The sequence below is a fragment of the Salvelinus namaycush genome, chromosome 16, assembly GCF_016432855.1.
Source record: "Salvelinus namaycush isolate Seneca chromosome 16, SaNama_1.0, whole genome shotgun sequence".
NCBI classification, from domain to species: domain Eukaryota; kingdom Metazoa; phylum Chordata; class Actinopteri; order Salmoniformes; family Salmonidae; genus Salvelinus; species Salvelinus namaycush.
The window spans coordinates 34,919,593-35,055,740 of NC_052322.1; the positions used below are offsets into that span (position 1 = coordinate 34,919,593).

Below are 136,148 nucleotides of genomic sequence, written 5' to 3' on the forward strand. Positions count from 1 at the left end.
CACGTGTGTGTATATGTGAGCTAGGTGTGAGGGAAGGTGCCATCTCTCCTGACTGAGTCTATAGATCATCAGGTTTTCCAGGACCACAGGTTCAGTTGCTCTTGGCGACGCTGCATGTTCTCATTGGCCTAGATCAGTGGTTCCCAAACTTTATATAGTCCCGTACCACTTCAAACATTCAACCTCCAGCTGCGTACACCCTCTAGCACCAGGGTCAGCGCATTCTCAAATGTTGTTTTTTGCCATCATTGTAAGTCTGCCACACACACACTATACGACTGGCGCGTGGGAAGTGACAAGAGGACCAGGACACAAATAATATAATAATAATAAATAATTTTGCTCTTTATTTAGCCATCTTACATATAAAACTTTATTTGTTCATCGAAAATTGTGAATAACTCACCACAGGTTAATGAGAAGGGTGTGCTTGAAAGGATGCACATAACTCTGCAATGTTGGTTTGTATTGTAGAGAGTCTCAGTCTTAAATCATTTTCCACACACAGTCTGTGCCTGTATTTAGTTTTCATGCTAGTGAGGGCCGAGAATCCACTCTCACATAGGTACGTGGTTGCAAAGGGCATCAGTGTCTTAAAAGCACGATTTGCCACAGCAGGATACTCTGAGCGCAGCCCAATCCAGAAATATGGTAGTGGCTTCTGATTTAAATTACATTTTCACAGAACCGCTTGTTGCAATTTCGATGAGGCTCTCTTGTTCAGATATCGGTAAGTGGACTGGAGGCAGGGCCAGTTGTTTGTGTCATCCGTTTCTGGAAAGTACCTGCGTAATTGCGCATCCAACTCACCCAGGTGCTTCGCTATATCACATTTGACATTGTCTGTAAGCTTGAGTTAATTTGCACACAAACAATCATACAATGATGGAAAGACCTGTGTGTTGTCCTTGTTAATGCAAACAGAGAAGAGCTCCAACTTCTTAATCATAGCCTCAATTTTGTCCCGCACATTGAATATAGTTGCGAGAAAAAATATCACCCAGATAGGCCAGTCGCGTGAGAAACTCGTCATCATGCAAGCGGTCAGACAAGTGAAAATTATGGTCAGTAAAGAAAACTTTAAGCTCGTCTCTCAATTTTAAAAAAACGTGTCAATACTTTGCCCCTTGATAACCAGCGCACTTCTGTATGTTGTAAAAGCGTTACATGGTCGCTGCTAATATCATTGCATAGTGCAGAAAATACACAAGAGTTCAGAGGCCTTGCTTTAACAAAGTTAACCATTTTCACTGAAGTGTCCAAAATGTCTTTCAAGCTCTCAGGCATTCCTTTGGCAGCAAGAGCCTCTCGGTGGATGCTGCAGTGTACCCAAGTGGCGTCGGGAGCAACTGCTTGCACGCGCGTTACCACTCCACTATGTATCCCTGTCACGCCATCAGTACAGATACCAACACATCTTGACCACCAAAGTCCATTTGATGTCACAAAGCTGTCCAGTACTTTAAAAATATCCTCTCATGTTGTCCTGGTTTACAGTGGTTTGCAGAAGAGGATGTCTTCCTTAATTGACCCCCCCATAAACGTAACGGACATATACCAGGAGCTGTGCCACGCCCGCCATGTCTGTTGACTCATCTAGCTTTTACGCGTATAATTCACTGGCTTCTATGCAAAACAGTAATTGTTTCATCTCCTGCCATGTCACTGCTGCGTCGTGAAACAGTGTTGTTTGATGAAGGCATTGTCTGTGTAGTTTTTTTGGCCTTTTCCCCCAGCATTGTCCCAGCCATATTCACGGCAGCAGGAAGAATGAAGTCCTCCACAATAGTATGGGGCTTGCCAGTCCTAGCCACTCGGTAGCTCACCATATAAGACGCTTCTAGCCCCTTCTTATTAATGGTATCTGTTGCTTTTATACATGTCTTACTACTTGAAAGTAGTCTTAATTCACGCTCAAAAAACTCCCGTAGCTTATTTTTCAAATTGGCATGTTTTGTTTCTAAATGTCTGCGCAAGAGTGGAGGTTTCATCGAGTTGTGAGATAGTACTTTTTCACATATAACACACTGTGGCTGAGGAAAGGCACTACTCCCAATATATGTGAACCCCAAATCAATGTAGTTTGCCTCTTCGATGGTCCAATGTCCCTGTCTGTTCAGTGCTTTCCCGGGTAAGGGGGCAGTAGCTCTTCGCCTGCATCATATTCACAACTGGCAGTGTCCATGCTAGCTGGGCTAACAACAAATGTAAAATTACTGATATTAGCATTGGATGTGCTCGTGTAAGCAGAACAACTTGTGTCGTCGACATGTGCAGGTGTAGTACTGCTGGTAGTAGTAGTACAATCAGTAGAGCTGGTATGTGTTTCTATGGACGTGGGCCTTACTTTTTTTAACCATTTATCCATTTTCGAGCAAACAGAAGGAGCAGCAGCTACGTTTGGCTACATACGGATCGTGAGTGGAATTCCTGCGAGAGAGTAATGGTTAATGTGATTGGATGTTAATTGTTTGACTAGGCTACCTGTATTTGACATTGTGTTGTTATTTCGCTGAACACTAGATTGTTTAATTTTATTTTTGGCAGTGAAACGAGGCTACTCAGGCAATAAAAAAACCTCACCCAAATGTATAGCCCCGTTGGAAAATATAAATGGACTGTTTGCAAATGTGATGATATTTTTTGGTGTGTACCCCTGACGGCATCGCTTACCCCAGTTTGGGAATACCTGGCCTATATGATATGAGAACAGAAATGGAAACATGGGCAAATGTGATCATGTATGTCATACTGATACTCTACAGTCCTGCCATGATCATTACCTTGTTTATTAATTATTTATCAAATATCTCCACATCAATCTAAATACATGTATATCATTAAATACTCAAGACCACGTTTTATAATCCGTACAGATGGTACCTTAGTGGAGTGGTTCCCAAACTGTTGGGGATAGGTCAGCAGGAGGGGTGCGGGGGTCCCCCCCAAATATAAAGGTGACATTTTGAAATTGCTGGAAGAGGGCCTGAGTGAAAAAGTTTGGGAACCCAAATCAAATAAAACATAAATGGTTAGCAGATGTTATTGCAAGTGTAGTGAAATTCTTGTGCTTCTCGTTCCGACAGTGCAGCAATATGTAACATGTAATCTAACAATTCCACAACAACGACCTAATACACACAATTCCAAGTAAAGGAATGGAATAAGAATATACACTACCGGTCAAAAGTTTTAGAAACAACTACTCATTCAAGGGTTTTTCTTCATTTTTACTATTTTCTACATTGTTCTAAAACTTTTCACCGGTAGTGTATACATATAAATATATGGATGAGCAATGACAGAGCGGCATAGGCAAGATGCAATAGATGGTATAAAATACAGTATATACATATGAGATGAGTGATGGAAGATATGTAAACATTATTCAAGTGATTAGTGATCCATTTATTAGTGGCCAGCAGACTCTCTGTGTTAGTGATGGCTGTTTAACAGTCTGATGGCCTTAAGATAGAAGCTGTTTTTTAGTCTCTCGGTCCCAGCTTTGATGCACCTGTGCTGACCTCCCCTTCTGGATGATAGCAGGGTGAACAGGCAGTGACTCGGGTGGTTGTTGTCCTTGATGATCTTTTTGGCCTTCCAGTGACATCGGATACTGTAGGTGTCCTGGAGGGCAGGTAGTTTACCCCCGGTGATGCGTTGTGCAGACCTCACCACCCTCTGGAGAGCCTTGTGGTTGTGGGAGGTGCAGTTGCCGTACCAGGCGGTGATACAGCCCGACAGGATGCTCTCAATCTGTAAAAGTTTGTGAGAGTTTTAGGTGACAAGCCAAATTGATTCAGCATCCTGATGTTGAAGAGGCACTGTGTGGGTGGACCATTTCAGTTTGTCCGTGATGTGTATGCCGAGGAACTTAAAACTTTCCACCTTCTCCACTGCTGTCCCGTCGATGTGGATAGAGGGGTGCTGCCTCTGCTGTTTCCTGAAGTCCACGATCATCTTTTTTGTTTTGTTGACGTTGAGTGAGAGGTTGTTTTCCCGACACCACACTCCGAGTGCCATCACCTCCTCCCTGTAGGCTGTCTTGTCGTTGTTGGTAATCAATCCAACTACTGTTGTGTCATCTGCAAACTTGATGATTGAGTTGGAGGCATGCTTGGCCACGCAGTCATGGGTGAACAAGGAGTACAGTAGGGTGCTGAACAGGGAGTACAGTAGGGTGCTGAGCGTTGAGGATCAGCGAAGTGGAGGTGTTGTTTCCTACCTTCACCACCTGGGGGCGGCCCGTCAGGAAGTCCAGGACCCAATTGCACAGGGCAGGGTTGAGACCCAGGGCCTCAAGCTTAATGATGAGCTTGGAGGGTACTATGGTGTTAGTCAATGAACAGCATTCTTACATAGGTATTCCCCTGCCTTTGTGTAAAGGGTCATTATTGAGGAAAAACAGAAGAGACCATACCAGAACATAAATAAAAGCTTACTATAAGGAAATTTTCCACAGTCTCTCTCCTGGTTTTCTATGAACAAGGTGGGATTACGTTGTGACCAGCCACTCAACAGCACCTCTCAGAAAAACATAACCCTCTCACTTTGTGTTTGTTGTTGGCTGGAGAGAGAGAGACTGCCTGCAGGTTAGACTGTGTGTGTGTGTGTGTGTGTGTGTGTGTGTGTGTGTGTGTGTGTGTGTGTGTGTGTGTGTGTGTGTGTGTGTGTGTGTGTGTGTGTGTGTGTGTGTGTGTGTGTGTGTGTGTGTGTGTGTGTGTGTGTGTGTGAGAAAGAGAGAGAGAGAGGGTGAGTGTGGCAGACATACCTGTCAGTGCCACAGCTGGTTCTCTCTGTGGCTGCAGGGCTCCGGCTGGAGCAGTGTGACACCCAGAATCACAGCCCTGCACCACAGGGCCTGGGGTCCCGACACACACACAGATGTATGCAAAAATAGAGCGCATTGGCCTGAGGTCCAAAGACACCTTCTCCTGGCCCTATCCCTTTCCACCTATCACAGTGAGGCACCACTACGTCCCCTCCCTTCTCCACACTGACCCCCCACTCTCCAGACAAAATGAAGACATAACACACCCATGACAACATTGGTAGCTAAGGCCCTTCCCTTTCTCTTTACACACACACCTGGATTGTCCCCCTTCCCTAGGCATTGTCACATCCTGATCTGTTTCACCTGTCCTTGTGCTTGTCTCCACCTCCTCCAGGTGTCACCCATCTTCCCAATTAAATACAGGGTATTTAAACCTGTGTTTTCTGTCTGTCTGTGCCAGTTCGTCTTGTATGTTCCAAGTCAACCAGCATGGTTTTCCCGTGCTCCTTCCTTTTCTATTCTCTTTTGCTAGTCCTTCCGGTTTTGACCCTTGCCTGTTTTCTGGACTCTGTACGCGCCTGCCTGACCATTCTGCCTGCCCTGACCTCGAGCCTGCCTGCCACACTGTATCTCCTGGACTCTGAACTGGTTTTGACCTTTTGCCTGTCCACGTCCATTCTCTTGCCTACCCCTTTTTGGATTATTAATAAATATCAAAGACTCAAACCATCTGCCTCCAGTGTCTGCATCTGGGTCTCGCCTTGTCGGCTGAAACTCAGCCTCCATAACCCCCTGCCATCCTTGTGACTGTCACCTCTCCTCTATGGATGCTACATGTCCCCTGTCACCGCCCACTCTCTCTGCTGGCACGGACAGCTTACGCACACACACCAACACACACATACTGTACATAAAACCAATTGCACCTACTAGAGAGGTAGTAGAAATGGAGGTCTGGATTACCATGGTTCTTGTCAGAAAACCTAAAACATCCACCAAAATATGTGGGTAAACTCACATGTGAACAGGACAGAACAGATGGCATGGCAATGGAAGGACTATCATCTTGAAGAAGAGTGAGAAACACAAGAAGAGTGAGAAACACAAGAAGAGTGAGAAACACAAGAGTGAGCAAAGGAGAAATATGAAACATAAATAAAGTTAATATTATTATACAGTGCATTTAGAAAGTATTCAGACCTCTTGAATTTTTCCACATTTTGTTACGTTACATCCTTATTCTAAAATTGATCAAATTAAATGTTTTCTTCCTCAATCTACACACAATACCCCATAATGACGAAGCGAAAACAGGTTTTTAGACATATTTGCAAATAAAAAACAGAAACCTTATTTACATAAGTATTCAGACCCTTTGCTATGAGACACGATATTCAGCTTAGGTGCATCCTGTTTCCATTGATCATCCTTGAGATGTTTCTACAATTTGATTGGAGTCCACCTGTGTTAAATTCAATTGATTGGACATGATTTGGAAAGGCACACACCTATCTATATAAGTCCCCACAGTTGACAGTGCATGTCAGAGCAAAAACCAAGCCATGAGGTCGAATGAATTGTCCATAGAGCTCCAAGACAGGATTGTGTCGAGGCACAGATCCAAAACATTTCTGCATCATTGAAGGTCCCCAAGAACACAGTTGCCTCCATCATTCTTAAATGGAAGATGTTTGGAACAACCAAGACTCCTAGAGAGCTGTCCGCCTGGCCAAACTGAGCAATCGGGGGAGAAGGGCCTCGGTCAGGAAGGTGACCAAGAACCGACGGTCACTCTGACAGAGCTCCAGAGTTCCTCTGTGTTGATGGGAGAACCTTCCAGAAGAACAACCATCTCCACAGCACTCTACCAATCAGGCCTTAATGGTAGAGTGGACAGACGGAAGCCACTCCTCAGTAAAAGGCACATGACAGGCAAGACTCTCAGACCATGAGAAACAAGATTCTCTGGTCTGATGAAACCAAGTTTGAACTCTTTGGCCTGAATGCCAAGCGTCACGTATGGAGGAAACCTGGCACCATCACTACGGTGAAGCATGGTGGTGGCAGCATCATGCCGTGTGGGTGTTTTTCAGCGGCAGGGACTTGGAGACTAGTCAGGTTCGAGGGAAAGATGAACATAGCAAAGTACAGAAAGATCCTTGATGAAAACCTGTTCCAGAGCAACCTCAAACTGGGGTGAAGGTTTGCCTTCCAACAGGACAACGACCCTAAGCACACAGCTAAGACAACACAGGACAAGTCTCTGAATGTCAGAGCCCGGACAGAGCCAGAGCCCGGACTTGAACCCGATCACACATCTCTGGAGAAACCTGAAATAGCTGTGCAGTGACGCTCCTCCATCCAACCTGACAGAGCTTGAGAGGATATGCAGAGAAGAATGGGAGAAACTCCCCAAATACAGGTGTGCCAAGCTTGTAGCGTCATACCCAAGAAGACTCGAGGCTGTAATCACTGCCAATGGTGCTTAAACAAAGTACTGAGTAAAGGGTCTGAATACTTGTAAATGTGATGTTTCAGTTTTGCTGCACAAATTTGCAACAATTTCTAAAAACCTGTATATGCTTTGTCATTATGGGATATTGTGTGTAGTTTCGTGAGGAACAGTTTTTTTTAATCCGTTTTAGAAAAAAGCTATACCGTAACAAAATGTGAAAAGTCAAGGGGTCTGAATACTTTCCGAATGCACTGTGTATGGTGACTTTTATTGCATTCATTTTGGGTATTCAGAAGAAAAGAGCATTGAAACACACACACACCGACTATGGATGTGAGGACTGAGCGGTACTATTAAATGGATTCTGCCTGTCTCCATCAGTCGGTACCTTCATCTCGTCAAGGGAGATCCTCAGTGTGTGTGCCCAAGCAGGGTGAACTCTCTGTGGAGAGAATGCCTCAGGCAGTGCCGCTCCCCATCCCCATGCTCTTCTCTTCCTTTGAGATGGCAGAGCCAGGGAATAAAGGTGATATGGGCCTATTGGAGAAAGAGACATTCACTGCTGTAATGATGATCGCTACAGAGTGATTCATTTGTATCTCAGATGCGAAGCAGCATCCACTGACAGTTAGTTCAGTCATAGTTCTCCCAGTCCCATTTATTTAAGCTTGAAAGATTCACATTGTTCCTATTTTCATTCATTTCTGTCATATTAACATATATTTACAACGTTTTCTTTTAAGACTAATAAGACCGTATTGTGTCTATAATAAGAGTATTATTTAGACGTGTGTACTTATTATCTCCAAGTGCAAAAGGTCAGCTAATAGATAAATATTTCATTAATAATGTGCTATATTGATAGTCTAGTTTTTTATGAGCTAGATAACTAAGTGTTGGTGAAAATGGAACAATACTATCATGTATTATGCTGACATTTCCACAAACATTAGAAACTGTAGTCAATTTAAAAAATGAAGTAAACAGGTTGACAGGAGAAATAAAACTGTGTTTTGACTGTGGCTGTCAGGGGAGGTTGACTTCTCCATCTCTTTAACGTTTTAAGAGTAAGTAACTGGTTGCCCTGTTGGCCCTGCCTAGTATGTGTGTGCGTTTACTGGAGTGATCAACTTCTGCTAAATATGAATTACTAGTGCGGGTGCCCTTTCTATTGAGTCCCTTTAGTATAAACATTCATTATGGCTCGTTTCCTCCTTTGTAGCTTCATCATCATTATTCCACCACATCCCCTTGAGGAGAGGGGGAGCTGAGGCCGGGACTGGGGCTGGACCGGGATGGAAAACACACACACACACACACACTTGGAAGCGGAGCACCCAGACATGGGAATACACACAAGTGATATTTGTGCGCGGAGATCAAAAAGCATTTACCTTTAGATGTTTCCGGATATAAATATTCAATGTCCTTATTTAAATCTAATTTGGGTCTACTTGTCTCAGGGGTCTTTTCAACAGTACCTGTTGCCTGAGGCCACTGCTGGTTGACAGCCAAACGTTAGTAAAGAGAGAGGAGGGAAAAGAGAGGGGAGTCTGGGGCTGCTGGAGATGTGAGCAGAGTGGGTTGCTGTGTGAAGCCAGGGAGGGCTGAAAAAGACATGAGTGGAGGGCTGGAAGAGAGGGATGGAGGGGTGGAACAGGGATGGATTGGGCTATTTAACCTCCTCGTGTGCATATGCAAACAGAATCAGAGAGTTTATTAGTAACTCTGGAAACAATAAACAAATGGAAGCAAGGCTTAATAAACTATTCATTATAAGTGTACATACTATTGATAAATGATTGTTTCAGCATTTATAAACCTTCATGAGCTTTATAAGCAAACATGTCTAATCAGTAGTGGCAGTATGAACACATGAACAATCACTTGAGTATGACTGACAGTGGTCTAATACTTTCACTATTTAAACATTGTTCTGTGACTATTTCTGATTTTCTGTCATTGCAAAACTGAGCATATGACAACCCACTGCCCAAGGCAACACACCATTTTGTTTTATAAAATTAGATTTCATCAACATTTGTTATGATGAGTTTCACTCTGTTACAGAACAAAGACTTTGACCATTCACTTGGCAAAAATGAGAAAAGCTGCTCTCTATCACCCCCTTCTCTCTCTTTCTCTCTCTAGCTCTCTCTATCTCTCTACCTCACCATCTCCCCTCTCTCTCCCCCTCTCTCCCCCTCTCTCCCCCCCATCTCTCTCCCTCTCTTTCTGCAGGGAATGTGGTGATGATAGGGTGTGTTTCTTTCTTTGTTGTTCCATCTCAGACAAAGCCCATTGAATAGTGAGTGAACAATAACCTGAAGTCATGCAGCCTCTGGCTCTTGGGTGTGTTGGATGACCAAACAGACAAATACAGTGAAAGAGACATATATATATATATGGACAATATACATTGCATATACAGTATCATCAACAATATTAAAATCAATTAATCAATTTTCATTCACCTATATTTCAGCCCCATTTACATCCTGGCATTTGAACAGTTGAGTCGGGCCCAGAAACTCTAGCCACTAGCCAGGTGGGTAGATGATAATAGGGCCCCTGATGGTAGCAGGAAACCAACCCCTGGGTGGGAAGGCATTCACTGAAATGTAAAGAGTTAGAGCAGGGTAGATTATCTCACATACACACAGGCACGCACACACACACACACTGTCCTCATCTGGCCACAGAGCTGACAGTGGTGTATGTTATTAATGGGCAGGTGTGGGACCTGTCCCGAAGGGTTCCATTAAAATGGTGCCCCTCTCATTGCCAGTACCATTTGCTCTTTATATTTAACAGAGGCCATATGTCTAGCAGGATGCAAACAGCTGACAGGGTTTAATTGAAAGAAATATACATATCTGGCGGCGTGTGTGTAAGAGGGAAAGAGAAGGGATGAGGGAGAGAGAAGGGATGAGGGAGAGAGAAGGGATGAGGGAGAGAGAAGGGATGAGGGAGAGAGAGGGGCAAAGGGATTTTGTTTGGGCATCAGGGAATCACTCTGAGGGGTCAAGTATGAATTAGAGATAGAGGGAGAGAGAAAGACAAAGAGAGACAGAGTTGGACAAAGGGACAAGGACACTGTGTTCAGAGCAGTGGAGGCTCCTCAGAGGAGGAAGGGGAGGACCATCCTCAGTGAATTTCAGAAAAATTTAAATTGTGAAACAAAAAAAGGTATCCTTTTTAGATAAAACTATACTAAATATATTCACGTCCCCAAATAATTTATTAAAACACACTGTTTTGCAATGAAGGTCTACAGTAGCCTCAACAGCACTCTCTTGGGTAGCAAGCACCATGGTGTAGCCAGAGGTCAGCTAGTTTCCGTCCTCCTCTGGGTACATTGACTTCAATACAGAACCTAGGAGGCTCATGGTTGTCACCCACTTTCATAGACTTACACAGTAATTATGATGAATTTCAGAGGACGTCCTCCAACCTATCAGAGCTCTTGCAGCATGAACTGAGATGTTGTTCACCCAATCACAGGATCAGAGAATGAATCTAGTACTGAATGCATAAGCTACAGCTAGCTAGCACTGCAGTGCTTAACATGTGGTGAGTAGTTGACTCAAAGAGAGAGAAAGACAATAATTGAATAAAAAATTAAGGAGAAGTGAGAGAGAGAAAGCTATATTTTGTTGCATTTTTTTTCACTTTCACTTTTACTTAGCTAGCTAATGCAGCTAGCTAGTTTAGCCTACTCAAACAGCTGGCTCAAACAGAGAGGGATGCTATGTTAGCTAGCTGGCTAAGGCTATCCAACACTGGAACTCTTCCAAGTCAAGCTTTTGGTTTCATTACTTTATTGCCAGCCTGGCCCGCCGATGTAACAGCTAAGCTGCTTGCTGTATACTGTACTGCATGAATGTAGCGGGTTTACTAATGCGTTAGTTCTAGTAGATATGTTGACTATGACGTTAGCTAATATGGTGACAACGATGTAGGCTATGTGTAGCGGTTAGCGGTTATGATTGTAGCTGTTGTAGGGAAAAGGGAAAAGGTGAGAAGAGGAGTGCACGTAGATACGAGAGGGAATTATACAACGAGCAAAGTGATCATGCTGTTCGTATGTAGCTGCTTTGAAAGTGAACTGTGTGTGTGTGTGATCAGGGGTGTATTCATTTAGCCGATTCTGTTAAAAACATTTCTCAAACGGAACGAAATGGGGCTAAACATACATTAATTTGTCAAATAGAAACTTTTGTTTGCAACTGTTTAAACTAATGATTACACCCTAGATCAGGGAAAAGTGTGCAAGGCGGTATTGAATGTGTCACTGTCTGTCACCGTGATTACATCAATTTGTCTCTCGAACCTGTGTACATACGTTGTAGCAACCTTATGATGGGTATAGGGAAAAATTGAATATCATGTAGTAGCCTAAATCTATCAATGTTACATTGAGCTGGGTGAATGGCATATGAATGACAATCATCCAATATGCTGTTATAGAAATAAGGCAATGCTCATACAAATTAATTGTCCTCCCTAATCTTAAAAGACATCGACCACCACTGAGAGGGAGAGAGAGAGGGAGAGAGAGAGAGGGAGAGAAAGGGACAGGGACACCCCTGTGTTCAGAGAGAGAGAGAGAGAGACCACTGTGTTCAGAGAGAGAGAGCGAGAGAGAGAGAGGGACACCACTGTGTTGAGAGAGAGAGGGACACCACTGTGTTCAGAGCGAGAGAGCGAAAGAGAGAGACGGACACCACTGTGTTCAGAGAGAGAGCGAGAGAAAGAGAGAGAGAGCGAGAGAGAGAGGGACACCACTGTGTTCAGAGAGAGAGCGAGAGAGAGAGAGAGAGGGACACCACTGTGTTCAGATAGAGAGAGAGAGAGAGAGGGACACCACTGTGTTCAGAGTGTGAACTTCATGTTCCATCTCCCTTCACAGGGACAGTAGAGACGCTGTCATCCACATTGCCAAATTACAACAAATCACAAGCGGCAGTGGGCTGATTTAGACAGGAGGCGACTAAGATCAACTGAGAGAGAGCATGGGGTAGGCTAGGCACATAAATTAAAGGCCTTATTCAATCAAATAACCCAGTAACGAGATCAAGAGGAAACGTAAAACATCTTGCTGTGCATCTTTGTAGCCTATTCATGTACTCACCAACACAATGCATAGCCGACTGTGCCAACCAAGAAGACATTTGACTAGGTATCATTTCATAAACCCTTTCTCGCTGTGCTGAAATCACATTATTTCTGACATAGGCTATCCCGGTAATGTTTTCGTTCTATCAGGCTGCAATGTCTAAAATTAAGGAAATCCCTAACTCCAGGCTAACAGGCGCAACGCAATTAGTGTTTAAACCATGTCAATGGCCTTCCAATACAAAGAGTCTCAGAGGACTTCTGGACGTCGAAGACCTTCTGCTCTGTTACCAGTGAATGATTAATCCTCCACAACACAGTGCTCGGTCGTTAACTAGGTCTTTATGTCATTAGTTAGTGCTAATATACTCCCTATTCCTTTCAAAGATGCTAACTGGTGTTCTGCTAATTAGCATTCCAAACAGGGGATGAGGAGAGGGAGTGAGAGACTGAGAGAGATTGGTAGAGAGAAAGGGGGATACAGTAGAATAGGCCCTCCACCACGAAGGCAGGACATCCGATGAAACGGCGACACGGTGACATTGTCATTAACTTGATGTTAATTACGAATGAATGGGGCTATTTCATTTACAAGTATCTCTAGCTCTGTGATGAGGCCCTCCTATAATAGGTTACTCTAGCGAGACCCTCCTGTATTAGGTTACTCTAGCGAGACCCTCCTATAATAGGTTACTCTAGCGAGACCCTCCTATAATAGGTTACTCTAGCGAGACCCTCCTATATTAGGTTACTCTAGCGAGATCCTCCTGTATTAGGTTACTCTAGCGAGACCCTCCTATATTAGGTTACTCTAGCGAGACCCTCCTATATTAGGTTACTCTAGCGAGACCCTCCTGTATTAGGTTACTCTAGCGAGACCCTCCTATATTAGGTTACTCTAGCGAGACCCTCCTGTATTAGGTTACTCTAGCGAGGCCCTCATATAATAGGTTACTCTAGCGAGACCATCCTATAATAGGTTACTCTAGCGAGGCCCTCCTATAATAGGTTACTCTAGCAAAACCCTCCTATAATAGGTTACACTAGCGAGGCCCTCCTATAATAGGTTGCTCTAGCGAGGCCCTCCTATAATAGGTTACTCTAGCAAGACCTACCTATAATTTGTTACTCTAGTGAGACCCTCCTGTAATAGCTTACTCTAGCGAGACCCTCCTATAATAGGTTACTCAAGCGAGACCCTCCTGTAATAGGTTACTCTAGCGAGACCCTCCTGTAATAGGTTACTCTAGCGAGACCCTCCTATAATAGGTTACTCTGGCGAGACCCTCCTATAATAGGTTACTCTAGCGAGACCCTCCTATAGTAGGTTACTCTAGCGAGACCTACCTATAATTTGTTACTCTAGCGAGACCCTCCTGTAATAGCTTACTCTAGCGAGACCCTCCTATAATAGGTTACTCTAGCGAGACCCTCCTGTAATAGGTTAGTCTAGCGAGACCCTCCTGTAATAGGTTACTCTAGCGAGACCCTCCTATAATAGGTTACTCTAGCGAGACCCTCCTGTAATAGGTTACTCTAGCGAGACCCTCCTATAATGGGTTACTCTAGCGAGACCCTCTTGTAATAGGTTACTCTAGCGAGACCCTCCTATAATAGGTTACACTAGTGAGGCCCTCCTATAGTAGGTTACTCTAGCGAGGCCCTCCTGTAATAGGTTACGCTAGCGAGGCCCTCCTATAGTAGGTAACTCTAGCAAAGCTTTCCTATAATATGTTACTCTAGCAAGACCCTCCTATAATAGGTTACACTAGCGAGGCCCTCCTATAGTAGGTTACTCTAGCGAGGCCCTCCTATAATAGGTTACACTAGCGAGGCCCTCCTATAATAGGTTACTCTAGCGAGGCCCTCCTATTATTGGTTACTCTAGCGAGACCCTACTGTAATAGGTTACTCTAGCGAGACCCACCTATAATAGGTTCCTCTAGCGAGGCCCTCCTATAATAGGTTACTCTAGCGAGGCCCTCCTATAATAGGTTACTCTAGCGAAGCCCTCATATAATAGGTTACTCTAGCGAGGCCCTCCTTTAGTAGGTTACTCTAGCGAGACCCTCCTATAATAGGTTACTTGAGCGAGACCCTCCTACAGTAGGTTACTCTAGCAAGACCCTCCTATAATAGGTTACACTTGCGAGACTTTCCTATAATAGGTTACTCTAGCGAGACCTTCCTATAATATGTTACTCTAGCGAGACCCTCCTATAGCAGGTTACTCTTGCGAGACCCTTTTCTAATAGGTTACTCTAGCTAGGCCCTCCTATAATTGGTTACTCTAGCGAGTCCCTCTTATAGTAGGTTACTCTAGCGATACCTTCCTATAATAGGTTACTCTAGCGAGGCCCTCCTATAATAGGTTACTCTAGCAAGACCCTCCTATAATATGTTACTCTGGCGAGACCCTCCTATAATTGGTTACTCTAGCGAGTCCCTCCTATAGTAGGTTACTCTAACGAGACCTTCCTATAATAGGTTACACTAGCAAGACCCTCCTATAATAGGTTACTCTAGCAAGACCCTCCTATAATATGTTACTCTGGCGAGACCCTCCTATAATTGGTTACTCTAGCGAGACCCTCCTATAATAGGTTACTCTAGCGAGACCCTCCTATAATAGGTTACACTAGCGAGACCCTCCTATAATAGGTTACTCTACCGAGACCCTCCTATAGCAGGTTACTCTAGCGAGACCCTCCTATTATTGGTTACTCTAGCAAGACCCTCCTGTAATAGGTTACTCTAGCGAGGCCCTCCTATAATAGGTTACTCTAGCGAGACCATCCTAGAGTTGGTTACACTAGCGAGACCCTCTGATAGTAGGTTACTCTAGCGAGGCCCTCCTATAATAGGTTACTCTCGCGTGGCCCTCCTATAATAGGTTACTCTAGCGAGACCCTCCTATAATAGGTTACTCTAGCGAGGCCCTCCTATAATTGGTTACTCTAGCGAGACCCTCCTATAATAGGTTACACTAGCGAGGCCCTCCTATAGTAGGTTACTCTAGCGAAGCCCTCATATAATAGATTACTCTAGCTAGGCCATCCTTTAGTAGGTTACTCTAGCGAGACCCTCCTATAATAGGTTACTCTAGCGAGACCCTCCTATAATAGGTTACTCGAGCATGACCCTCCTATAGTAGGTTACTCTAGCGAGGCCCTCCTATAATAGGTTACTCTAGCAAAGCCCTCCTATAGTAGGTTACACTAGCGAGGCCCTATAATAGGTTACTCTAGCGAGGCCCTCCTATAATAGGTTACTCTAGCGAGGCCCTCCTATAATAGGTTACTCTAGCGAGGCCCTCCTATAATAGGTTACTCTAGCAAGACCCTCCTATAGTAGGTTACTCTAGTGAGACCCTCCTATAATAGGTTACTCTAGCGAGGCCCTCCTATAATACGTTATTCTAGCGAGACCCTCCTATAATAGGTTACCCTAGCGAGACCCTCCTATAATAGGTTACACTAGCGAGGCCCTCCTATAATAGGTTATTCTAGCGAGGCCCTCCTATAATAGGTTACTCTAGCGAGACCCTCCTATAATAGGATACTCTAGCAAGACCCTCCTGTAATAGGTTACTCTAGCGAGACCCTCCTGTAATAGGTTACTCTAGCGAGACCCTCCTATAGTAGGTTACTCTAGCGAGACCCTCCTGTAATAGGTTACTCTAGCGAGACCCTCCTGTAATAGGTTACTCTAGCGAGACCCTCCTGTAATAGGTTACTCTAGCGAGACTCTCCTGTAATAGGTTACTCTAGCGAGACCCTCCTGTATTAGGTTACTCTAGCGAGACCCTCCTATAATAGGTTACTCTAGCGAGACCCTCCTAGTTACCTACAGGTCCCATTGAAGGCCAGAAGATGTGGGGGAGGATCCTCTTGTGGGCCACCCGTCATGATTATATCTGAGTAAGCTGCTTGACCTCTGCCATTTCGTGACAATATGAGTCTACCCATCTTAAAATGACGACGGTGTTCCGACCTCCCCTGTCCCCACCCTTCATAACTACAGACTGTCAAGTCCAGTTAGATCAGAGGTCTCACAGGAAAGGAGACAAGAAAAGGTAACTGTCTTCAGACTATTTGAGGCATGGTGTAAAGTGCATTTCCTGTTTGCCTTCCATATGACATCTGTAGTCTTCAGATTGTGTTGCAGGTGTAAAAGAAAACCAAATCATCAACAGTGTAAAACTTTTATACATTTATAACAACTACATTGCCTAAAAACCCGCAACTCCCTGCTCCAGCAATCATAAAACTATGAATTCTATGTTGCCTATCGACTTCTAACTACAGAACTCAATGGCTTCAACCACAACCATCCAATCCTTGGTCTCTGACTCCCCCCCCCCCCCACACACACACCACCCCACCATCCATTGCCCCTGTCACGGTCACAAGCCACCGGTCTCCATAGTAACCTGAGCCTTTGGTCCCTTGAGAGTGGTGTTGTTGGGTTGGGTTGACTGGCGTCTGGCCGTTCACACGTGGGGCTGTGCCAGCTAACCAACATGGCATACAGCGTCCTGCCATATGGTGCCACCCCATACATACCACCAGCCTGGCTGAGGCTGGGCCTGAAGAGAGGGAAGGGGAGTGTGAATGGGAGAGACCTGCCTGCACCAGTAGCCACTCCACAGCTGAGGCACAGAGAGATCTGGTGATGGTTGTTTGAGAGCACATGGTGCTATAAGGTGCATGTTGCTTTTCTGTTGTTTTACTATTGCTCATCAGTTATAACAACATTTTGTGTATGTACAGTTTCTACAACAAGTATGGTAAGTAAGAAAGTACAAAAAACAGAATCATTCTGAAACATCTTTGGAGTGGCCATGATACAACAAAAAGGAAAGAAAAATCTGATTGCACAGACTTGTTCCTCACCAATCTTAAAGAAATACGTAAACACACACTGGTATTTCTTCTTTCTAAAGTAAAGCAAAATAATAACTGTGCTGCCTTTTTCCAATGAGCAACTTTGTGTCTGATTCTAAGCACAGTGCTGCCCCTGTGTGGTAGCAGGTGAAAGTACATGTCAAACAAACCACATCACTCAACCTAAGGAAAGAATGGTCAAACAACTCACTACAGATGACAAAATAGTTATTTATTTCAAGTTCAATAAAATAAGCTTACAAATACAACAGATCTTTGAAGCAATAGAATACAGCATTTATTTTGCATAAACATGTTGCAATCTTTTTTTTTTATATATATATATAATTAAAATACATATCTTACGTTATCTTATCAAAAATAATCGTTAGTACGCTTTAGCAGGAAGCCATACAGCTTGGTGACATGTTGGTGGGCGGAAGCATAAAGTCAGAAATCTATGGTTCTAAATCTAAGTCTCTGGGCAGAACTATACAGCTGCGTTGTGTTACTGTGTTTTAGAAAATGACACATTAGAAGCAAAACAAAGGACGGCATATGAGAGTGGGTTGGGATCAATTCACTATCTAAAATCCATTTCAAGAAAATTAAAAATCCTGATTGGGATGCCATTTTTCTATTAGAATTTCAATTCACTCACTGATTGTACTGAATTCCTACTGGATGGACATCAACTCTGATTTTACAAAAATCAGACAAGCAATGAAGGCATTTCAAAACAATCATCAGCTAAGGCAAGTTAAATGAAAAGAGCTTTAGAATAAAGTCATCTCAGCCAGCATCTGTACTCTAAAATGTTGGGGATTTAGTTTACAAAAAAGTAAACAAACAGACCACAAATTGGTCAGAGAAAGAATGGCAGAGCTTTTGTACAGTAACCTGTCACTAATATGTGCGTTGCCTTTTGTATGCTAAGTCTTAAGGTATAAAGCAGTTATATATGTGAGTTTACTTCATATATGCATCTACAGGTAAACACTGATTATGCTTTCAGTAACAAGAACATTTCTATCAAAAGTTCTAAAACAGAACTCTGATTCGCCATCCTGTTTGACCTTATCGTGACCGGACTGTAATCAAGGCCGTAGTTTCCCAGAATTCAGCTGCCCAGGAGCCTTTATTCTAGCATCAGTGGACTTCACTGATCGGTTCTCCAAGTATACCCCAGACTACAATACCACTGAGGTCAATGCCAACATCACCCAGGCATTGTACACATTACTTTTTAAAGACATTCTGCCTTCAGACAACTTTCAATGGGTTTAGCTTAAGAGCCTATGTGCCCACTCATAATCAACTAGAATAATAAGAAGACAGATGATTCAAATCATTATACTGGATAGGGTAAGAAAAGAGTAGATGAACTTAAGACTCTTTTTCTTATTCATTCAGCGAATGATCAGCAATTGGTAAAGCATTTGGTGACATGAAACAATATCAGTGAAATTAGTGCCTTCACTTACATTACAACAATTGATAAATAGTGACTTTGAAACAAATGCGAAGGTGCATAAAGATGGTCACCATGTACTAACCACAAATTCCACCATCTTGAATCATAAATGCATTTGAAGTCGGAAGTTTACATACACTTAGGTTGGAGTCATTAAAACTCGTTTTAAAACCACTCCACAAATTTCTTGTTAACAAACTATAGTTTTGGCAAGTCGGTTAGGACATTTACTTTGTGCATGACACAAGTCATTTTTCCAACAATTGTTTACAGACAGATTATTTCACTTATATCACAATTACAGTGGGTCAAAAGTTTACATACACTAAGTTGACTGTGCCTTTAAACAGCTTGAAAAATTCCAGAAAATTATGTCATGGCTTTAGAAGCTTCTGATAGGCTAATTTGACATCATTTGAGTCAATTGGAGGTGTACCTGTAGGTGTATTTCAAGGCCTACCTTCAAACTCAGTGCCTCTTTGCTTGACATCATGGGAAAATCAGAAGAAATCAGCCAAGACCTCCACAAGCCAAATAAATTGTAGACCTCCACAAGTCTGGTTCATCCTCGGAAGCAATTTTCAAACGCCTGAAGGTACCACATTCATCTGTACAAACAATAGTACACAAGAATAAACACCATGGGACCACGCAGGCGTCATACCGCTCAGGAAGGAGTTCTGTCTCCTAGAGATGAACGTACTTTGGTGCGAAAAGTGCAAATCAATCCCAGAACAACAGCGAGGACCTTGTGAAGATGCTGGAGGAAACAGGTACAAAAGTATCTATATCCACAGTAAAACAAGTCCTATATCAACATAACCTGAAAGGCCGCTCAGTAAGGAAGAAGCCACTGCTCCAAACTGCCATAAAAAAGCCAGACTACGGTTTGCAACTGCACATGGGGACAAAGATCGTACTTTTTGGAGAAATGTCCTCTGGTCTAATGAAACAAAAATAGAACTTTTTGGCCATAATTACCATCGTTATGTTTGGAGGAAAAATGGGGAGGCTTGTAAGCCGAGGAACACCATCCCAACCGTGAAGCACGGGGGTGGCAGCATCATGTTGTGGGGTTGCTTTGCTGCAGGAGGGACTGGTTTACTTAACAAAATAGATGGCATCAAGAGGAAAGGAAAATTATGTGGATATATTGAAGCAACATCAAGACATCAGTCAGGAAGTTAAAGCTTGGTCGCAAATGGGTCTTCCAAATGGACAATGACCCCAAGCATACATCCAAAGTTGTGGCAAAATGGCTTAAGGACAACGAAGTCAAGGTATTGGAGTGGCCATCACAAAGCTCTGACCTCAATCATATAGAAAATGTGTGTGCAGAACTGAAAAAGCGTGTGTGAGCAAGGAGGCCTACAAACCTGACTCCGTTACACCAGCTCTGTCAGGAGGAATGGGACAAAATTCACCCAACCTATTGTGGGAAGCTTGTGGAAGGCTACCCAAAATGTTTGACCCAAATGAAACAATTTGAAGGTTATGCCTAATACTAATTGAGTGTATGTAAAACTTCTGCCCCCCTGGGAATGCGATGAAATAAATAATAGCTGAAATAAATCATTCTTTCTAGTATTATTCTGACATTTCACATTCTTAAAATAAAGTGGTGATCCTAACTGACCTAAGACGGGGAATTTTTACTAGGCTTAAATGTCAGGAATTGTGAAAAACTGAGTTTAAATGTATTTGGCTAAGGAGTATGTAACCTTCCGACTTCAACTGTACATGTATTTTGATTCAGACTGAGTAGCTACTAGAAGCCTACTGTGTCAGTATCCCCCTGTGGCTGATAAAGCTATACACCGTAATACATTCACTTCTTGTCACAGTTGGATTTCCTCACCAATGATGTCACATCCTGCCCAGACTATGAAGTAACCATAACAAACAGGGAACCGTCTACTGCATGACAGTTGATTTCCTCACCAATGATGTCACATCCTGCCCAGACTATGAAGTAACCATAACAAACAGGGAACCGTCTACTGCATGACAGTTGATTGCCTCATCAGCTGTAGGCAACTGCAACGACCAAGTCTCCTTTAAGTGCCCAAACTCACAGAAAATATTACAAAATCTCAACTGAGTCTCTTTCTACATACATTCTTGATTGACAACATAATTGATATATACTGTAAGTCATAATATAAATTGAAGAAATTTAAAAAAAATCTATATGATTGAGGTATTCGTATTTGAACATGTCATGCAATTATGTTCATAAAAATAAGAATAATAACCTTAGGTCTTCTCAATTTAATACAAAACAAATCCTTCTAGCTAAGTGTATGTTGAGGCTAGAGTCTCTCTGCAAAAGCTTGAGATTAAACATAATGCAGTGAGGCACACTGACAAGATGACGAGCATGTAACCATGGATATGAAGACGATGGCAGGTCAATTGTACAGTACATCAGAGTGGGTTTATGGGTGATTAGTCCCCTTCTAATTAGATGTCACTCACTGTCATGTCTGAGGCTGGGGGAGGGACTGAGTCTCACCTACTAATACCCCCCCCCCCCCCCCCCCCCCCCCCCAAACAACCCTTTCTTGTTCATTCCCCATAGTCTCACCAGAGCAAAGCCTCTCTCCTCAACCACAAACACACATCCTGCTCCGTCTAAAACTGTCAAACTGCCTAAACCAACTCAAACATCTGTCATTCTCCTTGTGTTCCTCCAACATAGACACAGACCTGGGTGTGAAACCAGTTTCCATGACTACTACTCCACAATCCCAGCCCAACGACGGCTGAAGATCAAACATTCAAACACTTGACTAGAAAGGTTATTTAAACAATATAAATAATATGTAGTAGCACGATGACCTGACATGCTGCCTTTCAAACAGCTCTGGGGCTGACTCATTCACTTCTGTTATCGCTTCCTCAAATTCTGATGTGGATGTTTTGATACGTTTGACAGGCCAAGGTTCTCTCTCTTCTCATCCCATAGTTAAGACTCCGGTGTGCATTCTGTGGTAGACAGATGTGGTTTCTGGTCCTATTTTAGGGACTCAGATGTGGATAGTGTGGACCCTGGTCCCGTTTTGGCCCCTCAGTTTCATAGGTGGTTGTTGTGGTAGCAAGCTGTGGTTCCCATATCCCAACGTATGAACTTAGATGTGGATGTTGTGGTAGCGGCCCTTGGAAGAGTCGATGTCGACCCGGCGAGCCTCAGCGAAGGCCAGGAAGGTGACCAGGCCCACCAGGTTCACCACAGTGATGAGAGCAAAGACAGATGCCCACGACCCTGTAGCCTCGATCAGATACCCCGAGAAATAAACCATCAGCACACCTGGAGAAACCCACACACACAATCAGATACGCAGGGAAAATACAACAAACACAGTACACACAGACACACTGAGCAATTTCTGACAAAGGCATACCAACTTAGTACATTAAACCACAGTCAGGCACAAAGAGTTCAGCCTCCCATTCCCAGCTGTGTGAGGTATAAGTAAATCGATTGAAATGTCAAAAACCTAACTAAAGCCGTAACTGTCATGCTCTATTCCCTCAATGAGTTCTGACAAACTCTTTTCATTCCAGTATGAAATATGCATAGAGGCAATGCGACTGGTTAGAGACACAACCCAAAGTTTTGCCTTCAGAACAACCAGATTAATTATTTGTATCAGAAGTTAATGAAAGGGTAAACCAACTAGTTCTGTAACTGCTGGTGAAAGATTCACCACAGAGGCTTCAGCTTTAGTTTATAGTCCCTCGGTACAGATGCTTACCTGAAAAAGCACCACAGGTATTCATAACACCTGCAATGAAAAATAGATGACACATTTGTAATATCTGACAGGACTGTAATATTCATTAGAAGGAATACACAAATGTGAAATCTGTTGAGAGGTTGATGAAGTAGTTACTGGTGTATCATACCAAACAGAGCCCCAGCACAGGACGGAGCCAGGTCCTGAACGTTCACAGACACACCGCTGGAATCCAGACACAACAGTAGATAAGGGGATATATATGGTGCTATACAGACTCCCAATCTGTATGTTACATGAATTGCTTCAGGTATTGCTTCATATTGAGTCATTACTTATAAATGTGACAGACCAGAGTCATAAAAAGATAAGTGGAACTACATAATGGCTGTTAAACCACAGGGATGTTTATGTTCATATGATCTATTCCATGTTATTATCTACATCCTACATTTATCAGTCACATCCTTAAAACCGCATTGTGTCACTTTTTGGGCAACCTGACCCAATTCACATAGAAATGTGAGTTATAGATATGTCATTCGCATCGAAAGCAAGTATAAGAAGCGGTAGATATGTTCTATGTGCGCTATTTCTATGCTGCTCGTTCTGAAGTAACATTTTTGTGTCTTTTACTTTTGTACACCAGCTTCAAACAGCTGAAAATACCATATTTTTGGTTATGGAAAATATATTTCACAGCGGTTGAGATGGTACAAAACTGAAATTATGCAAACTATTAGAATTTTAACCAGAAAATTGCAGAGTGATGTCTGCATATTGCATCTTTAAGGGTTAATATATACAGAGCATTTAGAAAGTATTCAGACTTTTCCACATTTTGGTACGTTACAGACTTATTCTAAAATTGATTAAATTATTCCCCCCCCCCAAAATCTGGGGTTTTTAGGTTTTTAGAACATTTTGCAAATGTATTAAAAACACAATAACCCAGAAATACCTTATTTACGTTAGTATTCAGACCCTTTGCTATGAGACTCGAAAAGGAGCTCAGGTGCATCCTGTTTCCATTCATCCTCCTTGAGATGCATCTACAACTTGAATGGAGTCCACCTGTGGTAAATTCAATTGATTGGACATGATTTGGAAAGACACACACCTGTCTATATAAGGTTTCACAGTCGACAGTGCATGCCAGAGCAAAGACCAAGCCATGAGGTCGAATGAATTGTCCGTAGAGCTCTGAGACAGGATTGTGTCGAGGCACAGATCTGGGGAAGTCTAACAACACATTTCTGCAACATTGAAGATCCCCAAAAACACAGTTGCCTCCATCATTCTTAAATGGAAGATGTTCGGAACCACCAAGACTCTTCCTAGAGCTGGGCGCCCGGCCAAACTGAGCAATCAGGGGAGAAAGGTCTTTGTCAGGGAGGTGACCAAGAACCTGATAGTCACTCTGACAGAGCTCCAGAGTTCCTCTGTGGAGATGGGAGAACCTTCCAGAAGGACAATCATCTCTGCAGCACTCCACCAATCAGGGCTTTATGGTAGAGTGGCCAGACGGAAGCCACTACTTAGTAAAAGGCACATGATAGCCCACTAGAAGTTAGCCAAAAGGCACCTAAAGACTCTCAGACCATGAGAAACAAGATTGAACTCTTTGGCCTGAATGCCAAGCGTCACGTCTGGAGGAAACCTGGCACCATCCCTGTTTTTCAGCGGCAGGGAACGGGACACTAGTCAGGTTCGAGGGAAAGATGAACAGAGCAAAGTACAGAAAGATCCTTGATGAAAACCTGCTCCAGAGCACTCAGGACCTCAGACTGGGGCGAAGGTTCACCTTCCAACAGGACAACGACCCTAAGCACACAGCGAAGACAACACAGGAGTGGCTTTGGGGCAAGTCTTTGAAAGTCCTTGAGTGGACAAGCCAGAGCCCAGACTTGAAACAGATGACACATCTCTGGAGAGACCTGAAAATAGCTGTGCAGCAACGCTCCCCATCCAACCTGACAGAGCTTGAGAGGATCTGCAGAGAAGAATGGGAGAAACTCCCCAAATACAGGTGTGCCAAGCTTGTAGCGTCATACCCAAGAAGACTGGAGGCTGTAATCACTGACAAAGGTGCTTCAACAAAGTACTGAGTAAAGGGTCTGAATACATATGTAAATGTGATATTTCCCCCCAATTTTTTTTAAAACTTAATGTCTCTAAATCTGTTTTTTCTTTATCATTATGGGTTATTGTGTGTAGATTGATGAATATATTTTTTAGAATAAGGCTGTGGAAAAAGTCAAGGGGTCTTAACACTTTCCGAATTCACTGTAGTCAGGCCCTAGGCCTAGGGGATAGCAGTCTAGAGGCTAGGGGTGTATTTGGGGACGGCATCAGTACCTGTGGCTGAAGGTGGTGAGACCCATTGTGACAGAGACAAAGGCCACAGCCATGGGGAAGGTGGTGGTGCCACACAGTAGGAGGGTAAACACACTGGACACACCCATGGAGAAGAACTGAAGAGGACACAGAGGAACAGACACACACACACCAATTTCATTAAATGGGTCCTTCAGGCAAATCCGAAGTTAACTTGCAATGGTAATTTGTGCACTGAATCTGGAACAAACTACTTCAGTACCTGCATAAGCTTCCTCACAGCAGCAGTGTCATAACCTAGAGAGAGACAGAATCAATGACGTGGGACAAATATCTATATCAAACCCTTGACCATCATATAAGGGTACCAAAACAATGAAGCTTGTATTTAGTTTCCTGACGTCAGACCAGCATCTGTACCTTTGCTGATGAGGTGGTCAGAGAGACAGCCACTGAAGAGTGAAGAGGGGATGGCCACAAACCACGGGATAACGTTAAACACCCAACCCTGAGAACACCATCACATTTAACACCAAGAACATTGAGAACAGCTCAGAGAATGACATTAAAACAATTGGTTTAAGTGATTATAGGAATATCATTCATATTTAGAGACAAAAGGCCCAACTTGATTTATATATTTTTTCCCGACAACTTCTTTTGAAATGTTTTTTTTGTAATTACTTTATGCCGTTGATGACATGAGGGAATATCTCAGTTCCTTAGCTAGCAGGGTTTTACATCTGCACCATGTCTACAGCACCCTCTATTGGTATTACACAGGTCTGTCAGATGCAGGGTCTGACTAGCTTTGAGTCATTTTCTATGTACATTTAAGCGTGTTTGTTCTCTTTGTCATGCCAGCCTTGAACTGAAATATGGAATTTCAAGTTTTGTTTTGTCTTCTGAGGGGTTGGATTGGGAGAGGAGTGAGAGGGGTAGGATAGAGGGGGTTGTTAAGTTACCTTGGCGTCAGGGAAGGTGTCCTTGAAGTACGTTGGTAGCCATGATAACAATGTGAAGAAGGTGCTTGCCGTGCAAAGGTGCGTAATAATCACAGCACTGAAGGGAGAATAATCACAAAAGAGATAGCAAAAGAGAGAACAAAAATATAGAAATAAGTTAGTGTACCACTTCTATGACTCATAGGCTACACCATTTTAAAGCACCAATATACAAGGTGCTACATTGAGTGTACAAACTTTCCATCACATAAACTGACTAGGTGAATCCAGGTGAAAGATATGATCCCTTATTGATGTCTGTTGTTAAATCCACTTCAATCAGTGTAGATGAATTGGAGGAGACAGGTTAAAGAATGATTTTTAAGCCTTAAGACAATTGAGACATGGATTGTGTATGTGTGCCATTCAGAGGGTGAATGGGCAAGACAAAATATTGAAGTGCCTTTGAACGGGGTATGGTAGTAGGTGCCAGGTGCATCCGGTGTGTGTCAAGAACTGCAACGCTGCTGGATTTTTCACACTGAACAGTTTCCTGTGTGTATCAAGAATGGTCAACCGCCCAAAGGACATCCAGCCAACTTGATACAACTGCAGGAAGCATTGGAGTCAACATGGGCCAGCATCCCTGTGGAACGCTTGACACCTTGTAGAGTCCATACCCCGACGAATTGAGGCTGTTCTGAGGGCAAAAGGGGCTGCAACTCATTAGGAAGGTGTTCCTAATTTTTTGTACACTCAGTGTATACATGAGTCATTTCTGGCTATAATGACTCATGTATAGGCACCCACCACAGTTTAATTAATCTGCCTGTTCAACATAAAATCAAGCAATAGCAGACTGTTGATATCATATATTTTATCAGACTGTTGATATCATATATTTTATCAGACTGTTGATATCATATATTTTATCAGACTGTTGATATCATATATTTTATCAGACTGTTGATATCATATATTTTATCAGACTGTTGATATCATATATTTTATCAGACTGTTGATATCATATATTTTATCAGACTGTTGATATCATATTTTATCAGACTGTTGATATCATATTTTATCAGACTGTTGATATTAAATATTTTATCTGTTTAAATGGGATCCTGAGTGGCGCAGCGGTATAAGGCACTGCATCGTAGTGCTAGAGGCATCACTACAGACCCGGGTTCGATCCCGGGCTGTATCACAACCGGCCGTGATCGGAAGTTCCATAGGGTGGCGCACAATTGGCCAAGCGTCGTCCGGGTTAGAGGAGGGTTTGGCTGGGGTAGGCCGTCATTGTAAATAAGAATTTGTTCTTAACTGACTTGCCTAGCTAAATAAAGGTTAAATAAAATAAATAAATAAAACAATTAATTAAATGGCTCTCTCCACTGACCTTTACTCATTCATGAACTTAACAGTGTCGGTCCATGATATTAATCCACGCTCACCCACATAGTCGGCGACATTTGCTCTTTTGTTTAGTTGTTAGTTTAACTATGAGCCATTACAGGAAATGAAACCAATGAGCCTGACAATTCCTGTCATTGTACACAGGGCGGATCAGTTGCATGGCCTGCTATAGGTTCTATAAATAACAGCCAATAGAGAGGCACAGAGGATATGAATGAAGCCTTTGAGACGGGAACATCTGCAGGGAACTGAGCTGATCAGAAAGGAGAGAGACTACAGAACTGAATCAATGTACTAGACCTCTATTTCAGTCAGTTAAGTACAGGCTAGGATGTTATTATATCTCCACCTCATTCAAGACTGCAGCCAGTCAGCTGTTTAGACTGTCCATTCACACACACACACACACAGAAAGAAACACACACACACATTACACACCCTCACCCAGAACCACAGGGCCTGGAACACACACAGATGGCCCATTGAGTGTGGGCCTTATCTCACCAGACAGCAGGTTGTTTGAAGAGGCGCAGCCAGTGTCTCCTGGACAGTTTGGACTGGGGCCCTCCACTACCCAGTGACTCCAATGTGATGATAGGACCTGGAACAAACAAACAGACAGAGAGAGCGAGAGAGAAAGAGACACAAAGAGAGAGCGAGAAAGAGGAAATTCTGAGCTCAATGTGGTGCTTAGAGGTAGTTCATATCAGCGATAAGGTCAGATGGCTAACCCTGTATATAGCATCTTTATTCATTGTGTATTTATTCCATGTGTTATGATTTTTTTCTATATTTTTCTCTGCATTGTTGGGAAGGGCGTATGCATTTCAGTGTTGTTCTACATATGTTGTTTACAAAGCATGTGACAAATACAATTTGATTTGAGTGACATCAAATATCACCACTTGCAGAAAATAGTCTAGCTGTGAAATTGAACATTTGTTAACTTTCAGTTAGATATGCATATTCTCATCATCACACAGATACATAAACACACACCCAGAACACACACACCAAGATGGCGTAGCAGGGCAGACGTGTTTTGTCATTGTCCCGTGTAAATTTGTTTTTTCCCCCGTCTTTTTTGTATATATTTCAATATTTTCCAATCTCTTTTTCCATTTTTAAATTAAACATACCTTCCGGCAACCCGCCTCACCCAATTGTGATACGGATCTGCTATTTTTAGACCTCATAGCTAGAACCTCCATCAGAAGCTAGCCATCAGATGCTAACCAGCTAATTAGCTAATAGCTATTTAGTCATTGTTAGCCACTGCTAGCGGCCTTTACCTTTAGCTAAGACACCAGCCGCTTTTAGCCTGGATAATACCCGCCAGTCTGCACAGCGCGATATCAACCCTGAGCTTATCGGACTGCTTTTCTCCACTACTTCACCAGATTCCTGCCGTAAGCTTTGGACCATTACTCCAGAGTGGCCCAGCCCCGAAGCTAGCCTTGAGACAAACCCATCTCCCGGCCTGCTCAGTGGACCCTATGATCACTCGGCTACACAGCTGATGCCTCCCGGACTCTTCACTAACACGACTAGAAGCCACGACATCACCAGATTCCTGCCGTAAGCTCTGGACCTTTGCATCGGATCATCGTAGCTAGCCGGCTAACGCCCTTGTCCCGAAGCTAGCACCAGTTAGCCTCGAGCCAGGCGCATCTCCTGGCTAGCAAACAAAATTACTCCAGCTACAATACATATTTTGCCAATTGGCCTGGACCCTTTGTCGACACAGAGCCCCGCCGATCCATCAAGACTGGTCTGCCTTCGTAATTCTGTCCGATGTGCCCTCAACCGGCCTTTGTCGGACGTCGGTGAAGACGCTTCTGCAAGCACCGGCCTGCTAACTTTAGGAACACCATGTCCCCCGCTTGCTAGCGTAGTAACAACTACCTAACGGCTTCCCTGTTTCATCTATTGCTGTTCACTGGACCCTATGATCACCTGGCTACATAGTTGATGCCTGCTGGACTGTTCATTAATTAATTAATCACGGTACTCCATTTTTGTTTATTTTGTTTATCTGTCGGCCCCAGCCTCAAACTCAGGCCCTGTATGTAGTTAACTGACCCTCTCTGCCCATTCATCGCCATTTTACCCGTTGTTGTTGTTGTTGTTGTCGTCTTAGCTGTTGTTGTCTTACCCGTTGTTGTCTTAGCTAGCTCTCCCAATCAACACCTGTGATTGCTTTATGCCTCGCTTTATGTCTCTCTAATGTCAATATGCCTTGTATACTGTTGTTTAGGGTAGTTATCATTGTTTTATTTTACTGCGGAGCCCCTAGCCCCACTCAACATGCCTCAGATACCTCTTTTGTTCCACCTCCCACACATGCAGTGACCTCACCCAGCATAACTAGTGCCTCCAGAGATGCAACCTCTCTTATCGCACCCAATGCCTAGGTTTACCTCCACTGTACCCGCACCCTACCATACCCATCTGTACATTATGCCCTGAATCTATTCTACCACGCCCAGAAATCTGCTCCTTTTATTCTCTGCCCCCAATGCACTAGACGATCAGTTTTGATAGCCTTTAGCCGTACCGTCATCCTACCACTCCTCTGCTCCTCGGGTGATGTAGAGGTTAAGCCAGGCCCTGTGTGTCCCCAGGCGCTCTCATTTGTTGACTTCTGTAACTGTAAAAGCCTTGGTTTCATGAATGTTAACATCAGAAGCCTCCTCCCGAAGTTTGTTTTACTCACTGCTTCAGCTCACTCGGCCAAACCTGATGTCCTTGCTGTGTCTGAATCCTGGCTTTCATCCCCAACTACAACATTTTCCATCAAGATAGAACTGCCAAAGGGGGAGGAGTTGCAATCTACCGCAGAGATAGCCTGCAAAGTTCTGTCATATTTTCCAGGTCTATGCCCAAACAGTTCGAGCTTCTAATTTTAAAAATGAATCTCTCCAGAAATAAATCTCTCACTATTGCCGCCTGTTATAGACCCCCCTTAGCTCCCAGCTGTGCCCTGGACAGCATATGTGAATTGATTGCCCCCCATCTATCTTCAGAGTTCGTTCTGTTAGGTGACCTAAACTGGGATATGCTTAACACCCCGGCCGTCCTACAATCTAAACAAGATGCCCTCAATCTCACACAAATCATCAAGGAACCCACCAGGTACAACCCTAAGTCAGTAAACACGGGCACCCTCATAGATATTATCCTGACCAACTTGCCCTCCAAATACACCTCCGCTGTTTTCAATCAGGATCTCAGCGATCACTGCCTCATTGCCTGCATCCGTTATGGGTACACGGTCAAATGACCACCCCTCATCACTGTCAAACGCTCCCTAAAACACTTATGCGAGCAGGCCTTTCTAATCGACCTGGCCCGGGTATTCTGGAAGGATATTGACCTCATCCCGTCAGTAGAGAATGCCTGGTTATTCTTTAAAAGTAATTTCCTCACCATCTTAAATAAGCATGCCCCTTTCAGAAAATGCAGAACTAAGAACAGATACAGCTCTTGGTTCACTCCAGACCTGACTGCCCTCGACCAGCACAAAAAAACATCCTGTGGCGTACTGCACTAGCATCGAATTGTCCCCGCGATATGCAACTTTTCAGGGAAGTCAGGAACCAATACACACAGTCAGTTAGGAAAGCAAAGGCTAGCTTTATCAGACAGAAATGTGCATCCTGTAGCTCTAACTCCAAAAAGTTCTGGGACACTGTAAAGTCCATGGAGAATAAGAGCACTTCCTCCCAGCTGCCCACTGCACTGAGGCTAGGAAACACTGTCACCACCGATAAATCCACGATAATTTCAATAAGCATGTCTCTACGGCTGGCCATGCTTTCCTCCTGGCTACCCCAACCCCAGCAAACAGCTCCGCACCCCCCGCAGTGACTTGCCCAAGCCTACCCAGCTTCTCCTTCACCCAAATCCAGATAGCAGATGTTCAGAAAGAGCTGCAAAACCTGGACCCGTACAAACCAGCTGGGCTAGACAATCTGGACCCTCTCTTTCTAAAATTATCCGCTGAAATTGTTGCAACCCTATTACTAGTCTGTTCAACCTCTTTCGTATCGTCCGAGATTCCTAAAGATTGGAAAGCTGCAGCGGTCATCCCCCTCTTCAAAGGGGGAAACACTCTAGACCCAAACTATTACAGACCTATATCCATCCTGCCCTGCCTTTCTAAAGTCTTCAAAGGCCAAGTTAACAAACAGATCACAGACCATTTCGAATCCCACCGTATCTTCTCCGCTGTGCAATCCGGTTTCTGAGCTGGTCACAGGCGCACCTCAGCCACGCTCAAGGTACTAAACGATATCATAACCGCCATTGATATAAGACAGTACTGTGCAGCCTTCTTCATCGACCTGGCCAAGGCTTTCGACTCTGTCAATCACCACATTCTTATCAGCAGACTCAACAGCCTTGGTTTCTCAAATGACTGCCCAACCTGGTTCACCAACTACTTCTCAGACAGAGTTCAGTATGTCAAATGTTAGGGCCTGTTGTCCGGACCTCTGGCAGTCTATGGGGGTACCACAGGGTTCAATTCTCGGGCCGACTCTTTTCTCTGTATATATATCAATGATGTCGCTCTTGCTGCGGGTGATTTCTTGATCCACCTCTACACAGACGACACCATTCTGTATACATCTGGCCCTTCTTTGGACACTGGGTTCACAAACCTCCAAACGAGCTTCAATCCCATACAACACTCCTTCCATGGCCTCCAACTGCTCTTAAAAGCTAGTAAAACTAAATGCATGCACTTCAACCGATCGCTGCCCGCACGACTAGCCTCACTACTCTGGACGGTTCTGACTTAGAATATGTGGAAAACTACAAATACCTATGTGTCTGGCTAGACTGTAAACTTTCCTTCCAGACTCATATTAAGCATCTCCAATCCAAAATTAAATCTAGAACCAGCTTCCTATTTTGCAACAAAGCCTCCTTCACTCACTCTGCCAAACATAGCCTCGTAAAACTGACTATCCTACCGATCCTCGACTTCGGCGATGTCATTTACAAAATAGCCTCCAACACTCTACTCAGCAAACTGGATGCAGTCCATCACAGTGCCATCGGTTTTGTCACCAAAGCCCCATATACCACCCATCACTGCGACCTGTATGCTCTCGTCGGCTGGCCCGCGCTACAAATTCATCGGCAGACCCACTGGCTCCAGGTCATCTACAGTCGTGGCCAAAAGTTTTGAGAATGACAAATATTAATTTTCACAAAGTCTGCTGCCTCATTGTCTTTAGATATTTTTGTCAGATGTTACTATGGAATACTGAAGTAAATTACAAGCATTTCATAAGTGTCAAAGGCTTTTATTGACAATTACATGAAGTTGATGCAAAGAGTCAATATTTGCAGTGTTGACCCTTCTTTTTCAAGACCTCTGCAATCCACCCTGGCATGCTGTCAATTAACTTCTGGGCCACATCCTGACTGATGGCAGCCCATTCTTGCATAATCAATGCAGAATTTGTGGGATTTTGTTTGTCCACTCGCCTCTTGAGGATTGACCACAAGTTCTCAATGGGATTAAGGTCTGGGGAGTTTCCTGGCAATGGACCCAAAATATCTATGTTTTGTTCCCCGAGCCACTTAGTTATCACTTTTGCCTTATTGCAAGGTGCTCCATTATGCTGGAAAAGGCATTGTTCGTCACCAAACTGTTCCTGGATCGTTGGGAGAAGTTGCTCTCGGAGGATGTGTTGGTACCATTCTTTATTCATGGCTGTGTTCTTAGGCAAAATTGTGAGTGAGCCCACCCCCTTGGCTGAGAAGCAACCCCACACATGAATGGTCTCAGGATGCTTTACTGTTGGCATGACACAGGACTGATGGTAGTGCTTACCTTGTCTTCTCCGGACATGCTTTTTTTCCAGATGCCCCAAACAATCAGAAAGGGGATTCAAAGAAAATGACTTTACCAGGTAGGCCAGTTGAGAACAAGTTCTCATTTACAACTGCGACCTGGCCAAGATAAAGCAAAGTAGTGCGACAACCATACAGGAAAATGACTTTACCCCAGTCCTCAGCAGTCCAATCCCTGTACCTTTTGCAGAATATCAGTCTGTCCCTGATGTTTTTCCTGGAGAGAAGTGGCATCTTTGCTGCCCTTCTTGACACCAGGCCATCCTCCAAAAGTCTTCGCCTCACTGTGCGTGCAGATGCACTCACACCTGCCTGCTGCCATTCCTGAGCAAGCTCTGTACTGGTGGTGCCACGATCCCGCAGCCGAATCAACTTTAGGAGACGGTCCTTGCGCTTGCTGGACTTTCTTGGGCGCCCTGAAGCCTTCTTCACAACAATTGAACCGCTCTCCTTGAAGTCCTTGATGATCCAAAAAATTGTTGATTTATGTGCAATCTTACTGGCAGCAATATCCTTGCCTGTGAAGCCCTTTTTGTTCAAAGCAATGATGAATGTGTTCCTTGCAGGTAACCGTGGTTGACAGAGGATGAACAGAGGATGAACAATGATTCGATGCACCACCCTCCTTTTGATGCTTCCAGTCTGTTATTCAGAGTGATCTCCAGCCTTGTCCTCGTCAACACTCACACCTGTGTTAACGAGAGAATCACTGACATGATGTCAGCTGGTCCTTTTGTGGCAGGGCTGAAATGCAGTGGAAATGTTTTTTGGGGATTAAGTTCATTTGAATGGCAAAGAGGGACTTTGCAATTAATTGCAATTCCTCTGATCACTCTTCATAACATTCTGGATTATATGCAAATTGCCATCATACAAACTGAGGCAGCAGACTTTGTGAAAATGAATATGTGTCATTCTCAAAACTTTTGGCCACGACTGTATAAGTCTTTGCTCAGTAAAGCTCTGCCTTATCTCAGCTCACTGGTCACCATATCAACACCCACCCGTAGCACGCGCTCCAGCAGGTATATCTCACTGGTCATCCCTAAAGCCAACACCTTCTTTGGCCGCCTTTCCTTACAGTTCTCTGCTGCCAATGACTGGAACGAATTGCAAAAATCGCTGAAGTTGGATACTTATATCTCCCTCACTAACTTTAAGTATCAGCTATCTGAGCAGCTTACCGATCGCTGCAGCTGTACACAGCCCATCAGTAGATAGCCCATCCAACTACCTACCTGATAAGGCAATATATATGTTTAAGGTAATGACTAAAGAATTCCACCCTGAAACGTAATTATTAAGATTAGGTAACATATATAATGAATTGGAATGATAAACTTTAGTCTAATAAGGTTTGGTCGAGACAAGTAGAATTGTGTGTGTGTGTGTGACTAAGAAAATACAGAAAACAATTAAACTGTGTATGACCTGACCTGGTTAGAACTCTGAGAAACTTACAACAGGACAGGAAGTCCTGTCAAGGTCCCTCTAATCTCGGGAGGAGGGAACTGCCAGCTTGGAAGTGATAAACGAGTGGTGAGAACTATGAGGAAAGATACATCTCCCCTACTGTTTGTGTGTGTGTATGTATGTAGGGAGGGAGGGAGTGAGTTATAAAACGGCATGTCTTTGTATTATGGACTTTAGAACGTTCGCGTGAATAAACTTTACGGACCTTTTGTATAAGCTGAGTCTTTGCCTAATTATTATTAACCTTACAAACCTCGGGGATTAGTCAAAGCTTAAATAATTGTTAGTTATTATCATTGGGATTGGAAATTCTCATGACACTACCTCATCCCCATAGTTTGTATTTACTTTTTTTGCACACCAGTATTTCTACTTGCACATCAATCACTCCAGTGTTAATTTGCTAAATTGTAAATTACTTCACTACTATTGGCCTATTTATTGCCTTACCTCCTTACTCCATTTGCACACACTTCACATAGATTTTTTTTTTGTGTTATTGACTGTACGTTTGTTTATGTGTAACTCTGTGTTGTTGTTTTTTGTCGCACTACTTTGCTTTATCTTGGCCAGGTCGCAGTTGTAAATGAGAACTTGTTCTCAACTGGCCTACCTGGTTAAATAAAGGTGAAATAAAACACACACACACACACACACACACACACACCTTACCTTCCCCGTTGAGCAGGTATTTCCACATGCAGTACGCCCAGAGGACAGAGAGCATGCCTGACACATAGAACACGCTCTCCCAACCATACAGGTCCAGCATGAGGGAACCAGCCCCCCCAATCACCAGTGTTCTGCAGGAGACAACAGCATGGTCACACACACAGAAGGTAGTTCAATGAGCTTTAGCTGCACACCTCATTGTGTATTTATGGTTTACTACTACAATGGCAAAACAAGAACATCTGTAGAAAACTCCTGACTGGAGACGTCTGTGGCCCCCTGATGAGCTGTTTATGACATGTTGTCATCCCTCCCCAACTCCAATGATAAATGTCTGACCCTGGCTTCCATAGCACATGACCTTAACAACAGCAGTAGAATCTGCCCAAAGGCACAGATCTAGGACCAGTTTACCTTCCCCCAAACCTATCCTAAACCCTTAGTGGGGGAAACGCAAAACAGACCTTAGATCAGCGTCTAAACAGGAAGTGCTGCAGAGCTAGACTCACCCCAGGTAGGAGCCACTGCCCACAGTGCTCATGAGGAATCCTCTCTCACTCTCCACCACCTTCTGAGAACACAGGCTGGCCAGAGACGGGTAGTGGACACCTAGGAGGTACACATACACACATTCAATGACTCTGTTCACCAGTTACAATCCCAGTTTCTCTATGTGTCCCTAGTCATATTCCAAGTTTCCCTATGTGTCTCTAGTCATAATCCCAGTTTCCCTATGTGTCTCTAGTCATACTCACAGTTTCCCTATGTGTCTCTAGTCATAATTAGTGCGCTATTTAGGAATACATAAAGGAGTGATTTGAGATGCAGCCTAGCTTTTCATTAGCCCCCAGTGCCCAGTGACCCCTGACCTTGCAGCAACCCCATAAGGAAGCGGGCCAGCGTCATGGAGAAGATGGGCTGAGAGCAGAAGTGGGCCAGGACGGGAGTGAAGGCTGTCATCGCCCCCCAGGCCGCCGCAGAGAGGAGGAGCACCTTCTCACCTCCAACCCTGAGGGACACAGATGGAAATAATACTGTTACTATAACTACAGACACTCTCCAGTAATATAACACTATTGTTACTGTTATACAGTCTCACCTCTAGCCCTGAAAGAAAGTCATAACATGGTTATTACTACAGTATTACAATACACGTCCAACCCTGAGGGGAAGAGATGGAATAAAATAATACCATTATCATTACTACTGCACTAATAACCCCCTCCTTCAACCCTGAGGGGAAGAGATGGAGTTATATAACATTATCATTACTACTGCACTACTAACCCCCTCCAACCCTGAGGGGAAGAGATGGAGTTATATAACATTATCATTACTACTGCACTACTAACCCCCTCCTTCAACCCTGAGGGGAAGAGATGGAGTTATATAACATTATCATTACTACTGCACTAATAACCCCCTCCTTCAACCCTGAGGGGAAGAGATGGAGTTATATAACATTATCATTACTACTGCACTACTAACCCCCTCCAACCCTGAGGGGAAGAGAATGATGAAACAAAGATAATGTTGACAGTTACTCTCGATCTACAACCTGAGGGACAGACACAGTACTATAACCCCATGATAACAATTCAACCTTGAGGGAAGATATGTATAGGCCTATGCATCTCAACAGTGCAACATTTATTTCCTCATCTACCTTTCTTCATTTGAACTATTCTTAAAAACATGGATATTCACTAAACAAAAATATAAAAACACAACATGCAACAATTTCATTTATTTTACTGAGTTACAGTTCATATGAGGAAATCAGTCAATTGAAATAAATAAATTAGGCCCTATGGATTTCTGGATGACTGGGAATACAGATATGCATCTGTTGGTCACAGATACCTTAAAAACAATGGGCCTCAGGATCTCTTTACTACTTATTTTTGAGCATTCAAATTGCCATAGATCAAATTAAATTGTGTTCCTTGTCTGTAGCTTATGCCTGCCCATAACATAACCCCACCGCCACCATAGGGCACTCTTTTCAAAACGTTGACATCAACAAACCGCTCACCCATACGGCACCATACACGTGTTCTGCGGTTGTGAGGACAGTTGGACGTACTGCCAAATTCTCTAAAACGACGTTGGAGGTGGCTTATGGTAGAGAAATGTACTTCTCTTGCAACAGCTCTGGTGAACCTTCCTGCAGTCAGCATGCCAATTGCACACTCCCTCAAAACTTGAGACATCTGTGGCATCGTGCTGTATGACAAAACTGCACATTTTAGAGTAGCCTTTTATTGTCACCAGCACAAGGTGCACCTGTGTAATGATCATGCTGTTTAATCAGCTTCTTGATATGCCACACCTGTCAGATGGATGGATTATCTTGGCAACGGAGAAATGCTCACTAACAGGGATATAAACAAATTTGTGCACAAAATCTGAGAGAAATAAGCTTTTTGTGCGTATTGAACATTTCTGGAATCTTTTATTTCAGCTCATGAAACATGGAAACAACACTTTACATGTTGAATTTATATTTTGGTTCAGTGTATATGAAACCAGGTTATCCAGTTGTTTCCAACAAGAGGCTTTCACTTCTCCTGTGTTGTCAGAACAATGCAGTTGAAGAAAAGAAGACAAGAAAAAGGAGGCTACTTTTAAGCAACAAGGCAAAGGGGTGTGGTATATGACCAATATTTGACCAATATACCACAAACCCCTGAGGTGCCTTACTGCTGTTACAAACTGGCTACCAATGTAATTAGAGCAGTAAAAATAAATGTTTTGTCATACCCGGTCTGATATACCATGGCTTTCAGCCAATCAGAATTCAGGCCTCAAACCACCCAGTTCATAATTCCAATTAATAGCTCCATATTTCCTGGTTCCTTCCTCTAACATCTGAAAGGACTGAACAGATATCAGTAGTGATATGATAATAGCTTCAGGTTTCTGCCAAATGTGTTTAGACCAAATATGCACTGCTCTAGTAGAGTTTAGTCAAAATACTGTTTCACTTCATTGATTTTGGGGGGTGGAGTTGAAAGCAGAGGCTTCTGAACTTGGAACTCTCCGATGACTTATTTCTGTTGACATGTGACATGACTCTGAGCTTCTCCTGCCATGTGAAGAGATGGAGAAAATGATTTAACAAACACGTTTTACACTGATATTTCAGTCTGTAGTCCATTTACATGTCTTGGTACAAATATTTCTAACCAGGAAACAACTGTTAGGCAGGTGTCACGCCCTGGCCTTAGTTATCTTTGTTTTCTTTATTATTTTAGTTAGGTCAGGGTGTGACATGGGGGATGTATGTGTTTTGTATTGTCTAGGGGTTTTATATGTTTATGGGGCAGTGTCTAGTCTAGGTGTATGTATGTCTATGGTTGCCTAGATTGGTTCTCAATTAGAGACAGCTGTCTATCGTTGTCTCTGATTGGGAACCATATTTAGGCAGCCATATTCATTGGGTAGTTCGTGGGTTATTGTCTATGTCTATGTGTAGTGTTTGTGTCAGCACTTTTGATTATAGCGTCACGTTCGTTCGTTTGTTGTTTTGTAGTTTGTAAAGTGTTCTTCGTTTCGTGTCATTAAACGAGGAAAATGTATTCACTTCACGCTGCACCTTGGTCCTCCTCTCTTCCACCATATAACGATCGTGACAGCAGGGTAATTAAGAAAGTACTGACTGAATGATTTGATCCGCTTTGAATGGGAGCAGCATACAAAGAAAACACAACTAACCAGTTACGTCATTCCTGTAACCAAGAGAACCGCACCCTTTTCACCACCTAGACACCGGCACAAGTGCTGGGTTCTCCTCAAACAACAGAGACATTATCATACTAACAGTCACATACTGCCCTTCAAAATCCACTCGTGACTCTTAGCTTCTCAACCTCAAATCTCCCCAAACGACATTCCCTTCATACTCTACAGCAGGGGTATTCAACTCTTACCCTACGAGGTCCAGAGCCTGCTGGTTCTGTTCTACCTGATAATGAATTGCACACACCTGGTGTCTCAGGTCTAAATCAGTCCCTTATTAGGAGAGGAACAATGAAAATGAAAAGAGTTTGAGGGCCTTATAGCTTGTGCAGTAGAATCTCTGTACCATGACATTCTATCACCATCCCTCTGTTCTTTTGCTTTTAGGGCTAATGGGTAATAGCATTGTAATAGGCTGTTTTTTAAAGTGAATATGATTCATATAAATTGTTTTATAGGCTGTATTGTCCTGATGGAGCAGCTGTAAGATGTAAATTGTAATAGGAATATTTAAAGGCGCTACATATAAATATACATACATACATACATACATACATACATACATACATACATACATACATAGAGTGCATTTGGAAAGTATTCAGACTCTTTCCCTTTTTCCACTTTGTTACGTCACAGCCTTATTCTACAATGGATTAAGTAAACATTCTCAATCTACACACAATGAAATCAAAAAAGGTTTTAAATTTTTTGCAAATGTATTTTTAAAAACAAAAATACCTTATTTACATAAGTATTCAGACCCTGTGCTATGAGGTGCATCCTGTTATCATTGATCCTTGAGATGTTTTTACAACTTGGAGTCCACCTGTGGTAAATTCAAATGACTGGACATGATTTGGAAAGGCACACACCTTTCTATATAAAAGGTCCCACAGCTGAAAATGCATGTTAGAGAAAACACCAAGCCATGAGGTCGAAGGAATTGTCCGTAGAGCTCTGAGACAGGATTGTGTTGAGGCACAGATATGGGGAAGTGTACCAAAAATATGTCTGCAGCATTGAAGGTCCCCAAGAACACAGTGGCCTCCTTCCATTTAAGAATGATGTTTGCAACTACAACTACTCTTCCTAGAGCTGGCTGCCCAGCCAAACTGAGCAATCGGGGGAGAAGGGCCTAGGTCAGGGATGTGACCAAGAACCAGATGGTCACGGACAGAGCTCCAGAGCTCCTCTGTGGAGATGGGAGAACATTCCAGAAGGACAACCATCTCTGCAGCATTCCACCAATCAGGCCTTTATGTTAGAACAGCCAGACGGAAGCCATTCCTCAGTAAAAAGACACACGAGAGCCCAATTGGAGTTTGCCAAAAGGCACCGAAAGGTCTCTCAGACCATGAGAAACAAGATTTGTCTGATCTGATGAAACCAAGATTGAACTCTTTGGTCTGAATGCCAAGCATCCCGTATGGATAAAACCTGGCACCATCCCTACAGTGAAGCATGGTGGTGGCAGCATCATGCTGTGGGGATGTTTTTCAGCGGCAGGGACTGGGAGACTAGTCAGGTTCGAGGGAAAGATGAACTGAGCAAAGTACAGAGATCTTTGATGAAAACCTGCACCTAAGCACTCAGTACCTCAGACTGGGGTGAAAGTTCACCTTACAACAGGACAATGACCCTAAGCACACAGCCAAGAGCGGCTTCGGGACAAGTCTCTGAATATCCTTGAGCAGCCCAGCCAAAGCTCGGACTTGAACCCGATCAAACATCTCTGGGAGAGACCTGAAAATAGCTGTGCAGTGAAGCTCCCCATCCAACCTGCCAGAGCTTGAGAGGATCTGCAGAGAAGAGTGAGAGAAACTCTCCAAATACAGGTGTGCCAAGCTTGTAGTGTCATACCCAAGAAGACTCGAGGCTGTAATCGCTGCCAAATGTGCTTCAACAACGTACTGAGTAAAGGGTCTGAATACTTATGTAAATAGTTTTTATTTTTTTATTATAAATGTGCAGAAATGTCGAAAAACCTGTTTTTGATTTGTCATTATGGGTTATTGTGTGTAGATTGATGAGGGGGGAAAACTATTTAATTCATTTTAGAATAAGGCTGTAATGTAACAAAATGTGGAAAATATCAAGGGGTCTGAATACTTGCAAAATGCACTAAATATATACACTGCTCAAAAAAATAAAGGGAACACTTAAACAACACAATGTAACTCCAAGTCAATCACACTTCTGTGAAATCAAACTGTCCACTTTGGAAGCAACACTGATTGACAATAAATTTCACATGCTGTTGTGCAAATGGAATAGACAAAAGGTGGATATTATAGGCAATTAGCAAGACACCCCCAAAAAAGGAGTGATTCTGCAGGTGGTGACCACAGACCACTTCTCAGTTCCTATGCTTCCTGGCTGATGTTTTGGTCACTTTTGAATGCTGGCGGTGCTCTCACTCTAGTGGTAGCATGAGACGGAGTCTACAACCCACACAAGTGGCTCAGGTAGTGCAGTTCATCCAGGATGGCACATCAATGCGAGCTGTGGCAAAAAGGTTTGCTGTGTCTGTCAGCGTAGTGTCCAGAGCATGGAGGCGCTACCAGGAGACAGGCCAGTACATCAGGAGACGTGGAGGAGGCCGTAGGAGGGCAACAACCCAGCAGTAGGATCGCTACCTCCGCCTTTGTGCAAGGAGGTGCACTGCCAGAGCCCTGCAAAATGACCTCCAGCAGGCCACAAATGTGCACCCCAGGTGAGCTGGCACCATCCTCACCCAGAGTCCTCTGTTGCACATATGTTTATGTCTGTCACTTTTCCTGAGTTTCCCCGCATAAGGCGCTCGACGATTCAGGCGGGGCTGGGAATTTCATATCCCCATTTGAAATCCGCTCCTTTGGGCATGGTCAAATAAAATAAAATAAAATTTTATTTGTCACATACACATGGTTAGCAGATGTTAATGCGAGTGTAGCGAAATGCTTGTGCTTCTAGTTCTGACAATGCAGTAATAACCAACGAGTAATCTAACCTAACAATTCCACAACTACTACCTTATACACACAAGTGTAAAGGGATAAAGAATATGTACATAAAGATATGAATAAGTGATGGTACAGAACGGCATAGGCAAGATGCAATAGATGGTATCGAGTACAGTATATACATATGAGATGAGTAATGTAGGGTATGTAAACATAAAAGTGGCATAGTTTAAAGTGGCTAGTGATACATGTATTACATAAAGATGGCAAGATGCAGTAGATGATAGAGTACAGTATATACATATACATTATATTAAGTGGCATTGTTTAAAGTGGCTAGTGATACATTTTTGATCAATTCCCATCAATTTCCATTATTAAAGTGAGCTGGAGTTGAGTCAGTATGTTGGCAGCAGCCACTCAATGTTAGTGGTGGCTGCTTAACAGTCTGATGGCCTTGAGATAGAAGCTGTTTTTCAGTCTCTCGGTCCCTGCTTTGATGTACCTGTACTGACCTCACCTTCTGGATGATAGCGGGGTGAACAGGCAGTGGCTCGGGTGGTTGTTGTCCTTGATGATCTTTATGGCCTTCCTGTGACATCGGGTGGTGTAGGTGTCCTGGAGGGCAGGTAATTTGCCCCCAGTGATGCGTTGTGCAGACCTCACTACCCTCTGGAGAGCCTTCCGGTTGTGGGCGGTGAAGTTGCCGTACCAGGCGGTGATACAGCACGACAGGATGCTCTCGATTGTGCATCTGTAGAAGTTTGTGAGTGCTTTTGGTGACAAGCCGAATATCTTCAGCCTCCTGAAGAAGAAGGCGACTCAATTACTACCTCTTCGACGGGGCAATTGTGCGATAGATCTCCTGGTAGACGCTGCACTTACCAGGAGTTACATGTATCCCCTCTCACAGGCGGAGACGGAGGCTATGGAAACGTATGTCTCCGAATCCCTGCGTCAGGGGTACATTCGGTCCTCCACTTCACCCGTCTCCTCGAGTTTATTTTTTGTGAAGAAGGAGGGAGGTCTGCGTCCACTGACTACCGGGGTCTAAATCAGATCAAGGTGAGGTATAGTTACCCGCTACCGCTCCCACCCACAGCGAGAGTCAATGCACGGGGCGCGCTTCTTCACCAAACTAGATCTCAGGACCGCTTACAACCTGGTGCGTATCCGAGAGGGAGACGAGTGGAAGACGGCTTTCAGTACCACCTCTGGGCACTATGAGTACCTCGTCATGCCGTATGGGTTGATGAATGCGCCATCAGTCTTCCAAGCTTTTGTAGAGGAGATTTTCAGGGACCTGCACGGGCAGGGTGTAGTGGTGTATATTGATGACATTTTGATATACTCCGCTACACGCGCCGAGCATGTGTCCCTGTTGCGCAGAGTGCTTGGTCGCCTGTTGGAGCATGACCTGTACGTCAAGGCTGAGAAATGCCTGTTCTTCCAACAGTCCATCTCCTTCCTAGAGTATCTCATTTCCACGTCAGGGGTGGAGATAGAGAGTGATCGCATTGCAGCCGTGCGTAATTGGCCGACTCCCACCACGGTAAAGGAGGTGCAGCGATTCTTAGGGTTTGCCAACTACTACCGGAGGTTTATCTGGGGTTTTGGTCAGGTAGCGGCTCCCATTACTTCACTGCTGAAGGGGGGCCCGGTGCGCTTGCAGTGGACAGCTGAGGCGGACAGGGCTTTTAGTCACGAGGGCTTTGTTTACCTCGGCTCCCGTGCTGGTCCATCCGGATCCCTCTTTGGCGTTCATAGTGGAGGTGGACGCGTCCGAGGCTGGGATAGGAGATGAGCTCTATCAGTGCTCGGGTACGCCACCGAAGCTAAGCCCTTGTGCCTTCTTCTCGAAGAATCTCAGCCCGGCGGAGCGAAACTATGACGTGGGGGACCGGGAGTTGTTGGCTGTCGTCAAGGCCTTGAAGGCGTGGAGACATTGGCTTGAGGGGGCTAAACACCCTTTTCTCATCTGGACTGACCACCGCAATCTGGAGTACATCCGGGCGGCGAGGAGACTGAACCCTCACCAGGCAAGATGGGCCATGTTTTTCACCCGTTTTGTGTTTACCCTTTCTTACAGACCAGGCTCCCAGAACGTTAAGGCAGACGCATTGTCCCGGCTGTATGACACAGAGATGCGGCCCATGGATCCCACTCCCATACTCCCCGCCTCTTGCTTGGTGGTGCCGGTAGTGTGGGAGCTGGACGCGGACATTGAGCGGGCGTCACGTGCAGAGCCCGCTCCCCCCAGCTGGGCATCTGTACGTTCCGTCTGTTGTCCGCGACCGGCTGATCTATTGGGCCCACACGTCACCCTCCTCTGGTCATCCTGGGATCGGCCAGACGGTGCGCTGTGGGAAGTACTGGTGGCCCACTTTGGCTAAGGATGTGAGGGTTTATGTTTCCTCCTGCTTGGTGTGCACCCAGTGTAAGGCTCCTAGGCACCTGCCCAGAGGTAAGCTACAACCCTTACCCGTTCCACAACGGCTGTGGTCACACCTGTCGGTGGATTTCATAACCGATCTTCCACTTTCACAGGGTAACACCACGATCCTGGTCGTTGTGGATTGTTTTACTAAGTTCTGTCGTCTCCTCCCTTTGCCCGGTCTCCCTACGGCCCTACAGACTGCTGAGGCCCTCTTTACTCACGTCTTCCGGCACTACGGGGTGCCTAAGGACATATTGTCTGATCGGGGTCCCCAGTTCACGTCGAGGGTCTGGAGGGCATTAATGGAATGTCTGGGGGTCTCAGTCAGCCGTACCTCAGGTTTTCACCCCAAGAGTAACGGGCAGGTGGAGAGAGTTAACCAGGATGTGGGTAGGTTTCTGAGGTCTTATTGGACCAGCCGGGAGAGTGGGCAGCATTCGTGGCCTGGGCAGAGATGGCCCAGAACTCGCTCCGCCACTCCTCAACTATCCTCTCTCCCTTCCAGTGTGTTTTGGGGTATCAGCCGATTCTGGCTCCTTGGCATCAGAGTCAGACCGAGGCTCCTGTGATGGATGACTGGTTCCGGCGCGCGGAGGAGACATGGGACGCCGCCCATGTCCACCTTCAGCGCGCCGTCACCGCAGTAAGGCCCCCGTGTTCGCCCCCGGGGGACCGGGTCTGGCTCTCGACCCGAAACCTGCCCCTCCGCCTGCCCTGTCAGAAGCTGGGTCCGCGGTTTGTGGGGCCTTTTAAAGTCCTGAGGAGAGTGAACGAGGTATGTTATAGGTTACAGCTTCTCCCCTGATTACCGCATTAACCCCTTGTTCCATGTGTCTCTCCTCAGGCCGGTGGTGGCTGGCCTGCTCCAGGAGTCTGAGGTGCGGGAGGTTCTTCCGCCCCCTCTGGACATCGAGGGGGCCCCGGCGTACTCCGTTAATACCATACTGGATTTGAGACGTCGGGCGAGGGGCCTTCAGTACCTCATGGACTGGGAGGGGTATGGTCCGGAGGAGAGATGCTGGGTTCCGGTGGAGGACGTGTTGGATCCTTCTATGCTGCGAGAGTTCCACCGTCTCCATCCGGATCGCTCTGCGCCTCGCCCTCCGGATTGTCCCCGAGGTCGGTGTTGACCCGCTGCTCTACTGTCACGACTTCCGCCGAAGTTGGCCCCTCTCCTTGTTTGAGTGGTGTTCGGCGGTTGACGTCACCGATCTTCTAGCCATCACTGATCCATTTTTCATTTTCCATTGGTTTTGTCTTGTATCACACCTGGTTCCAATCCCATCAATTACATGTTGTGTATTTAACCCTCTGTTTCCCCTCATGTCCTTGTTGGTGATTGTATGTTTGTGCAAGTTATGTGTTGGTGCGCGACGGGTTTTGTACCCACTTTGATTATTTTATATATTTTGGTTTTTGGAGTTTTGTTAACTTTTATGAAACGACTCTGTTTATATCAAGTTCGTTCTCCTGCACCTGACTTCCCTGCCACCAACACGGACCCATTACATATTTTTTTTTTATTGTGAAACACTATCATTCCATTATTACTGCATATACAGTATATAAAGGGCATTTCTGAACTTGGAATGCAAAGATATTATATGATGCTCCTTTAAGATGAATAAAGTTCATTTTCAGTTATGATTAACACAATGCTTTGCATTTTTATGTTTTCTCTTTCTGGAATACAAATTCTTTCAGTTTTCTATTTGTGACACATTCGTTGACAGGTTGATGGTCACTCGACTTGATACTAAATGTTCTCGATTGTTCTCATGTTGTTTGATAGTGATTGACGCCAGAGCTACTGAAGGTACTAGGAGCCAGGACACACTGATTATCATTGTATTGATGACATTATGAACACTGTGACTCTGTAGTAGCTGGCAAAGTCACTGTACATTGCTTTGACTTCGTACCAGCCTCTCAGCTTGATGTTTAGAGAACATTTGGTACTGTCTGATTAGAATATAAAGGGCCTGTCTCCAAGAGGCCCGCTACATACTTTTTTTGTTGCTTCTGCTCTGGAGCGTTTCTCCCTGAATTATTGTAATAAAGCAGATAGATTTTTAATTGATATTACCAACAACTGCTCTTCTTTTTGTTCACTTAAATCCCAAACAGATGTGTAAAACAGACAAAGTATTAGGCTATTTAATTCTCAGATTGCAGGTCCATCTGTGTTTAAAAGTGAATAAATGTAATGCAATGAACACTTTTTATTCCAGATATTGTATGTAGTGAGAGCAGCTGCAGGTTGTGCAAACAGGCAATAAAGTATAATCATCTCCTCTCCTCTTGTTGCCCACCTGTCGCTGACGTAGCCTCCGAGGACCTGTGTGAAGCAGTAACCCCAGAAGAAGCTACCCAGCACCATGCCCTGATCCCTCTTGGTCCAGTTGAACTTCTCCGCCATGCTAACGGCACAGATGGGCATGGCCACGCGGGCACAGTACAGCAGACAGGTCCCCAGCAGTAGCACCACCGTCCATACCCGCGCCAGGGGTCTGCATAGCGGGGACAGAGGACATAAGTGTGACCAGCAGAGGACAGGGATGTGTGTGAGGGGTACATTAATGTGTTTGGTGTGTGTAAGTGACAATATGTGTGGGTGTGAGTAAGAGTAGGTGTGATATTCTCAGTAAAACCAATATCTGTGCATTTCTTCTGATTGTTTCTTGTAAATGGCAAATTGGAACTTAAACTAAACCAACTACGCGTTTTCACAGAACTTTAAACGTCTAAATTTGACTGCGCTAAACTGTGTTAACTAGATAGGTTAGGCCTAAATCTCATGATATAATTATTTGAGTGAATCTGACTGAATTCTTAGTTGGCAAGCCAAAGCAAAGATTAGGCTACCATGCCTTTATTAAAATTCTATGAATGCCTGACTATCAGACTTCCTAGACCTAGAAGCTTTTAAATTCCTCAAAGCTGTGTGTGTGCAGTTTAGTAACGTTAGCTTTAAAATAATCTTGAGACCACCAGTTGACAGGCATCTGATTAATAAGAAAGTCAAGTATTTATTTGGGAATGTCCCTCGTAGCAGTGTTACATTTGGACACAAAAGTAGCAACAAAGTATCAAAAACAAAGCTACATGTGTATGAGTGGTTGTTTTTATGTTTGCTGAAATCAAGGGAGAGAAACATTTTCTGAAAATGTAATTTGCCAATGCTAACACATTTCAGTAAACTACAGAGCAGCCGGAATCATTGCAAACTTGTATGGCATTTGCAAAATAAGGAACTAACAATCTCTCATATATTATTCTATTATGTGTGGTTAAAAACATAAAGAAAGGGCCTGTCATTTCATTATGGTAGTTTTACGTTGAAATTAACACTTCTAGACTGTGGGAAAAACGTGAGATTGGCTACTGAAAAATCTTCGTAAATTTACCTTGGCCAGTACGTATTCGGTTCACTCCACTTCTTCTGATGACTTCCAGCGACCCCGGTTTTGTCTGGATTTTTTTCTTTGAGGCAGACCAAATCTGGACTAGAGTTCTTTCCATGTTTTTGCAGAATTGCCATTCAACGAAAGAGGTATACGATTTGATTTGCTGTCTCCTGCACTTCACAATTCAACGCAGTAGGCTATGGAATGAGTGAAGAAAGTCGAAAAGAATAAACGCTTGATCGATGTTCGCGATGATACCGGTGTATCATTTCCTTTCGATTACCGTGTAGGCCAATCCATAATGTTACTGCCGTGTGATAAAAAGTGCACGGGTGATTAGAGACGGATCGCCTTGAGTTTGACGATAAATCCACGTGTCAGTATTTTTTTCAGCCACGCAGTTCTTCCTGCCAACAGTAGGTTACATCGGAAGCAGCATTAAAGAAGCGACTCAGTCCTTTTCAAAAAACAGCATGAATTTGGTCAGAGTGAAAATACCCAGTCTTCTTTACCCGCGGCATGGCCATCCGGTTCTAGCGCTTCATCATGACTGTGCAATATTCTAGACATTATATTCTACCCTGAATGATACCCGATCGGATTGCACAGCAAAAAAAGGAGAAAAAACAACTAATGTCCCAGGCCTAGGATACCACAGAACGTTAGTCTATAATGGCCAAATCATCCTGAATTTCTCAACTCATGTTTGACGTTGCCCTGCTGCGATGTGATTGGCGTTGTCATCCTTGCTCAAAGGACAGCCAGTGATGCTGCATAACGTATTCACAGAGTTGGCTCATCTGCCCTAGGCTGGATGAGGTATCAACTACCAAGCATCGGTAGTCGGCACCGTTATATAATAACCTGCAATCAGATGAAAAAAGTGAGATTCCTGCACACGTTGGTGCCTAAACTACATTTTCCACCCTCTGAAAAAGTAAGCTATCGTTAAAGGTTAAATTGCATACTGACGAGACTGAATAACACAATATCATCACATATTTTGTGGTGCAAATATAACAAACAACCTAAGGATATCAAGTGTTCCAAAATAGTATTTTATTCCATAATGTAAATAATCCAGTTGCAAAACTGTCAACATTAACTAAATGTATGTCTCTGTATGTATTCACATTATTATCTTGTTGGTTCAAGATAACACAGGATGAATGCTAAGGTTGAAACGAAACCCTGACAACATTACAGGGTACTGGCAGCTTAGCATTCAGTCAGTACCCAGCTTTGGCCCCTACTCTAGAATTCATGAGAAACTGAAATGTGCATGTTTTTTTGTTGAGAAAAACAAAATGTACTGTAATTGACAGCGGACCACAGCAATGGGAACCAATCATTCTACCCCAACACCACACCCTCATTCATTTCTGTTTATAGGTTAACACATTATAGTCCCAAGAGCCTAATTTAGGCTTTAACACACCATCCATATGCAAAGATGGCTAACTTTCCCTGCCAGTAGACAGAAAAAAAATAGTGTAACTGAAATCTGCAAAAAGGAAATGCTCATATACAACTATCTATTGCAGACATGAAACAAAAGTCTTATAATTTTACTTCATTAAAATACAAGGGTTTATATTTCAGATATTGAAGTATCAGGCAGCAAGTCACTTTAAAATACAAACTATCCAGTTTGATAACATGGACTGTACAAAGTCTCACAAAAAGCAACCCACACAAAGAAAGAAGAAATATTGTTTCAGTCAGTCTCTGTCAGAATATAAATAGGTAGGAGGGGAGTCCAATTAGTTTCCACCAGCATACACAGCCTGGTGTCCTCTCACTTTGGGTCCTCGATCGTGCCCTTGCTGAGGTCTGTCATTTTGGGGTACTTGACTTTCTTTTGGTCAAGTTCGTTCTGAGCCCACAGGAGCAGTTTGAGGAGCTTGGCCAGTTTGGGCGTTGACTCTCTGTTTTCGTAGTCCAGCACAGACTGGTTCACTTCACTCCACACCTTCAGGAAGCACACAGTGGACAGGAGGTATATTAAATCAGCATCAGGTATAGGTAAAAAAAAAAAATGGCTAGAAGGGATACAGCTTTTGTCAAAGTAATGTCAAATGTAGAATTTTTGTGCATCTTAGCTAACCCTAATGCTTTTCCTAGCCTTAATTCTCCTAACCTGCAGCGTAAATTCTCCTAAGCGACTACGAAAAGTCAAATCTGACAAAACCACTATCCCATCTAGTCAAAACCAAAGTTCATGTACTGACAAAATACTGAAATAGTAGTAGAAACTTGCAATATGCACGTTATCTATTTCTGGATTATGATAAGTGAGAATAAACACACCTTCTGCCTCTGCATTGTGTTGAGAAGGTCTCCGAAGGGTGACTCCTCAGGGTTGTCGAAGGCCAGCAGGGCCAAGGTTCTCTCCATCTCTGTCAGACACTCTCTACTCTCCTCCCCCTGCTCTGCCAGCTGGGACTGAGCAAACTCTAGTGCTGCCTCAGTCTCCCTCAGACGGATCAGCTCAATCAGGTGCTGCTGCTGCAGAGGGTAAGAACAGTATGCAGGAACGGTCAGGGGAGGAAAAGGAATATGGACAAAAAACAGTGGAGGTAATAAGGAGACAAAAAGGAGAGAGAGAGGAACATATGGCAATGATTGAAGAAAACAGCAAACAAAATACGACTGACAGAAGAATTATAACGGGAGAGGCAATCTGCTTTTTACCTGTAGGTGAAAGTACAGGTAGCGGTTTGTGTCGAGCAGTTCTGGGTGCATGCTGTTGATGAGTGCGATGGCCTCCTGTATCTGTCCCTTCAGGATCATCTCCCGGATCTTTATCCTCTCGTCCAGAGAATCCAGGTCCACACTGGGCTCAATCCCAGACTCCATACGGAACTTCTCAGCTGCCTCCTTAAACCCCTCTGTTCAAACCAAAGATATACAATTCTCTGTTTAGATCAGGAAAACTAACATCTACCTGTTACCAGGTTTTTTATTGTATGTCTGTGTGTATGGTTACTATACCTGTCACCAAGTAGTTCATGATGAGCCTGTTCATGTCGGCCCTCTGTATGTGGACATTGTTGAGCTTCTCCATCCACTCTTCTCTCGTTATGTCCTCCGGCTTTTCACTATAACTCATCATGAATTGTTCTACAAAAAACATGTCCCCCCCATCATTGCCATGTTCATTGTAATTTGGCTAAAACTAAGGCTGAATGTTGAACACTGCAGTTAACTACTATGGATTGTCAGCTGTACAGTACACTTAATTATTATAGGTTCAACATGCCTTATCATATAGCACATGAAAGCATGGTTAGAAAATGTAGAATAACGACCATGCTGTAAAATTGTTGTATGAGATTTCCATGGACGTCATCTGAACGCCAATAAAGTATTCGTAAATAAAGTAGGGGATAACTAAGTGAGTGTCATTTGGTATAAGCCGGAAGCTCAATAATGTTACTGCGGCCTTCGATGAAAACCACAACATTGAAGCCTTAAACTCAGCCGCTATCAAGCAAAACAACGCCGTCTATTTTCCCTCACAGAATTTGTACAAGATAGAAATATGTACAGGGTCAGTTTAGTAAATTGAATATCTATTCGTACGAGTCAACTGTATTTTGGAAAAGCAAATATATTATTTTAAATACTGTACCTGATATTTTGCTGCTACTATTCAGCGGTAGCAATCAAGAGCGTCACACAGGAAAGCTCACGAGACTCACGGGATTTCATTGATTCGCCCAAAATGATTGGTTAGAGACTGGGATGACGCCTGGGTCATGTGGTAAGAATCGTGCGTGCGGCTTTTTTTCAGTACTCGGACACTGAAGCAATGGGTGAGTACCCAATATTCACATTGGAATAATAGGTTTATTTGATTGATCTAACACACAAAAACTGTCTTGACAGTAGACACAATATGATATTATGTCATCACACCATGTAGAGATGATTGTCGTTTATTATACCATACGAAAAGTTGGCAGCACCAGCCACATGTAGCTAGCTGCCACATGTGAGAAAGACATTTCTGATATGAAAATGGATATCTAGTGGGTTAGAGATGTCAACTAGCTAGCTACCTTAATAACAAAACTCCCCTTCAGTGTCCATGAAGGGTACATAATGTTGTAGGGTGTTCGTTGGCTTATCTGGCCTCTTCTTGGCAGCTGCTTTCCCTCCTCGCTTCTGCGATGCTGTGAGCACGCCAGATAATGATGCAGTCCTTACATTCATAGACCACTAGATATTCCTGTCCTTACTTAATGTGCATGACGGAGGAAATATGGTTCAATTGTATACTTGTGGTGTATTATATTGATACTAGCACCTGCTATCTTTAAACTCAATCTGATTGTTTTCTTCGAGCCACATAGCCATGAAATCCATAACCATTCTAGTCACTACCTACCACTGCTGTTCAACATAGCCAATTCCCACGTTGGCGCTGACATGACCTGTAGAAGAAGCATGCATTGATAATTGTATTAGTTGTCAGTCAGTCTAGGGCAGTCATTTGGCCTAATCCTTCATACTGTCCATTTTGCCGCTCCTCTTTCTCCAGGCAAGTGCCGGGGTCTGCGTACAGCCAGGAAACTGCGTAACCATCGCAGGGAGCAGAGATGGCATGACAAACAGTATAAGAAGGCTCACCTGGGCACTGCCCTGAAGGCCAACCCATTCGGAGGGGCATCTCATGCCAAAGGCATTGTGCTTGAGAAAGTGTAAGACAACACTGTAATTTAGCCTATTACGTCATACTGTATGTTTTGGCTTCCACAATTAGCTAGCTCAAAACCATCTCTCCTTCTCCCTAGGGGTGTTGAAGCTAAGCAGCCCAACTCTGCCATCAGGAAGTGTGTCAGGGTGCAACTCATCAAAAATGGCAAGAAGATCACAGCTTTCGTCCCCAATGATGGCTGTTTGAACTTCATTGAGGTAAGATGTCTACCTGCAAAGACTTTTCTATTTCTCACCACATCTCTCTATTTCACATGACTCATCAAAGGTACATTTTATTTTCTCAATATCATCCATATATACTTTTGATTTTGTTTTATTATAAATTGGTCATCTGATCTTTGGATTCTGTCATCTTTGGACTACCTGCACATAATTGTTAATTGTCAGGCATTTCATCATAACCACTGTTTTCAAATCCTCTTCCCCTCTCATCAGGAAAACGATGAGGTGTTGGTGGCAGGATTTGGTCGGAAGGGGCACGCCGTTGGTGATATTCCTGGTGTCCGCTTCAAGGTGGTCAAAGTAGCTAATGTCTCACTACTGGCCCTTTACAAAGGCAAGAAAGAAAGACCTCGATCATAGAATGTATACACTCAAACAATAAAAAGTGGAAAATGACTTTTGATGTGTCTGTCCATTTTTCTAGGTGTTTATGGGGATATGATTTTTTTTTTTAAATGATATGCCTTAGACTTTAATATTTTCTATAGGGTTTGTAGTTTTGCATTAAATTGAGTAGACACAAGTATAAAGGAAGCTGAACTGGATAGACACTAGTTGCTTGGTTAAATTTGTGACTTTTTTTATTGAACCTTTATTTCATCAGGGAGTCATAATGAGACCAAGGTCTTTTACAGATGAGCCCAGAAGTACAGAAATGCACACATCAAAAAGAAAAGTCATACAAAACAAACACATGGTGGGATAATGGTATTGTTGCAAAGTATTCTTTATGCACCTAAAATGTCCACATGCATAAATTGAAATGCATGATAGATAAAGCCACACATTGAGAAAATGTGCATTCTGCAATCAGCAGCAGTGTGCTGTGCTTCCAGCAGGGGTATCCATATGGTTGTTTACAGTTTCTATAGCAACGGACTTGTTTTTCCTCCACTTTCAAGCAACTGAATTCTGCATAGACAGGAGTTACATACAAATATTAACAAAAGAGAGCAGGGGTAAGTTATACACATTGCATGCAAACCTTGCAATTTTTTTACATTTCACTTGAAATAAACTCTCGACTATAGTTATGAATGTACATTTAATGAGTAACTCATCGATTCTTCAAACTAGCATGGCTAGCTAGCCACACCAACGATTTAAACTTCGAAGGTACACAGTTAACATTAGCATAAGCAAGCAAGGCAAGTGCTTATTGATTTAATAAATTACTTTTGACTTTTTTATATAAAACAATTATGGCAGAAGAAATGCATTGGCTGTGTTTGCAACTAAAATGCAATGTTAACTGATGGTTCAACAGGCTAAGGGTTTTGCAATGTTGTTAGTGTCTTCCTTCAGTAGTACCTGAGATGCCTACCTCCGCAGGGGTGTTCAAGCCACCCATGGGAGATGGCCTGAACCAGTACTCTGTCCTGCCACCCATCCCAAGCACACATTTGCAGGAGGGGGCTGCAGAGGACGAGATGACTGTGCAGAAGAAGCTGCTGAGGCACAGGAGAAGTAAACAGCAGCAACAGCAGTTGCATAAGATCCTGTATGTCCCTTGAACTTTTTGTTATTAAATGTCAAGCCATAAAGTCACTTAACTGGTATAGTACTGAGATATTTAGGATGACAATACACATGATGATTGTCATCCCCTGTTTCAATTACAATGAGTCAAATGCAAGTCGTTTTTGGTTGCTGTAGTATTCATATTGTGCTCTTTACTCTTGTAGGGTTGCTCGTGCAATGCAGGCATACAAGAACGCTAAGGAATTAAGACCAGTGGCTCCCACGTCCCCTGAGCCAGAGTTCCCCCCTTCTGTGAGATATAATGCTTTCTTATTGAGTTTATCAGGCGGATCTCTTACAGACACCTGTTATGCTAATGCATGTCAATTTACTGCATACATTCTGAGTTTCGCTGCAGGTAATTCTCGTGTCAAGATTTCTCAAAGTTGTCACCTCTTTATTTCACAGATGAGCAGTGAAGACCGAAGGCGTAGAGTAAGTTGGCTGCTTTTTGTTTTGTTAAGTCCCTTCTGGTCTCTGAAAATTGGGTCTTTTGTTTTTTGTGAGATGCCAACAAAATACTATGTTCCTAGTTATTTGTGTTAAAAATCAAAAGTATCAACCTATTTTCCTATTTCCGCACTGTCGCTCCATTGTGGCCACACCTATAGTTGAACTACATGTTCCTGAAGGAGTGTGTGGAGGGCAGTCCTGTGGTGCCCATCCAGCAGCAGTGGCTAGATGCCATGCTGACCCGCATTCCTCCCCAGCTGCGTGTGGGCCCCGGGAGAGACGAGCTGCTGCAGGAGCTATGTAGGGAGGTCAGCGAAAACTTCCTCAGCGGGATGGTCAAACACACAGGTGTGTGTATTCATGTCTATCTCTGTGTGTTTAGACTTGAGACATTTTTATTGAAGTGTCACTCCACAATTATATAATAATTCCAAATACAGAATTCTTTTAACCACATTGTGGGTCACTCTAATTGAGTTTTGAGACACTAAAAGACAATCATTGTCAAACATGGTACAGGCGTAATCTATATTAAATTACATCATCTATACATACACATGTATGCATAAACCAAAAAAACTAAGAATAAAGGGACAGTTAGGCACTTATAAAGAAACATCTCAGTTGAAGTATAAGGTTGCAGGCTTTGGCGCAGGCATTTACATTGTTACCTGATAAAAGTTGATACATTTTATTATTTTCATCTAGACTGTTAAAATTATAATTTTGGCTGGATAGCTGACATAACAGATCATCCCTAATGTCACTGTATAGCCCACAGTAAAGCAAGACATGAACTTCTGTTTCAATGGAACCATGGTTACAAAAACTACATACTGTACACATTTATCTAAGGGAGTGTTTGTGTCTCAATAGTGAGAGGGGCCACACTCCACATCTACATTTTGCAAAAGAGCTTCGATATTGGAATTGCAGGAAATTAGCTTTATAACTGCAAAAATGTATTTCCACCCAATGGCAAAATGTGTAGAATTGCAGGAAATTTGCTTTAAAATAGCAAAAAAATCTCTCTGCCCCATGGAAAAATGTGTAGAACTGTAGAAAACGTGCATTAAAACTGCAACATCTTATCTATGCCCCATAACAAAATGTGTAGAATTGCAGGACATTCACTTGAAAATGTACATTTTTCTCTCTGCCGTCACGAGGGGGGCCACTAAAATATTTTCCCGCTTGGTGAAGGAGCCCCCCAACCAAATCTCGCTTAAAGCCCCCAAAAGGCTAGAGCCGGCCCTGGGGTTATGTCCCTAAAGTTTTTAAAAAGCAGTAGGTGGGGCCTCCCGGGTGGCGCAGTGGTCTAGGGCACTGCATCGCAGTGCTAACTGCGCCACCAGAGTCTCTGGGTTCGCGCCCAGGCTCTGTCGCAGCCGGCCGCGACCGGGAGGTCCGTGGGGCGACACACAATTGGCATAGCGTCGTCCGGGTTAGGGAGGGTTTGGCCGGTAGGGATATCCTTGTCTCATCGCGCTCCAGTGACTCCTGTGGCGGGCCGGGCGCAGTGCGAGCTAACCAAGGGGGCCAGGTACACGGTGTTTCCTCCGACACATTGGTGCGGCTGGCTTCCGGGTTGGAGGCGCGCTGTGTTAAGAAGCAGTGCGGCTTGGTTGGGTTGTGCTTCGGAGGACGCATGGCTTTCGACCTTCGTCTCTCCCGAGCCCGTACGGGAGTTGTAGCGATGAGACAAGATAGTAATTACTAGCGATTGGATACCACGAAAATTGGGGAGAAAATGGGATAAAAAAAAATAAATAAAAAAAAAGCCAGTAGGTGTGCAGTTTGTTCCTTTCGGGTTTGTCTATCAGTTGGTACCATTTTAGTTCATTGCTCTCTAAAAGTGTTGATTTAAAAGTATTTCGGTCATTTCTAGAATACACATTCTATCAGTGAGCTGAGTCATATGGATGAAGATGAAAAAAGGCTTTGACATGAAAAATATTTCTTTGCAAGATCACTAGCACCCAAAAATATGTTTACATTCATTTGGTGTGGTCTCTGCCATTTTTTACCAACACATAGCCACTGGTGATGCGATAGAGTTTTGTAGACCATATCGCCTTGAATAGCAGCGTTATATTATTTTGTTTTTAGCCATATCATGTCGTAGATTGTGTCTCACATCAGTATTTACAATCTGTCCCCTTTAGTGAGTACTGTGCTCCAGAAACCACAGATGAAAGGGACAGTTCTGGCAAGACATAGAACTCCATCAGCAAAGTGAGTGTCTCAACAATACACACCCAGCATGTTCATAACTAATCAATACACCACAGAGACGGATTGGAATATTGTGGCAAATAATGTGCCATTTATTGATTGAATTTTTGATTAATCATATTTTGTCAATTATACTTAATATTTATTTGCAGGGCTCTCGATTTCTCCAGACCATGGCATGACAGCTTTGTGAGAAGTCACAAGGAGATAAAGGAGAGTTTACACATTCTTCATCCAGTGATGAGGATAATCCTGGACATCGGCTATGGTGCATTTTCACATCTGCTATTGGTTGATCTTACTGACTGCAGGTAAAATTGTTCTATCACAGCACCACAAGTATAAGAATAAACACCTGATTTTCTTCAATTTCTGTCTTCACATATGTTTTTATTATGTATTATTCTTTTGTGCTGTGGTAAGGTCCACGGGACCTGTAGCCTGCGAGAGCCTGAAGCACAAATTGGCAGTGGAGTGTGAGAGGATCGAGGAGCGCATCATGAACACCTGGTTTCCCAAGGTCATCCACCTGCTGACCAGCAAGGACATGCTGCAGGGGGTCAGAGCCGAGAAACTGGACTCTTTCTACAACTGTGTCTCCACACTTATCTCCAACCAGGTGAGAAGGTGAGGTTTTGATCAGTACTGGTGTTTTTAGGAGCAAGTCCAGCTTATCTTGATGTTCTGTTTTTGGTTGCGTTTTTCCACAGTTAAGATCCTTAGTGGAGAGAAGCGTGGAAGACTTTGTCAGCTTATTCAATCCGTGCAATGTCTACCAGTTGCCTCTCTTCCGCATGGATCTGACTTTTGATGATGAGAAGATGGAATTCTATCCCAGCTTCCAGGACCTTGAGGAATCTGTTTTAGAAATTCTGAACCTGATCACCAACACCATGCAGGTATGAATCTCACGAGTGTGTCAGGATATTCTTTGTCACACAAATTAATATGCTTCATAATCAGTGTGAATAAATATGTATTTGATCATAGTCCATATTTGGCTTTTCATCTTATTGGTGACAAATCACTCCTATCTCTGATGTGGCTTCACAGAAAGTCCAGACGATTCAATCTTGGCTGGCTGAGGCCAACAGCTCTGTAATTGATGCCAGACTGGCGGACCATGTCCTGCTATGGGCTCAGACCACCATAAGGTCTGCCGTACGTAAGAACCTGGAGGAGCCTTATAAACACTTCCAGAACTATGGTGAGAAACTAACATTCTAATGTATATCAATTCAAGAGAACTGAATAGCCCAGCTACTTGGTTGAATGAAAGTGAATATTGTGAAGGTTTATCTGTCCTAAACCCTCGTTGCTTCTTTACAGTTGACAACTATGATTGGCTGGTCAATGGGACAGCACAGGGTATAGTGGACAGGTTCGTTGAGGAGGAACACTCTTTTGATGAGTATACTGAGGTAAGGGAGAGCAACACAGAGGTCAGGTTTGATAGCTACACATTTTGTATCTGGAGTAGTATATGGTATGAATGTAATATGTGTGTCTGTGTCTTGTTCCACAGAAAGTGGAAGAGTTCTGTGTCCTGTCTAAGGAGATTGTCAGTCTGCCGGCGATAGCCCACTTTGCCATGGTGCGTCTGGACTGTGAGGAGCTGAAACAAGGGCTGGCCAAGACGGCTAAGACCTTTGCTCAGATACTCCTGGAGAAACTAATCACCAACCACAGAGAGCACAGTCTGCAGTAAGATCACAGATTGATCCACCATTTATAAATACAGTAAATAATTGTCATATTCAGTGCAAATCTTCCTCCTCTGTGCCTCTGCCAAGGATCTGCCAGGAGTTTGAGAACATCAAGGAGAAAGCCCTGAAGGTTCCTGAGACCACGGAGGACATGACTGACATGATAGCTTACATTGGTCATGCCAAGACAAAGGGCATTGAGGAGCTCAATGCCAAAATAATGGTAAGTAGCTGATGAACAAGGGTCTAATCCTGTCTTAATACTCATGTAGTGCATAATTGGGAAAGGGGGATACCTAGTCAGTTGTCCAGCTGAATGCATTCAACTGAAATGTGTCTTCTGCATTTAACCCAACCCCTCTGAATCAGAGAGGTGCGGGGGGCTGCCTTAATCGACATCCATGTCTTCAGCGCCTGGGAAACAGTGGGTTAACTGCCTTGCTCAGGGGCAGAACGACAGATTTTTACCTTGTCAGCTCTGGGATTCGATCCAGCAACCTTCCGGTTACTAGGCCCAACGCTCTAACCACTAGGCTAATTGACTTGCAGTAAATACTGTGTAACTACTGTGCAACTACTGTGTAACTGTGTGAAACTCATCATGAGCCTCTGTACCCTTTTATCTTCTGGCAGGAGACCCACCACAGACTGAACTACCTGTTGGACGTCCACATCTTTGACCCAGAAGACCTTGAGTTGAACTCTACAGTCCTCATCTGGCCACAAAAGATATACCCTGTGTTCGATCTCAATGATGAGGTAACATATTCCTTCATTCTGGATAAAGCAAAAACATTTTGCATGTCAGTGAAGGGGGTAATTAAGCCCTTCCACTACCATTATTGCTTTATGAAGAAAGAACAATCTTGTGCTGCGTCCTTCCCCAGGTGATGTTGAAGGCCAAGCAGAAAGGAGAGCAGGAGCTGCTGTGCCGTAGAGAGAGGCTGATGCTGGAGCTAGAGAAGCTAGGACGCAGAATGGAGGAGTTTGCAGAGTGCTCCGAGCTGGACATGATGCAGCAGGTAACAGCACAAGCGCTCTGGAAAGTGTCTGTTGATTAACATTTCAGCCCATTTAGACTGATCTTTACCTTTTGATCAGTATGTGACTGATGTAAGGACAGTCCAGAAAAGGCTTCAGGATGCCGAGGAGGCCATCGACTTCATCAACAAAGAAGAGACTCTGTACAAATGGGACCTGTCGTCTTATCCCGTGGTGGAAGTCATCAAGGAGAGTATCGAGCCCTACCAGAAGCTCTTTGGCCTGGTGCTGAAGTGGCAGCGCACTGAGAAGAGGTCTGTGGGCTGTTTAGGTTGTTGTCACTCTCTCTATGTCATGTAATATGCCGTAGGTCCGAAAACAATGTATGGTTGCTTCATGTCCCTGTCTGAAATGTTCAGGTGGATGGACGGCTCCTTCTTGGACCTGAATGGAGAGAGCATGGAGGTGGAGGTGGACGAATTCTTCAGGGAGATATACAAGATGCTCAAGTTCTTCCAGCAGAAGCAGAAGAAGGCAGAGCAGATGGCGGGAGGAGGGGTGAAGAGGAGGCCCGGGGAGGAGGACCCGGGGAAGCAGGAGCGCCCCACTGCACTCATCTGCTCCACAGTCATGGAGCAGGTCAAGGACTTCAAGGTAACTCCGTGGAAACAATTACCATGTGATAACTTTTGTTTAGTGTTGGTCGGTTGTTTGTGGGGTTATAATGGATGTTTATACTATAGACCAGTGGTATTCAAAGTCGGCATCACTGCGGTGGGGTCGCCAAAATTAAAACAACATTTTCTAGGAACAAAAATTAAGAGTATAGATTATTGTATAGGACATTGTACAAAAGTTTTTGAGAATGATAATTTGAAGAAGATAAAAAAATGTTGAGTAAATGTATTTATTGGTTTCTTTTCATTTTGATGAGATATAAGTGCAATGCATTGAAGGTTATTTATTGATGTAAAAATTGAAATTTACAGCTTTTTAAGGTTGTGTCATTAGATTTGGGGTGGTGTCGCAAGAAATTATTTGGCAAAAAATGAGGTCCCCAGAAATTCTGCCGTAAAAAATTGGGTCCCTGCTGAAAAAGTTTGAAAGTTTGATATACTGTAGATGTATGACCTAATGACTTGACTTCTACTGCGTTTTTATTCCCAGGAGCACATCCCCACGGTGTCCATTCTGTGTAACCCAGGTATCAGGGCTCGCCACTGGGTTCAGATATCTGACATTGTGGACTATGACCTCACGCCTGACTCTGGCACCACCCTGCGGAAAGTGCTCAAGCAGAACCTCACCCCGTACCTCGAGCAGTTTGAGACCATCAGTGCTGCTGCCAGCAAGGTGAGAAAATGGGGATCATTTAATGAGAGAGACTTGTGTGACATGGGATAGCCCACAGCTAAGGATGCTCTGAACTGAAAAGCTCTAGTGTGAAAAGCCTACTTAAAGGGCTGTTGAATATCTTCATTTCTCCTACAGGAATTCTCTCTGGAGAAGGCCATGCAGACCATGGTGGAGGTTTGGGATGGAGTCTCCTTCCACCACAACCCGTACAGGGAGTCTGGGGTGTCCATCCTCACCGCCGTGGACGAGATCCAGACCATGCTGGACGACCAGATTGTGAAGACCCAGACCATGAGGGGCTCACCCTTCATCAAGCCCTTCGAGAGTGAGATCAAGGTGGGCTTTATGTCAAAGCAACACTTCTTGTCCTCCCTCTCTCTTTCTCACCCTGGATAAATGCTTCCTGTAGGTGCTCTTCCTCAAATCCTAACCTTAACCATTATTGGAGAAAACGCTAAGCTGACCCTAGAACAGCATCCAGGGGCGATTTGTTCCTACTCTGATCCTCTTTGTGTGTCAGGTGTGGGAGGAGCGTCTGATCCGTATCCAGGAGACCATAGACGAGTGGCTGAAGGTGCAGGCCCAGTGGCTCTATCTGGAGCCCATCTTCTCCTCCGAGGACATCATGCAGCAGATGCCTGAGGAGGGGCGGCTCTTCCAGACCGTCGACAAGCACTGGAAGGAGGTCATGAGGCACTGCGTCAAGGACCCCAAGGTAGGACAGCTTTTAGGTGGCATCACAGGTGCCAGTATGGGGAGGATAAAGGGGTCTTTATAAGGGATGTCTTTGAGTGTACATAGCTATTTTGAATTTGTGCAGATATTGTCAGCGACCTCATTGCCTGGCCTGCTTGAACGACTCCAAGATTCCAACAACCTTCTGGATAAAATCATGAAGGGACTAAACGCCTACCTGGAGAAGAAACGACTCTTCTTCCCTCGGTAATGAAATGTACAGTATTTTGAAATGTTTGTCTCTAGTTGTGCAAGAATTCAGATTTAATTCCTTTCCCTCTCTCCCATTCCTTCACCTCCCTCCCATTCCTCCACCTCCCTCCCATTCGTCCACCTCTCTCCATTCCTCCGTCTCCCTCCCATTCCTCCACCTCCAGCTTTTTCTTCCTGTCCAATGATGAGATGCTGGAGATTCTGTCAGAGACCAAGGACCCGTTGCGCGTGCAGCCCCATCTGAAGAAGTGCTTTGAGGGCATCGCCAAGCTGGACTTCCTCCCTAACCTGGACATCCAGGCAAGTAGATCGATCAGTGGAAGCAGATCATGTTAACTTAATTTACTAGAAAAGCAGTGAAGTTTTTCTCCATCCATTAATCCATTTATCTATCCATCCACCCATCCCTCCAGGCCATGTACAGCAGTGAGGCGGAGCGTGTGCAGCTCATCCAACTGATCTCCACCTCAGAGGCACGGGGAGCCGTGGAGAAGTGGCTGGTGCAGGTGGAGGACATCATGCTGCGCTCCGTCAGGGACGTGGTTGCCCGCTCCAGAGTGGTGAGATTACTCCACCACTACCATATATATATAAAGTATGGTATGATGGGACACAGTACAAAAGCGTATAGTGTAATCGGATATTCTACTATTACCGTATATATGCTAGAAAAAAATATGATGCCAAACTAAGATGTTCTTACCAAGAGAGATTACATCCTCCCTCCTGTGTGTGTAGGCCTACGGTGAGACCCCTAGGAGTCAGTGGGTTAGGGAGTGGCCTGGCCAGGTGGTGCTCTGCACCTCTCAGATCTTCTGGACCCTGGAGGTCCATGAGGCCATCGGAGGAGGAGCTCAGGTAGGGGCACCAGGACACGCATCACTGTCATCTCTACCATGATGACCATTACCAAATATACAGTTGAAGTCAGAAGTTTACATATACTTAGGTTGGAGTCATTGAAACTCGTTTTTCAACCACTCCACAAATTTCTTGTTAACAAACTATAGTTTTGGCAAGTCGGTTAGGACATCTACTTTGTGCATGACACAAGTCATTTTTCCAACAATTGTTTACAGACAGATTATTTCACTTATAATTCACTGTATCACAATTCCAAGTTGACTGTGCCTTTAAACAGCTTGGAAAATTCCAGAAAATTATGTCATGGCTTTAGAAGCTTCTGATAGGCTAATTGACATAACTTGAGTCAATTGGAGGTGTACCTGTGGATGTATTTCAAGGCCTATTTTCAAACTCAGTGCCTCTTTGCTTTACATCTTGGAAAAATCAAAAGAAATCAGCCAAGACCCCAGAAAAAAAATTGTACACCTCCACAAGTCTGGTTCATCCTTGGGAGCAATTTTCAAATGCCTGAATGTACCACGTTCATCTGTATAAACAATAGTATGCAAGTATAAACACCATGGGACAACATACCATCATACCGCTCAGGAAGGAGACGCGTTCTGTCTCCTAGAGATGAACGTACTTTGGTACGAAAAGTACATATCAATCCCAGAACAACAGCAAAGGACCTTGTGAAGATGCTGGAGGAAACAGGTACAAAAGTATCTATATCAACAGTAAAACAAGCTCTATGTTGACATAACCTGAAAGGCCGCTCAGCAAGGACAAAGCCACTGCTCCAAAACCACCATACAAAAGCCAGACTACGGTTTGCAACTGCACATGGGGACAAAGATTGTACTTTTTGGAGAAATGTCCTCTGGTCTGATGAAACAAAAATAGAACTGTTTGGCCATAATGACCATCGTTATGTTTGGAGGATAAAGGGGGAGGCTTGCAAGCCGAAGAACACCACCCCAACCGTGAAGCATGGGGGGTGGCAGCATCATGTTGTGGGGGTGCTTTGCTGCAGGAGGGACTGGTGCACTTCACAAAATAGATGGCATCATGAGGAAAGGAAAATTATGTGGATATATTGAAGCAACATCTCAAGACATCAGTCAGGAAGTTAAAGCTTGATCACAAATGGGTCTTCCAAATGGACAATGACCCCAAGCATACTTCCAAAGTTGTGACAAATGGCTTAAGGACAACAAAGTCAAGGTATTGGAGTGGCCATCACAAAGCCCTGACCTCAACCCTATAGAACATTTGTGGGCAGAACTGAAAGCAAGGAGGCGAGCAAGGAGGCCTAGAAACCTGACTCAGTTACACCAGCTCTGTCAAGATCCTAACTGACTGAAGGCAGGGAATTTTTACTTGGATTAAATGTCAGGAATTGTGAAAAACTGAGTTTATATGTATTTGGCTAAGGTGTATGTAAACTTCCGACTTCAACTGTAGCTATGTCATACGCTCATGCAATTCAAACGGCCACTTCAGTGTTTCCTCTATATTCATTTAGCAGCGGTGACCTAATATATATATTTCTGCCGAGATGCACTTTTAAATGCATAGTCGTTGGCTCAATGACTGGAAGTCTATGGAAACAGCTAGCATGTCAATGCGCTAACGCTAGTAACAATGCAATCAATCCCCTACCCCCCCGCTACCCTTGCCTTCACTGCTGAAAAAAATCCTAGGGAAACACTGCCACTTAGTTGAGGAGATTTGTATGATAGTCAGCACACTAAGAAATGCATTTCTATTTAGGGTCTAAAGAAATACTACCAGCAGTTACAGAGCCAGCTGAAGGACATAGTGGAGCTGGTGAGAGGCAAGCTGCCCAAGCAGACTCGCACCACGCTAGGGGCTCTGGTCACCATCGATGTCCACGCCAGGGATGTGGTGATGGACCTGATAGACAAAGGTAATGTTCAGTAGGCTTTAGTAAATTGGTATATGGTACAATGCTGTTATAATATACACCATGAAAGGAAATGGAACTGATATCAGATATGTACAGTGCGGTGTCCCTCAGAGCAGTTGCCTTAGGCCGTTACTTTTATCATTGTTTTTATACGAAGCTAGAATGACTATGTATGCGGGTGATTCCACACTCTACATGTCAGCACGCAAAGCCAGAGAGCTCACTGAAATTCTAAATATGGAGTTACAGTCAGTGATTATTAATAAACTGGTCTTAAATACATCTAAAACTAAAAGCATTGTATTTGGTTCAAAACATTCTCTAAAACCTGAACCTCTACTGGTTGTTACATGAAAGGTGTGACCATTGAGCATGTTGAGGAAGCGAAACTCCTACGTATAACATTGGATGGTCAATTATCATGGTCAAATCATATTGACAAAGTTGTTGTGAAGATTTTGTTCTGTGTTTTTGTCACAAAAATCAACTGTACTAGTTGTTCAGGCTCTGGTCTTTTCCCATCTTGATTACTGTCCGGTAATAAGGTGCAGCAAATCCCCTATTCGGACGGGATTAGTTTTACTTTTACTTGGGGAGGTCGGGTAATGTAATTATGTGCAAGAGCACAAACCACCAATACATTTTAGTCCCATCTGAATCTGCCGTGTCAGTCATTTTTACATGGCAGGAGAGTAACAATTCCTGTTACGGCTCTCGATGGTGGTAGGAAGAGTGGACCAAAGCGCAGTGTGGAAAGTGTTCATGATTATTTTATTTCAAAATTACTCAAACAAAATAACAAACGTGAAAACGAAAGCGCACAGTTCTGTCAGGCAGAAAACACGAAACAGAAAACAAGATCCCACAAAACTCAAAAAGAATATGACAACTTATGTATGATCCCCAATCAGAGACAACGATAGACAGCTGCCTCTGATTGGGAAACACACACGGGCATTTACTTCTCGGTGAAGGCTCCCCCCACTTCGGTGGCGCCTCTGGTGCAGGGATCATTGCCGGGGCCTCCGGACCGTAGATCGTCGCCGCAGGCTCCGGCCTGTGGACCATCGCAGCAGGCTCCGGACTGGGGACCGTCGCCGCAGGCTCCGGACTGGGGACCGTCGCCGGAGGCTCCGTGCCATGGATCCTCTCTACAGGCTCCGGGCCATGGATCATCACTGGAGGCTTCGTGCCATGGATTATCACTACAGGCTCCGGGCCATGGATCATCACTGGAGGCTTCGTGCCATGGATCATCACTGGAGGCTTCGGGCCATGGATTATCACTGGAGGCTTCGTGCCATGGATCATTACTACAGGCTCCGGGCCATGGATCATCACTGGAGGCTTCGTACGTGGAGCCAGAACAGGTCTCACCGGACTGAGGAGACGTACTGGAAGCCTGGTACGTGGAGCTGCCACAACGCGTCCTGGCTGGATACCCACTTTAGCTTGGTGAGTGTGGAGAGCTGGCACAGGACACACTGGGCTAAGACGGCACACTGGAGGCATAGTGCGTATAGCTGGAGGTCTGGAGCAATGCGTCCTGGCTGAATACCCCCTGTAGCACGGCAAGTGCGGGGAGCTGGCACAAGCCGCACTGGGTTGTGCTGGCGAACTGGGGATACCGTGCGTAGAGCTGGCGCAGGATATCCTGGGCCGAAGAGAAGCACCGGAGACCAGGAGCGCTGAGCCGGCACAATCCGTCCTGGCTGAATGCCCACTCTAGCACGGCAACTGCGTGGAGCTTGCACAGAGCACACCGGGCTGTGGATGCGCACTGAAGGCACGGTGCGCAGAACCGGAAAACGTGGCACTTGAACCGTGACCAACTCCTCATTGTATTTACAGGGAGTTGGTTCTCGTTCACCCTTTATTTCCGTTCGTTCCGCATGCCAACCCGTGTGCCCCCCCCAAATTGTTTTTGAGGCTGCCTCTCTTGCTTCCATCCTTGCCGTGACTCCTGGTATCACCGCCGTTCCTCCCTCGCTGCTTTCGCCTGTTTCCACGGCAGGCTCTCATGCCCTGCCATTACCTCCTCCCATGTCCATGATGTCCTCCACTCCGGGGCACGCTGCTTGGTCCGTTGGTGGTGGGATCTTCTGTTACGGCTCTCGTCGGTGGTAGGAAGAGTGGACCAAAGCGCAGTGTGGAAAGTGTTCATGATTCTTTTATTTCAAAATCACTCAAACAAAATAACAAACGTGAAAACGAAAGCGCACAGTTCTGTCAGGCAGAAAACACGAAACAGAAAACAAGATCCCACAAAACCCAAAAAGAAAATGACAACTTATGTATGATCCCCAATCAGAGATAACGATAGACAGCTGCCTCTGATTGGGAAACACACACGGCCAAAAACAAAGAAATAGAAAACATAGACTTTCCCACCCGAGTCACACCCTGACCCAACCAAACATAGAAAATAATAAGGAACTCTAAGGTCAGGGCGTGACAATTCCAGCCAGAATAACCTACTGTTTTTTGCAAACTCCTCTGAAAGTACTAGTCCCGTGCTAATCGAAATCCCTGTGTTTTGAGAGAAATGTCTGAGTTTGACAGGTGTTGCTCGCGGTTTGAGCAAGAAAACAATAAGTGATTGGATAAATTGAACAATGTGCTGCGCATAGCCTATATATGAAGGGCCTACATGTATCAACTTTCACAGTGAATGCTTTTGTTTATACGTTTTATGTGAAATACTTGAACATCGCCAAATGCATAATTAAAAAATATTGCGACTATTTAATGTAACCCTTGCTGTTAATAGATAGCAAAGCAGCATACAACTGAGCTAAATGATTGGAAATGACAAATTCACTTTCTCATCCATAGCCTAAAAACGCATATCAAGTGCAAGTGAGCTGTTTAGTTCACATCTGAAGGCTGGGGGGCATTTAGGATTTCTTCTACTGCGGATCGCTAAAATATCCTAATTATTATGATCACACTTCTTCAATTCAAATATTATGACAACACTACAGTATACCAAAGATCGTTTGGTATGGTTTAGAAACTTGGGAACCAAGCTCAAGTTATCAGTGTAGTCTCTAATTGCCTGAACTTGTTGAAATACAGTATCTTCACGCCTAGAAAAAAACTCCAGGCTTCGGTCATAACTGGCAATTTATAGAAAATGAAAAAACGCCAAGCTCAAGTCCAAAAGGAATTCCCGGCAACACACAGTTTTATACAGAGTCATGATCGTATGGAATTCCCTTCCATCTCCAATTACTCAAGCAAACAGCTAAATTACCTTTACAAAATTGATTAAACAACAACTCATGAAACGTCGGGGACTGTGAAAGGGCACACACAGACACTCTAACACATATATATTTTTGTTGTATTGTTCGTTTCATTGTATTTTAAATGTGTGACTGTCTATCAGTGTATCAGTGTTTCGTTACTTGTAATGTTTTGTGTTTTTTGTGGACCCCAGGAAGAGTAGCTACTTCTTCTGCTAAAGCTAATGGGGATCCAAACAAACAAATACATAAACAAATATGCCATATTTTCCTTAGGGCTGTGAAGACAGATACCAATATCGCAATATTTTTTCCATGGCAAAAAAATAAATTGCGAAGCAGACCAAACTCTTTGGTCCTTCAAAAACCTGCTGTGTGTAACAATTTGTGTGATATAGCTTGGGAAATAAACAAATGTGACTGGATGACAATGTTTGTTTCCAACATTAGGGTTGTTTTCCTAATGAAATGAAATCCGCTAATGTGTTTTGTTTACTTGCCACGATACTAATGAGTGTTGCGATACTGGTGTCATCCCGGCCCTAATTTCCTGTTATTCTATGACAGGTGTATCCCATGAAACAGACTTCCAGTGGTTGGCTCAACTGCGCTACTACTGGGTCAACGAGAATGTGCGTGTACGCATCATCAACTGTGACGTCAAGTACGCCTACGAGTACCTGGGAAACTCCCCTCGACTGGTCATCACGCCACTGACAGACAGATGCTACCGCACACTGGTAAACCACCCCGAGAAACATGTCGTCTGAAAGATATCTCACTCAGGTCACTCCCAAACTTTAGACTAACATCTCATATTTTTACTTTATGTCTTAGATTGGGGCGTTCTACCTTAGTCTTGGGGGAGCACCCGAGGGTCCGGCAGGGACGGGGAAGACGGAGACCACCAAGGACTTGGCCAAAGCCCTGGCCGTGCAGTGTGTGGTCTTCAACTGCTCTGACGGCCTGGATTATCTGGCTATGGGGAAGGTAACTGAAACTGGGAATAACAGCGAATGTCAATCAATGTCCAATCCCTGTTTACTACACGTGTGGTCTTTATTATAGCTGGCGATAGTGCACCTTCATCTCTGTCTTCCTGTCTCTCAGTTCTTCAAAGGCCTTGCGTCGTCAGGTGCCTGGGCCTGTTTTGATGAATTTAACCGCATTGAGCTAGAGGTACTGTCTGTGGTGGCCCAGCAAGTCCTGTGCATCCAGAGGGCCATCGAGTTGAAGCTGGAGTACTTTGACTTTGAGGGCACCGTGCTCAAACTCAACCCCAACTGCTTCGTGGCCATCACCATGAACCCGGGCTATGCTGGACGCTCAGAGCTCCCAGACAACCTCAAGGTACAGAGGAGGATGCACTCTTTATCCTATGCAATAGATTGATTTTTTAAATATCCATGTTGATTCAACAGTACTTCACCCCTATTCTTCCACAACAGGTGTTGTTCAGAACTGTGGCCATGATGGTGCCTAACTACGCCCTGATAGCAGAGATCTCCCTGTACTCCTATGGCTTCCTGAACGCCAAGCCCCTGTCAGTAAAGATTGTGATGACCTACAGACTCTGCTCAGAGCAGCTTTCCTCCCAGTTCCACTACGACTACGGCATGAGGGCCGTCAAAGCTGTACTGGTGGCCGCAGGGAACCTCAAACTCAAGTTCCCAGACGAGAATGAGGACATACTGGTGTGTCTAGAAAAGTTGGCTTACATTGATATGTTATTATGTATAAATGGTATATATATATATATATATATATATATATATATATATATATATATATATATATTTATAAACTGGGTGGTTGGAGCCCTGAATGCTGATTGGCTGACAGCCGTGGTTTATCAGACTGTATACCACGGGTATGAGAAACATTTATTTTTACTGCTCTAATTACGTTGCTAACCAGTTTATAATAGCAATAAGGCACCTCGGGGGTTTGTGGTATATGGCCTATATACCACGGCTAAGGGCTGTGTCCAGGCACTCTGCAAAGCGTCGTGCATAAGAACAGCCCTTAGCCGTGGTATATTGGCCATATACCACACCCTCTCGTGCCTTATTGCTTAAATATATATAGATTTTTTTTAACGGAGTAGATCAGCTTTAATATTGCAGATAGATTGTAGATTCCATCAATGTAATTGTCTGCATCACTTCCAATCTCCCATATATTATTTTGGTAAATATATTTATATATATACATACATACACATACCCACATATATATAAATATACATATACAAATGCATACATAAACATACACATATATATATATATACATGGTATAGTTAAAAAAATAAGGGCTATGTAAGGGTAGTCGCTTACGTTGAATGTTCTATGTTTTCGGCACTACCAGCTCCTGAGGTCCATCAAGGATGTGAATGAGCCCAAGTTTCTCTCTCATGACATCCCCCTTTTCAATGGAATCACCAGTGACCTGTTCCCCGGTATCTCTCTCCCTGTGGCAGACTATCAGGTTGGAATTTTCCTTGCTTGTTTTTATGTACTCTGTGTTGATAGAAGATGTTGATACTGTATGTGCATTGCATATTTAAATGTCTGCCATCTGTCATGTGTTTCCCAGCTGTTTCTGGCTTGTGCTGAGGAGTGCTGTAAGAACCACAATGTTCAGCCAGCTGAGGTCTTCAAGGAGAAGATCATACAGACCTATGAGATGATGATAGTCCGTCATGGGTACACTTTTTCTTTCTGAACTGAAACTCAATCTAAGTTGCATCTCATAGGTATTTGTATTTATTATGGATCCCCATTAGCTGCTGCCAAGTCAGCGTGTGTTATCATGTGTGTGTATGCAGGTGTCTTTGCCTATGTTTGTGTTGTTTCACAGTCCTTGCTATTCCATAAGGTGTATTTTTATCTGTTTTTTAAATCAAATTTTACTGCTCGCATGAGTTACTTGATGTGGAATAGAGTTCCATGTAGTCATGGCTCTATGTAGCCTCCCATAGTCTGTTCTGGACTTGGAGACTGTGAAGAGACCTCTGGTGGCATGTCTTGTGGAGTATGTATGGGTGTCTGAGCTGTGTGCCAGTAGTTCAAACAGACAGCTCGGTGCATTTAACATGTCAATGCCTCTCACAAATACAAGTAGTGATGAAGTCATTATCTCCTCAACTTTGAACCAGGAGAGATTAACATGCATATTATTAATGTTAGCTCTCTGCGACAAAACTAGGGCCTGTAGGACCTGCCTTGTTGATAGTGCTGTTAAGAAGGCAGAGTAGCGCTTTATTATGCACAGACTTCTCCCCATCTTAGCTACTGTTGTATCAATATATTTTGACCATGACGGTTTACAATCCAGGGTTACTCCAAGCTGTTTAGTTACCTCAACTTGCTCAATTGCCACATTATTCATTACAAGATTTTGTTGAGGTTTAGGGTTTAGTGAATTATTTGTCCCAAATACAATGCATTTAGTTTTTGAAATATTTAGGACTACCTTATTCCTTGCCACCCATTCTGAAACTAACTGCAGCTCATTGTTAAGTGTTGCAGTCATTTCAGTCGCTATAGTAACTGACATGTATAGTGTTGAGTCATCCGCATACATAGACACACTGGCTTTACTCACGCCAGTGGCATGTCGTTAGTAAAGATTTTAAAAAGTAAGGGGCCTTGACAGCTGTCCTGGGGAATTCCTGATTCTACCTGGATTATGTTGGAGAGGCTTCCATTAAAGAACACCCTCTGTGTTCTGTTAGACAGGTAACTCTTTATCCACAATATAGCAGGGGGTGTAAAGTCATAACACATACATTTTTCCAGCAGCAGACTATGATCGATAATGTCAAAAGCTGCACTGAAGTCTAACAAAACAGCCCCCACGATCTTTTTATCATCAATTTCTCTCAGCCAATCATCAGTCATTTGTGTAAGTGCTGTGCTTGTTGAATGTCCTTCCCTATAAGCATGCTGAAAGTCTGTTGTCAATTTGTTTACTGTAAAATAGCATTGTTTCTGGTCAAACAAAATGTTTTTCAAAAGTTTACTAAGGGTTTGTAAGAGGGGGCTTTACTATTCTTAGGTAGTGGAATGACTTTAGCTTCCCTCCAGACCTGAGGGCACACACTTTCTAGTAGGCTTAAATTGAAGATATGGCAAAATCGTCTGCTATTATACTCAGTAAGTTGTCAGAGCCTGGTGGCTTGTCATTTTTCACCTCTTCCACCCTCACTTTATGTAATTCTACATCATAATGCTTGTCTTTCATAATTTGGTCAGATATACTTTTTATTTTTATTTAACCTTATTTAACTAGGCAAGTTAGTTAAGAACAAATTCTTATTTACAATGGCAGCCTAACCCGGCCAAACCCCTAACCTGGATGACACTGGGCCAATTGTGCGCCGCCCTATGGGACTCCCAATCACGGCTGGTTGTGATACAGCCTGGAATCGAACCAGGGCCTGTAGTGATGCCTCTAGCACTGAGATGCAGTGCCTTAGACCGCTGCGCCACTCGGGATGTGCAGTGTCAGCTTTTGTTGCTGGCATGCCTAAGTTTGATAATCTTGCCAATGAAAAAATCATTAAAGCAGTTGGTAATATCAGTGGGTTTTGTGATGAATGAGCCATCTGATTCAATGAATGATGGAGCTGAGTTTGCCTTTTTGCCCAAAATTTCATTTAAGGTGCTCTAAAGCTATAATTCTTTGTCATTTATCTTTGTTTCATGGTGTCGTTTCTTCTTTTTTTTCAGTATAGTCACATGCTTTCTCAATTTGCAGTATGTGTGCCAATCGGTTGTGTAGCCAGACTTTTTTGCCATAGCTTTTGTCTCATCCCTCTCAACCATACAATTTTTCAATTCCTCATCAATCCACAGGGATTTAACCATTTTTACAGTGATTTTCTTAATGGGTGCATACTTATTAGTAACTGGGAGAAGCAATTTCATAAATGTGTCAAGTGCAGTGTCTGGTTGCTCCTCATTACATCCCATGGACCAACAAATATTCTCAATATCAACAACATAGGATTCACTGCAAAACTTATTGTATGACCTCTTATACACTATATTAGGCCCAGCCTTTGGAACTTTTGTTTTCCTAGATATGGCTACTATATTGTGATCACTACATCCTATAGATTTGGATACTGCTTTAAAGCAAGTTTCTGCAGCATTAGTAAAGATGTGATCAATACATGTTGATGATTTCATTCCTGTGCTGTTTGTAACTACCCTGCTAGGTTGACTGATAACATGAACTAGGTTGCAGGCACTAGTTACAGTTTAAAGCTTTCTCTTGAGTGGGCAGCCTGATGAAACCCAGTCGATATTTAAATCACCCAGAAAATATACCTCTCTGTTGATATCACATACATTATCAAGCATTTCACACGTTATCCAGATACTGGCTGTTAGCACTTGGTGGTCTATAGCAGCTTCCCACAAGAATGGGCTTTAGGTGAGGCAGATGAACCTGTAGCCATATTACATCAACAGTTTTTAACATGAGATCCTCTCTAAGCTTTACAGGAATGCGGTTCTGAATATAAACAGCCACACATCCACCTTTGGCATTTCTGTATTTTATGTAGATCTTATAACCATGTATTGCTACCACTATCAAATGTATTATCTAAGTGAGTTTCAGAGATTGTCTGAATATAAATGTAATCTGTTACTAGCAAATTATTGATTTCATGAACCTTGTTTCTTAAGCTACATATGTTAATGTGGGCTATTTTTAGCACTTTTCTGAAATACTTGATTGTTTTTATTGCTTTACTGGGAAGCTTAGCAGAGGTAGATATGCTCATGTTATTTCTGTTAGTGCAGGGTGAGCTGCTCACAGTGGACTTCCTGCTAGGGCACACCACCTCAGTGCTAACAGTATCAATGGTTCATAGGCTACTGATTACTGCATACACTATCTGTGTGATCAGCAGAGGCATTCAGGGCAGTTAGAGGGACATAAATTAGGTTACTTACAGTATATCTACCAACTCCCCTTGTATAATGTACATTTGCTGAAGCATTATGACAACTCAGCGACACAATGGTAGGGATTAACTGAGCTGGGCTTGGGTCATTGAGAAGTCATTGTCTCAACGCAGAATTATAATGCTGTGAAAGGATCCAAATGATTTGGGTGGATCCCGTCGTCCTTATAAAACAAGCTTTGTTTCCAGAAGGTATCAAAATTGTCAATAATTGTTACACCCACAGAGCTACGATAGTCTCGTAGCCAGTTATGGAGGGCTAAAAGTCTGCTGAACTGTTCAATGCCACAATTTAGGAAGGGCAGGGGGCCAGATATTATGGGGTGTTTGTTGGTGTCAAGTAGTGACATCCTCCTGATTCACTGTCATTTTAAAGAACTGACATGGCTTCACCGGTACCTACATGTTCAAATCCCATTTTATTTGTCGCATGCTTCGTAAACAGCAGGTGTAGACTAACAGTGAAATGCTTACTTACGGGTCCTTTTCCAACAATGCAAAATTTAAGATATATATATAATAAATACATGTTAAATGATCGATGATGATAGAAGATAATGTTAAGTGGAATATTGTTTTGAATAATTTTTGCATTGCCCCTACTGGTGTGTATCTCAGATTTATGCTGGTTGGAGAGCCGTTTGCTGGTAAGACCAAAGTCCTCCACGTCCTGGCCGACACCCTGACCCTGATGAACGACAGGGGTTACAATGAGGAGGAGAGGGTCCTCTACCGTACGGTCAACCCCAAGGCCATCACCATGGGACAGCTTTTTGGAGAGTTTGACCCAGTCTCCCACGAGGTGGGGCTCAACCCTGGAATATTCATATTCCTCTCACATCATTACAATTATATATTCAGACTATCTTTCAATATCAATACTGTTATTTTTATTTCTTTACACCAATGGTTTTGCTGTTTTGGATTGTGTCTTACATTGTGTTTGAGTTTTTTCTTTTCTCTCTCCCTGTCTCTGTTGGTGTTGCTCAGTGGGCAGATGGGATTGTGGCCAACACGTTTCGTGAGTTTGCGTCGTCGGAGACCCCGGACCGTAAGTGGGTGGTGTTCGACGGGCCTATAGACACACTGTGGATTGAGAGCATGAACACTGTGCTCGACGACAACAAGAAGGCAAGAATATGAGTCCACAACAAATATCATCCAATATAATGACTTAATGACATACCAGGAGGATGCATAAAGCAACTGTAACTACTTGCTGTATGCTTCCTTCTCTCCCACAGCTGTGCTTGATGAGTGGAGAGATCATCCAGATGTCCAATCAGATGAGTCTAATCTTTGAAGCCATGGACCTGTCTCAGGCCTCTGTAAGTCAACAAGCCATCAACACACTTGCAGGTACAGGTAGACTTCTTATTTTGTCCAACAACAGTATGTTTCACGAATCGGTAATCTGTATATCTATCCCTCCCCTCCCCAGCCGGCGACAGTGAGCAGGTGTGGTATGATCTACATGGAGCCCTCTCAGCTGGGCTGGGAACCCCTGGTGACCTCCTGGATCAACACCCTGCCAGAGCCCCTGCAGGCTCCAGACAACACAGGCCTGCTCATGGAGCTCTTCCACTGGCTCCTGCCACCCTCCCTCAGGATGCTACGCAAACAATGCAGGGTGGGTGGACCTCAAGCTTTAAGTCCAGAAGCATCAATTGGAGTTTGATCCTGTATATCGGCTATTGCCCTGCACCACAGTATATATATATATTTATGGTTTACAAGCTCTATAACATGTCTGATTGCTTTCATATGTTCTAGGAGGTTGTCACCACCAGCAACAGCAACACAGTGGTGTCCCTGACTCGGCTCTTTGAAATGCTGCTCACCCAACCTTTGAAGGAGGACACGGGTAACAAAAACATACGGACGTGGGTCATGGTAAGAGATTAAACAAAGTACTGCTGTGCGTGGCTATACTGAATTGAAATGACAGAAATCAACATACTCAGCTCAACTCCATCTCTTTTTCTGTGGCAGGCAGCCTTTGCCTTCTCCCTGGTGTGGTCGGTGGGTGGCAGCTGTGATACGGACAGCAGGAAGAGGTTTGATGAGTACCTCAGAGACATCATCTTAGGGAAGGCAGACAACCACCCCATCCCCGCTTCCGTGTCCAAATGGGAATGTCCCCACGATGAGAAGGGTCTGGTCTACGACTATTACTACGAGGTCTGTAACATTCCACTGGTCAATAAGGCTTCTGCCGTGTAAAACAGTATTTTTCAGGTTCTATGAAAATACATATATATTTTTTTCACAGTTTAAAGGAAAAGGTCGCTGGGTGCACTGGACTGACTCGATCAAGAACATCAATCTGGGGGACAAGAACACCAAAGTGCAGGATATCATCGTCCCCACCATAGACACGGTCCGATACACCTACCTCATGGACCTCTGCATCGACTATGGAGTGTAAGCGTGCGTCAACACACCCAGACTAATGGGGATGTAATTTGTGTTTACGCACTTGCATTGTGGTTTCAAAGATCATAATATTCAGTTGATGCGTTATATTGTAAAACAGCCACTGATCATATGTCTGTCTCTGTGAAGGCCGTTGCTGTTTGTGGGGCCCACTGGGACGGGGAAGTCTGTGTACGTGAAGGAGAAACTCATGAACAACCTGGACAAGGACCGCTACCTGCCTTTCTTCATCAACTTCTCAGCACGCACCAGCGCTAACCAGAGCCAGGTGAACAATGAAGAGCTACAGATGCGCTATCTTAATTTGACCCTGTTTCTCGCAGCAGGAAAATAATCCTGCAGCAACAGGCAATGTGAATGATTATGTGGATTATAATTCATGTAGTTTTTTTTTTTTTTTGTAGGGTTTGATACATTTTTTGTTAGGGCAAATCAAGTCTGACATTTTTTAAAGTGGAAATTACAAACTTTAAAAGCCTTTTTAAACATTGAATACACTACAATTTGCCTTTCCTGCTATGCAGGAACATTGTCTGCGACAACAGAGTGATCAAATTAAGATAGCAGATCTGTATGAAACATGCTCTCTGTCATACAGTATGTTGATCACGTCTGATCACTGGATACTCAATTCATTTCACAGAAAAGCAAAAAAATGTGTCCATTAAAATAACATCAAATCGATCAGAAATACAGTGTAGACATTGTTAATGTTGTAAATAACTATTGTAGCTGGAAACGACAGATTTTTTCATGGAATATCTACATAGGCGTACAGAGGCCCATTATCAGCAACCATCACTCCTGTGTTCCAATGGCACGTTGTGTTAGCTAATCCAAGTTTATCAATTATCATAAAAGGTTAATTGATCATTAGAAAACCCTTTTGCAATTATGTTAGCACAGCTGAAAACTGTTGTGCTAATTAAAGACGCAATAAAACTAGCCTTCTTGAGACTAGTTGAGTATCTGGAGCATCAGCATTTGTGGGTTCGATTACAGGCTCAAAATGGCCAGAAACAAAGAACTTTCTTTTGAAACTCGTCAGTCTATTCTTGTTCTGAGAAATGAAGGCTATTCCATGCAAGAAATTGCCAAGAAACTGAAGATCTCGTACAACGCTGTGTACTACTCCCTTCACAGAACAGCGCAAACTGGCTCTAACCAGAATAGAAAGAGGAGTGGGAGGCCCCGGTGCACAACTGAGCAAGAGGACAAGTACATTAGAGTGTCTAGTTTGAGAAACAGACGCCTCACTAGTCCTCAACTGGTAGCTTCATTAAATAGTACCCGCAAAACACCAGTCTCAACGTCAACAGTGAAGAGGTGACTCTGGGATGCTGGCCTTCTTTAGACCGGTGGAAATGTGTCCTTTGGTCTGGAGTCCAAATTGGAGATTTTTGGTTCTAACCACCGTGTCTTTGTGAGACGCGGTGCGGGTGAACGGATAATCTCCGCATGTGTATTTCCCACCGTAAAGCATGGAGGAGGAGGTGTGATGGTGAACACTGCTTTGCTGGTGAACACTGTCTGTGATGTATTTAGAATTCAAGGCACACTTAACCAGCATGGCTACAACTGCATTCTGCATTCTAAAACTTTTTTTTTTTTTTTTTTTTTTTTTTTTTTTTTTTTTTTATCCCATTTTCTCCCCAATTTTCGTGGTATCCAATCGCTAGTAATTACTATCTTGTCTCATCGCTACAACTCCCGTACGGGCTCGGGAGAGACGAAGGTCGAAAGCCATGCGTCCTCCGAAGCACAACCCAACCAAGCCGCACTGCTTCTTAACACAGCGCGCCTCCAACCCGGAAGCCAGCCGCACCAATGTGTCGGAGGAAACACCGTGTACCTGGCCCCCTTGGTTAGTGCGCACTGCGCCCGGCCCGCCACATGAGTCGCTGGAGCGCGATGAGACAAGGATATCCCTACCAGCCAAACCCTCCCTAACCCGGACGACGCTATGCCAATTGTGCGTCGCCCCACGGACCTCCCGGTCGCGGCCGACTGCGACAGAGCCTGTGCGCGAACCCAGAGACTCTGGTGGCGCAGCTAGCACTGCGATGCAGTGCCCTAGACCACTGCGCCACCCGGGAGGCCTGCATTCTAAAACTTTTGACCGGTAGTGTGTGAATATACAGTGCCAGTCAAAGGTTTGGACACACCTACTCATTCAACTTTTTTTCTTTATTTTTTACTATTTTCTACATTGTAGAATAATAGTGAAGACATCACAACTATGAAATAACACTTATGGAATCATGTAGTAACAAAAAAAGTGTTAAACAAATGAAAATATATGTTATATTTGAGATTCTTCAAATAGCCACCCTTTACCTTGATGACAGTTTGGCACACTCTTGGCATTCTCTCAACCAGCTTTATGAAGAATGCTTTTCCAACAGTCTTGAAGGAGTTCCCACATATGCTGAGCACTTGTTGACTGCTTTTCCTTTACTCTGTGGTCCAATTCATCCCAAACCATCTCAATTGGGTTGAGGTTGGGTGATTGTGGAGGTCAGGTCATCTGATGTAGCACTCCATCACTCTCCTTCTTGGTCAAATAGCCCTTACACCGCCTGGAGGTGTGTTGGGTCATTGTCCTGTTGAAAAACAAATGATAGTCCCACTAAGCCCAACCAGATGGGATGGCGTGTCGCTGCAGAATACTGTGGTAGCCATTCTAAATAAATGACAGACAGTGTCACCAGCAAAGCACCCCCACACCACAACACATCCTCCTCCATGCTTTATGGTGGGATATACACATGCAGAGATCATCCGTTCACCCACACCGCGTCTCTCAAAGACATGGCGGTTGGAATCAAAAATCTCCAATTTGGACTCCAGACCAAAGGACAGATTTCCACCGGTCTAATGTCCATTGCTCTTGTTTCTTGGCCCAAGCAAGTCTCTTCTTATTGGTGTCCTTTAGTAGTGGTTTCTTTACAGCAATTCAACCATGAAGGCCTGATTCACAAAGTCTCCTCTGAACAATTGATGTCCTTTAGTAGTGGTTTCTTTACAGCAATTCAACCATGAAGGCCTGATTCACAAAGTCTCCTCTGAACAACATCAATTGTTCAGAGGAGACTTTGTGAATCAGGCCTTCATGGTTGAATTGCTGAGATGTGTCTGTTACTGAGATGTGTCTGTTACTTGAACTCTGTGAAGCATTTATTTGGGCTGCAATTTCTGACACTGGTAACTCTAATGAACTTCTGCAGCAAAGGTAACTCTGGGTCTTCCATTCCTGTGGCGGTCCTCGTGAGAGCCAGTTTCATCATAGTGCTTGATGGTTTTTGCGGCTGCACTTTTAATTAAAGTTCTGGAAATGTTCCGCATTGACTGACCTTAATGTCTTAAAGTAATGATGGACTGCCATTTCTTTTTGCTTATTTGAGCTGTTCTTGACATAATATGGACTTGGTCTTTTACCAAATAGGGCTATCTTCTGTATACCACCCCTACCTCTTCACAACACAACTGATTGGCTCAAACACATTAAGAAGGAAATAAATTCCACAAATTAACTTTTAAGAAGGCACACCTTTAATTGAAATACATTCCAGGTGACTACCTCATGAAGCTGGTTGACAGAATGCCAAGAGTGTGCAAAGCTGTCATCAAGGCAAAGGGTGGCTATTTGAAGAATGACAATTATAAAATATATTTTGATTTGTTTAACACTTTTTTGGTTACTAAATGATTCCATATGTGTTATTTCATAATTTTGATGTCCTCACTATTATTTTACAATGTAGAAAATAGTAAAAATAAAGAAATACCCTTCAATGATTAGGTGTTCTAAAACTTTTGACCGCTAGTGTGTGTGTGTGTGTGTGTGTGTGTGTGTGTGTGTGTGTGTGTGTGTGTATATATATATGTATATATATATATGTGTGTACACACAGTTAGCTTTGTTTTGGCTCTGTACACCAGCACTTTAGATTTGAAATTACACAGTGACTATGAGGTTAAAGTGCAGACTGTCAGCTTTAATTTTAGGGTATTTTCATCCATATCAGGTGAACCGTTTAGAAAGTACCACACTTTTTGTGTATAGGGACCCCAAATTATGTGTATTAAAGTAGTAAAAGTTAAGTATTTTGTCCTACATTAATGTGGATGCTATCATGATTACAGATAATCCTGAATGAATCGTGAATAATGATAAGTGAGAACTTTACAGACGTACATATCATACCCCCAGGACATGCTAACCTCTCACTATTACAATAATGGGAAGTTACCATTTTGGAGGGGGTATGATATTTGTGCGTCTAACCTTCTCACTCATTATTATTCACAATTTATTCAAGATTATCTGTAATCATGGTCGCATCCACATTAATGTAGAAGCATTTACAAACATATTCTACTCGTATTTACAGGAAAAGTGACTCCAAAATAACACAATACATTATTTACCATTAATTTCTACTGGACAAAAAAGTATCTGAACCACAACCAAAACAAACAGCAAATGCATCCAACAAATTTGTAGAGTCACAAGCTTAATCTAGTCACTGCGTGCTATGAATATGAGACCACATACGTAACTTTTTACTACTTTAATACGTATATCAGTGAATTTGGCCCAATGCTTCTGATTCACCCGATATGGATGAAAATACCCTCAAATTAAAGCTGACAGTCTGCAATTTAACCTCATAGTCATTTCAAATCCCCAAAATAATCATATGTGGCACTGTCCCGATACTTTTGGAGCTCACTGTTTATACAGTATATTCTTCCACTGTTTGTAGAACATCATCATGTCCAGGCTGGACAAGAGGAGGAAGGGGGTGTTTGGCCCCCCCATGGGGAAGAAGTGTGTCATATTTGTGGATGACATGAACATGCCTGCCCTGGAGCAGTTTGGGGCACAGCCTCCCGTGGAACTCCTACGCCAATACTTTGACCATGGCAACTGGTTAGAGACTACTACATTACAATGCCATCATATCTTGCTTTAGGCTATAATGATCAGTGACATACCTGGAACTTATCATGTCTTTAAAGTTTACTTTCACTGTCTTCCCAGGTATGACCTGAAGGACACCACTAAGATCACCCTGGTGGACCTGCAGCTGATCTCAGCTATGGGGCCTCCTGGTGGCGGGAGGAACGCGGTGACGCCACGCTTCCTGCGGCACTTCAACATCACCAGCATCAACGCCTTCAGTGACGACACCATGGTGCGCATCTTCTCCAACGTGGTGGCCTTCTACCTCCGCAACAACGAGTTCCCGCCAGACTACTTCACCGTGGGCAACCAGATAGTGGCCGCCACTATGGAGGTGAGAAGGTTCAGGAGATTACATTGGTAGTCATTTTATTTCCACAAGCATAAAACCCACTAGATTTAATCATATACGAGAGTAAAAAGGTGTGATTGTTGCTCTTCACACTTCGTTCTGACTCTTTTTAAACCATGTAAAATCAAGTTATTTCACTTTCCGTTTCTCTTCTTGCCTAATGCTTCGCCCACGTCTCTCAAAAGGTCTACAAGAAGGCCATGGACAACCTGCTCCCCACGCCAGCGAAGTCCCACTACACATTCAACCTGCGCGATTTTAGCCGCGTGGTGCAGGGTTGCCTTCTCCTCAAGAAGGAATCCCTGGTGAACAAACGCACCATGATCCGCCTCTTTGTCCATGAGGTGTTCCGCGTATACTACGACCGTCTGGTGGATGACCAGGACCGCGCCTGGCTCTACCTCCTAATGAACGACATCGTCAGGGACCACTTCAAGGAGAACTTTGAGCAGGTGTTTGACCACCTGAAGGCTACAAGCAACAAGGCAGTAAGTACAGTAGATGTTGTTTTTGATGGTAGTTTGTTTACTGTTGTTTAGTTGTGGTGATGAGGTTCCTGTGTTCCCTGTCACTAGCCGCGTGAGGAGGACATGCGTAACCTGCTGTTTGGGGACTACATGAACCCTGACCTGGAGGACAATGATCGTCTGTACTCTGAGGTGCCCTCCATGGAGAGCTTCGGCCAGGTGGTGGAGCTCTGTCTGGATGAGTACAACCAGACACACAAGAACCGCATGAACCTTGTCATCTTTCGGTAAAGGCCTTTAACGTCAAGTTCCAGGGTTTGGGTTTTTATAAGCAGCACAGAATGAGAGGTTAGCTACAATCACTGGAAAACTGAGTATGACTCTGTTTTTGTCCATTTGCGTTTAGCTACGTGCTGGAGCACCTGTCTCGTATCAGCCGTGTGCTGAAGCAGCCAGGGGGCAATGCCCTGCTGGTGGGGGTGGGGGGCAGCGGACGCCAATCCATCACCCGCCTTGCCACCTCCATGGCCAAGATGACCCTGTTCCAGCCAGAGATCTCCAAGAGCTACGGCCTGAACGAGTGGAGGGACGACCTCAAGGTGAGACTTTAGACCATTAACATAGAGATTATTCCAGGCCAGGTTGGACTGGAATGGCAACAGTCTACAGATAATTGAAGAGTTGTCACTAGAGGACTTGGGCTGGTATATTTGTTGTGTGTGTTCCATATCATTTTTCTGATTGTTTGCTTTTTCCTGTGCTGCAGCTCCTGCTGAAGAGTGCAGGGGTGAAGGGTCAGAAGACGGTATTTCTGCTAACTGACTCTCAGATCAAGGAGGAGGCCTTCCTGGAGGATGTGGACAGTGTCCTGAACACAGGAGAGGTGCCCAACCTGTTCGCCACGGACGAGAAGGCGGAAATCATGGAGGTAGGTTTTCATAGACCAGTCAGATGGATAATAGGCTTTGGCTTATTAGAGTTAGGCTATGGTTGAGGTTGGAGTTGCTGGGGTTACTGCCCTTTTTTTATATCATCACATTATCTAAGCAGAAGCATTCACAGTGAGTGTTGTGAGTGAGAGGAATAATCATAGCAACCTCGGCCTGCTCCCTCTCTCTCCCCAGGCGGTGCGGCCTATCGCCCAGGCTGGCAATAAGAGTGTGGAGTTCAGCCCCCTGGCCCTGTTTGCCTACTTTGTGTCACGCTGCAGGGAAAACTTGCACATCATAGTGGCCTTCAGTCCTATAGGAGAGGCCTTCCGCAACCGTTTACGCCAGTTCCCCTCCCTCATCAACTGCTGCACCATCGACTGGTTCCAGGTACAGAGGCAGTACAAAACCTATTGAATCTGATGGCTTACACTGTATACTAATGAAGTAATATCAACAATCTTTTGCTTATCAACTTCCCTCACCTCCTCTCTGAACTGCATCTCCCAGCCTTGGCCAGAGGAGGCGCTGGAGCGCGTGGCCAACAAGTTCCTGGAGTCGTTGGAGATGAGTGAGCATGAGAGACAGGAGGTCATGCCCATCTGCAAGACCTTCCACACCTCCGCCATCCAGCTCTCTCACAAGTACATTTAACTCTTCCTTTCAATCTAATTTAACACAGATATCAGATATTCTCTTCTCATGCTACAGAAGTTATTGATGACAAAAGAAACACAGCAATTCCATTTGAATGACTTTATCAAAACAGACTAAAATCAAGGACAGATGTATTACATATTTATCGCACGATAGCTGAGGATGTTGTTGTTCCCAGGTTCCTTTCGGAGCTGGGTCGCCATAACTACGTGACACCCACCTCCTACCTGGAGTTGATCGCTGCGTTCCGTCAGCTGCTCACCCAGAAGAGAGACATGGTCATGAAGGCCAAGAAGAGGTACACCAACGGCCTGGACAAACTGGCCTTCGCTGAGTCTCAGGTACATCAAACCGATTGTTTTTATCTTGCTACAACATGAATGTAGGGATCTATGTGGATTGTGTGTGTCATGGTTTGTTGCCTCATTATGTACTGTGACTTGAGACCTAAGGCAACTTGAATCAAGTGTTCTTGAACCTTTGATGTGTCTGCGTTCACCCCTTTGCATTACACTGTGCTCAGCCTTAGCTCTGTCCCTCATGAGTATGATCTGTTGTGTAGGTGAGTGAGATGAAGAAGGAGCTGGTGGACTTGCAGCCTAAACTGGAGCAGGCCAAGATAGACAACACCAAGATGATGAAGGTGTTAGAGGTAGAGTCAGTGCAGGTGGAGGCCAAGAGTAAGGTGGTGCGTGTGGACGAGGAGGCTGCCACTCTGAAGGCCAATGAGGCCCAGGCCCTGAAGAACGAGTGTGAGAGCGACCTGGCAGAGGCCATACCTGCCCTGGAGATGGCCCTCTCAGCCCTGGACACCCTGAAGGTAGGGAAGGGAAAAGGGGATACCTTGTCAGTTGCACAACTGATTGCATTGTGTCTTCTGCATTTAACCCAACCCCTCTGAATCAGAGAGGTGCGGGGGGGGCTGTCTTAATCGACATCAGCATCATCGGCGTCCGGGGAGCAGTTGTTGTTGGGGGTTAAGTGCCTTGCTCAAGGGCAGAACGGCAGATTTTTCCAAATTGCCTGCTCAGGATTTGAACCAGTGACCTTTCAGTTACTGGTCCAACGCTCTTGGGATTCTGATCAAACAGAGATCAGCCTGCCCTGCACAGGGGATTACCAAAGGGGATTGAAAGGAGACTTGCACAAAGCAAACAGACAAAGTATGATCTTATCTGATCTCTCTTCCCTCTCAGCCCTCTGACGTGACCATCGTGAAGTCGATGAAGAGCCCTCCGTCGGGGGTAAAGCTGGTGATGGCGGCCGTGTGTGTGATGAAGGAGCTGAAACCTGATAAAATTGTTGATCCTGCTGGGACTGGACAGAAGGTCAGGAACTGCTCTACCTCTTTTTTCATTTATTAAATAAAATGTGTTTGCTTATATGTTTAATTATGTTTTCTTACCACTTGAACAGATTCTTGACTACTGGGGTCCGAGCAAAAAGCTTCTTGGAGACATGAATTTCCTACGAGACCTGAAAGAGTACGACAAGGACAACATCCCTGTGAGTCCCTGTGAAAAAACAAATGTGTTGAATTGCATTTAAACTGAAGTGTCAATGTAAATCTATATACTTTTTAATTGACTCTCTTCTCTTTTCCCGGCTAGGTCCCTGTGATGCAAAAGATCCGCAGTGAGTACATGACTAATCCTGACTTTGATCCCACCAAAGTGGCCAAGGCCTCCTCTGCCGCCGAGGGCCTGTGCAAGTGGGTCACTGCCATGGAGATCTACGACAGAGTGGCCAAGGTAGTGGCCCCTAAGAAAGCCGGCCTGGCCGAGGCTCAGCTGTCTCTGGCCACCACCATGTCTCTGCTGAACCAGAAGAGAGCTGAGTTGAAGGAGGTGGAGGACCGTCTGGCCCTGCTGCAGAAGACCTTTGAGGAGAAGACTGAGGAGAAGGCCCAACTGGAGTTCCAGGTGGACTTGTGTGCCCGCAAACTGGAGAGAGCCGAGAAACTCATCGGAGGCCTAGGAGGAGAGAAGACCAGGTGCTCTGGATGATGGAGATTATTAAATAAATTGATTGTTTCAAATGGTTTGTGTAGGCCATTAGTACCTGAGGTCTTTGCTATGTCCTGAGGGACTGTGTGTGCTTTCCCTCTACAGGTGGTCCAAAGCAGCAGATGACCTTCAGAACACCTATGATAACCTGACCGGTGACGTGCTCATCTCAGCTGGCGTCATCGCCTACCTTGGAGCCTTCACTGCTGCCTTCAGACAGAACTGTGCCAAGATATGGACCAAGCTCTGCAAGGTACAGGCACATACAGCAGCACCTCAGCTCAACACCAATTCATTGTCACCAATCTTAATCTTGTTATTTATTCCTACCCTCCAGTCTAAGAACATTCCGTCATCAGATGATTTCTCCCTGAGTAAGACCCTGGGAGACCCCATAAAGATCCGGGCGTGGAACATCTCAGGCCTGCCCACCGACAGCTTCTCCATAGACAACGGGGTCATTGTCAGCAACTCCCGCCGGTGGCCCCTGATGATAGACCCCCAGGGCCAGGCCAACAAGTGGGTGAAGAACTCTGAGAAGGACAACAACCTGAGCGTGATCAAGCTGACGGACGGAGACTACATGAGAACCCTGGAGAACTGCATCCAGTTCGGGACCCCTCTGCTGCTGGAGAACGTAGGGGAGGAGCTGGACCCTTCGCTGGAGCCCCTGCTGCTCAAACAGACTTTTAAACAAGGTACCGAACAGGACGGCACGCTCTGATGAACATCATATCATGTGCAAGGATTTATCGTTACATACTGGTGTCATTTGATTACAGACTATTTGTTTGTGTCATCCAGGGGGCATGGACTGTATCCGGCTGGGGGAGAGTGTAATCGAGTACTCATGTGACTTCCGGTTCTACATCACAACTAAGCTGCGGAACCCCCACTACCTTCCGGAGCTGGCCACCAAGGTGTCTCTGCTCAACTTCATGATCACCCCTGAGGGCCTTGAGGACCAGCTGCTGGGCATTGTGGTCGCCAAGGAGAGGTGTGTGTTGCAACACACGCTACACTACTCGCTATGCTGTGCAGATCTATCGTTATTTATAGTGGATCATTTTCCAGTAATGAACTTATAACATAAACTCTTAACCTCTCTACCAGATACAGCACAGACTGCACAAAAAGCATTGATCTGTTTATGACCAATCGTACTGTGACTGTATATGATGAAGATATAAATCTAGACGACTAACCCCTGACCTCATCATGTCTCTCTCTGCAGGCCGGAGTTGGAGGAGGAGCGGAACGCCCTGATTCTGCAGTCTGCATCCAATAAGAAGGTCCTGAAGGAGATCGAGGACAAGATCCTGGAGACACTGTCGTCGTCCGAGGGGAACATCCTGGAGGATGAGAGCGCCATCCAGGTCCTCGACTCGGCCAAGATCATGTCCAACGAGATCTCCAAGAAACAGCAGGTCTGGAACACACTGGAAGAACAGTCAAAATGTGTTGAAAGCCAATTAGAATGAGATAGTCTAACTTCTACCCCATCTCCCAACCCACAGATTGCTGAGAAGACAGAGGTCAAGATAGCAGAGTCTAGGGAGGGCTACAGAGCCATCGCCAAGCACTCCTCCATCCTGTTTTTCAGCATCGCTGACCTGGCCAACATAGACCCCATGTACCAGTACTCCCTCAGCTGGTTTGTCAACCTCTACATCAACTCCATACAGGACAGGTGAGAAACATGCTCCTACACAGATAACAAGGGTTTAGACCGCATGAGTCACTGGTTAATGAATATGATGTACAGTTAGACCAAAGCTCCTTTGTGTCCTAGGTAACACATGGCATCTGTGTTTCAGTAACAAGTCCAAGATCCTGGAGAAAAGACTGAGGTACCTCATCGACCACTTCACCTTCAACCTGTACTGTAACGTGTGTCGCTCCCTGTTTGAGAAGGACAAACTGCTCTTCTCATTCCTCCTCTGCTCCAACCTCCTCCTGTAAGTCCATACCACACACTGAGGACCAGTACTAGGTCAAACATTTAAAATGGATTTTTGTGAAATGAGTGAAGTCATTTATTTATTAAAATAAAATTGTCTTTAAGCATGCTATTTAAGATAAGGTGGGATAAACGTGATTGTTTGTGTCTGACAAGTGTCTGTTTTTTGGGAGGGGGGTTTCTCAGAGCGAAGAAGGAAATAGAATATGGTGACTTTATGTTCCTGCTGACTGGAGGGGTGGGTCTGCAGAACAACGTCCCCAACCCAGACCCCCACTGGCTGCAGGACAAAAGCTGGGACGAGATCTGCCGGGCCAGCCACCTGCCCAACCTCAAGGGACTCAAGTATGACATAGACAAACTGCTGAGCTTGCCTCTTTTTGGTTTGGAGGATTACTGATTTATTCAGTGTTTTGTTTCTGCTAATACTCAAATATGGAATATGTCGTCCTTCTCTGTGATTCTCATAGGGAGAGCTTCATCAAGATCCCAGATAAATTCTTGGTCATCTATGATAGCAAAGAGCCCTATAACACCAATCTGCCTAAGCCCTGGTGTGACTGCCTCAATGACCTGCAGAAGATGATCATTTACCGCTGTCTCAGGCCAGACAAGGTTAGAGAGAGAAATAAGCCAATACCTATTTACTTTTGCTGTCCACTTAAAGTCAATGCAAAGAGGACACTCGAAAATCAATACAGAGGATGCTGAATGTAGATATAGGTGTGTGTGTGCGGACATATCATATGTTTGCATGTATGCTTACTGTTGTATGCTACTCCTTATGTTTCCAGATTGTGCCGGCCATCACAAACTATGTGACTGACAAACTTGGGAAGAAGTTTGTGGAGCCGCCTCCCTTTGACCTGAGTAAGAGCTACACAGACTCCAACTCCACCATCCCTCTGGTGTTTGTGCTATCTCCTGGAGCCGACCCCATGGCCAGTAAGTAGTACCCGACTGATCTCATACACATACCTCAAACCTGCTACTGCTTTTGTTTGATATGGAAAATGGCTCCGCCCCACCCCACCCCTCTCTTCCAGGCTTGCTGAAGTTTGCCAACGACAAGAGCATGGGTGGCACCAAGTTCCAGTCCATCTCCCTGGGCCAGGGCCAGGGCCCCATCGCTGCCAAGATGATCCGCTCGGCCATGAAGGAGGGCACCTGGGTGTGCCTGCAGAACTGCCACTTGGCCGTCTCCTGGATGTCCACCCTGGAGAAGATCTGTGAGGACTTTAGTCCAGAGACCTGCCACCCAGAATTCCGACTGTGGCTCACCAGCTACCCCTCGCCCAAGGTAGGGTACAACACTGCATCCAGCCTGGTCAACCAGTATACAATAGGATGACCGGCATCCATGATGTTGATTCATAACCCTCTCCCTGTGTCAGTTCCCAGTGACTATCCTGCAGAATGGGGTGAAGATGACCAACGAGCCGCCCACAGGTCTCAGGCTCAACCTGCTGCAGTCTTACCTGTCAGACCCCGTCTCAGACCAGGATTTCTTCAACGCCTGCACGGACAAAGAACTGGTGAGTGGTGACATGGTTCACACACACACACACACACACAGACACACACACACATAGTCCTCTGTAGCTCAGTTGGTAGAGTAATGCCAGGATAGTGTTCTTGCAATGCCAGGATAGTGTTTTTGATTCCCGGGGTCACCTATACATAGCAAATATTATTATTATTATTTATTTTATTACACACACACCCACACACACACACAAACGCTGCGCTGATTGTTCCTCTGGTTGTTTCTAGGTGTGGGAGAAGCTGCTGTATGGGGTTTGCTTCTTCCACGCTCTGGTACAGGAGAGGAAGAAGTTTGGTCCTCTGGGCTGGAACATCCCCTATGGGTTCAATGAGTCTGATCTGCGCATCAGTATCAGACAACTACAGGTAGTAATACACATCAACTCAGGGCTGGAGTATTTGAGAGAGATTGTCATTTTTAAAAGACTGTGGTCTTAATGTGGTTGTTGAATATAAATATATGTGATTGCAGATTGTGTGGTTCCCCTCTCTCACCCTGTTGTTTGTGTTCCTCCTCCTCCAGCTGTTTGTGAGGGAGTACGATCAGGTGCCGATGGAGGCCATCACCTACCTGACAGGGGAGTGTAACTATGGGGGCCGTGTGACTGACGATTGGGACAGGAGGCTCCTGATGACCATCCTGGCTGACTTCTACAACAAGGACATCATCGAGAACCCCCGCTACACCTTCTCCCCCAGCGGAAAGTATTACGCCCCGCCAAAGTCCAACTACGAGGACTACATCGAGTTCATACGGGTGAGCAGGAGTTAGACAGGGAAGGAATGAGACATTAATTCATCAGGTGTACAGCTGTGTGTTGTCAGCATAGCTATCAGAATGAATACCATTCTGTCTGATAACATTACCATGTTCAAAGTGAAGAGAATTGGACCCAGAATGGAACCTTGCAGGATGCCGCATGGCTCACATTCATGCGTTCCATCATGTTTTCCATCTTGTGTTGATGTCTTCAGAACCTTCCGTTCCTCCAGCACCCGGAAGTGTTTGGGATGCATGAGAACGTGGACATCTCCAAGGACCTGCAGCAGACCAAGCAGCTGTTTGACTCCCTGCTCCTCACCCAGGGAGGAGGGGCCAAAGGAGGAGCCAGCTCCGGGGGAGACAACACCCTCTTCGACATAGCCAATGACATCCTCACCAAGGTAAAGCCAAACCAGTCCTTGTACTGCTGAAATGTACTGCCTTTTCCCCCGATATATTTGTCATCCGAATAAATTATTTTAAGTTTGTTTCAAGTTTTATTAGTCGTATGAACGGGATACGCATGGTACACATCGTCCAACAAAATGCTTATTTTAGGTTCCTTCTTGACAATGCAACAACAATAAAAAATAATAAAATAAAAGAATACAAACATAAAGTAAATGGCTCAGTAGAATAGAATAAACATTTTAGCAAAAGTATAATACAGGAAGGCACAATTTATAGCCCAATATTTACATGTGTATTGGTGAAGGGGAGGGGGCAGTGTATAAATTGAGCAGTATAACAAGAGTCTTGTAGCAGCAGTTGTGATGTGTGTGTGTGTGTGTGTGTGTGTAGCATGAATGTACTGTATATGTGTGGGTGTGTGCATGAGTGAGTATGTGTGCTAAGGTACTGAGAATCAGAGCAGGTGGTCAGTTAAGTCACTTGTCTGTTTCTTGTAGCTTCCAGCTAACTTTGACATCGAGGCTGCTCTGTTGAAGTACCCTGTTCTGTATGAAGAGAGCATGAACACTGTACTGGTGCAGGAGATGGAGCGCTACAACACGTATGTCATCTCATCTCATTATGGAACCCCTACCTGTCCCAGACCTGCTGTTTTCAACTCTTAATGATCGGCTATGAAAAGCCAACTGACATTTATTCCTGATTATTATTTGACCATGCTTGTCACTTATGAACATTTTGAACATCTTGGCCATGTTCTGTTATAATCTCCACCCGGCACAGCCAGAAGAGGACTGGCCACCCCTCATAGCCTGGTTCCTCTCTAGGTTTCTTCCTAGGTTTTGGCCTTTCTAGGGAGTTTTTCCTAGCCACCGTGCTTCTACACCTGCATTGCTTGCTGTTTGGGGTTTTAGGCTGGGTTTCTGTACAGCACTTCGAGATATTAGCTGATGTACGAAGGGCTATATAAAATAAACTTGATTTGATTTGATCACACACCCAAAAAAACACACCTCAGAAAAACAACTCAATTCTGATGTAGATCTTAATGTAAATTACCAAAACCCACAATAGGATCATATCACTGTCTTGTCTTCCAGGTTGGCAGTTACGATCCGTGTGAGCCTGCAGAACCTGCTGAAGGCCATCAAGGGCCTGGTGGTGATGGATGCTGAGCTGGAGGCCCTGTCAGGCAGCCTGATGGTGGGCAAGCTGCCAGAGAAGTGGGCTAAACGCTCCTACCCCAGCCTCAAACCCCTGGGCAGCTACATCACAGACTTCCTTGCCAAGCTCAAGTTCCTGCAGGTCAGTCGATTAGCCTCAGTATTGTTTTTAAATCCATCATCGGCATGTATTTCGTTTTCTCATGAAGAGGAAACAGTTCGGTTTTGTTTACTAATGTGTTCTTTGCCCCCTGCAGGACTGGTATGAGAGCAACAAGCCCCATGTCTTCTGGCTGTCTGGGTTCTTCTTCACCCAGGCCTTCCTGACCGGGGCCATGCAGAACTACGCCAGGAAATACTCCATCCCCATCGACCTGCTCTGCTTCCACTTCCAGGTCACGCAAACAGCTAAATTAGAAGAGACTTTGGTTTTTTGAGGCATTGTTGTAAACAAGTTATTACTTAAAAAGGCCCCTCTTCCTCTTGTTTGTCTGTTTTGATTAGTCTTCCTTCCCTCTCATTGGGAACAGGTTCTTCCCATCGACACCTCAAACTCCTCTCCTGAGGACGGGGTCTACATCCACGGTCTGTTTCTGGACGGCGCTCGCTGGGACAAGAATAGGTAGAAGACTCTCTCAAACAAGGCTATTCTTTAAATGATACCAGAGAGTGCAGTGAACTGAGACTGATCTCTCCCACTCACAGTGGAGTCCTGGCTGAGCAGCATCCCAAGGTTCTTTTTGATACAGTCCCCATCATCTGGATCAAACCAAGTAAGTTTGTCTCTCATTCTCTATGCACTTCTCTTCCTCTTTGACTCCCCTCTGTTATTCTCTCTCTCTCTCTCTCTCTCTCTGACTTCCCTCTGTTATATTCTCTCTCTCTCCCTCACTCTCTCTCTCCAGCGGAGAAGAAAGGCAGTGACCTTCCCCAGACCCTGTATGTGTGTCCGCTGTATAAGACCAGCGAGAGGAAGGGCACCCTGTCCACCACAGGCCACTCTACCAACTTTGTCATCACCATGATGCTGCCCACCAGCAAGCGCCCTCAGCACTGGATCAAGAGAGGCGTGGCCATGCTCTGCCAGTTGGATGACTGAGGACACTGAGGAGTAGGGAAGGACGCGCTATTTAACTTTATGTCATTACACCGAGACTTCGCTCCCTGGTGGATTCTCTATTCACTTTAATCATATAAAAAATACTTTGATGTAACTTGTGTGGCTGTTGGTTTTGTTTAGGTCTGTTGAGTGGGAATACATACACACAACACCTGATTAGGACCATAGCAGACCTATAGTATGTGATACCTGCCTATGGCCACTGGGGTGTGTGTGTGTGCGTGTGCGTATGTGTGTGGGCGTGCGTGCGTTTGTGTCAATCAGTTGAGCTGTGGGTAGAGTTGCAGTGTGCTCAGTGGGTCAGAGCCAGGTGCAGGGTGGGAAGGTCCCGTGATCAGATATAAATAGCTGGGGAGATATACATAGACATGCTTTGGAAGCTTAGTGTGATTAACCCACTGAAGATTGTGAGGCCATCGGAGAAACAGCCTGTTGACTGAAGGTAAAGAGAAAACAAAAGACATAATCCTCTGGGAGGTTTAAGGATGGAATGGTGTGGTGCCTGAATGCCATTGTTCATCTGAAATGGTGTGATATGGTGCCATGTAATTGTTGAACTTGGAGTGGCCATTGCATGCTCAACTTACAGTAAGTGGCTTGATAACTGTTGAATAATAGCTTTTTTAATTCTAAAGGTTTTATCCACAGTTCCCTATAAAGGCTGATGTAGTTTTCAATGTGCAATACCCAACACTACAGCCACACATATAATGCAACCCAAGCCTTGTTTAGCCTTTATTATACTATACTGTCATCATCAAAGTCACGCCACTGCAGAGAACTGGGGCAGCTATTTCAAGCAGAACACAACCATTAAGCATGTAAATATACTGTAATGTATCAATGTATTATCTTGTTTTCTATGTATGTGAAATGATAGTCAGCACAAACTCACAAAAATGACAGTGTGCAACATGGCTGCAATGCTCTCCAGTTTTACTGTTGTCTATGAAATGTCTGCCGAGGTCCTGTTGGTATTTGAGGCTGCTGGCTGGTCATGTGTATGGTCCCTGCCCTGGTAGGTAACATGTTGCCCCTTTAAAATACCAGTAGTTGAACAGAGAATGAGAATGAAGGTTCTTAACATAATGTCTCCCCAGCTCAAGTTAGTAGTTTCCTGGTGAGTTGACCCTTCCTGGAGTGACAGATGAACTCAGAGACAGAGGCAGGATATGTTTTTGACCAACCAGAAGAGGACAAGGTCACACAGTACATGATTGAACAGAGCCTTCTGAAATACAACAAGCACAAAGGCTCACTCCCTAAGTAAGACCTCTTAAATGGCAAAATACCTGCTGCTTTATTCTGTGTATACCACATGGGTTAGCTGTGGAATATCCAAGTGATTCCGTGTTTATACATATATTTCACCCAGTGATCCTGCAGGCCCTGAAGGTGATCCTGATGAGATCTTTACAGTGATAAAGGAAGGTGAGCATGGCTTTTTCCTTATCTTAACTCCTTAATGACTTCTGCTATGTGTGATCATCTCTTTTCCGGTCTCATAGATTGTCTGGCCCCTATATGGTGTGTGTGGAGTTGAGTCAGAGGTGGAATAAGATGGAGGGATATGACAGCACTGCCATAGAGGTTACAGCTAGTCTATTGACTTTGGCACTGTTCCAGTGCAGGATACTGGAGGGCCCAGCGATGAATAACAGTTCTGGTCTTCGGATGCATCTCAATAGTCTAAATATAATTCCTTTACTTGTCTCATCTCATTTCAGAAAGTGAAAATGTCTTTCACCTGTCCAGTTCTCACACATCAGTTCAACCGAATGAAAAGGACAGGAGAGGTAGCCATGTCAGACTATTGAGATTTACCCCGTACCTGTCTTCTTGTTCTGTTAGGTAATGAGGAGGCCCTAATAAGGTTAGCTGAGCAACCAGGAGCCATGTCCAGAGTAGACGACAGAGGATGGATCCCGTTACATGAGGCCGCAGTGCAGGAGAAGAAAAGTATACTGGAGATTGTCTTCTCAGGTACTGGTTTAGAGACATATCTCAAGGGACTTTCCTCGTCAAATCAAGATAGTAATATACAGGTCCATGTGTCCAGCTTCCCCCCAGGGTGCAGAGCAGTGCCGGACTCTGAAAGGAGAGACACCTCTCTTCCTGGCTGTAGTGTGCGGCCTGAGGGAAAACGCTACGTTCCTGCTTCAGAATGGATGCTGTCCAGACCTCCAGAACGATGACGAGGAATCTCCACTTGTGGCAGGTATTCAAAATATATCTTAGATGTCCGTAGATTTAGATTTTTGTTTATGGAGCACAACTTTAACCTTCTTCCATTCTTCCTGCTCTGTCACCTATTTCCTACAGCTATAGTAAATGACCAATATGATTGTGCCTCGCTCCTGCTTCGCTGCAATGCCAAGGTGGACCAAACAGGAGATCTGGAGCGGACTGCCCTCCATGAGGCATCCCTCCTGGGTCTGGACAATTTTGTTAACCTGCTACTGCAGTCCGGAGCCGACCCAAACGCAAGGGATGTTGACAAGCTGACCCCACTGGCACTGGCTGCAGAGACAGGGCACCTTAACGTAGTGGAGGTCCTGCTACAGAAAGGTGTGTGTGTCTGTGTGTATGTCTGGACCATATGGAGTGATTAACTTTCTGTCTCTACTCTCTCTCTATCCTTTTCTCTCGCTCTCTCTATCACTCTGTCAGGAGCCAGCGTGCAGTCTCAGACAGAGGGCTCTGTGCTGTTTGAGGCGGTTGCATCAGGTAATCCTGACATCATCTCTCTGCTGCTGGACTATGGGGCAGACCCCGACATGCCCAACCACAGTGGGCACCTACCCATCCACCGTGCTGCATACCACGGGCATCTGTTGTGAGTGGAGAAAGATCTTTACTTTATATACCCCTTTTATATTTATTTATTTTTCTGCTGTTAGGAGGTACAGATATTGAAAGGTCTTCTCCTCTCTCTCCTCAGGGTGTTGGAACGGTTGATCTCAGCAACAAATATGGAGGCAGTGAAGAAGAGTGGTATGAGTCCCCTTCACTCTGCTGCTGCTGGGGGACACACCCAGTGCCTGGAGGTCCTTCTCAATGCAGGCTACGACCCCAACTTCATGCTGCACCCACGCGTGCGCAATAAATACGATGACGAACGCAGGTCGGCTCTTTACTTTGCTGTATCGAACAACGATGTCCAGTCCACCCGTCTGTTGCTGGAGGCTGAGGCCATGGTCAACCAGGACCCTGTCAACTGTCTACAAGTGGCTCTGCGGCTGGGCAACTATGAGCTTATAAACACTCTGCTGAGGTAGGAATCAAACTCAAGTCAAATCAAACTTTATAAAATTAAGTGCATTTCAAAATCTCAATATACTTTACAGTAAAATATGTTATGTGATTGAGAGGAATTAGCCTGTAGTATGTATTTTTGATTACTGTGTACTGCTAATGTAGGCCTAATGGATTTTGTTGGTCTTGTCAATCAATCAGGTACGGTGCTAACGCCAGCTACTATTCTCGTGTCAAAACAACACACTTCCCATCAGCACTGCAGTATGCGCTGAAAGATGAGGTCATGCTGAGGATGCTTCTCAACCATGGATACGATGTACAGCGCTGCTTTGACTGTCCCTATGGAGACAGTTCCCATGACTACGCACCCTGGACGACCTCGGTCACCAAAGACATGGTGGTTAGACAACTAGTGCTAAGGAGGAAAACAAACATTATGTGGTCATTGTAAATGTGGTTATTACAAACTCTATCTCTGTCTCTTTTTTTCTGTCTGTCTGTAGTTCTGTGAGGTGATAACAGTCAAGTGGCTGAAACACATCTCGGCACAGGTAGTGCGCATCATGCTGGACTACACAGACCACGTCACCCTCTGTGTCAAACTCAAGGAATGCCTGAAGACACAGAAACAGTGGCCTGAGATATGCCATATCCAAGGTACTATAACGGAACTGCACTGCACAGATTCCTTTTCACAATAATTATTATGTAATTACCATTTGACCAAATTTCTAAGTAAATTCCAGGTAAATAAAACATGACCCTAATGCCCCCTCAGAGAATGTGCGCAGCCTGAAGCACCTGTGTCGGCTGCGTATACGGGACTGCCTGAGCCGTCTGCGTCTGCGATCCCCAGCCTTCATCAGCTTCATTCCTCTCCCCACCAGGCTTAAGGACTACCTCCGATACAGAGAGTACGACATCTACAGCAGGGGCAGCCCTGATTGATCATAACATAATGGCACTCTCTAAGAAAGTTCCAGTTCCTTATCAGTTTGTCTGGACCTTGTTTACTTTTGTAAGTGTGTGTCTCTTTAGTTCCTACTCGAGGATCAACAACAAGCAATATTCTCTCCCTTTTTTCCTACTCTGAATGCATGTTATGTCATAGGCAGCACAATGTGTGTTGCTCCTAGGTTGAGCATTGTGGGTCACTGAACCAACTGGGATAAGCCTGTTAGGTTAAAATGATATTTTTGTATAATTATTGAATTTGTAAGGAATTACACATTTAGTGTAATGTCCTATTTTTATCTCTGATCTATAATAATTGTATTTTGTCATTAAACATTTGAACAGAAGTCTTAGAACTGGGTTCAGAAACCTTATTCTATTTTCATCTACTAACATTGAAATCCATGTCACCTGTTGTGCACACATCATATGCCATCATTGGAGAAGGCATAAAAATCTGAGGAAATAAGCTTTTTTTCTTATAGCAGACTTTCATTTGTCAGATGTCATTCTGGATGCATGGTCTCAATTAAATAGGCCAGCCAAAACGCAATAAGCATTTCCCAGTCATACCACCAGTCTGTATATCAAATGTCAGACTGAAAGTGGATAGGTCATGGTGTTATTGGGCCTATACTATTTATGGATATTACTCTGATTCAAACAAATGCCTTTTTATGTCAATAAGTTATCATGTGTCACAGACGGTATAAAAGCATAACTTTAGAGACAGAAACGGTTTAATTTGACACATTTTTGTTAAGATTTCTGTAGTAGGCCAGGGCTTAGTGGAAAACCCCCGAGGTAGACAGACAGACACTAGTTCAGCCAGCTGCTGTCTCAAACACTGAGGTATAATAACGGTCTCAAAGGAAGTTATTCGACTCAAGGGCCTGTAGGAGGCGCGGCTTTGCTTGAATGTAAACAGATTGACGCCAGCGCTTTGCTGTGGTGGAGAAGAAGGCATACGTCATATTCACAATGGCGGAGGCAGGGTGAGGAGTAGAGTGTCAGTTAAGTGGCGCAGTAACCAACTACATTGCCCGCGAAAGACGCTAACGGTGCCCGAAAAATGGCCCTGAACCCTGAAGTGGAGAGAAAAACTGACATAGAGTGTCTGAAGACCGGTGAGCTCGACTTGGAGAGCTGCGATAGCAAGACAAATTCGTTGTCAGCCGCCATCTCGGCCACATCCAACCAAAATGGCGATCAGACTGGATGTGAAGACGGTGTAATGCCCGAACAAGAAGCCTCTGAGCGGCGGAGGAGCGGGCAGACTGCCGCGAGAAGCTCCGATAATTCACCTTTACCCGGCCAGAGACAGGCTGAAGAGTTGCCAAGGAGAAATTTTCAGATCCCGAGGAAGATCAAGGAACGGAAAGGTTGTGCCCTTTCTCTAGTACTAGCTAGCTATTTCCAACAGAGGCTGCCCTGTGTTTTATAATTCAAGTGCTGCATGTTGCAAACCCGCGTTCCCTACGGTCAGAATTTAGATTAGCTATTGACATGGATTAATGTGATCCATCTTCAGAGGATAGTTAACGTTATTTTATTGCGTACAAATAAACTATTGCCTTGGTAAAGGTAAAATCGGTTCCCGTACTCATCTCGGTCAACATTGCAGGTAAGTTTCGGCCCAGGCGCGAGAAGAGAAGCACGTGAAGAGATGCTGTCCATCAAGCCTCCATATTACTTGGGTCTACATGGAGGCTTGTGGAGAGTGAAATTAGTTTTGATGATGGTATTCAGCTGAGGATTTTGAAAGCTTGTGGAAAATTAACATAGTGGTAAAGTCCCTTGAGTTGTACACACCACACCCATCTTCTAGGATCTAGGCCTAGACTGGTTACCATGGCCCTTCCATGAAGCTCCAGAGATAGTCATCATCCCATATCTTAATTGATTTGATACAGATTATAGTAAACAAGTCCAGACCCCAGTTGGAGTATTTTGGGGTAGAATACATGTAACTAGCTATACAGTGAGACCATTGGGCAGTCATCCAGGAATAGCCAGACTGGGAGAAGCTGCCAAGAACTGTTTTAGTATTAGTTAGGCTAGTTCATTCTTTAGAATGTTTGCTGTGCTGGTCTTGGCTCTTACATAAGATTTGCTTGGATTGTCATCAGAAAGAGCATCCATTCTATACCAATGGTGCCCACTATATTCACAGGTTGGTGTGTTTGGTTTTCATAATTGGGGAGATGCCGAATTATGATGCACAGCCTGCATGCAAAATACAATCCATCATACAAGTTTCTATCATGGGCATAGCTACATCAAGTTTAGTTTGATAATATTGTCTCTAGATTCTGACCTTTGGCTTGATGGATATGTGTCATGCATTCTGACTAAATAGTATATCTACCCATTTTCAGACTGCATGTGCTAGTTTTTTTTAGATGTTCCCGTTCCTTAGTGTGATGTCACTGCATTTGGAAAATAGACTGGTGGATGAGACTTGGTTGGACATATTGCATCATCATAATTTAGCCCAAAGTACACAGAGAACTTTGCCCCTTTTATCTTGAAATAAACTGACCAGATACCCATCATGTAGCCTATTGAGTTCTTTACATTAACAGTGCATACAAATAAACAATGTAATCCAGTCCCTGTTCTATGGCTTTGTTTACACAGGCAGACAATTCTGAGAATTTTTCCTCTAATTGTTCTTTTGATACCAGATCTTTTCACATCAGATATTTTTTTAGAGCTGATCTGACTGGTCAAAAGACCAATTAGTGAGCGGGGAATTGGGCTGCCTGTGTGAACGCAGTCCAATTTGTGCCAATCACATCCCTGAATGATACTAATCCTCTGTTTCTCTCCCTCTCTTGTCATCCCTGCTCCTCGGTAGGCCTGTACCAGTTTCTGGCCCCTGACTCCCGGGAATTTGAGGGCCTTGTGAAGATCCTCTCCTCCTTCTACCTGGATGCATCGTCCAGAGGGACATTCTCCTACTGCAAGGCCAGGCTCATTCACAATGAGCTGCTGGAGAAAGAGGTAGCATCACCAAGCTTAACCACATTATTATCATACTCTCAGCTTTTAAAGATTTTTCTTTTTTTAGAGACCATTCCCCCCCCCCCCCCCCCCCCCCATCATATTTAACACAAACCAACCACATGGTACACCAAACTATACAGAAGCCCATGCCACAACAAAGAAGATTTAAAAAACAATAAGACAGGCCATCAGCTGATCAGTCTGCCTCAGGCTGTTGTCAACAGCATGGCCCAGAGGTCTGTTATAAGAATTCTCATTTGCTATCACTTTAGTCAAATCTCCACTTCCTAATGTTCAAAGAAAATAAAACGCATACCCACTGCTGATATTCTCCCCAGACTGGCACAAAACACTAGTTGATAGTTTTGCATGACCAACAACAAATACACACTCCATACCTCACTGAAATTGACCCACCCTTTATATTGTTGTGCTTGCATTGTTTCTCATGATGCCATATTTTCTCCTGTTTGTGTGTGTGCCAGTTCATTGAGAAGAGGAGGGAGCTGAAGCAGGAGGGACGTACAGACCCAGAGCTGGTGGAGTCCTACTGCTTCCTGTTCCCAGACAAGTCCAAGGTGAGCCTAAGGGCCTGCCTGCCTCACCAGGGGGTGTGGTATAGTGCCGTGATCTAGTACTCTGATCTAATGTTTCTGCTACAGTCTGGATCTTTACAATTGGATTATGCATTCGGCCTACAATTTGAGTTTGGCTGCTGGGCTCCTGGTTGTCATTTGAAAACCAGTTTTCTTTTATTTGTTGTTGATATGATGACGTGATGTTCTTTTTCCAGCTCCCGTTGATATGTGAGAAGGGTCTGTCTGTGGGACACTCCAGGATCACTACACTAGGAAATCCTGCTATGGGTGAGTGTGTGTGTGTGTGTGTGTGTGTGTGTGTGTGTGTACTTACTATTGAATGTCATGTATGATATTGTTTTTAGGGAGAGTTTGCAAATGTCCAGAAGGAAGGCTTTTCTCCGTAATGCACTTGTCTAACTGTTCTAGATGTTGGGGGTATGTCAGTTAGACATGGGGATGTCACCATACCTTCTTTTTCCATGGCAAAAAGGAAAACACAAAGCAGATTAAACTCGTTGGTCCTTTAAAAACCTTCTATATGTAACATATTGTGTGCTAAACGTTATTCTGGATGTCAACATGCGGCTGTTTTTGCTACCAAAATTAGGACTGTTTTCCTCAGGAAATGTAGTCCACTTAATGTTTTGTTTCCTTTCCATGATACCTCTGAGTTTCGCTTTACTGGTATTGTGACAACCCAGTTAGAAATGGATCTGCTTTTGAACGTTAAGGTTTAATTGACTCTCTGTAATAGAGGATAATCTGTATGCCTCATTACTGTAAGAGTAGCTTTATCCACTGCCAGACAGCTTAGAATGTCTACCAGATACCATTACATAAGAAGATGCCTAATACATGGCCTAGCAACAGCTGAGTATGGTGGAAATGTTTATCACAATCCCTCAAACCTCAGTCATAAACTATAAACCCACACATAGCTATTTTGTTTTTTGTTAGTCAAAAGTTAAAGTTGTCTATGCATGGTTTTTGCCTCCTTAGTTTGTTCTTGACTTGCCTTGCCTTTTTTGTTTTGTCATTTCAGGTGTTTATCTGTCCAAATTCTCTGATTTGCTTCAAATGAACCCTTTTGAAGCAGGCACTTGTGGAGACATTGTCATATTTAAAGTCATGAGGGTAAATGCATCTATCACACTCAGTATGGACCAAATTTAAACAATATATATATATTACGAACACCTAGAATGTTGTTGCTTACTTTTCAACAGCCTAGCATTGAGTGCAACACCAGTTTCTATAATATTTGACCCAGTGAGTGTGTTTGTCCCTTCAGGGCCGGCTGAAGAGCATCTTTGAGAACATGCCTAAGAGTGTCCTGGACCCCACACCCAAGTTTGACTGTCACATCTCCAAGAACGCCACGCGGGTCACCTCATTGCTCTCGTACAGAGCCTTTGAACTCACGCAGCAGTACTTCTATGAGTTTGCTTTTGATGAGATCAAGCCTCGGCCCAGGCATGTGTGTCCCTACGCCGTGGTGTCTTTCCAGTACAAAGGCAAGGAGTCTGCTGCTGCACCTATGGCTGCACACAGGTTCAACAGCACTGTCTGTGAAGGAGGAAGCAAAGGTACACTCCTGTTTGTGCTTCTTCACCTTATCTTTCTGCTTTAGTCTATTTGTACGGACATTTGTATTAAAAATAGAGGCGAAAGTATTTGTAGAATTTAGTTTGATAGCTACCTTGGAAGTTTGGCATACTGTGCCCTCTTTTGACCTGTGACTGTTGACTGGGGCCATTGTTCCTATTGCAATTGTGAAGTGTTTTGAATGCACTTTAAATAATTATTGATTTGCCTGTCAGGGAGGAGTAGCTACACTGTGTGGAGTGGGCCGCTGGTGAACAAGGGACAGGAGTTGTGCCAGGTGTCTCTACGCTCCTCTACACGCCACTTCCTCCCTTTCAAACTGTTAGTACCTCTTTATTGTCTATACCTAAAACACATGTATTTGTTGTCCATACCTAAAACGCTTGTATTTGTTGTCCATACCTGAAACAAATGTATTTGTTATCAAATGTTATTGGTCACATATGTTATTGCGGATGTAGCAAAGTGCTTTGTGTTTCTAGCTCCAACAGTAGTAATATCTAACAATACACACATCTAAAAGTAAAATAATAGAATTAAGTATAATATAAATATTAGGGTGAGCCATGTCGGAGTGTCATAGACTAAAATACAGTAGAATAGAATACAGTATATAAATATGAGATGAGTAAAGCAAAAATATGTAAACATTATTAAAGTGAATAGTTTTCCATTATTAGTGGCCAGTGATTTCAAGTCTATGTATATAGGGTAGCAGCCTCTAAGGTGCAGGGTTACGTAACAGGGTGGAAGCCGCCTAGTGATGGCTATTTAACAGTTAGATGGCCTTGTGATAGAAACTGTTTTTCAGTCTTGGTCCCAGTTTGATGCACCTGTACTGACCCGGTCTTCTGGATGATAGCGGGGTGAGCAAGCTGTGGCTTGGGTGGTTATGGTCCTTGATTATCTATTTGGCTTTCCTGTGACATCGGGTGCTATAGGGGTCCTGGAGGGCAGGTAGTTTGTCCCCGGTGATGCATTGGGCAGACCGTACCACCCTCTGGAGAGTCCTGCAGTTGCGGGCTGTGCAGTTGCCGTACCAGGCGGTGATACAACCTGACAGGATGCTCTACATTGTGCGTCTGTAAAAGTTAGTGGGTTTTAGGTGCCAAGCCAAATTTCTTCAGTTCCCCGAGGTTGAAGAGGCGCTGTTGCGCTGCCTTCACCACAGTGTCTGTGTGGGTGGACCATTTCAGTTTGTCAGGGATATGTACGCCAAGGAATTAAAACCTACCTAAAACACGTATTTGTTGTCCATACCAAAAACATGGATATCAGTAGTAATTCATAGTTAATAAGTATGTTATGAGTACTGTAATAAGTTGATTGACTGGTGTGTGTGTGTGTGTGTGTGCCCTCTGTAGAACGGAGAAGTTGGAGATGAGTATGGGGATGCAGCTGGACCAGGTGAAGAGGAAGATCCCCTCTGTTCTGTTCTCCTGGGACACCTACAGCAGAACCCGAGAAGGTCCGAACCGCTCTACTCCTCTCCTCCTCTATTCTACTCTACTTCTGCTCTCCTCTATTCTCCTCCTTCTAATCCTCTCCTGTACTCCTCTCCTTCTAATCCTCTCCTCTATTCTCCTCTCCTTCTAATCCTCTCCTCTATTCTCCTCTCCTTCTAATCCTCTCCTCTATTCTCCTCTCCTTCTAATCCTCTCCTCTATTCTCCTTCTAATCCTCTCCTCTATTCTCCTTCTAATCCTCTCCTCTATTCTCCTCTCCTTCTAATCCTCTCCTCTATTCTCCTCTCCTTCTAATCCTCTACTCTCCTGTACTCCTCTCCTTCTAATCCTCTACTCTCCTGTACTCCTCTCCTTCTAATCCTCTACTCTCCTGTACTCCTCTCCTTCTAATCCTCTACTCTCCTGTATTCCTCTCCTTCTAATCCTCTACTCTCCTCTACTCCCCTCCTTCTAATCCTCTACTCTCCTGTACTCCTCTCCTGTACTCCTCTCCTTCTAATCCTCTACTCTCCTGTATTCCTCTCCTTCTAATCCTCTACTCCTCTCCTTCTAATCCTCTACTCCTCCTCTACTCTCCTGTACTCCTCTCCTTCTAATCCTCTACTCTCCTGTACTCCTCTCCTTCTAATCCTCTACTCTCCTGTACTCTCCTGTACTCCTCTCCTTCTAATCCTATACTCTCCTGTACTCCTCTCCTTCTAATCCTCTACTCCTCCTCTACTCTCCTGTACTCCTCTCCTTCTAATCCTCTACTACTCTCCTGTACTCCTCTCCTTCTAATCCTCTACTCCTCCTCTACTCTCCTGTACTCCTCTCCTTCTAATCCTCTACTCTCCTCCTCTCCTTCTAATCCTCTACTCTCCTTCTAATCCTCTACTCTCCTCCTTTACTCATTCTGTTTTCCTCTATTCTCCTCCTCTCCAGCCTTAGTTCTAGTCTGGTTAATCTATACTCAAGACAACAGTCCATAGATGCTATAGAATAACATGACAAAACTTAACAGTCCCTCCAAGATTTCACAGTGTTTATGTGTGACGCTTGCTTTTACTGTGTCAATTCTGACATTTTGAATGGCAATTTGCAATAATTTTGTCCAATTTGTCACATGCGCTGCTGAGGAAAAAAGCTTGTTGACCTGTTCTTTGATTGAGCCATTTTATGTGCTAAAAGTACAGTGATTGCTTAAAATTGCGAACCCTCTTTTTCTAGTGAGGCGAATGGACAGTTATATGCGGTAATGTTGCGACGATTTGAGTTTTATGCGGTGATTGGTCAGATTTGCAAGCCCTCGCATAATATTGCGATTGCTAAATCTTGGAGGGACTAACTTACTCTGACAAACAACAATGTAGAACCTATCACCCGGAATCACTGTGTGGTTGTTTTTTAAACTTTGGAGTGGAACTTGTTCTGACCGAGTTGTGTGTTTCAGTGCTGAAGTGTGGGATCTACTGCAGCCTGTTTGAGGTGGTGGATGGGAAGGGTAAAGCGACCAGCAGCACTCTCTCAGGACTCATACATAAACTGGAGAGAGAGCGGATGGTGAGTCACTCCCTGACAGTTCCTCTGCAGGATGTTTTAATGAACAGTGTTTAATGATTACACACCAACACTAGACGGGGTAGGGAGGGGATGTATCGTGGATCATTATATTACACACCCAGGCTTTCACATGGGTTGTCATTACTTTGGTCCCCCATAATGTTTGATATGTAGGTCAGCTAACTGGTCAGTTCCCTAGAAATGGGCATGTCTTGAAGACTGGTTGTCATTTGGTTTCCATATTTGTTTAAAGGTAGAGCTAATGCCAATCAGGGAATTCCCATGCCATATATGAAATTAATTGTCCCTGTTTTAAGTGTGAATTTCTGTTGTTGCACAGCTGCACTGTATGAAAAGTGTTTGTTTAGATGTATTAAATGTTAAGGTCTCCTCCTCCTGTGTAGGTGCTAGTGAAGCCTTTAGTTGATAAAGGCTTTCTCTTCCTCTTGTCATCTACTCAGATGTTCAATCCCAACGGTACGTCCTCTGTCTCTCCTTATCTCAGGTCTCTCTGACTCTTTCCATTGATCTGACATGTTGTTCTTTGTGTGGGTTAATACTGAGGGAGTTGTTTTGTGTATTCTAGAACGTCGGGGGAGGGTTGAGAAGAGCCTGCAAGCACTATTTGTCTTTCAGGAGTCCAGGGGAGTCACCAAGTTCAGTAAGTATTCTAAAATGTCCTTCCTCAAACCACAGTTACATATTGAATGTCAGGAACAGCCTTTATGAGCAGTATATATACGTATGTCTGCCTCCCCCATTGACCATGTCCCTGCCTCCCCCAGCGCCCAGACTGTCAGAGCAGGAGCCCCTGTCAGCTGAGCCCCTGCCCCCCCTCCTGGCCTCCATGGACCCCTTCATTCCAGCCCTGCACTACGCCTTGCTCAAGATGCGCTCCACCCCCGATAACAAGCACCTCAGCACTGTGGTGGAGCGCCAGGCCCTAGACTACCTGACCAGGAGGGACAGCGGCCGGGCCTTCCTCCTCCCAGAATACCAACAGAACCTGGACGAGAGGGGCAACGTGCACCCCGCGCCCCGCCCCAAATCCAACATGGAGGGCCTGCTGCGTTCCTACCTCCACGGCCTCTCCTCGGCCTACGTCCTTCCCATTGTCAAGGCCAGGGACATGATGGACAGGATCAACCAGCCCCCGCCTGCACCAGCTCCAACTGTCCCGGACTACAGCCCTGTGTCAGACTGGGGGGGGTCAGGAGGGTCAGACAGACCAGAGAGGGTGGAGAGGCAACCTCTAGAGAGACCAGAGAGCAGCAGGAGGAGAGGGGGGCCGTCCCAGACCCATTCTAACGGGGCCGCAGCAGGGACAGGGGCTCCGCCCCAGAGGTCCAGGTTGGCCCAGAGTGAGTACGATAAGGACAAGATGAAAGAGTTGCTGAAGCTGATCCAGCTGCATAAGGCCCTGGTGAAGGAGCCAGGAGGGAAGGAGAGGAACGAGGGGGGTGACGAGGGGGCCTGGGAGGGCCCCCACGGCCTGAAGAGGAAACTAGAGGAGGATGAATCAGGGGCCATGTCTAAATATCTACGAGGAGCCCACTTCAGCAATGGAGAGCCCAGTAGAGGTGAGACTGGTTTCTGTGTGGGAGAGGTGTGAGTCTGTGTGGGAAAGACTGGAAGAATAAGGGAAAGAGACAGTTTGGTAGGGAGTAGTATGGACTGAGCAAGTTAACTTTAATGTTTCAACATTTGTACGCCAACCACAGAGAATATTGCCATTTTAAAACTAGGCCTTTTTCATAAATAATATCCTTAGTGTGTGTTTAAAAAGAATCCTACCTTTTATAAGCCTGATAAGCAAGGCTACACTTAGCCCCACTGTCTCTGTCCTCCCAGTAGCCCAGGGGGAGGAGGTAGAGAACTACAACCTGGCAGCAGTAATGGAGAGCATGGGGATCTATGACACTGACCTGAGGGACAGGGGAAACACTTCCCAGGCCTCCTCAGCCAACGAGACACAGCGCCTGCTCAAGATCCTGCTCTCCACCCTCAACAAGGCCATGGTTCAAGGCGCTGCCGCGGCCCCCGCTGACCTGCCTGACCACGTGGAGCCCTCCACGGAGAACCCCCTGACTGGAGCTCCGGTTGAAGGGCGAGTGGAGCAGGCCCGACAGGACTTCTTTGAGGTGAGATGCGTGTGTGGGAGAAAAAAAATGAAGTATGGACTGGTGTTTGTGATGTGACTGACCATGTTGTTGTGTGTTTAGGAGCAGACTGTGTGCAGTCTGACCAGCCCCTTTAGCACTGACTCTCCAGGACAACAGCCACACACCTCAGACAACCCATCACTCACCTGGGAACTGGCCTCTCACACAGACAAACCTATCCCCTTCTTTGAATCTCAGAACGACGGCAACTTTAAGCAGAGGGGAGGTCTGGAGGGGGTAGAGAGAGGTCTGAGAGGGGCTTCTGTGGAGCAGGAGAGGGTAACCAAGGAAGCCTCAATAGAGAGGGGAGCCAAGGTGGCTTCCTTGGAGAGGGAGATAGCTCTGAGGGGAGCTTTTCTGGAAGGGGGAGCCAGGGACACCTCCCTAGAGGGGGAAAGCAAGGTGGAGAAGCCAGCCAGGGGTGTTTCCCTGGAGAGGGTAGCCAGGCCGTCCAGCACTCTGGACACTATCGTAAGCCAGGAGCTCCACTGCCTCTACAACTCCATCCAGGGCCTCATGGACAACCAGAAGCTATACTACAACTCCCAGCTGCCTCCACGGCTGTCCCCACGCCACACCTGGCAGCCCAACAGCTCATTCTCAGACTTTGTGGCTCCCTATGTTGTGTCTGTCCCTGTTCAGGGCCACGTCAACACCCTGTGTGAGAGAATGGGCCGACTAGTCCCCAAACCTCGCCACACAGACTCTGCTAAAACACCTGGGGCTCGTTCTACCTTCCATGCTCCCTCTGCCACTACCCATCCTATTCCCTCTTTCCCTCCCCCGCCCCATTCCCTCTCCTCCATGCATCACCTTCCACCCCCGCCTGCCCTCGTCCACTCTCCTGCCCCTGTCCTCATCACGTCCCCCACCGCCAAGCCTATCCCCAAAACCAAAGCACAGCCTCCTCAGGCTAAGAGCTCCTCTTCTTCCCAGAACCGGCCCAAACCGGTCCCGTTCAAACAGACACACAAGAACCCCTCTGCAGCACAGAAGTCCTCCACAGAGAGGAAGTCAGAACCATCTGCCTCAAAGAGAGAGGTCTACTCTCCCTCCCAGGCCTCAATGGACTCCTCAGACTCCACCCCAAAACGGCCTAAACAAGATGCCATCACAGCCCCCTCTCCCCTTACCCCGGCGTCAGCCGCTGGACTACTGATTGGCCAGCTGAAGCCTGAGGTGTTCAGCAGCCTGGTGGAGATCTTCAAGGACGTGCAGAGGAACACGGTCAGATTCTACATCCACTCTGGAGAGGAGGAGGAGAGTGACATCTGTGTGGAGATCAAGGTACTGTAGGCCTTAGTTATGATCAACACTCATGTCAATGTTTGCCCCACGTAAGAAGAGACTCATTCTCACTGATTGAGCTAACACTTCACCAAAAGCTCTATCCAAGTTTTCTCTGACGCAGGCACTGCATTATCAGCTGTAATTATCTGCACTGTGACGGGACAATCAGTGTTCCCTCGTGTTGTTGATCTGAAAACATGTTAAACTGACGTCCTCTGGAGGACGAGGAGAGTCACACTTCACACTTTTTTTACTGCAACAAGAACACTTTATGGCTGTCTGCATTCTCTGCCATAATAAATTGTAGTACATTACTGAGATAATATTGCACCACTATTCTTTCTTCCTCATCCCCTCATCTGTCTGCTCCTTGTTAATTTGGTTTTGTGGTGTGTTGCTGACTTCTGCTCCTGGTTTTAAACTCCCTCTTTCGGTCTCATCCCTGTGACAGGAGTACTTACTGAGCCTGGGCAACACAGAGTGTAACCCCCAGATGTTCCTGGAGAATAACAGCAGTCTGGATAAGTTGCTCATCGTCATTCAGAACGAGGACATCTCAGCCCACGTCAACAAGGTAACATTACCATCCTGGCTGGCTGCTAGGATGAGTCAATATCGCCACGGCACCAGACAGAATGTTGTCTGCACAGGGAGAATTCTCCTCAGCCCCCGAGAAATAGTGGAATTCTAATTGGACCTGTTGAATTGATTTTAAATCCACCAAAAACCTGGATGGTGCACAGATACTTTCGGTCATGTAGTGAATGTGGACAGCTGCTCATCAAACATCTCGTCCCAAAATCATGGGCATTAATATGGAGTTTGTCCCCCCTTTGCTGTTATAACAGCCTCTACTCTTCTGGTAAGGCTTTCAACTAGATGTTGGAACATTAATGCGGGGACTTGCTTCCATTCAGCCACAAGAGCATTAGTGAGTTCGGACACTGATATTGGGCGATTAGGCCTGGCTCGCAGTCGGCGTTGCAATTCATCCCAAAGGTTTTCGATGGGGTTGAGGTCAGGGCTCTGTGCAGGCCAGTCAAGTTCTTCCACATCGATCTCGGCAAACCATTTCAATATGGACCTCGCTTTGTGCACAGGGGTATTGTCATGCTGAAACAGGAAAGGGCCTTCCCAAACTGCTGCCACAAAGTTGGAAACACAGAATCGTCTAGAATGTCATTGTATACTATAGCATTAAGATTATCCTTCACTGGAACTAAGCGGCCTAGCCCGAACCATGAAAAACAGCCCCAGACCATTATTCTTCCTCCAAACTTTACAGTTGGCACTATGCATTCGGGCACATAGCATTTTCAGATTAGCCCGTCGGACTGCCAGATGGTGAAGCGTGATTCGTCACTCCAGAGAACGCGCTTCTACTGCTCCAGAGTCCAATGACGGCGAGCTTTACACCACTCCAGCCGACGCTTGACATTGAACTTGGTGATCTTAGGCTTGTATGCGGCTGCTCGGCCATGGAAACCCATTTCATGAAGCTCCCAACGAACAGTTATTGTTCTGACATTGCTTCCAGAGGCAGTTTGGAACTTGGTGGTGAGTGTTGCAACCGAGGGAAGTTCTTTTTTACGTGCTTCAGCAGTTGGTGGTCCCGTTCTGTGAGCTTCTGTGGCCTACCAATTCGTGGGTGAGCCGTTGTTGCTCCGAAACCTTTCCACTTCACAATAACAGCACTTACAGATGACCGGGGCAGCTCTAGCAGGGCAGAAATTTAATGAACTGACTTGTTGGAAAGGTGGCATCCTATGACGGTTCCACGTTGAAAGTCACTGACCTCTTCAGTAAGGTCATTCTACTGCCAAAGCTCGTCTATGGAGATAGCATGGCTGTGTGCTCAGTTTTATACACCTGTCAGCAACGTGTGTGGCTGAAATAGCCGATTCAACATGTGTCCACCTACTTTTGTGTATTTATAGTGTAAACAGTGTCGTTTTAATTGAATATATAGACAGAGCTGGATGACATGATCTTCATGGCAACTAGTCTAGACAGTCATCACCTCTGTCTCACACAAATGTTAATTTCGATGTTAAGGATGAATTTAAAGCTGTATGTGTCTTATTTAAAGGTTGATTCTGAACCATGTTCTCCCTGTCAGATCCCAGCTCTGGTGTCATTGAAGAAGCTGTCCACGGTGAGCTTTGCAGGAGTTGACAGTCTGGACGATGTGAAGAACCACACCTACAACGAGCTCTTCGTCTCTGGAGGATTCATAGTGTCTGACGAGTTTGTCCTCAACCCAGACTTCATAACACACGGTGAGTCTGCTGAAGCAGTCTCAACTGTCATCAACGTTCATTGTGATGTGTGGGATCCACATGTGAATATTACGAGTTATGCACTTTTTTTCGGTCACCCTTTCTTTCTATACAGTTGGATAAATTCCACAGAGACTGTTAATGAGATCCATCTATATTCTAATTGAAAACAGTATTTGGCCAGTTGTTTTTTCCCCCCTTACAATTCAATCATTGTTTTATGTACCATGTAGCTGTGTCATTACATTCTGGTTAGGGAAGTGGTTATATATTGACTACAGACGGAAAGGGAAAAGACAACTCATGACTGGTCATTGATTTGATGGGATCAGTGTGTGTTGTGTTCCCTGTGCAGACTTGTGTTGTGTTATTGTATTCCCTGTGCAGACCGGTTGCAGGCGTTCCTGCGGTTCCTAGAGGAGCAGAGCTCTCCAGAGAACCCCTGGCAGTGGAAGATCCACAATAAGTCCCAGAAGAAACTCAAAGAGCTGGGCAGGTCGGAAACTCTCTCTACTACTACCATTCAGCATGACCCGAGACATTGACCTCTCTCAATCCATTCAGTAACTACCTCCATCCTATTGGACTGCCAAGTCAACCAATGAGGAATGTCTCTGGGAAGTCCAAAGTAGTAGTAGTGACTGTTTTACGTTTGGTACTTTATTAGGATCTCCATTAGCTGTTGCAGAAGCTACTCTTCCTGGAGTCCACATGAAACATAATACAGAATGACATAATATAGAACATCATTAGACAAGAACAGCTCAAGGACAGAACTACATGAAAAAATTTAAAGGCACACGTAGCCTACATATTAATGCATACACACAAACTATCTAGGTCAAATAAGGGGAGAGGCGCTGTGCCGCGAGGTGTTGCTCTATCTGTTTTTTTGACACCAGGTTTGCTGTTTATTTCAGCAATATGAGATGGAAGTTCCATGCAATAAGGGCTCTATATATTCTTTCTTGAATTTGTTCCGGATTTGGGGACTGTGAAAAGACTGGGGACTGTCTAAAGTGAGGGTTATTTTCTTGGTCAGAAAAGTACTGATTGCTGCCACTTATCAATGACAGTAATTTGAGGAATATTGGTCTTATACTTTCAGTATTGTCTAAAATGTGTTACAAATCTTGAACATTGCTTGTATATTATATAGATAAGTGTGGGCCAGCTGCAGCTTAACTAGGTCTTTCCTTGCGGCACTGGACCACACGACTGGACAATAATCAAGATTAGACAAGACTAGATCCTGCAGAACTTTCTTTTTGGAGTGTGGTGTCAAGGCTGAAAAACAAAACACACATTATAATCACATTATCATGCTTTCATCCAATACTTTTTTTGTGTGCTTTTTGTCTTACCTATTCAGACTGTTTTAGTAACATACAGCCCCACCTCCTCTCTCCTCTTATAGGTTGAACAGTGATGCCATGGCTCTCCTCAACCTGCTGACAGCCTATCAGAAGAAGCACCTGGTGGAGTTCTTACCTTACCACGAGTGTGATGCCCAATCACGTCAGGCCCCTGATCTGGACTGCCTGGTCAAGCTCCAGGCTAACCACACTCAGCACCGCCACTTTATCTTCCTCACAGGTACCACAGCATCATTATCGTGACACATCGTCTCCTAACCCTCAGTGGTACATTATGTGCCAGTATGTGTATTAACTGAACAGCCCTGTCTTGTTTGTCCCTCCAGAGAGGCGCTTTGAGATGTTCATGCAGTACTCCAGGAACGGCATAGTGATCGCCAGCATTGATGACATCATGACCAGTTTCCACAGCCTGATTGGCTCCAGAGATCAGAAACAACTGCCCACACCGCTCTCCACTGGTGGGTGATGTCAACAACAACTTCACAATTACATTGCTCTTTGGCCCTGTTCAAGTACTATCAATTGCATCTCTTTCCTTGAAGTGAAGTCCAAATGTTTTATGGTCAAATTGTCAGTATTGAATACATCAATCTTTTCCCCTGTCCCTTTATCTACTCCCCTGTCCCCTTCTCCCCCCCTCTCTTCTCCTCTTCCTCGCTTCCCCTCTTCCTCGCTTACCCTCTACTCCCTCGCTTCCTCGTCTCTTCCTCTCTCAGTAGTGCATGATGAGTGTATAGAAGAGGAGGATATGTCCCTGGACTCTGATGACGACAGCCACAACCAGGTGATCGTACAGCATCCTGCCCAATCCCAGGAGGGGGTAGCAGCAGGGGGCATGGGGAACTCAACCCAGCAGCCTCCCTTGCCAGAGTCAGACGAGTTCCGGCCCCCTCTCCCCGACCAGCTCAACACCCCTGGCCGACACACCCCCTCCTCCCTCTCCTACTCCAGCAGAACCCCCAACCTGTCCAACTTCGCTGCTCTCAAATCTGCCATCTCCCAGTTCAAAGCCTCCAACCAGATTGGTAGGGCGGACATAGGCAGCACTTCGCCAGGAGGGTTTTCTGTCAACCCCCACCAGAGCTTCCTGTGTCCGTCTACCCAGTGGGTGTCCTACTCTGGCTCCTCCGGCTACTGGGTGGGGGTCTCCTCCGGGACCCCCACCCAGCAGGGGGACAGGAGACTCAGTGGGCCCGGGGAGAGCCCATGGGTGTTAGGAGGAGGAACCCCTAACAGCCAGGGAGGGGCCAGGCCTGGCTCTGTCTCCCATAGCGGTCTCACCCAAGGTGGGGAGAGGACAGGCACTCCTGGTGGCAGTACCCCTGGAAGTCAGGGGGGCAGGACTCCAGTGAACAGTGTAGAAAGCCTTGGAGCGGGTATGGCTGTTCCCTCTTTGGCCACCAGGGGGGGCTCAATAGCTAGGCCCATGCTGCCCATCCATGGAGGGACTGGAGGCAGTCGAGGTGGAGAGGCCAGTGTCCAGCCACACAGCGGTGGTGGCTACGGCTGTTTAGGTGCCATGCCTGGACAGATGGGTATGGGACGCGGCGGCATGGGACGCGGGGGTATTGGTCCCAGGTCATTAGGGGGGTACAGAGGGAGAGGAGCCCCACAGAGAGGCCCCTGGCCCAGGCCGGGAGTGGGACCCGAACGGCCGGATGGAGGTGGACCCTGCGGACCCTCCTGGGGTTACCCGAAGGGGAGGGGAGGGGGACAAGATTACTACTCAGATTACACATACTCACACAACTACTCCCCCTGAACAGACAATCATGATTACAGAGGGGGGAATGGACATGCCACACTCAGAGACTGGTAGAGCTGTCTGAATGTACATATTGACTTGTCATAAACACTTTGAATTGATAAAGGTCAGAAGGATCCTGTTTTTTTTACAAATAAACTTGATACAGGCAGTGCCGAGTGTCGATACTGTCGTAACCGTACGCTCTTTACATGTAAGCTGTTTCAAACCCCTGTTCCGACCACTATATTTATAATTGTCAAGAAATGTAATGGCCTTCCAAGCGTCTCGGTTTTGTTTTATTTTTTATCCTTTTTTTTTTTTGGTTTGTGAACAAGGGGAAAAAGGCAGACTATTTTTTTAAAGAAAGAAAAAAGATCAGTGAAAGGCACCACTTTCGCTGTTGGTTTTCTTTTTTACATCCTTGGTTGTTCCCCCAAAAAGATCTATTAAAATAAACATGTTTCAAATCATATGTTGTTTTTATTACTTTTAGCATGATCATGATGACTAGCAATCAAAAAGCATGCTCCACAGCTGTCACCACCTGTTATTGGGCTCTCTTTTAATACTTCTAGTATACCCCCATCAGGTCTGTCCCTCAGTTTAATGATGAATGAATAGTCCCGACAGCCTATTGGACAGATGAGGCTTAGCCTATCATGGAGGTGTCAAGCTTCTTAACTCTGTAATGGGATGGATTGTTGTAGAAAAAAAAGTGTACTAACATTTTGGTATGGAGCGCTAAGAACTTCCATGAATCTATAACTGACATCTGTCGTTGGTTTAATGAGTCTAGCAACCACAAGGTTCAGAAGTATGACGGTAGGGCTGCATTTACGCAGGCACCGAGCTTTTTTTTTGTAGTAATCTGATTGGCAAAATACCATTAATTGAAAGAACAGAATTGCGTTTCCTGTGTAAACAGTCTACTACTCCATCACAATAAATGGGACTTTGGTACAGAAGAAATGACAAATTCTGATATTTTTTTACACAAGTTGACCAATCACAGATCTTTTTAAGAGCTGATGTGATTGGTCAAAAGACCAATTAGTGCAAAAAAATATCAGAATTGGGCTGCCTGTCTAAGTGCAGGCTTTATTTTATCCTCTCCTATCAGCTGATTCATCAAGACCTTGATATTGTGTCAGTTGTGTTAATGCCTGGCTTGACCCAAAAGGCTGCATACAACATAGCTAAGGTCAGGACTAGGGGTTGTCTTGGAGAAAGTGAAATAGCCTATAAATAATTGATGTCTTCATTTTCCTCTCTGTATCAGAGGGTTTCACCACCAGAGGGCACTCCTATTGGATAATATGTAGCTGTGTCATACCAACCAACACACACCTTTTTTTAAATGTTACCTTAATTTAACTAAGCAAATCAGTTAAGAACAAATTCTTATTTACAATGACAGCCTACGCCGGCCAAACCCATAGGGCAAATTGTGCACCGCCCTATGGGACTCCCAATCACGGTCGGTTGTGATACAGCCTGGAATTGAACCAGGGTCTGTAGTGACACCTCTAGCACTGAGATGCAGTGCCTTAGCCCGCTGCGTCACTCGGGAGCACAGTCCTCCTATACCACCTCCAAGGCGTATGCCTTTTGCATTTGACTTTTTGTACATTATTTGGTCACAAATATGGATCATATGGAGCTCTGACATACCAACATCTGCAGAGGACACTGATTTTCAGCCAGGTAAGATTTTCATACAACATTAAAGTTGCTATTCAGTTACCTGTCTCTTGCCATTCAGATGAAATGGTACAATGTGATATGATTTGTTTTGGTTTATTGTGTTAGAATATGTATATTTAGGTCATAATTATAAAGTCCATGTTCCACTACCATACCCCATCCCTAGGTGGGAGCAGTGAGGCCTGATAAGAAAGTGATTGCTCTCAGATGCAAGTGATTAGTGATTGCAGAGGAGGCTGGTGGGAGGAGCTGTAGGAGGGCGGGCACAGTCCTATAACACCTCCAACCAGCCTCCTCTGGATTGTAGATTAATGTAGCCTCTCAGCGTTTGTTTGTGTATGCCTTTTGCATTTGACTTTTTGTACATTATTTGGTCACTGATATGGAGCTCTGACATGCCAACACTCACATCTGCAGGGTGCTGATTTTCAGCCAGGTAAGGTGTTGATAACCTACAGCATCCAAGGCTGCGTTTACACAGGCAGACTAATTCTGATCTTTTGCCCAATTATTGGCAAAGAATCGGATCTGATCTGTAAAAAGACAAATTATTTGCAAAAGATCAGAATGTGTAAACGTGTAAACACAGCCCAAGTTTATATTAAATAACCTGTTTCTTGCTATAGAGTACCACAGTATGAGTCATAATACCCATAAAACCTAGCTGTCAAAAAGGGAAATTGTTCCAATTGTTTTCCACCATTTATTTTCCCATAGTTTTTAGACACACTTAAAAGAATGACTGTGTTTTGTGTAGGCTTACCCTGGCATGATGTTTTGATAACCGTGTAAGTCCCTATAGACAAGGTGACTTATCAATATATTCGCCTGTATTTACCCCCCAAAATTAAATTCTAATTAGCTGCTAATGTGGCTATCATAAAGAAGTACAAATGCCATGATGATCTGGACGAGACTGCCGAATCGAGGCAAAGGAAATAATCTCTGGATTAATAACCTAAGGAATTGGCTACATTTCTTTAAATGTACAATTCTGTGAACTGTCTAGTGCAAGTTTAAAATTGATACAATACCTGTTAGCAAAGGTGTCAGTTAGAGATGATGTGCAGGAGCTTGACGGGATTTGTAGTCTTGCATGATGTCTATTTTGATGCTAATTAGCATTTTTGAATCTGAGAGTAAATGGAGCTGAATGTATTGATAAAAGTAACCTTTTCAGTGAGAGATTTACATGGTTATTAAAATGTCACACCAGGGTAAGCCTACACGAAACAAAGCCCTTATTTTAAGTGTTTCTAAAATTAATGGTTGAAAAACGATTGGAACCATTTCCCTGTTTGGCCGCTAGGTTTTATATATATTAAGACATCTCCATTGTGGGTCTCTATTCAGATGAATTGGTACAAGGTGATATAACATGATTTATTTTATCATGTAGACTTTTGGTTTACATCAGTTCAGAAGTAAGGTCACAATGGATCATCAGGCATTTTTGCGAGAGTAGGATGATGTTGCCCATGCGTCTCAGGTCAGATTGGTATCATCCGCTGTATAGTAAAGGGTAAGAATCGGAGAGGGTGAACTGAGGCTAGCTAATGCTAGGTTAGCTAATGCTAAAGCAACCTAATGCACTTGGTACCTACTCGCTCCAACCCTATGAGTCGCATTTTCATGGAACGCAATGGGTTGTTTTAGCATTAGCTAGTCTAGCATGCTGACGAAAATGGCAGTTTAATAAAAATATTTAAATCGAGAATATTTATAATTTATCTCATTATGGGATAATTAGGGGTACAGCGCCATCTCCCATCACAGGATTAAAGTACGTTTTTCGAGCCATATCTCACGCCGTCTCTGCGGTATCGACATTCTGTCACAGCATCGTTCCGACTAGAGAGCGAAGTAATGAACGTCTAGTCAGGTTTTTTTGGGGCATATCCCAATGAGCTAAAGCTTTGATAGTAACCCCAGGAGTTAACACATCTATCTTTAAGATTACTTGAAAGGAATTTATCAATGGCTGCCCCAGGATGTCTGACAAATGAGGTTGGAACACATTATGCCCACTAAGGTAACACTAAGATTGCAGCAATGTTTCCTACGCGCTCTATAGACCAGACTATGTTTGTTCAGTTTGCACAATACATACTGATGTGGGCCTTCCTGCACCATAAATCAGCATAATTTCACTTTGACATCGTTTGCTCCATATGACTCATCTAGAAGTCTTGACATGGCTTCTTTCCCAGAGAGAAATGTAATATTGTTTTGCTTCATGTTATGAGGCACAATCTCTGAGACAAAACTTTCAGAAAATCTTCATTTCAGATGCAGAGATGAGAATACAAGCATCAACATGCCTGACATGGAGTGTGACTCTTCTTGCTTTTCAATCACTGACTGCTATCAAACAGAAGTTAATGTGGATTGAGAGTTAGGGTGTGGTTAGAGTTGACATTAGGGCTGTGTTTACGTGACATCCTGTCATCACTCTGCCTGTGGGTGTCATGTCTGTCTGGGATGTGATAGAGCCTTCTGCAGCTGCATGCCTCCGTCCCTCTCTAGCCTGATGGCTGTTTTGACAGTTCAGTAATAGACTCATGAGACTGAGAGGGGATAACTCTTCACTCAGTACTGAATGTAATTTCAATTTTGCTGTTGAGAATTAACCCCCCACATCCACTGTAATTGGATTCCTGATTTGAATAATTTTGAGTCCTTTTGGACCCAATTCAAATCCCTGCAAAACAAATAGGCTGGAAATAGGACCGAGTGCACTAATTGAAGCGTAATGGAGTATTTTACTTTGGGGGAGGGCATTTTTTCACCTATTCAGTGGGCTTCCCTGTACATTCTGGTAATTTATTACATCTCCATTCAGTCTGGAATGCACAAACCATTAAGCCCAGTATCACTCAGTTCCAAACCCACCTACTCTCCCATTCTCTTTCTAAAACTCTGCATCTGGCAGCCTGCCTATGTGGGTTAGTGGAAACTAAGTTTGACTTGAGCCTGCATAATACGTTGATCTGTAAACTGTCAAATGGATGGTAAGCAAATGGAATTAATTGATAGTTATTTTTTCTGTGCTCATCATCACCGTCCTGTATTGCAGTGTGGTTGCATGATTTCTGAATGTGATTAGATTGGGTTGTATTTGGATGTGTATTATGTTCTTGTACATGCCCTCACCTACCTATTTATTTGGACAGTGAAGCTAAAACATTTAATTTGGCTCTATATGTCAACATTTTGGATTTGAGATGAAATGTTTCGTATGAGGTGACAGTACAGAACGTCACCTTTTTATTTAAGGTTATTTTCAAACGTATGTTTTACTGTTATAGAAATGAAAGCAATTTATGCATCTAATTTATGCATCCATTGAAGGTGTCATAAGCACAAATTCACTCCGTGTATTACTTTTTGTCAAAAGTTTATTATTTGGTCCCATATTCCGAGCAAGCAATGACTACATCAAGCTTGTGACTTTAGAAAAAATGTTGGATGATTTGCAGTTTTTTTGGTTGTTTCAGATGTTGTGCCCAAATGGAAATGAATGGCAAATAATGTATTGTGTCATTGGAGTCACCTTTAATTATAAATAAGAATATAATATGTCTCGGAACACTTCTACATTAATGTGGATGCTACCATGATTGATTATGAATTAATTGTGAATTATGATGAGTGAGAAAGTTAGAGGCATACATATCATACCCCCCAAAATGCTAACCTTCCCTGTTATTGTTAGTGATGAGAGGTTAGCATGTCTTGGGGGTATGATATTTGTACCTGTAGGAGACAGGTGACTTGAATACACTGAAGTAGTTTCATATTTTCCAGAGAGCAGTAATATACAAAGATGCATGTCAGATCCACTAGGTGACGTCTTCCCATGATTAATCATAAAACCACCACTCAACACCCCGCATGTACTCGTTCACATTGCAGCCATGCTGATGCTTTAACTGCCACTCTCAAACAGCAGAACAACAGGACTCTCAACCCAGCTGTGTCTTTCCTTTAAATGGACCGGGGGGGAAAAAAATAAGATTAGTGGGATTTAGCAAAGGAACAATTGACAAATCACCCTGTATCTATCCCTGTGGTAATCTCCGTAAACCAGACCCTAGCTCATGTCATCTCTCATGCAATAGCCCTGTCCTCCCTGACAAAACTGGTCATGAATAACAGAGACTAAACACAGCGTTATCTCTAGTGGGTTAGAGGAGTGACAGAGAGATTAGGTAATGCTTACAGGGAGAATGACCTGTATGTACGTACAGTACCAGTCTAAAGTTTGGACACCTACTAATTCAAGGGTTTTTCTTTATTTTGACTGTTTTCTACATTGTAGCATAATAGTGAAGACATCAAAACTATGAAATAACACATGGAATCATGTGGTAACCAAAAAAGTGTTAAACAAATGAAAATATATTTGAGATTCTCCAAAGTAGCCACCCTTTGCCTTGATGACTGCTTTGCACACGCTTGGCATTCTCTCAACCAGCTTCACCTGGAATGCTTTTCTAGCAGTCTTGAATGTGTTCCCACATATGCTGAGCACTTGTTGGCTGCTTTTCCTTGTCTCTGTGGTCCAACTCATCCGAAACCTTCTCAATTGGGTTGAGGTCGGGTGATTGTGGAGGCCAGGTCATCTGATGCAGCACTCATCACTCTCCTTCTTGGTCAAATAGCCCTTACACAGGCTGGAGGTGTGTTTTAGGTCATTGTCCTGTTGAAAAACAAATGATAGTCCCACTAAGCGCAAACCAGATCGCTGCAGAATGCTGTGGTAGCCATGCTGGAACTGTAAATAAATCACAAACAGTGTCACCAGCAAAGCAACCCCACATCCCACATCACACCTCACGGTGGGAACCACACATGCGGAGATCATCCGTTCACCTACTCTGCATCTCACAAAGACACGGCGGTTGGAACAAAAAATCTCAAATTTGGACTCATCAGACCAACGGGCAGATTTCCACTGGTCTAATTTCCATTGTTTGTGTTTCTTGGCCCAAGCAAGTATCTTTTAATTTGTGTCCTTTTTAGTAGTGGTTTCTTTGCAGTAATTCAACCATGAAGGCCTGATTTTTCGGTCTCCTCTGAACAGTTGATGTTGAGATGTCTGTTACTTGAACTCTGAAGCATTTATTTGGGCTGCAATCTGAGGTGCAGTTAACTCTAATGAACTTTGCAGCAGAGGTAACTCTGCAAAGTAGAGTTGCAATTCAACGGCTCAAACACGAGAATCATGTGGCAGGGTCTACAGTCAATCACGGATTAAAAAAAGAAAACCAGCCCCGTCGCGGACATCGACGTCTTGCTCCCAGACAAATTAAACAACTTCTTTGCTCGCTTTGAGGAATATACAGTGCCACTGAAACGGCCCGCTACCAAAGCCTGTGGGCTCTCCTTCTCCATGGCCAACGTGAGTAAAACATTTAAACGTGTTAACCCTCGCAAGGCTGCTGGCCCAGACGGCATCCCTAGCCGCTTCCTCGGAGCATGCGCAGACCAGCTGGCTGGTGTGTTTACGGACATATTCAATCAATCCCTTTCCCAGTCTGCTATGCCCACTTGCTACAAGATGGCCACCATTGTTCCTGTCCCCAAGAGAGCTAAGGTAACTGAACTAAATGACTATCGCCCCATAGCACTCACTTCAGTCATCATGAAGTGCTTTGAGAGACTAGTCAAGGATCATATTACCTCCACCCTACCTGACCCTAGACCCACTCCAATTTGCTTACCGCCCCAATAGGTCCACAGATGATGTAATCGCCATCACACTGCACACTGACCTCTTACCTACAGTTGAAGTCGGAAGTTTACATAAACTCAGTTTAAATGTATTTGACTTAGGTGTTTCACAATTCCTGACGTTTAAGCCTAGTAAAAATTCCCTGTTTTAGGTCAGTTAGGATCACCACTTTATTTTAAGAATGAAATAATAGTAGAGAGAAGGATTTATTTCAGCTTTTATTTCTTTCATCACATTCCCAGTGGGTCAGAAGTTTACATACACTCAATTAGTATTTGGTAGCATTGCCTTTAAATTGTTTAACTTGGGTCAAATGTTTCGGGTAGCCTTCAACAAGCTTCCCACAATAAGTTGGGTGAATTTTGGCCCATTCCTCCTGACAGAGCTGGTGTAACTGAGTCAGGTTTGTAGGCCTCCTTGCTCACACACGCTTTTTCAGTTCTGCCCACAAATTTTCTGTAGGATTGAGGTCAGGGCTTTGTGATGGCCTCTCCAATACCTTGACTTTGTTGTCCTTAAGCCATTTTGCCACAACTTTGGAAGTATGCTTGGGGTCATTGTCCATTTGGAAGACACATTTACGACCAAGCTTTAACTTCCTGACTGATGTCTTGAGATGTTGCTTCAATATATCCACATACTTTTCCTTTCCTCATGATGCCATCTATTTTGTGAACTGCACCAGTCCCTCCTGCAGCAATGCACCCCCACAACATGATGCTGCCACCCCTGTGCTTCACAGTTGGGTTAGTGTTATTCAGCTTGCAAGCCTCCCCCTTTTTCCTCCAAACATAACGATGGTCATTATGGCCAATCAGTTCTATTTTTGTTTCATCAGACCAGAGGACATTTCTCCAAAGGTACGATCTATGTCCCCATGTGCAGTTGCAAACCGTAGTCTGGCTTTTTTATGGTGGTTATGGAGCAGTGGCTTCTTCCTTGCTGAGCGGCCTTTCAGGTTATGTCGATATAGGACTCGTTTTACTGTGGATATAGATACTTTTGTACCTGTTTCCTCCAGCATCTTCACAAGGTCCTTTGCTGTTGTTCTGGGATTGATTTGCAATTTTCTCACATTCATCTCTAGGAGACAGAACGCGTCTTCTTCCTGCGTGGTATGTCGACTGCGTGGTCCCATGGTGTTTATACGTGCGCGCTATTGTTTGTACAGATGAACGTGGTACCTTCAGGTGTTTGGAAATTGCTCCCAGGGATGAACAAGACTTGTGGAGGTCTACAATTTTATTCTGAGGTCTTGGCTGATTTCTTTTGATTTTCCCATGATGTCAAGCAAAGAGGCACTGGTAGGCCTTGGAATACATCCACAGGTACACCTCCAATTGACTCAAAGGATGTCAATTAGCCTATCAGAAGCTTCTAAAGCCATGACATAATTTTTTGGAATGTCCAAGCTGTTTAAAGGCACAGTCAACTTAGTGTATGTAAACTTCTGACCCACTGGAATTGTGATACAGTGAAATAATAGATGATAATAATAGATGTCCTAACCGACTTGCCAAAACTGTAGTTTGTTAACAAGAAATTTGTGGAGTGGTTGATAAATTACTTTTAATGACTCCAACATAAGTGTATGTATTCTTCTGACTTCAACTGTATGTAAGAATGCTGTTCATTGGCTATAGCTCAGCATTTAACACCATAGTACCCTCCAAGCTCATCATGAAGCTCGAGACTCTGGGTCCAGGAACCCGCCCTGTGTAACTGGGTCCTGGACATTCTGACGGGCCGCCCCCAGGTGGTGAGGGTAGGAAACAACATCTCCACCCCGCTGATCCTCAACACTGGGGCCCCACAACAGTGCGTTCTCAGCCCTCTAATGTACTCCCTGTTCACCCATGACTGCGTGGCCATGCACGCCTCCAACTCAATCATCAAGTTTGCAGACGACACTACAGTGGTAGGCTTGATTACCAACAACGACGAGATGGCCTACAGGGTGGAGGTGAGGGCCCTCGGAGTGTGGTGTCAGGAAAATAACCTCTCACTCAACATCAACAAAACAGATGATCATGGACTTCTGGAAACAGCAGAGGGAGCATCCCCCCCCATCCACATACACGGGACAGTAGTGGAGAAGGTGGAAAGTTTTAAGTTCCTCGGCGTACACATCACGGACAAACTGAAATTGTCCACCCACATGGACAGCATGGTGAAGAAGGCGCAACAGCTCCTCTTCAACCTCAGGAGGCTGAAGAAATTTGGCTTGTCACCTAAAACACTCACACGTTTACAGATGCACAATCGAGAGAATCCTGTCGGGCTGTATCACCGCCTGGTACGGCAACTGCTCCGCCCACAACCGCAAGGCTCTCCAGAGGATAGTGCGGTCTGCACAACGCATCACCGGGGGCAAACTACCTGCCCTCCAGGACACCTACAGCACCCGATGTCACTGGAAGGCCAAAAAGATCATCAAGGAAAACAACCATCCAAGCCAATGCCTGTTCACCCCGCTATCATCCAGAAGGTGAGGTCAGTACAGGTGCATCAAAGCTGGGACCGAGAGACTGAAAAACAGTTTCTATCTCAAGGCCATCAGACTATTAAACAGCCATCACTAACATAGTGGCAGCTGCCAACATACAGACTCACATCTCTGGCCATTTTAATAAATGGATTTAATAAAGGTATCACTAGTCACTTTAAATAACGCCACTTTAATAATGTCTACATATCCTACATTACTCATCTAATATGTATATACTGTATTCTATACCATCTACTGCGTCTTGCCTATGCCGCACGGCCATCGCTCATCCATATATTTATATGTACATATTGTTATTCATCCCTTTACATTTGTGTGTATAAGGTAGTTGTTGTGTATTTGTTAGATTACTTGTTAGATATTACTGCACTGTCGGAACTAGAAGCACAAGCATTTCGCTACACACGCATTAACATCTGCTATGTGTATGTGATCAATAAACTTGGATTTGGATTTAAATGCATTCTAGGTGACTACCTCATGAAGCTAGTTGAGAGAATGCCAAGAGTGTTTAAAGCTGTCATCAATGCAATAGGTGGCTACTTTGAAGAATCTCAAATATAAAATATATTTTGATTTGTTTGACACTTTGGTTACTACGTGATTCCATATGTGTTATTTCATAGTTTTGATGTCTTCACTATTATTCTACAATGTACAAAATAGTAAAAAAACTTGAATGAGTAGGTGTGTCCAAAATTTTGACTGGTACTGTATGTGTATATGTATGTGTGTCACCAGTGCGGCCGGTCCCCAGTCCAGGGCCATCTTTGAAAAGGTGCTGACATCATGTATTGACCAACACACTCTGGCTGCGTTTACACAGGCAGCCCAATTCTGATCTTTTTTCCACTAATTGGTCTTTTGACTAATCAGATATTTTCAGAGCTGATCTGAAGACCAATTAGTGAAAAAAAGATCAGAGTTGGGGTGCCTGTCTAAACGCAGCCTGTGTAGTTTAGACATGAGATTGGAGTGGTGATGACTCTGATGCTTTGCATTCATTCTAAGTGGGCATGTCTGCATGATGCCATGAAATCAGGTGCTCTCTATTTCCATATTAAGCATTTATTGTGATGATGGGGTTCAAGAAGAAGAAGATTATGGTGATTAAAGATGATTATAATTAGCAGTGACTTGATTTTGATAAGACTGATCGTCACCCTCTCAGATTGACTGCACAATGATAATTTGATTAAAGATTTAAGATTAATCAAAGACATCTGACCGGCTTTCCTTTGATACAGTATGTCAGATTGCAATTTATGGCTACTGGTGACATCTCCTTGACATTATAGAAAGGATTACATCTAATCCTATGCAATCTCAATCCTATCCTGACCACCTTCCTTTCTAAAGTTTGCATCCAGATTTAACAACATCTGAAAACATTTAGAGGACTTCGATGTGGTGGCTTAGACAAAGAGATGTATTTTTCCTTGAAATCACTACTTGTGTCTGGCCAGATGATGAAAATCTCTATGCACCCATATGTCATATCTGATCTCTTTGCCATTGACCTAATGTTCTCACAGGCAGCAGATTTTGCTGTGCTGAATTATCCTATTGCAGCTCTACATGCATGTCTGATATATGTGTGTGTGTGTGTGTGTGTGTGTGTCCACCTCTGTTTTTAGTTTGATCCATTTCAGATACTGCAGCATGTAAGCCTGTCATTTGAAGCATGCTAGATTAAAACAGAACAAAGCAAAAAGAAACCAGCACATTTCGCCTCAGATTTGCTTGGAGAAAGTGGCAGCACGCCATCGTAGCGTTTATCATTGCAGCTCGCATTTGTGTGGCGTTAGTACCAATGTTGCAAGTGTTCAGTGCTGATGGATCAAAGAGATGCCGCCTTTGTGTGCTATTCCAATTGGTGATGTGTTTTTTTGGGGCTTGTTGACGCCTGTTGAGGTTTCCGTTCTGCCACATGCCAGATAAACAACCATTATAGACATAAGTCCTTATTGTTGGGGCTAGATTGCAGTGCAACAAGTTGATAGGAGATGTGTGGTATTAGGAGTTTCGACATCGGTTACATTTTGGGTTCTGTGAAATGCTATTGTTACTACCAGGTAGACTCCTGTCACAGGTAGATTGTGGTTTTCAGGGAAGGTTAGTGCACAGGCACTAGATTGTAAACTAGGACACTGTAGAAACATTCATTGAATCACAAATTTATTGGATTAAAACCCACGAGTCGATTGATGCACCGTCAAAATCTGTCAGTTTAAGCAAGTTTTTTGCATTGGATGCGTCTTAATCCATCACATCCGCCAACGTTGCACTTCCGCATCTGCGGTGAAAGGTGGCAAAGCTAGAGTTGTTTTGTCAGACCATGAGACATTTCTGAGAAGGCTGATTTTTGGGATGTTTGTAGTGTCCAAACGGTTTGTCCTATAAACTATTATGACCACTCTATGTAAAGGGGAGACCCATGAACACGATGGTTCTCTACGACCTCCACAAGTGTCAGGGGACCATCGATGAGACGACTTCTGTCTGTAGCATCGGAACCGGTTGTGCTACAAACTAATGTCAACCTTGTTTGACTGTCTTTTGTGTGTTTTTTTTGTTGTTGTTGCCATTCATGAATCTGTTATTCAATGCGTTTCTCTAGGTTATAGTAATAAAGTCCAAATTAAATATTTTTATCAAATGTTTTTAATATACAATACCAGTCAAAAGTTTGGACACAACCCCTTGACTGAGTAGTTTTCTTTTCTTTTTCCCCCATTATTATTTTTTTTCATTGTGAATAATAGTGTAGACATCTGAACTATGAAACAACACATATGGAATCATGTATTAACCAAAAAAGTGTTAAACAAATCAAAATATATTTGAGATTCTTCAAAGTAGCCACCCTTTGCCTTGATGACAGCTTTGCACACTCTTGGCATTCTCTCACCCAGCGTCATGAGGTAGTCACCTAGAATGCTTTTCAATTAACAGGTGTTCCTTGTTAATTTGTGGAATTTCTTTCCTTAATGCGTTTGAGCCAATCAGTTGTGTTGTGACAAGGTAGGGGTGGTACACAGAAGATGGCCCTATTCGGTAAAAGACCAAGTCCATATTATGGCAAGAACAGCTCAAATAAGCAAAGAGAAAAGACAGTCCATCATTACTTTAAGACATGAAGGTCCGTCAATGTGGAACAATTCAAGAACTAGTGCAGTCGCAAAAACCATAAAGCGCTACGGTGAAAGTGGCTCTCTGGAAGACCCAGAGTTACCTCTGCTGCAGAGGATAAGTTCAGTTAACAGCCTCAGAAATTGCAGCTCAAATAAATTCTTCAGAGTTCAAGTAAGAGACACATCTCAACATCAACTGTTCAGAGGAGACTGTGTGAATCAGGCCTACATGATTGAATTGCTGCAAAGAAACACCAATAAGCAGATACTTTGCTTGGGTCAAGAAATAAGATCAATGGACATTAGATTGGAAATCTGTCCTTTGGTATGGTGGTGCTTTGCTGGTGACACTGTCAGTGATTTATTTAGAATTCAAGGCACACTTAACCACCATGGCTACCACAGCATTCTGCAGCAATACACCATCCCACCTGGTTTGTGCTTAGTGGGACTATCATTATTTTATTTTTTTAACAGGACAATGACCCAAATGGGCTGTTTAACCAAGAAAGAGAGTGATGGAGCGCTGCATCAGATGATCTGGCCTCCACAATCACCCAACCTCAACCCGTTTGGCAGGAGTTGGGCCACAGAGACAAGGAAAAGCAGCTAACAAGTGCTCAGCATATGTGGGAACGGCTTCAAGACTGTTAGAAAAGCATTCCTCATAAAGCTGGTTGAGAGAATGCCAAGAGTGTTAAGCAGAGGGTGGATACTTTGAAGAATCAAAAATTTTAAAATGTTTTCATTTGTTTAACACTTTTTTTTGGTTACTACATGATTCCATATGTGTTATTTCATAGTTTTGATGTCTAAACTATTATTCTACAATGTAGAAAATAGTAAAAATAACTTAACCCTTGAGTGAGTAGGTGTGTCCAAACTTTTGACTGGTACTGTATGTTTGATACCTACAGTGCCTTCAGAAAGTATTCAGACCTCTTGACATTTTCCAAATTTTGTTACGTTACAGACTTATTCTAAAATAAATGTTTTCCTCAATCTACACACACTACCTGATAATGACAAAGCAAAACCAGGTTGAGACTTTTGCTAATTTATATATATAAAAAGAAAAACTGAAATATCACATTTACATAAGTATTCAGACCCTTTACTCAGTACTTCGTTGAAGCACCTTTGGCAGCGATTACGGCATCCAGTCTTTTTGGGTATGACACTTCAAGCTTGGCACATCTGTATTTAGGGAGTTTCTCACAGTTTTCTCTGCAGATCCTCTCAAGTTCTGTCAGGTTGGATGGAGAGCGTTGATGCACAGCTATTTTCAAGTCTCTCCAGAGATGTTTGATTGTGTTCGGGCGCTGGCTGGGCCACTCAAGGGCATTCAGAGACTTGTCCCGAAGCCACTCCTGCGTTGTCTTGGCTGTGTGCTTTGGGTTGTTGTTCTGTTGGAAGGTGAACCTTCTCCCCAGTCTGAGAACCTGCTCCAGAGCGCTCAGGACTTCATTAAGGATCTTTCTGTACTTTGCTCAATTCATCTTTGCCTCGATCCTGACTAGTCTCCCAGGCTCTGCCGCTGAAAAACATCCCCACAGCATGATGCTGCCACCGCTATGCTTCACCATTTATTTTATTTATTTATTTATTTCACCTTTATTTAGGGATGGTACCCAGTTTCCTCCAGACGTGACACTTGGCATTCAGCCCAAAGAGTTCAATCCTGGTTTCATCAGACCAGAGAATCTTGCTTCTCATGGTCCTAGTCTTTAGATGCCTTTTGGCAAACTCCAAGTGGGCTGTCATGCCTTTTACTCAGGAGTGGCTTCCGTCTGGCCGCTCTACCATAAAGGCCTGATTGGTGGAGTGCTCAAGAGATGGTTGTCCTTCTGGAATGTTCTCCCATCTCCACAGATGAGCTCCGTCAGTGACCATCAGGTTCTTGGTCGCCTTCCTGACCAAGGCCCTTCTCCCCTGATTACTCAGTTTGGCCGAGCAGCCAGCTCTAGGAAGAGTCTTGTGGGTTCAAAACTTCTTCCATTTAAGAATGATGGAGGCCACTGTGTTCTTGGACCTTCAATGCTGCAGAAATGTATTGGTACCCTTCCCCAGATCTGTTTCTAGACACAATCCTGTCTCGGCGCTCTACGGACAATTCCTTCGACCTCATTGCTTGGTTTTTGCCTGACATGCACTGTCAACTGTGAAACCTTATATGGACAGGTGTGTTCCTTCCAAATCATGTCCAATCAATTGCATTTACCACAAGTGGACTCCAATCAAGTTGTAGAAACATCTCAAGGCTGATCAGTGTAAAGAGGATGCACCTAAGCTCAATTTCAAGTCTCGTAGCAAGAGGTCTGAATACTTATTTACATAAGGTATTTGTTTTTTTTATTTTAAAATACAATTGCAAAAATTACTAAACCGGTTTTCGCTTTGTCGTTATGGGGTATTCTGTGTAGATTGCTGATGTTATTTAATACATTTTAGAATAAGGCTGTAACATAATGTGGAAAAATTCAAGTGGTATGAATACTTTCCAAAGTCACTGTAAAGGGGTACTAAGATAGTATCTTACATTTAGCTATTTGATTTTGTATGCCCCCCCCCTTAAGGATCCAAACCTTTTTTTCAATTTTTGCCTAAAATGACAATTTCTAACTGCCTGTAGCTCAGTACCTGAAGCAAGGATATGCATATTCTTGATACCATTTCAAAATAAACACTTAGAATTTTGTGGAAATGTGAAATTAATGTAGGAGAATATAACACATTAGATCTGGTAAAAGATAATACATAGAAAATATTTTTTTTGTACCATCTTCGAAATGCAAGAGAAAGGCCATACTGTATTATTCCAGCCCAGCCGCAATTTAGATGTTGGCCACTAGATGGCAGCAGTGTATGTGCAAAGTTTTACACTGATCCAATGAACCATTGCATATATGTTCAAAATGTTGTATAAAGACTGCCCAAATGTGCCTAATTGGTTTATTAATACATTTTCAACGTCGTCATTGTGCACTCTCCTCAAACAATAGCATGGTATTTTTTCACTGTAATAGCTACTGTAAATTGGACAGTGCAGTTAGATTAACAAGAATTGAAGCTTTCTGCTCATCAATGTCTATGTCCTGGGATTTTTTGTTTGTTACTTACAACCTCATGCATATCACATTAGCCTACGTTAGCTCAACTGTCCCGCGGGGGGGAAACACCGATCCTGTAGAGGTTACGAATTAAAATGTGTTCGCATGATAATTCCTGTTTTTGAAGTCCAATCTTTCAAAGTGCGGGTAGCCTATTTTCCTACAGCAAAAATTGTCTTCATATTCTTGCTGAATCTTTTTAACCCTCCTGTTGTTTTAGTTTCATGTTAATTAATTCTGTGTTCCCAGTCCAAAATGACCGCCCCATCATAGCTGATTGTAAATACATTATATATGTATTATTACCTAATGTTGTGTTAGATATTTTTATCAACTTAACTTGTAATGTTCACAAGAACTTTTCAACTTCTTTTTGCTATTTATGGCCTGTAGCCCTCATTGACCTGAGCTCATACAACTCGTTTTTGAGTAGAAAAAGCATAATGTATGGATTATTTTGACTATAACAAATACTCAGATGAAACGTATTGTGCTATTTATCACAGATTACTTTGTGTCAAAGTTTAACAAGGACATTTGTTTTGAAACCATTTCAAATTTTCCAAATAGTGGCAGTATTTTGTCATCAACCCGGGATATGACGTATGTTTTTGGCCCTGAGGTCATCCTGATAACATTTTCAGCTGACAGCCGACCTCTCCTCTCAGGTGGGGATGAAGACCAGGACAAATTCCCATTCTTTGACCGGAATGTAACAACAACCTCAGCAGGGCCCTCTTCCTCATCACTGGATTGATCCACATCGGTTGTCTCTTGGTCTGGATCATATTCTGTGTTGTCTTCAACTTCTGACACTTCCTCCTCTAATGCATCTTCACTGTCAGTTTCCTGGTCTCTCTCCTCCTCACCAGTGTCATTATCAAAGATATGATCAAGAGCCTCACATACAGTATATCGTTTGGTCATTGTGCTGCCACAAAATGAATTGTAAGCAAGGCCTCAAAAAAGCTTTATGAGCTGTGAGAAAAGTTCTATATAGTATTGAAACAATGTTGCGATTGTTTGTGAAAATGCCAAAAGGTGTGGTTCCTGTGGGGGAAAGATTCTATTGGGGAAAGGTTCCCGTGGGGGTTGCCATGGAAGCCAAGAAGGGGAGTGAGGTGTGTGTGTGTGTGTGTGTGTGTGTTTGCTCAAACACGCATGCGTGTGTGGGTCTGGGAGAGGAAGTGTGTCCATCTGATGAATGGGCATGTGCCTGAACTCAATTTTATACACTAATTGTAGTCTCACCCATTCATTTCTAATGGCCGGTCATTTTTGACCAGGAACACCACAGGTGTACAAAAGTTAAATAAAACAGCCCAAATTTTTATGAAAATCATCAATGTATTTGTGTGTTCAGATGCCCTGTGTGGACAAAGTCATCGAACCTTATGACAATCAGATTAAATTAACTAAATGTTTCAGAGAACCTTTTGAGCCTGTAATCAAACCCACAAATGCTGATGCTCCAGATACTCAACTAGTCTAAAGAAGGCCAGTTGTATTGCTTTTTTAATTAGCACTACAGTTTTCAGCTGTGCTAACATAATTGCAAAAGGGTTTTCTAATGATCAATTAGCCTTTTAAAATGATAAACACTTGCCTATGTAGATATTCCATTAAAATCAGCCGTTTCCAGCTACAATAGTCATTTACGACATTAACAATGTCTACACTGTATTTCTGATCAATTTTATGTTATTTTAATGGACAAAAAATGTGCTTTTCTTTCAAAGACAAGGACATTTCTAAGTGGCCCCAAACTTACAGTAGTGTATATTTGCGGGGGCGTGTGGTTCGCCGGTGACCTGATATACTCACGATTAACTTTAATCCCATGAAGGAAAAAAAAAAGACAATTCCAAAAACTCTATTACTCTAACAGCTTTTGTGGATATCAGCCAAGTCCAAAATGTCCCAATAGGACTTCATCAGTGTTCCCCAATTCTGTCCCAGCCCTTTCACCCGAATGTGTCCGCTCATGCACTCCCATCCATTTATGGATTTAAAAGGAATTAGCTCATGTTAAATATAATAGGAAATCTGTCTACAATCTTCCCATGCTTACACCAATGCAATATTTTTACACTTCAGGGAGAAGGGAAGACCAATGCTTTTGGAGTTCATGATTTTAAGGAGAGAAAATAAGTCTCTCCAGTGCCGGAGTTCGTGCCGTTCAATTAACCTTGCTCTAACCTTCCACAATAGCATGGGCAGAAATATACAGTCTTGCCAAACTCAAAACCTGGTCTTCAATGAGACAAAGAGGAGGAACATTAGTTAGAGCCCTTATATAGACCTGTGAGGGTCTCTCTTTCACACTCTCCAGGGCTCAGCGATCATTTGAGGATAGTCCGGTTAGATGAAGCCTTCCAGCAGAGAAAGAGGAATGAGGATGTCATTTTTGTGTTCCATTTAGACCACCTGATACATGTCTATTGTAAGTCAGGGGCTCAATTCTTAAAGTGCTATTTGTCAGCGACAGGCTCTGATAGATTAACTAGGAGAGTCCGCTGGCGCCCCACTCCCACTGCAGCGTTGGTTGCTCCCTGGCCAGGGTGGCCCTCAGATCCCCGTTCTGCTCCTCCATCAGAGGCTCCATGAACACCACCCGCTTGTTGATGTTGGCCTTGGTTGGGTCCCTGTGGCTCAGTGTGGGGGAGAAGATGGAGGCCAGGGTGTTTGGGTCGTAGGCTGGGATCGGGATGGCCGGGGGCAGGGGCTGCTTACAGCACCCACAGCGGCAGGGCGTTAGGTAGAGGTACATTAGGATGACTACCAGGGTGACCACGCAACCCAGCAAGGTTGTGTAGCCCGTGTTGAAGGTGTCAGGCATGGGGCGGATCACGGTGACATTCACCTCCCTGGTTGCATTCAGCATGTGTTTGTAGTCCAGGGCTGTACACAAGTAGACTCCCGAGTCGTTCACCTTGGCTGCTGGGATCTCCAAGGTCCCGTTAGGGAACACGTTGATGAGGGTGTCGTTGAAGCTCATCTGGGTCAGGTACTCCTGATTTGGCGAGACCCACGTGTATGACAGCTCTTTACCTCGGAGAGAGGTTTGACAGTCCAGACGGACCCTCTCCCCCTCGTTCACCATGAGGTTGGAGAGGAGAACAGCCATGGGCAAAGAGACCACCTTCCCCACTGTGCAGTTTTGGAAGTAGAGGGAGTGTCGGAGGAATCGGACCGAGGCGCGCGGCTCGCCGTAGATCAGGCAGGTGTGCTCATCTGTGAAGTCCCTGACCGAGTCGAAGCCCCTCTGTTCCCAGTGCCAGAACACACTGTACATGGAACACTCACACAGCAGAGAGTTGTTATGTAGGTACAGCCCCTTCTGCACTGACCCCGGCAGTGCCTTCACATCCTCCCAGGGTAGCGTGGTCATACGGTTGGAGGACAGGTCCAACATGGTGAGAAACGGATGACTGTGGTCCTGTATGGAAAAGAAGGGGAATTCTGTGACTTGGTTGAGGCTGAAGTAAGCCTTCCTGAGGCTGCTCAGACCGCTCAGCGTCCCACCCTCCACGCGGGTGATACGGTTGTTGTAGAGCAGCAGCTCCTCCAGCCTCCACAGACCCTGCAGGAAGTGCTGCTCCAGCACCCGCAGCCTGTTGGAGGACAGGTCCAGGTGACGGAGGCTGGAGGTGTTTTGGAAGACCCCATGGCCCAGCGTCGTGAGCTGATTGTTTGCCAGGCGGAGGGTGTCCAGTTTGGTTAGGCTGGAGAAGCTGCCGGGGCCCAGCCAGCCCAGCCGGTTGTAGCTGAGGTCCAGGGTGACGGTGGTGGGGGGCAGGAGGAGGGGCAGTCTGGTGAGGCCCTGGGAGCCACAGCTCAGTGTGTCTGAGGTGCAGAGACAGATGGAGGGGCAGGTTCCCTCTGTGAAGTGGAGGAGGAGGCACAGCAGCACTACAGTGTCTGGGGAGAAGAGGGAGGTCATTCTGCTCTGGCCTGGTCTCCTAGGGAGGAAAGAGATTTGTTATGTAAATGACCCACCATGGTTGAATGAATGCAGTGGAAAGAGATTGTCAACGACCAGTGACTATTACAATGGTCAGAATACTTTTACAAGGCTGAGAATGGAATAGAGTATAAACCATAAAACGCCTTTAACCTATAGGTCAGTTTTATCATGCATGCACAAACCTAATGTATCCAGGGATACAGAATTTAAAAAAGAAATACAAATTCTTATCACATGACTTATCACATATATCTTATTGTAAAGTGTAACTGAACATTTTGTTTAGGAAGAAACAGTCACAGCAGTAACAACTCTTTGAGATATCCTGATGCATGTTTTTCCAGAATGTTCTGACTTTGTAGTCAAGAGTAGTAGTACAGGAGTGGAAGAACAAGGGGTTAATAAAGAAAATACCTTTTACCTGAAGAGTACTTTCCCTCTCTGTACAACTGACTCAAAGGTTTGTCATCGTCCTCACCAAAAAGCAATTAAAACCGCATCGCTGCCACTGATTTAATAAGTGTCATGAATCAGATAAAAAAAACATGAAGTTATTCAGATATTTGCTCTACCACACCAAGACCCGCTAAAACTAACTGCTCAAACAGCACGGAATCCTGACTGTTTTGTCTCTTTCCCCAAAGTACTATTTAATTCTAAGCAATCCTTCACACGAGTATCCAACTGTTCAGTCTAACTTCAGGACTTGTCCTTTTCCCAAAAGTAGTACTTCATGTTAAGCGAGCCACAGGTATCCAACTGTTCAGTCCGAAGTGAGAGCTTATGATCCCTTTCCCCAGCCAGAATCCTGAGCAAAGATGTCACTACTCTCCTCTTCTATCACTCACTCAGTCTCTGTCCACTGGTAAAGTTGCTCTGAGGGCTTTATCTGTCTGCCAAATGTGAGCGGTGCTTTATAAAAAAATCCTGCAGTGCTTTGCGATGTTACAAACACAGCTCACTTAATCTCCTACAATCCCCTCCTCCTGCTGTTTGTCATTTAGAGCACAGCCCTGTCTCCCTCACTGTCATCTTTAAATAATGATGCTTTCCCTCCTTAGTCACTACTGCTATGTTTTCTCTCAATAAATTCAATCGACTTTATTGACATGGCGAGTTAAATCACTTGCATTGTCAAAGTATACATATAACAACAATGGTTGGACTAACAGTAATAAGGTAACAATAATAGTAGTAGTGAAAATTATTTTAACATTAAAAGCAACGAGAATAATGAATTAAAGTAATAGGAGGCTAGTTTTAACATGGTTGAAGAGTCACATGGCATGAAAGACAAAACAAAATGGCAAATGCTACTGTTGCATTGTACATTTCACTGGTCGTCCCTCAGGTTGTGGGAGGAGGTCGTATATTTGGCTGCCAAAACTGCACATTTTGTTTTTTCACCCAATAATATATTGATAGAATTTGAAACTTTCTAATTAATTTTGGGAAAGAAAGATTCTTAGGTCTGAGTATTTGTTACAGTGTAATAGGAAATGCAGCTCTGTCTACCTCTCTCTCCAGAGGTAGAGTGAGCACAGCCTGTCCTCTCTGGGCAGCCTGGTTTGCCTGTGATCACCGGTCTCTATGGCCAGCCTGTGCTCACTGTCTGTCTGTCTGTCTCTCTGTCTCTCTGTCTCTCTGTCTCTCTGTCTCTCTGTGTCTCTCTGTGTCTCTCTGTGTCTCTCTGTGTCTCTCTGTCTCTCTGTCTCTCTGTCTCTCTGTCTCTCTGTCTCTGTGTCTCTGTGTCTCTCTGTCTCTCTGTCTCTGTGTCTCTGTGTCTCTCTGTCTCTGTGTCTCTCTGTCTCTCTGTCTCTGTGTCTCTCTGTCTCTCTGTCTCTCTGTCTCTGTGTCTCTCTGTCTCTGTGTCTCTCTGTCTCTGTGTCTCTCTGTCTCTCTGTGTCTCTCTGTCTCTCTGTCTCTCTGTGTCTCTCTGTCTCTCTCTCTCTGTCTCTCTGTGTCTCTCTGTCTCTCTGTCTGTCTCTCTCTCTCTGTGTCTCTGTGTGTCTCTGTCTCTGTGTCTCTCTGTCTCTGTCTCTCTGTGTCTCTGTCTCTGTGTCTCTCTGTGTCTCTGTCTCTGTGTCTCTGTC

The 136,148-nt window shown here is 44.3% G+C and overlaps 7 protein-coding genes across 7 annotated transcripts; 4 read left to right on the forward strand and 3 right to left on the reverse strand.

Moving 5' to 3' along the window:
- Positions 1–20,355: 20,355 nt before the first annotated feature.
- On the reverse strand, positions 20,356–48,106 carry LOC120061367 (solute carrier family 17 member 9-like). Its single transcript, XM_039011132.1, has 13 exons — positions 47,691–48,106; positions 46,596–46,793; positions 36,030–36,169; positions 35,670–35,769; positions 35,161–35,291; positions 27,652–27,748; positions 25,750–25,846; positions 25,205–25,292; positions 25,047–25,081; positions 24,806–24,921; positions 22,617–22,672; positions 22,466–22,495; positions 20,356–22,017 (listed from the first exon to the last, which is right to left on the reverse strand). Exons 1-13 carry the CDS (start codon positions 47,822–47,824, stop codon positions 21,839–21,841), a joined length of 1,401 nt encoding a protein of 466 aa, XP_038867060.1. The 5' UTR covers positions 47,825–48,106; the 3' UTR covers positions 20,356–21,838.
- Positions 48,107–48,729: 623 nt separating this feature from the next.
- On the reverse strand, positions 48,730–51,404 carry LOC120061383 (glucose-induced degradation protein 8-B homolog). Its single transcript, XM_039011159.1, has 5 exons — positions 51,325–51,404; positions 50,685–50,813; positions 50,385–50,581; positions 50,001–50,198; positions 48,730–49,662 (listed from the first exon to the last, which is right to left on the reverse strand). Exons 2-5 carry the CDS (start codon positions 50,803–50,805, stop codon positions 49,489–49,491), a joined length of 690 nt encoding a protein of 229 aa, XP_038867087.1. The 5' UTR covers positions 50,806–50,813; positions 51,325–51,404; the 3' UTR covers positions 48,730–49,488.
- On the forward strand, positions 51,379–53,033 carry LOC120061386 (40S ribosomal protein S23). The gene is made up of 4 exons (XM_039011163.1): positions 51,379–51,508; positions 52,237–52,396; positions 52,490–52,610; positions 52,851–53,033. Exons 1-4 carry the CDS (start codon positions 51,505–51,507, stop codon positions 52,995–52,997), a joined length of 432 nt encoding a protein of 143 aa, XP_038867091.1. The 5' UTR covers positions 51,379–51,504; the 3' UTR covers positions 52,998–53,033.
- Positions 53,034–53,953: 920 nt separating this feature from the next.
- dnah12 (dynein, axonemal, heavy chain 12) lies at positions 53,954–92,601 on the forward strand. Its single transcript, XM_039011543.1, has 71 exons — positions 53,954–54,138; positions 54,323–54,410; positions 54,567–54,593; positions 54,770–54,959; positions 56,777–56,846; positions 56,999–57,157; positions 57,270–57,465; positions 57,557–57,745; positions 57,900–58,053; positions 58,176–58,267; positions 58,372–58,550; positions 58,640–58,775; positions 59,186–59,311; positions 59,440–59,574; positions 59,654–59,847; positions 59,953–60,187; positions 60,701–60,886; positions 61,025–61,225; positions 61,410–61,604; positions 61,710–61,831; positions 62,002–62,137; positions 62,251–62,397; positions 62,576–62,695; positions 64,460–64,616; positions 68,432–68,604; positions 68,702–68,854; positions 68,975–69,214; positions 69,313–69,558; positions 70,232–70,351; positions 70,460–70,569; positions 74,463–74,646; positions 74,835–74,975; positions 75,089–75,172; positions 75,286–75,474; positions 75,618–75,737; positions 75,837–76,025; positions 76,117–76,268; positions 76,410–76,548; positions 81,050–81,216; positions 81,328–81,583; positions 81,787–82,098; positions 82,186–82,355; positions 82,475–82,667; positions 82,835–82,996; positions 83,193–83,387; positions 83,508–83,641; positions 83,833–83,995; positions 84,217–84,474; positions 84,851–84,982; positions 85,071–85,160; positions 85,265–85,647; positions 85,766–85,913; positions 85,998–86,358; positions 86,465–86,657; positions 86,895–87,087; positions 87,178–87,350; positions 87,478–87,618; positions 87,807–87,965; positions 88,091–88,235; positions 88,415–88,565; positions 88,667–88,920; positions 89,015–89,155; positions 89,394–89,531; positions 89,689–89,922; positions 90,141–90,329; positions 90,837–90,940; positions 91,440–91,644; positions 91,760–91,897; positions 92,033–92,124; positions 92,208–92,275; positions 92,408–92,601. Exons 1-71 carry the CDS (start codon positions 53,954–53,956, stop codon positions 92,599–92,601), a joined length of 11,895 nt encoding a protein of 3,964 aa, XP_038867471.1.
- Positions 92,602–93,710: 1,109 nt separating this feature from the next.
- Positions 93,711–97,049, forward strand: asb14b (ankyrin repeat and SOCS box containing 14b). Its single transcript, XM_039011544.1, has 10 exons — positions 93,711–93,727; positions 93,998–94,053; positions 94,474–94,605; positions 94,682–94,840; positions 94,945–95,190; positions 95,293–95,458; positions 95,564–95,896; positions 96,079–96,280; positions 96,384–96,537; positions 96,659–97,049. The coding sequence occupies exons 1-10, from the start codon at positions 93,711–93,713 to the stop codon at positions 96,826–96,828; spliced, it is 1,635 nt and encodes a 544-aa protein (XP_038867472.1). The 3' UTR covers positions 96,829–97,049.
- A 760-nt stretch (positions 97,050–97,809) lies between these two features.
- LOC120061646 (protein TASOR-like) lies at positions 97,810–113,909 on the forward strand. Its single transcript, XM_039011545.1, has 20 exons — positions 97,810–98,216; positions 99,695–99,840; positions 100,329–100,421; positions 100,637–100,709; positions 101,467–101,558; positions 101,716–102,010; positions 102,245–102,350; positions 103,394–103,497; positions 104,928–105,037; positions 105,442–105,514; positions 105,624–105,698; positions 105,823–106,617; positions 106,892–107,178; positions 107,260–108,486; positions 108,941–109,063; positions 110,609–110,768; positions 111,156–111,264; positions 112,186–112,364; positions 112,471–112,605; positions 112,864–113,909. The coding sequence occupies exons 1-20, from the start codon at positions 97,907–97,909 to the stop codon at positions 113,907–113,909; spliced, it is 5,538 nt and encodes a 1,845-aa protein (XP_038867473.1). The 5' UTR covers positions 97,810–97,906.
- Positions 113,910–132,591: 18,682 nt separating this feature from the next.
- On the reverse strand, positions 132,592–134,031 carry LOC120061647 (amphoterin-induced protein 3-like). Its single transcript, XM_039011546.1, has one exon. It carries the CDS (start codon positions 134,029–134,031, stop codon positions 132,592–132,594), a length of 1,440 nt encoding a protein of 479 aa, XP_038867474.1.
- Between the last annotated feature and the right edge of the window lie 2,117 nt (positions 134,032–136,148).

Excerpts from the sequence above, each read along its gene's own strand:
- LOC120061386 (XM_039011163.1), top strand. Across the intron at positions 52,397-52,489 it reads GGCATTGTGCTTGAGAAAGT|GGGTGTTGAAGCTAAGCAGC; the intron begins GTAAGACAACAC and ends CCTTCTCCCTAG. Across the intron at positions 52,611-52,850 it reads GCTGTTTGAACTTCATTGAG|GAAAACGATGAGGTGTTGGT; the intron begins GTAAGATGTCTA and ends CCCTCTCATCAG.
- dnah12 (XM_039011543.1), top strand. The coding sequence starts at position 53,954 with ATGCCTACCTCCGCAGGGGTGTTCAAGCCACCCATGGGAGATGGCCTG. Across the intron at positions 70,352-70,459 it reads TCCCTGTGGCAGACTATCAG|CTGTTTCTGGCTTGTGCTGA; the intron begins GTTGGAATTTTC and ends TGTGTTTCCCAG. Across the intron at positions 82,356-82,474 it reads ATGAACCTTGTCATCTTTCG|CTACGTGCTGGAGCACCTGT; the intron begins GTAAAGGCCTTT and ends ATTTGCGTTTAG.
- LOC120061646 (XM_039011545.1), top strand. The coding sequence starts at position 97,907 with ATGGCCCTGAACCCTGAAGTGGAGAGAAAAACTGACATAGAGTGTCTG. Across the intron at positions 110,769-111,155 it reads CCCAGACTTCATAACACACG|ACCGGTTGCAGGCGTTCCTG; the intron begins GTGAGTCTGCTG and ends TTCCCTGTGCAG. Across the intron at positions 111,265-112,185 it reads AAACTCAAAGAGCTGGGCAG|GTTGAACAGTGATGCCATGG; the intron begins GTCGGAAACTCT and ends CTCCTCTTATAG.
- asb14b (XM_039011544.1), top strand. Across the intron at positions 94,054-94,473 it reads CTTTACAGTGATAAAGGAAG|GTAATGAGGAGGCCCTAATA; the intron begins GTGAGCATGGCT and ends TTGTTCTGTTAG. Across the intron at positions 94,841-94,944 it reads GGAATCTCCACTTGTGGCAG|CTATAGTAAATGACCAATAT; the intron begins GTATTCAAAATA and ends TATTTCCTACAG.
- LOC120061383 (XM_039011159.1), bottom strand. The coding sequence starts at position 50,805 with ATGATGAGTTATAGTGAAAAGCCGGAGGACATAACGAGAGAAGAGTGG. Across the intron at positions 50,199-50,384 it reads ACCTGTACTTTCACCTACAG|CAGCAGCACCTGATTGAGCT; the intron begins GTAAAAAGCAGA and ends TACCCTCTGCAG. Across the intron at positions 49,663-50,000 it reads ACACAATGCAGAGGCAGAAG|GTGTGGAGTGAAGTGAACCA; the intron begins GTGTGTTTATTC and ends TGCTTCCTGAAG.
- LOC120061367 (XM_039011132.1), bottom strand. The coding sequence starts at position 47,824 with ATGGCAATTCTGCAAAAACATGGAAAGAACTCTAGTCCAGATTTGGTC. Across the intron at positions 35,770-36,029 it reads CCTTATGGGGTTGCTGCAAG|GTGTCCACTACCCGTCTCTG; the intron begins GTCAGGGGTCAC and ends TGTACCTCCTAG. Across the intron at positions 22,673-24,805 it reads CTCACCACCTTCAGCCACAG|CGGTGTGTCTGTGAACGTTC; the intron begins GTACTGATGCCG and ends TCTGGATTCCAG.
- LOC120061647 (XM_039011546.1), bottom strand. The coding sequence starts at position 134,031 with ATGACCTCCCTCTTCTCCCCAGACACTGTAGTGCTGCTGTGCCTCCTC.